Source organism: Uranotaenia lowii, chromosome 1 (assembly GCF_029784155.1).
Source record: "Uranotaenia lowii strain MFRU-FL chromosome 1, ASM2978415v1, whole genome shotgun sequence".
Classification (NCBI taxonomy): domain Eukaryota; kingdom Metazoa; phylum Arthropoda; class Insecta; order Diptera; family Culicidae; genus Uranotaenia; species Uranotaenia lowii.
Genome location: NC_073691.1, coordinates 94,724,452 through 94,868,630, shown reverse-complemented (window position 1 = coordinate 94,868,630; position 144,179 = coordinate 94,724,452). Strand labels below are relative to the sequence as shown.

Below are 144,179 nucleotides of genomic sequence, written 5' to 3'. Positions count from 1 at the left end.
TATCCAAATTTTTAGTTTTAAATTTTTGTAAAGCTCGGCACCGCTTAGAACGATTTTGATAAACTTGGCCTGTTTATAGATAAAACATTTTTGCATCTTTTAACCAAATTTCAGTTTTTCAATGAAATATGCAGTGATTATTGTGAAGCAAAATGGGGCTTGTGATATAGCTCAGTTGGCAAGTCTGTTGTCTCCTGAGCCGATGTCCGCGAGTTCGAGCCCAAGAGCAAACATCGAACACAGTTGTACCGGATAAGTTTTTCAATAACGATCCGCCAACTGCAACGTTGATAAAGTCGCGAATGCCATAAAGATGGTAAAACGACTATAATCGAAACAAAAAAAAAATTGTGAAGCAATCTAAAATTTCTTGTAGCTGTATTTTTTGTTCAGTCATTGTACATTTTTACAGTCTTGTTGTGGAGCATTAGCTGAACTGAAATGTGCAAAGTTTCATGGAAAAATATCATCTAAGAGAGAGAGAGATGGCAGCTTGTTAATGCTTTTTAAACGCCACTCTAGCTTTAATTCAAAAAGTTACATCGGTAAGTTTTAGCAATAATCAAATCTCACATAAACCTTGTAGAAAGGTTTATTGAGCTAACAGTTTGAAACTGATTGAACAAAGTATGAGTATTTGTACTCATACATATGTATGTATATGGTAAAAAAAAACATTTAGCAGTGTTAAATTTATTACAGTCCCAAAGAATGATGAAAAATTTACCGGAAATATCGGTTTTTTACCGTCCAAAAATCCGGTATTTCCGGTATCGGAAAATGGACGGTTTTACCGGTTTTACCGGTTTCGGTAAAACCTGTTAGACCACACTACTCCTAAGGAGTGTATCGAAAATACATTTTTTTTTTTCATTGTATTGATTTTATTGATGATTCAAACAAAGAAACAGTTCGAAAGTGTTTTAAAAAACTTATTCTTACAGGTTATAAAGAAACACAAGTAAAAAAGTAATTATTGGTAATATTCTCGGACTTTCGACTCGACGCTTTTCATTAGGTTTTGTACAGCTGATTGATCACACTTCTTGGCCTCAGCATTCCAATTTTTCTTGAAAATCGCCTTCGTCCTGTTGGCCTTACCACCCTTCTTGAAAACTCTCTTTACGGTAGCCCAATATCGTTCTATGGGGCGAAGCTGGGAGCAGTTTGGTGGGTTAATATCTTTCTCAACGAAATCTACATCGTTATCCTCAAACCATCTAAGAGTGGATTCAGCGTAGTGGGTTGACGCCAAATCCGGCCAGAACAGTGGTGGAGTCGTATGTTTCTTATATAGTGGCAGCAACCTTTTCTGCAAACACTCCTTTTGGTAGATATCGGCATTTATTGTTCCTTTTTTAAAGAAACTTGCCGACTTCAATCCGCAGGAGCAGATTGCCTGTCACACAAGCACTTTCTGGCCAAATTTTTCTACCTCAATCGACTGCAGTGTAGAGTTGTGATCCCGGAAGAGTACTGGATCCCTCTTTTACATAAGTTTCATCGTTCATAAGAATGCACGCATCTGGTTTCTGCAAAATCCGATGATACAGCTTCCGGGCTCTGCTTTTGGCTTCCTGTATGTCTTCAGGTTGTTCCGCTGTACCATTCCGATCGATGTCCCAGCTTTTTTCGCCAAATTCCGTATGGACATCGATCGATTCCGGTTGATGAGGTTGATTACCTTACGGCCAGATTTGGGTCAGATGGTCCTGGTTTTCTGCCTCTTCCTGGCAAATCGTTGAACGTATAATGTTCCCCGAACTTGTGGATGATGGATTTTACGCTCGCCGGATGAATGCCGCAACGTTTCGCCACTTCATTCATCGAAATCCCCTTCTCTCGCATCCAAGTGTCCAACACACGAATTTTAACTTATTATTTAATTCGCGACATTTTGGGAGAAACGAATGTTTCAAACGTAAACAAAGCGCTGGTTCACTCTTGGTAGATCAAGATGCTACATACAGGTGAGCACAGTTGTGCGCGTTCACGCGTTAGTAAGTAGAAGGCCCAAATATGTTTGACACACTCCTTAAGCCACGTGTAGGTCTCAGACTCCTCCAAACTCTCTAGTGTTGACTTAAGTCACCATTCAGCGCGACTACTCAATTTTCAAGGCGGGTGTTTTACTCCCCGAAGCGCAAATCGAGCTGAAGAACGCCCTCATCAGGTCGCACTCGCGGTTCGGGTGCAACAATTCCCGAAATGCGTGTCGAACCCTGACACCTCCGACATAAAACTGTACCTCACTGACTCTGACGTGTAAAACACGTCTCTAAGTGATCGGCCCACCATTGGCCATCACTTTGCGCATCTACTCGTTTTTGGCGTCGGGTCTTTACCCACCGAAACGCAAAACGAGTTGGCGATCGCTCTCCCTCCGGTCACGTCCGCATTTCAGGGCCATGACCCACCGAACGCGTGTTGGACCCTCACCCTCACACCCAAGTACTGGTAAATAAGTACCCGGGTGCACCACTTCTTCCGCGCGGGTTTGGCAGACCCGTCGACAGCCTCTAGTGGGTTTAGTGGTAGTTCTCTTGGCCGTACATCTGCAATACGCCGGAATTGCAGACACGTTTCCGCCCTGGACCACGAGGAGGTGGAACTACCAGCCCAGAGCTTTTTTTTGAAGCGAATCAAAGATTTTTCAACGACTACTTCGTACTATATACCCCACATATGACGCAAAAACATTTTTTCGTCGTTATCGCATGCCACGTAAGATGTATTTGCGCATATCGAGTGAGCTTGCCGCAAAATTCCAATACTTCCAGCAAAGATCCGAAGCCACTGGAAAACTTGGTTTGTCTACAATACAAAAGTGCACCGATGCATTGCGCATGAACCTCCGCGCCGGAAATCCACCAGGCTGAAAATCCTCCGCAAATTTTGCGAAGGCGTTTTAGAGCTGTACCCTAAAGAGTATTTACGGTTTTCTAATCCTTCCAAAATTCAAGAGCTGAGACCTGAAAACAGCCAACGAGGTTTTCCAGACATTCTGGTAAGTATAGATTGCATGCATTGGCGCTGGAAGAATTGCCTTTCAGCGTGGAAAGGACAGTTCCAAGGCAAGGGTCAAAAAGCAACGATCGTCCTGGAAGTTGTGGCGAGTAGAACCTGCTACATTTGGCATAGCTGTTTCGGATGTCCCGGGACCAATAATGACATCAATGTCCTAAATCGATCTCCGTTGATCGCCAAAATAGTGAAGGTAATTCTTTCGTTTCTGAGTGGAAGGTTGTAAATTTTTGTTAAGTTTGTATATTTTCAAATATATATTTTGTAATATTCAGGAAAATTTTCTGGGTCCCCCTTTTACTGTAGGAGATTACGTGTATGAAACAGGATATCTGATGGGTGACGGGATAAATCCCGATTATCTTGTTTTCGTTAAAACTGTGAAAGCGCCCCATACCACAGACATCATTGAAGAGAATAACGTATTCATTGAACAGTCCCAAGCACCTCTGCCAGAAGCTACCGCAGGTTCTGCAAATGGCTCGAGCCATATCGAGCAAATGTTTAACCGTCGAAGCAGCCTTATCGACAAGGAAAAATCCGAGCGATTACAGCTGGATCTTATAAACCATCAATATAACGAAAATGGGAATAACCCTAATTTGTTTGTTTGAAAATAGCTACTATTTCCATAAGTGTATATTTTGATTATACTGGCTGATCTCGTACGAACTTCGTTTCACTTTTAACCATTAATTTTTATTTAGAAGAGTTTGCGTTTGAACAGAGAATAAAAAGCCTTTCCACTACAATATTGCATAAAACAAAATTGTTAACATTGTTGTTCTTTTTAATCTATCATCATCTGAAATCTGGGTACGAATGAAGGTAACATTTGCCAGCGTGAAATCGATTTCAACGAATTCTGCTTCCTGGCTAGGAGAAACATTCTTGTCAACTAGCAGCGCAGATGGGACGAAGATGAATTGGGTCGGTGGCTCCATTTGATTATCCCAAGGGTTAGTCTTAAGCCCTGGTTTAATAAACTGGGCCTGCGTCGTGATTTTATTTGCGTATTTTCCCGTCTCATGTCTAATCATTATTCCTTGAATGCGGTACCCTATTGTATAAATATTGCTGGCAGCAATTTGTGTGGCTGTGGCCAAGATTACCACGACATTGAGCATATCGTTTGGTCATGTTAGGCCAACCTGGTCGCTAGAGTGAATTTAATAGACTCCCTTCGGGCCCTAGGAAAACCACCGTGCACCCCAGTAAGAGATGTACTAGCTGCGATAGACATTGATTACATGTTCGAAATTTTTTTTTTATTTATTTATTAACAATTTTGTAGCAGTTGGATTAGTCTGAAGACTGTTGTCGACTGCTGAAGCCGGCGATACAGATGTGCACGTGATTAACACTTGACCCCTATGACTTCTTCGGGGGTGGATTTGTTGGTGTTCCGGCAGGTAAACTTCAAAGTCATACTTTGCTACAAGGAATAGCATGAGCTAAGGAAGGATATTGGTAGGGTTTGAGGATTGCAAAGCTAGAGGATAATTTCCTATCCTTTTTTGCTCCCAAGAGTCCATATAAGTAGGTTTTACCGCGCCTACGTCGCGTTGCTTTAGGAGATTGTCTTGGGAGTGCTATGCAAGAATTAAAGTTTTTTATGATGGCGAAGCGAAGAGATAACCAATCCCCCGACTAACCAAACTATCTTTGTACCGTAAGGCTTCGTCAAGGTGGATCAGTACCACTAAACTGAATTAGTTTAAGATGCGTTGAAGAGAAAAATCTTAAGGTTATTTTTGAAAGTCTCTAAATTTCTTGCGTTCTTTAAGTCTGATGGAAGTGAATTGAACAGATTCATTCCACGATAAGCTAAGCTATTTTGTGCGAAGTGTGTTCTTGCTCTAGGCAAAAAGAAATTCATGTTTCCAGCGCTTCTCGTATTTCTATTGTGAATGTTATTTATATAAATGAGTTCAAGGTTCGATTTCAGTAGGTTTCTTGAGATTTTGAAAAAGAAAGTTAAGGTTTCAAATTTGTTAAGCATTTCCAAAGGTAATAGTTTTTGACTGTATAGTAATCTAGTGGAAAATAAGGTAGGCAACTTTTTAACATATTTGAGAGCTTTGTTTTGCAGAATCTTAAGGCGTTGCAAGCGTGTTTCAGCAGCATATCCCCAAATGGAATTCATGTAGATCAGGTGGGATTGTACATAAGCATAATAAATTTTCCAAGCTGTTTTTTCATCTAAGTATTGACGGACTTTTCGTAGAGCGAAAACATAGGGAGTTATTTTTTTGCAAATATGGCTTATATGAGCGTCCCATTTCAGATGTTCGTCAATGTATAAACCAAGATATTTTATTTCAGAGATTTGTTGGATCTGCGTTTCATTTATTGACAATGCCAATGTTCTAGAGTGACCTCTTAAGGAAAACACCATAAGTTTAGTTTTCTTTAGATTCATCGACAAATGATTTTTAGAAAAGTATTCGGACAGTAATTTTATGTCCCGTTCAATTAATGTCTTCAAATTCATCGAATCATCGGTTGCATAAAGTAGAGTGGCATCATCTGCGTACATTTGCAATTTTCCGAAAAGCGGTGTTTGAAATATATCATTAATATAAATATTAAATAGTAATGATCCAAGGACGGAACCTTGAGGTACACCATATTTTATTACTTTGTGAGAGCTATAATTTGATCCTATGTGAACTGCTTGAGTTCGATTGGACAAATACGATTCCATCAGTGATAATGCAGTGTTATCAAAACCAATTTCTTGGAGTTTTTGTAATAAAATTTGATGATGAACGCAATCAAATGCTTTGCTGAGATCTATGAAAACACAGGATACGATTTTTTTAGAATCAAGATTCACAGTTATATCGTTGATTAAGTTTGCAACTGCAGTTAAAGTATTTGATTTGGGAACAAATCCAAATTGGTTTCGATTAATAATTTGATTGTTTTGGCAAAAACATTAATTTGTTCAAACAAGATTTTTTCAAACGGCTTCGAAAGTGAATTCAGAATAGATATTGGTCTGTAGTTACTCATTAGATTTCTTGCACCCGATTTGTAAACGGGTATAACTTTCGCGACTTTAAGTGAATCTGGAAATCGCCCAACATCGATTGATTGATTAATGAGTTCCGTGTATTTTTCAAAAAAATATGATTCATATTTAAGTAAGAATCTTGGTGAAATACCATCTATTCCCGAGGCAGAATTGTGTTTCAATTGATGAATGAAAGTGCTGACATTTTCACTAGACACGTTCGAAAATGAGAATCTTTTTTGTGGCTGAATAAGTTCAGGGATTGACGCATTCCAATTATTCAGTACAGTTTGGCATACATTAATGTAGTAATTATTGAATGATTCACATACTTCTTTAGGTTCTTTAATCATAAGTTCATTCTCCTCAATTTCTGTTGGAATCAAATTTCTTTCATTTGAGGTTTTATTAAAGATCAGTTGATTAATGTTTCGCCACAGTTTCCGAGGATCATTTATATTGGTATCAATTTGTGTCGCATAATAGTTCTTTTTAAGATCTTCTATGGACCTTGACAACTGATTTCTTATTTGTTTGTAACTTTCAGTGAAAGCTGGATTACGCTTTGAGAGATGATAAAGTTCACGTTTCTTTTCAATAAGTTTCAAGATTTGTTGATTGAGATAAGGTTTTTTAAAAGATCGTTTAGATTTTATATGAATTTTCCTAGTATTTCGATCAATCAGTGATTTGTAATGTGAGGATAGTTCATTAAAATTACAAACATGATCTACGTTCAGATCAGCGCTGTTAATTTTATCGTGTTCTAAAACTGTCTTAGTGAAGACATTGGATTTATTTTTGCTGACATTGTTCAAATCTTTTACAGAGAGTATTATACTTTTATGGTCCGAAAGGTCGGGTTCTATGTTAATTAAAGTTAACTGGTATGCTTTTTTAAGAAGATCTGTTAAAACATGATCGATGATAGTTTTGATTGTATTTGAATGATTTTGATTGTATTTGATTGAAAATCCATTGCTTCCAATCGTATTGGTATAGTCTAAAACGTGTCGATCAGCAGGATTCAATCGATTTAGATTAAAATCTCCAATTACAATACTATTGGGGAAGCAAGATAGCAAGGTATCTAATTTGCTTATGAATTGTGGAACATATCGTCCTGGATTATAAATTCCAACGATATTCATACTAAACTCTGGTAGCTTTACAACTAGGAAATCAGAATCATCAGAATTTTCACAATGAACGAGTTGAGAGCTTATATTTTCATTGATCAGAATAGATACACCTCCTCCCCGAAGGTTTTCTCTGGTGCAATGAAATGAGTTATAGGTATGTGGTGATATTAAATATTTCATCTCGATATAACCAGGTTTCAACTAAAATTATAATATCAATTCGTCTATTAATATTAAGCAGAAAAGATTCAAATATATCGGTTTTGTTTCTACAACTTCTAATGTTGAGGTATAGAATATTCAAGCCAATTGATGGGATGTTGCTTGCGGTAGCCGAATAGGTGACTATCGAGTTTCCAATATAATTGTGATCATCCATGATCGTCAGATGAAATTAAAGTAAACGAGTGGAGATATCGTGTAGCAATAGCGACAGCAGCAGCAGTGCCAACAACAACAACAACAACAACAACAACTAAACCGGCAGCAGCAGCAACAATGATCATAATTTTGTTTTTCAGCTTCATGATGGGGGGATATGGAGAGGTTTTCTGGAGTGATAAGGAAGTAGTTTTTTTGGGTAGGAAAGTATTGATAGGTGTAGGTAGCAAAAGTAACTTGATGATTGAGAGTTTACTTATCATTGTGTAGATTGATGACGGTCCGGATCGATGATGGGATGTCTTCAGGAACACATATGGATGTGAGCGAACGCTCCGTGTGGCTGCGCAGAAAAAACCGTCCGTGGTTGTAGTAAGCGGAGTACCCTGATCTTTTCCCAATTGTTCGCATAAGAGATCCAAATGTTGATAGGCTGGTATTCAACGATGGTTGACGTAGATTTTTCGAGTGCTACGTTGCGCAAGCTGACCATTGTGCATCCTCCTTCCCTGGGATTCTTGTACAAAAGCATGCTTCCGTGATGCGTTGTGGAAGCGGACGAGAATCGGCGCAATACCAGACTTGTTTGTTGTTCTCATGCGCTTACAAAAACTGATGTCGTGTGATTCCAGTGGTAGGTTGTTTGCTTTTGCGAGAGTGAGGACCAATGATTGTGTATCTAAGTGATCATTAGGCTCAATATTTGAAATCAGAATATCGTTATTAAACTGACATTGTTCCACGTAGTTCAAACGACGAGTGGTTTCCAATAGGTTTATTTTTAGCTAATTTTTTAGATTGGTTGTGGAGTCATCGTTTTCACTAACCTTTGAAGATAGATGGTCCAGATTTGCTGCTAGGATTTTTTGCGCTTGTTTAATTTTGATCAGCTCACCGGTGAGTTCATCTATTGCATTTTGGATTGAAGATGTAAGTGTTCGTACACTCCCCAGGGTTTCATCAAGTGCTTCCAATACAGTGGTACGAATTAATGATACCAGATGATTTGGTGATTTGGTATTCATACCGGTGCTTTATGGATGTGGTTGTTAACAAAATGTTTCCACAAAATCCACTAATGGTCCGTCTTCGATATTTCAAAATTGCTGATGTGGTCGAGTTGGAGTATCTTGAAGTGCAATTGATACACACGCGAAACTCTGTTGTTACGAGAACACTTTACCGATATTTTCAATATTTTAATTGAACTGTAAACTGTTTAATTTTGGAAAAATAGCGGAGCTCTAGAAAGTTAGTCTGGTTTATCACGCACACTTTTTTTTTTTTTAATTATGTCTTTATTTGTATCAAATCATCATTACACTTATATTACATTATTGCATTAAACTAGGTGTTCAGCTCAATAATGAACTGTTCATAGCCCTATAGTTAACTAGATTATAAAAATTTATTTATAAGATTTAAATTTGCTGAGCGCAATCAAGTTTTTAATGTAGGAGAACATCCTGTAATAGCAAAAATATTTTATACTTAAAACTAAACACTATCCTAAAATTAAACTAAACATAAAGAGAACGAATCTCTGCGATGGAAGACTGCATCGATTTGCCTCTGAAGTTGGAGATAATTTTGTTGGCCATCTCTCCGATCGATTCAATGCCCGCAATCCGATGAAGATCTTCGGTGCTGTGCCAAGGTGGAAGCCGCAAAATCATTTTCAGAACTTTGTTCTGAATCCTCTGGATGGCTTTCTTCCTCGTCGCGCAGCAGCTAGACCAAATCGGAACTGCATACATTATCGCTGGTCGGAAAACTTGTTTGTAGATGAGCATCTTATTTCGCAGACACAACCGGGATTTCCTGTTGATGAGAGAATAAAGAGATTTAGTGTATTTATTACATTTAGATTGAATATCTTCAATGTGATTCTTAAAAGAAAGATTCCGATCAAGTGTGAGTCCCAAGTACTTCACGTGATCAGACCATTCTAGAGAAACCCCATTAAAAGTTATGGAATGATTTTCATTAGGTTTTAAAAAATTTGCTCTTGGCTTATGGGGAAATAAAATAAGTTGAGTTTTGGAAGCGTTAGGAGAAATTTTCCACATTTTCAAGTAATTCAAAAAGGAATTTAAATTTTGTTGCAATCTACTGCGTACCACCCGTAAATTTCGACCTTTGGCTGAAAGCAAAGTATCGTCAGCAAATAATCTTCTACCTTTTCCTTCTGGGACATCAGGAAGATCAGAAGTAAAAATATTGTATAAAATAGGCCCAAGTATACTACCCTGAGGGACACCAGCTCTAATGGGTATCCTTTCAGAGCATGAATTTTGATAGCTTACTTGCAAAGTTCGGCTAGTCAAATAATTTTGAATAATTTTGGTGAGATATAGAGGAAAATCAAATCGAGCTAATTTAGCTACTAAACCTTTGTGCCAAACACTGTCAAAAGCTTTTTCAATATCAAGAAGAGCAACACCAGTTGAATAACCCTCAGATTTGCTAGCGTTAATCATATTAGTTACACTCAAAAGTTGATGTGTAGTAGAATGTCCATGACGAAAACCAAATTGTTCATCAGGGAAAATAGAATTCTGATTAATGTGAATCATCATTCTATTCAAAATAACTCTCTCAAATAGTTTACTTAAAGAAGGAAGCAAACTAATTGGTCGATAACTTGAAGGCTCTGAAGCACTTTTTCCAGGTTTCAAAATTGGAGTTACTTTGGCATTTTTCCATTTATTGGGAAAATAAGCCAAGTGAAAACATTTGTTGAAGATTTTAACTAAAAAATTTAAAGTGCTTTCAGGCAACTTTTTAATAAGAATATAGAAAATCCCATCTTCCCCCGGGGCTTTCATATTTTTAAATTTTTTGAAAATCAATTTAAGTTCATCAATATTTGTCTCACAAGAACTTTCAAACACAATTTGCTTAGAAATAATATCATCAAATTCTAGGGAAATTTGAGCATCAATTGGACTTACAACGTTTAAATTAAAATCATGAGCAGACTCAAATTGTTGGGCTAATTTTTGAGCTTTTTCTGAATTAGTTAAAAAAAGTTTATCCCCATCTTTCAAAGTAGGAATTGGCTTCTGGGGCTTTTTTAGAATTTTAGTTAATTTCCAAAATGGCTTTGAGTAGGGTTTTATGTCCTCTACTGCTTTAGTAAAATTTTCATTACGAATGAAATTTAAACGACGTTTGATCTCTTTTTGAAGGTCGCAATAAATTAATTTCAAATAAGGATCCCTAGTTCGTTGAAATTGGCGTCGACGAATGTTTTTCAGTCGTATCAAAAACTGAAGATCATCATCAATTAAAGGTTGATTGAATTTATGTTTAACTTTAGGTATTGAAGCGGCTTTAGCATTGACTATTGCAGTTGTCAAATTTTCTACAGCCAAATCAATATCTTCTATTGAATTCAGTGGAACGTTTACATCTAAATTACGTTCAATAAAATTCATATATCGCTCCCAGTTAGCCTTTTGAAAGTTAAAAGTTGATTTTAAAGGGTTTTCAATGGGACTCTGGGATAAAGAAAATGTTACTGGAAGGTGGTCTGAATCGAGGTCCGCATGAGTAACTAATTGACTACAATGCTCGCCTAAATCCGTTAGAACCAAATCAATTGTGGAGGGATTTCTAATTGAAGAAAAACAAGTATGCCCATTAGGATATTCAACAGTATAATAACCTGCAGAGCAGTCATTAAACAAAATATTCCCATTTGAATTTGATGAAATATTATTCCAAGATCGGTGTTTTGCATTAAAGTCACCAATAATAAAAAATTTAGATTTATTTCTGGTGAGTTTTTGTAAATCTCCCTTCAAAAAATTTTTCTGTTCACCGCTACATTGAAAAGGCAAATATGCGGCAACAATTATAATTTTCCCCATAGAAGTTTCTAATTCAATTCCAATTGTTTCTAAGACTTTTGTATTGAAAGAAGGAAGAAGTCTAAATTTGAGACGACTATTGATGACAATAGCTACACCCCCACCTTGTCGATCAAGTCGATCATTTCGTAAAATTTTAAAGAAAGCATTGCTTTTCAAGTTATTGTCTGGCTTTAAAAAAGTTTCAGTGATGGCAGCAATATGTATGTTTTGAGTTTTCAAAAATAAAAAGAACTCGTCTTGGTTAGCCAGCAAAGATCTAGCGTTCCAATTCATAATATTTAAACATCTATTTGGATCCATGAGGGAATCGTAAAGTCATAATAATTTTGTTAGCATAATTAAAAGAAGTTTGGAAAGCTTCAAACATTGAATTTGCTTTCAACATAAGTTGCATCATTTCCATTAAATTTTGATGCAAAAATTTTAATTTTTCCTCAGTAATCTCACCCAAATCAACAAAATTGTTAGAATCAGAAGAGGAAGGAGAAGAAAAAGTATTTGAATTTCGGGGATTTTCCCAAGCCTTCGCATGAACGTTGAGACTTGGTTTTTTCCCATTTTTATTATTTATGCCTGGAGAAGGCAACCCATTTTCAACCACCTCTGAGAACGATAAACAACGAGTCTGTGGCGCAGAATCAGCCCAGGTAACATTAAAATCACTTCGGGTATTACCCAGCCGTGATTCCAATGTAGGCCGAGGCTGACTGCGAACAGGCAGGTTGTTTGCCGGTCTGACGTGTGTAGACGAAAAAGAGGAAGGAGGAGAAGAAACTTTTCTGGAAACTTTGGGATTTTTCCTAGAAGCAATAATTTTTGCCCTGATGGGACAGTCTAGCGAATTCGAGGAATGATTACCTGCGCAATTTGCACACTTGAAAAATTCTGTTTTTGGTTTATCACCACCATAAAGGCATTTAGATTTTTCATGATCGAATGAGCCGCAAAGCATGCATCTGGCATTCATTCTACAATTTTTAGTGCCGTGACAAAAAGCTTGACAACGACGACATTGCGTAATATTTTGAAGGAAATTGGTTGAAGATTTTCGAAAAGGTTCGAATTTGACTCGACAATGAAACATAAGACGAGCCTTTTCAAGAATTTGCAAATTATTAACTTGATCCTTTTTAAAATGGATCAAATAAAGCTCAGGAGCAAAACCAACACTACTGATATTATTCGTGTTGGTTCTTTTCCTCATTTGAATTACTTGAATTGGAGGAAAACCTAACAAAGAATTTAATTCATTTATGATCTCATCCGGTGTCTGATCGCCGGTGAGACCACGAAGTACAACTTTAAAAGGACGATCACCTCTAGTGTCGTACGTAAAAAATTGGTGTTTTTTATTATTCAAATAATTTAAAATTTTTTGAAAATCATTAAAAGATTCCGCCAATATACGAGCAGTTCCCCTTCGACCGATCTGAAAAGAAATCTTCACATCCTTGACGGAAGTGACGATTTCTTTTCGAAAGGCATTGAAGTCAGGAATCGTGACCGTTATTGGTGGAATCTTTTCGTTTTTAAGAGTATAAGAAGAAGAAGAAGGTTTCTTAGTACTCTTATCAGAATTAAATATGAATATTTCCTCATCACCAATGTTATGAAGGACATTGAATGAATTGGAAATTTCAACTTTTTTGGCAGATGGCCCTGGATTAGGTTCAGCAATCCGTTTTCTTCCAGCCCTTGAGCCGGCCGAAGACTTCCCCATGCTGGAAAGAAAAGAGAAAATATGAATAAAAGAAAATGAAAATAATTTTAGCACTGAAAAGTGCTGATTGAAATACAGGTAAGGAAAAAATAAATAATGTAAAATGTTCCTGCAGGTACACAGCAACGATACGATGCTCCGGCGTACGTGTTGACGGCTCAACGGTACAGATGGAAGTGATCACGCACACTAATAAAGTTTCCTAAAAGCTATTGATCTTCATCTATAATTCTTTTTATTTTCGTATTTCCCTATCTATTCCCTGTTCTCTTCAAAAAGTTAAAAAATGATGATCTAGACCTAAATAAACAAATGTAAACATAAAAAACGAGTTTGGCTCCTGAAAGCCTCAAGGTATGAGCCGTTTCAAATAGAGAAATTTAAAAAAATATAATAACGCGTGATATAGCTGTACCTACTGTGGAAACCAAATAATGCCTCATCGATGCTTAAGTACAGGCGAGGCCTGGTATAGCAGCGATTCGTAACATCGACGTTGAACTCCAGCGATAGACAGCATCTATATAAACGCAGTTGCATAGTGAGCGCATGCTATATTCACACTCCTTTTATCGTGTTCAGCTCGACCCACACATTCACCCTCCTCTCGAAAGAAAAAAATATAAAAAAATACAATCAGCTGTTATCTGACACATTAAGCTTTAAATAAACTGCTGCACACTGAAAAAACTATTCACATTATCGCTACGTGAAAATGTACATAGATTTTTGCCACCCGAAAATCATGTGGAATCTACGTGAATTTCAGGTGGCAAACAGAGCTCGCGCAGCAAACAGAATTCACGTTATTTCCATGTGTGTTGTGGATGAATTCCACTTGAAGTGTACGTGGAAAAGGAACTCGTTCTGCTACATGCAAATTCACGTAGATTTCATATTGATTGGCACGTAGCGGGTGTATTATTTCGCATCTTGAATTTAAAACATATTTTAATTTCGCAGAGAAGTTTTATTATGTCGAATGAAACTCAAAACAGATTACACATACTTTCTAATTCCATGGTTATTGTAGTTTACCACTTTAACTTTACCACTTTAACATTAACACTTCACTAAATTTATCAAAACACCACCGATGGAATGGCAATTGATGAACCGCGGTTGCTGGGTCTCCTAGCGGCCCCAATTCCAAATCCTGTAAAAATAGCCAAAAATGTAAACATCAACGAAAAAACCAAATTCTTATTACTCACAAAAAATCAGCTTTTCCATCACCGCAGAATGTCTCTATCTTCCAGCCCGAACTGTTGGATCTACGCCATATTGAATACTGTATTCTTTCACATAGATGCTACGTGAATGATCCATTCAGAGTTACGTGAATACCACATAGAAATTACCAAACCCGTCTATACTTGGTGGATCACTGGATTTTCACGTAGATCGCAAGTGTCTGGGTTTTGACCGCATGCAACCAAGTGAATTTCACGTAAAGATCAAGTGATTTTCTATTAATTTTTAAGTGCTTCACGTAAATCGATCAAAAATTCACGTAATGAGCGCCTACGTGAAAATCCAGGTGAATTTAACGTTTCCTTTTCGGATGAGTGCACAGTTTGCTAGAGGTGCATCGCTTTCAAACCGAATTTTGGCACAGCACGATAAACTTGCATGTTGAGAACTGGGTGCACTGCTTGAGAGTACCTCGAGACGCCGCCAAACAATCGTGACGAATCTTGAAACTATTTGGGGCGGACGCAGAGGCTATTTGACAGACGCAACGACGACCGGCATCCTATTGACATCGCCGTCGTTTCCTTGGTTACTTTATCACACTTCTCCGACGTGGCTACTTCGAGGTTAACAAATGTGAATCACACAAATTAATGAAAAAATGTGAACTAATGTGAACTAATTTCTATCTTCTATAGTTGTTACCGAATATTTAGCTTGCCGTTCTTATTATTCCATCCGTTCCGTTGATTTGTAATCGGTTCCGCTACATAGCAGGTTAGATTTCAAGTTAAAATATTGGTAAATAGTATTAATCGAAATTTATTAGAAAGTCAGGTTTCCTAACTGTTTCCCGGCATAATCAGCAAACACGTTGACGCGTTAAACATACCTGAAAACTATTAATGTAAGTTGAATAACTTTAAGTCGCTTCAATAATACTTATAATAAACTTTCAGTTTGAAGCGTTTCGCTAGCAAAATTGGTTTTTTGTAACGCCCACCGTCAACAATCTTCAAAATTAATATGGCTGGATCAAATAACGAGGGTCAGGAAGGAACCCCTGCCAGAAATTCCGAGAAAAGCAGTTGTGTTGCTTGCCAGAAGCCCGACTCATGGAGCAACTTGGTGCAGTGTGACAATTGTCAAAGTTGGTGGCACCAGCTGTGTGCAGGAGTTACTGGATCGATTGCTAATCGCCCGTGGAGTTGCCGAAATTGTATACCGGCAATCAGTGAAAGTTCCTTGCTTACAACGTCCAGCATACTTAACCGACGGAAGAAACTCCAGCTGCAGCTGCTACAAGAACAGCGCGCACTGGATCGTCGTGCTCGCAAGGTTCGCGAAAAGGCACGAGAAGATCGCCTCAAATCTCAGCTGGAAGAAATCCAAGCTGAAAAAGACTATATCGATGGCAAGTTTAAGCTCTTGCAAGAAGACCACATCTCTGACAAAGAAGGAGAAGTACGTAGTCTTATCAGTCATCGATCTCGCAGGAAGAGGATCGAAACCTGGGTGGAAAATTCTTCCCGTCGAGACGACCCGGTCAGTGTACAGCTCGGAATTATGGAACCGGAAAAGGATAAGCAGCAGCAATCAAGCGGCGCCATTCAACCCGATGCTTCCGAAGCACATCCGAAGCAGTTCACTCCACGACGCTCTACAGGAACGATACCCAAGCTATCAGTGGCACATCCGCCGGTGTTCAACCAGCCGCAAATAGATATTAGCCCAATGCATCCAGCCGTAGCCAGAGGTACCGGAAGAATCCTCTCAACTCCAGCGGGAATGGACACCAGTCGCAGCCAAGTTCAGGATCATGTAACGAATGATAAACAGTGTTCTCTTCCCTCCGAGATGATTCAGCAAGTCCCAGGTAAGACTGTTCCAATTATTCTTCCACATGACCAAAATACACTGCCTTGCCAACAAAGTGAGCCCCTATCACACCTAATTCAACAACTTGGGCTGGGCCCAAATGATCACATAAATTTTACCCATCTATTGCCCGCGTACCAACCAACGCCTTCTCAACTTGCTGCTAGGCAGGTAATGAATCGCGATTTGCCTACATTTACTGGTTCACCAGCTGAGTGGCCCATCTTCATTAGTACCTTTACTAATACCACTCTTAATGGATTAATTTAAGGGCCTTCTGAATTATTCTACCGATAGAGGGAAAAATCAATGCCATCTGTCGCATTTTCAAACAAACTGATTGCTGCTAACAGATGGCAGCACAATAAAAAGTCAGATTTTTGGGTTGGTCGTATTGGAACTATGTATATAGTTAACAAAATATAAGAATCTTAAAATGAAAATTTTAGTCATTATGATCATAAAGGGCTAGTAAATTAAATTATAAGCACTAAGATTCTTTTATTCCAAATTAATCATTTATAACATAAACACACAAGATGAGCAATCTTTTTTTACCTTACATCACCTTATGGTAAAATGGCATATTATTCGTTTTTCGAGTACGAACGAATGAAGAATGCATTTGCAAAATCGATAAAAAGCGACCGATCATATGAGGAAATCCTAAAGATACAAATAAAATTAAAAAAAAAACAAGATTGAGTAAAAAAATGAGAGTCACCACAAGTAAAACTTTCAAATATCAAAAACTTACCGAAAAATGCACTATTTTTGATATTCAACGAACAATAATCGAATAATTAGCATAAGTTTTTGAAGAAATAGTGCTTGATTTTTAAATAGGAATTTCTAAAATGTTCGGAAATCTTAAATACGTTTTTCTCGATTAGAGCCAACTGCTGAATTCGCCCATATGAAATATTACGCAGGTCGTTTTCTTTGACATGAGGTTTGACAGCTCTGAACGCTGATGGCGACACCTCTCTGTAAAGTAAATCCATCGATCCATTGTGGCTTTAGCCCAGCCGAAAATTTAGTTCGCCTTCAGCGTTGCCTTAAGGGCCCCGCTTTAGAAGCTGTCCGAAGCGATTTGCTTCAGCCAGAGTGTGTTCCCCAAATTATGGAAACCCTTCGCTTCGTTTATGGACGGCCCGAATTGCTGTTAGAGGAACTTCTGGAAAAAATTCGTGGAATTCCAGCTCCAAAACCGGATCGTCTTGAGACTTTGGTCGATTATGGTGTGGCCGTTAAAAGTTTGAGTGGCCATCTAGAAGCCGCCCATCTGCATGAACATCTCTCAAATCCCACTCTGTTATCCGAACTCGTCAATCGATTACCCGCGCATGTGATGTATGATTGGGCAAAACATTGCAAAGGTTTGAGCGAAGTGAATCTAAAAACATTTGGTGCCTTCATGAATAACGTAGCGCGAACAGTGAGTCAAGTTTGTCCGAGCAGTGGAGTAGCAGTGAAGAAGGAGACAAATAAAATAAAACGTGGCACAGTTCATGCGCACACGGAGCTGCCACCGGAACGATACCATCCGGGAAAAAGATGTCCGAAATGTGCTGGTCAACACTATCTGAGGGATTGCGAAGATTTCATATTGTCCAATATAGAAGAGCGCTGGAACTTAATCAACTCTGCACAGATATGTCGTATCTGTCTTTTTGCCCATGGGAAGAGATCGTGTCGAAGCCAAAACAAATGTGGGATTTCCGGTTGCAACTATCGCCATCATACCCTTCTCCACACCCCCTCTTCCTCTCCGAATCCGCCGCATCCTTCGTCGACAGTTAGAGATTCAGGCCGATCACAATCAGGAATGCAGAACCAAACTCCTATTACCGTTCAACCAGCTTCCTCTGGCGAAATACTGTCTCATAGAAGTTCGGAACGTGGGAGTCTATTTCGAATAATTCCTATCACAGTGTACGGTAACGGAAAGTCCATCGACACCGTTGCTTTCATCGATGAAGGATCGTCCCTCACGCTGATTGAGGAATCACTTGTCAACGAATTGAACATTAAAGGGACTCCTCAAGCACTCTGCCTTCAGTGGACCGGCAATATGTCACGCATAGAAAAGGATTCTGAAATTGTCGATCTTGTGATTTCCGGAATAAACCAGCAGAAAACCAACATGAAAGAAACGCGTACGGTTAAACGATTGTCATTGCCGACACAAACGTTGGATTATGAATACTTAGCAAACAAATATCGACATCTTAAAGGACTCCCGGTGGGGAGCTACGTCAATGCAGTCCCTCGGATCTTGATCGGCGTGAACAACCTTCATCTGACCGTGCCATTGAGAGTCAAGGAAGGGCAATCGGATGAACCAAAGGCTGCGAAAACTCGCTTGGGCTGGTGCATCTACGGTGGAGCTAAAAGTGAATCAAATATCCCGTCTATTAGCTTTCACGCTTGTGAATGTTTGAAAGATGAAACTCTTCACTCGATGGTGCATAATTTCATCTCACAAGAAGATGCAGGATTGACAACGGAAATTACCTTAGAATCCGAAGCAGATAAAAGAGCCCGTTCCATCTTGGAAGAAACAACACACAGAATAGGTGAAAGATTCTCAACTCGACTTCTTTGGCGTTTCGATGAGTTCGAACTACCCGATAGCTACCCAATGGCGGTGAAACGCATGGAATGCCTGGAACGTAAAATGGCTAAGAATCCACGTCTACTAGAAAATTTAAAGAAACAATTAGAAGATTACCAGGCAAAGGGTTATGCGCATTTAGCGACAGAAACGGAGCTAAGGAACTCTGATCCAAGACGCACATGGTATTTACCACTAGGTGTGGTCGTAAACCCTAAAAAACCGGAGAAGGTGAGAATGATTTGGGACGCTTCCGCTACAGTTAACGGAATATCCTTGAATACCATGTTACTTAAAGGGCCTGATGAACTGATTCCACTTCCCTGGATCCTATTCCGCTTTCGCCAGTATCCAGTTGCCGTGACAGCAGACATATCCGAAATGTTTCACCAAATCATGATCGATCCGGTAGATCAGCAAGCTCAACGTTTCCTATGGAGATCAGATCCTCGAAGTTCACCCGAAATCTACGTGATGAACGTAGCCACCTTCGGAGCGACGTGTTCACCAGCAGCCGCCCAGTTCGTCAAGAACAAGAACGCTAGAGAATTTCGAAATAGTTACCCTAGAGCCGTTGAAGGAATTACTCAGCGACATTACGTCGATGACTACGCGGACAGTTTCGAGACATCTGAAGAGGCTACAAGAGTGTCTTCGGAAGTTCGGTTGATTCATGCAGCTGGTGGCTTCAACATACGAGGTTGGCGGTCTAATGATACAAATGTACTTGTGAGCTTAGGAGAGAATACGACTCAACAACCCAAAACCCTAGATCTTGAGTTACGGAGCTACGAACGCGTTCTTGGAATGCACTGGCTACCTGAAGAAGATGTTTTGGGGTACCCTACAACACTTCCGCAAGAACTCCATGACATAATTAAGCTGAGAAACCGACCAACAAAGCGTCAAGTTCTACGTTGCCTCATGAGTTTTTTCGACCCGCTCGGTTTGTTGGCGGCCTTTATTCTACATGGTAAAGTGTTGCTTCAGGACATTTGGCGCTCAGGGATTGAATGAGACGAGGTGATCGTGGATGAGGCTTTCGAAAAGTGGCAACGGTGGACAGATCAATTCGAACACGTATCTAAGCTTCGGATTCCACGCTGTTATTTCGATAAAGTGACCAGAGTCCACTATCAACAAATGGAGCTACACATCTTTGTAGATGCCAGCGAGGATGCCTATGCTGCAGCCGGTTACTTTCGTATCCCCAGCGGTCCTGGCATGTTTGAATGTACTCTTGTAGCGGCCAAAACTAAGGTCGCTCCGCTAAAACACTGGTCTATCCCGCGATTAGAACTGCAAGCTGCTGTAACAGGAGCGCGTCTGAGGAAGTTCATTTCCGATGGTCATTCAGTCGTAGCACAGCGTGTTGTATATTGGTCAGATTCAAGTACGGTACGTGGCATGCCGTGTAGGAGAAATCTTATCGTCGACAAAGGTGTCAGAATGGCGATGGGTGCCATCACGATTCAACGTTGCAGATCACGCTACTAAATGGGGACAAGGACCTCCACTCTGGTCGGACGATACTTGGTTCAAAGGCCCGAACTTTCTGTGGGGACCAGAAGAGGACTGGCCACAACCAAAGACTCCGAAAACGACAACCGAAGAACTTAGAGTTTCGTGTGTGCATTCTGCAGTTGTTGCTATGGAGTCCGTAGTTACCTTCACTAACTTCTCAAAATGGGAACGCCTGGTACGAACGATGGCATACGTCTACCGGTACGGTAATTATTATTTGCGTTTATTTGAAAACAGATATAGTGGATTTCTTAGTCAAGAAGAGATCAGCGCAGGAGAAAATGCAATTTTCCGTTTGTGCCAACAGCAATGTTTTTTAGAAGAGTTTGAAATTTTAAAACGCAATCAAAAGTTACCGCTACAGACTAAAACCGCCATACCTAAGAACAGCTTTCTCTATAAACACTCTCCATACTTGGACGAAAAAGGCGTGATTCGGGCAGATAGTAGATTCGGAGCAGCAAAAAATCTAGCGATAAATTTCAAATTTCCTGTTATTTTACCCAAGGATCACTACGTAACCGAACTGATTATAGACTATTATCACAGGAAATACCACCATTGTAACGCGGAGACAGTCGTCAACGAAATTCGTCAATACTTCATCGTTGCACAGCTAAGACCAACCGTAAAGAAAATAGCCCGAAGATGCCAACATTGTAAAGTCTACCGACCACAACCTCAAACTCCTCGGATGGCTCCCTTACCGGAAGCTAGACTGGCTTCGTTTATCCGTCCATTTAGCTACGTTGGACTAGATCTGTTCGGGCCATTGTTTGTAAAAGTCGGAGAAGTTCGGTGAAGCGATGGGTGTCTCTCTTCACATGCTTGACAATTCGCGCTGTACATGTTGAGATAGTGCACAGTCTTAACACAGAATCGTGTATAATGAGCATAAGAAGGTTCATCGGCAGACGCGGAGCACCAGTAGAAATCCATTCGGATAATGGTACGAACTTTCGTGGCGCGGATAACATCCTCAAGAAGCAAATCGAACAGATGCATTTGAACATGGCATCCACCTTCACGAATGCACGCACGAAATGGGTTTTTATACCTCCTGGAACTCCTCACATGGGCGGATGCTGGGAGCGCATGGTACGCTCTGTTAAAACAGCCCTGGACGCGAGCATTTGCGCTGGACGTAAGCTTGATGACGAAGCGCTGTACACACTATTGGTAGATGCAGAAGGCATAGTAAACTCCCGTCCACTCACTTATCTGCCATTAGACTCGGAAGAACAAGAAGCTCTGACACCCAACCACTTCTTGCTCGGCAGCTCTGATGGCGTGAAGCAGAAACCGGAGAAAGCAACCGACGACGCTAAAGCGATAGGCAATACCTGGCAACAAATTCAACAGCAGCTGGACGTATTTTGGAAACGGTGGATGCGCGAATACCTACCCTCGATAACGCGTCGTACCAAGTGGTTCGACGATGTAAAGCCTATTGAAGTTGGAGATTTGGTCGTTATCGTTAATGAAGCACGGAGAAACGGTTGGACGCGGGGTCGGATACATGAAGTCATTAACGGGGCTGATGGGCGTATTCGTAAAGCTACCGTCCTGACAAATAAGGGGCTCACGAGGCAGTCGGTCGCTAAATTGGCAGTCTTGGACGTACAACAAGGGGAAACCCTGGGCCTAGGCAACCCGGTGGCCAGCGTAACGGGGGGGAGGATGTTGAGAACTGGGTGCACTGCTTGAGAGTACCTCGAGACGCCGCCAAACAATCGTGACGAATCTTGAAACTATTTGGGGCGGACGCAGAGGCTATTTGACAGACGCAACGACGACCGGCATCCTATTGACATCGCCGTCGTTTCCTTGGTTACTTTATCACACTTCTCCGACGTGGCTACTTCGAGGTTAACAAATGTGAATCACACAAATTAATGAAAAAATGTGAACTAATGTGAACTAATTTCTATCTTCTATAGTTGTTACCGAATATTTAGCTTGCCGTTCTTATTATTCCATCCGTTCCGTTGATTTGTAATCGGTTCCGCTACATAGCAGGTTAGATTTCAAGTTAAAATATTGGTAAATAGTATTAATCGAAATTTATTAGAAAGTCAGGTTTCCTAACTCGGCATAATCAGCAAACACGTTGACGCGTTAAACATACCTGAAAACTATTAATGTAAGTTGAATAACTTTAAGTCGCTTCAATAATACTTATAATAAACTTTCAGTTTGAAGCGTTTCGCTAGCAAAATTGGTTTTTTGTAACGCCCACCGTCAACATTGCATCTAGGCGTATTTCTTTTACTCGCCATTTTTAAAGGCGCTCTTAGCTCTCATTCATCGCAGCGTATCAAGCTAATACTAAGCACAGCACAGAAAGAGCGCATTCAGGCGCAGCATATTGAGCTCACACTAAGTCTTACATCACTATACTTTCATCAAAATATTCGAATTCAGATACATAGTCCTTTTCGGCTCGCATTAGGTGCTGGAGCAGTTCGCATTGAGGTGTAGCCCGATTGGCTCGCATTTAGCGCAGCAAATACAGTTTTCATTTATGGCATTGCATTCAAGGCGCTAGTAAATTTGGCTATTTGGTGCAGCATACACAGCTCGCTTTCAGCCGCAGCATACACAGGCGCAGCATATATGGCTCGCATTTGGTGCAGCATACACAGCTCGCATTCAGGCGCAGCATACATATGGCTCGCCTGAATATTGGTTTATCTCATACTGAAAATTTAAATTAAATTATTCAAAATTAATTTCTCAATTACCTTGGCAAAAAAGACTCCTGGAAGAATCGCCAAATGTGGAAGCCACATTTGAGTTAGCTATAGGCGAGGCCTGTTATAACAGCGATGCCTAACATCGACGTTGAACTCCAACAATAGACAGCATCCATATAAGGGGCCATTCACTAATTACGTAAGCACGATTTTGGAAATTTTCAACCCTCCCTCCCCCCCTGGTAAGACGAAGTAAGATTTTTCAAAACCCCCCCTCCCCCCCTAGTAAGATCTTACGTTTATTATTCTTTGGGAAATTGAAACGTTTTTTTTTTCCAAAAATAGCTTGAAATTATTAAAAATCTGACATGCTTCAGAACAAAGCACTTTTCAAGTAAAATTAAAAAACTGTATTTGAAGAACACAATCTATACATAACAATACCATAAATAATAAAAGAAAACATTATTCAAGACGTAGCATGTTTGGGGTAACAATAATTTTCAATAAATTTCACAATCGAATAAACAATATAAAATCTAAATTCCGATTTAAAATAGAGAGATCAGGTTAGCACAAGGTACCATAAAAAATTGTTATGTTTTTTACCTGAGAATCTTAAAAGTGTTGAAAAAATATCTTTCTATACTACTAGAATTGGGGAAAAAATGTTTAACGACAATTACGTTGTCAACTAATCTGAAAGGTCAGACTCATTCAGCGGTAAACGATAAAGTTTTAGGATTTTTTTTGGTAAATCATTTGTAAAATTTAGAGTTGTTAGTGTCTACCACTGGAAAAAGTGTCTAGAAATTCATTATTTAAAGCGCCTTATATTGATTTCCAAAGATTTTTTTCTGGATGAAGTCGTTTTCGAAATGTGATGGTGCACAACGCAAAACCTGAGTAATATGGTTTCGTATAGCTGTGGCTGTGATGAATTTTAAATGTAACATTTCTTACGTAAGATTTTTGGATACCCTCCCTACCCCCCTAGTAAGAGATCATAAGCAAATGTGAAACCCCCCCACCCCCCCTATGTGCTTACGTAATTTGTGAACAGCCCCTAAGAACAGTTGCATAATGTTGAGCTCGTCCCACACACGTACGATGCAACCAAAAGCGCTAGGCGTAAGTAGAAGATGAATGTGCGACTGTAAGCATGACGACCGCACGACATGCGGTTTTCAAGAAAAAGCCAAGAAGTGTGATCAATCAGCTGTACAAAACCTAATGAAATGCGTCAAGTCGAAAGTCCGAGGAATATTACCAATAATGACTTTTTTACTTGTATTTCTTTATAAACTCCAAGAATAAGCTTTTTAAAACACTTCAGAACTGTTTCTTAGTTCGAATCATCAATAAACACACTACGAAAAAAACTGTAAAATCACATCACATATGATGTAAATAAAAAGAAGCATCATATATGACGGAATTTTCAGTGCTAGTTGGAAATTACACGTCAGTAAAATTTTGCAACGTGTAAAATAAAAAAATGATGTAAAATTGGCAACGTGTAAAATAAAAATGATGTAAATTATAAAATCACTGAATATTGGAAGAGAAACTTTCCAATTGGAATTTGTTTTGTTTTATTTTATGTTTATATGATTCAATAATGGAATTTTCTCAGCTCTCTTCATAAAAATTAAACCTTTTTATACCTAAATTAATTTACTTTATTTAGCGACAGAAATTTTTTTCAGCTCACATTTTTTTTTTAAGAATTCACTTCAACCTTTCGTTTTCTTCCCCGAATCCTAAGTTGAGTAACATCACAGAGAACAACATGGTGGTAAAATGGAGCCGCTTCCGGAACCGCATCCCTACATCATGAGATCTCCGGGAACCTCACTCGCGGGAAAGCTGCTTAAAACAAATACTTTGGTGCACGACTGGACTTGACACTTTGTTTACATTTGTCTATGGTTCTGTTCTTGACAGTCTGTATTTTTACATGACATCATCGCGTTCAGTGTATTGTAATATTAATTAAATTCAAATTCAATGTCCTATAACTTTCCATGTCGTGTAATTTTAAGATTTCAGTGCTGTTAAGAATTTTTTGTGACCAGAAAAATGTTATAAAATTACATCACATATGATGTAACGAAAAAGAAGCATCACATATGATGGAATTTTCAGTGCGAGTTGAATATTACACGTCTGCCAACTTCAACAGACGTGTAAATATGAAAGACATGTAAAATATTTAAGAAATGTAATGTTTAATTCGCACTGAAAATTCCGTCATATATGATGCTTCTTTTTATTTACATCATATGTGATGTAAATTTACATCAAATAATCGCGTTCCATGTCAAGTAATGTTTGTGTCATACGAATTCAGTGCTGTTAAGGATTCAACTTTTTTTATTTTGTAAATTCACATTAATAAATCGCGTTCCACGTCATGTAATGATAAAGGTTTTCTATTTCAGTGTTGTTATGGATTCAGATTTTCTTTCTGTGTAAATACAATGAAAAAAAGTGATTATAACTTACTTTCGATACACTCCTTATTTTGAGAAAACTGTTAGAGCGGATCGGTAGACCGCTTGAATAACTGATGAAAATTTGGAAGAGCGGTTCGTGAGACCACTAGAAAATTAATGAAAATTTGTTAAAGCGGATAGGGAGACCGCAAGGAAAATTGATGAAAATTTGGCTTGTCTGCGGAAATGATTGTAGGGGTATGGGTAATGTCCACCTCGCATTTGCATCAATAAAATACATTTTCCAAATGAAACATGATCATAGATATTAAACTTCGTTTTTTTTTTCTTTTTCTTCTTATACATCCCTAATAATCTTCGGTTGATTTTTTACTTTTCTCTACGTCTTTGACCATCGGAAAAATTTCACGATCATATTTTTTTAACCAATGAAACACGGTTGCTCATTATTCATTATTATTCAAGTAAAACGATATCATAATAGTTACCAGGGTGGATCTTCAAAGTAGTATCAAATAATGCATTACGACATTGTTGGAACTCGACTCGTGGACTGTATGTAGAGGGGCATTGGGAACGACCACTGGTTGCCCGCTCCCCTTGCGGGATTGGGCCGGACAGGGCAAACCCCTGTGGTTGCCCAACCAGTGGAGGCAGGTCATCGGGGAACGCTGCCTGGAATGCCAAGACTAATCGACGATTGCCACCAAGACTCGCTAAACTCTTTCGATGGCTCTTAAAAGAGCCGTTTGGGGGGTGGCAATTGAGAACCGGGAGCAAAATCGTTGGAGCAGCAAGCACTGAGAAAAACACACTTCACTTATGCCGTTTTCGTTTATCTCCACTCGCGCGGGTCAAAACTTTTTCTGAATAAACAAACAGAATCGTTACCCGGGACGATGCAAATATATGGTTGCTATACTCACCCTTATGCTTACCCCCAACACTGACAACTTTTACGGGGTGCAACCGCCTGCTTGAGGTTCAAATCTCGGGCAAAACTAGTGGACTTCTTAATTAATAACCGAACATAATAACAGCAGTTAGGGCAAAACTCGTAGGTAACTAGGTTGCCACTGCCAATAAACGAAAACACTATTAGCTTCCCATGTTGTTTATTTCATCACTGTTTCTCTGAGTTTTCTTTTCCTCTTTTTTGCAGCACGATTTCCTTGCGCAACTCTATCGGCTCCGTCCGAGCACGATGATGGTGAGCAGCTTTCGGCCCTAGCTGCTTCTCTCTCTGGCTGTTGATTCGCTCTCTTGTTGCTGCTTCGGCTTCTCTCTCGCTTCGCTTCTTCGGGATGTTTTCGGTTCCGCGATTGAATGTAGACTAAACTCGCTCGAAGAACGGGGCCGCGCTTTTTATAACTTCGGCTCGTCGCGCGCTGCTCGCTGATTGGTTGATGGTTTTTCTCCCCGTTCTCCCGCTTCGGACCACTTACCTTCTTCGGGTTCCTCTCCTTCGGCTCGCGCGTTTTCTTCAGTCCGTTCTGCGGACTGAACAGACATTGAATAACAAATAACATTGAAATAAATTATTTCAATGAAAACTAAAGTTGTTATCCAATTTATTTCAAAGAAAATTAATTAAAGTCTTATATTTTTTCAAGAAATTTAAAAATATAGTTACAGGGAATAAAACACCTATTGAAAAATTAATCATTTTGCAAAAATCTCACTTTTTTGTCCACGTGGTATCTGAACAACCACCAGGCTTAACATTTACGCAATTGTTATGATTCATTCATGAACCATTTTAAGCAAAAGGCTACAATGTGATACATCAAACTGTTGATAAGAGAAATCATGGTTCCGTTTTTTTTAGATTTTATTTGATATTGTTCATGTTTCCAATTCTTCTTGAATACACTCATACGGTCTGCATAATATATTTCCGATAATGTATATAATGGGTTTTCCCGCCGTAAATTCGTCATAAAAATATGATGTAAGGTTTGGTTATTTTTACGCATAAAAGATTTCGCGAATGATTCGTTTTTTTTTTAATCTCATTCTCAATCGATCGTCAGAGTTTGTTTGTGTTTCTTCCCTAACACAGTGCAGCATCCAGCGAACGTACAAAGACTAACATTTGACAAACGCAGGTTTGTTTGCTTGTTTTATTTTTTTCGTTTTTTCGTTAAACAATTTGTGAACGATAATGAAAATTGTTAATATAGTTTTTTTTGTATATAAATAAATACTTTACATGAATCTTTCCATCTGTTCTGGTGCTTGCGGGTAAACGCAGGGGTTGATCTAACATAAAACCTAGGGTTAAATACTTTACAAAGGATGAAATGGTCATAATCTTTGATGTTTTGTTGTTTTTAATAGATTGTATATATTTTATGACGTTTCCATGCAAACTAAGGATTCGATTTTATATTTTTCAAAGTGACTTGTTTCGCAGTATCAGAGTGACTTTGGCAGTTATCAGTTGTCTTGTTGATCAGTTCCATCTCGAAGGTTGAATGAATGAATTCGTGCTGTTGGTTTGGGTGACTGCGTTAAGTACTGCGTGGAATACCTGTTTCACCAAGCGGTTCCTATCATGATCACAATTTGGCGATTGCTTGGCGCTTTGAAAAAATTAAGTCAAATAAGTTTCGATTCTCGATAAGGTTTTATTTTTGGTAAACCGTTGGACGTGCTCAAAATTTCGCTCTCGTTGAACCAGTGTTGAGGTTACGCGTGGGACATGGATAATACACGCAGCGAAACATCCAATACGGCTGTAAGACAATCGCTGTTGCATTGAAATGATTTTAGTTGCTAACAACTGCCAGCTTCAGCATGAATTATTTTAGCTCTTTATTGAATACTAAGGACTACAGCTAATTTAGCGTTCTCGATGATTATTGCAATAAATATGCGCATGCATCAGATTAAGGATTAGTTTTTTTTTGTTTTGAAAACGTGTATTCCAAAATAAATTAAACATTGTTTCAAACGTTCCTATCGTTGAGATAAGTTGGCTTCTCATGTAAAACGCTTGATTCCTACTAACATTATTTACGAGAAAGACAAGAAAAGTAAATTTACAAATAAAATTTGGAACATTAATTGTTAATGTTTTAGAAGAAGAGAGATTGATTGCGTTGTATTCACTTGTTTGTGTGTGTGCTGATGTGTTTTAGCTCGTATTGATTACTGTGTGGGTAATTTTTCTCTACTAGTTCCATGAATTAAGCAGCAACATGTGGTGTGAATGTGCTTGTGGAGGGACCTGTAATGTGTATAACCTAACATGCTAAAATTTTCGAGTGCGAGTTTATGAGAGTACCCGAACCGCAATGAGATACTACTAATGGGTTAAAGAGACTAATGAGAACAGTGCCAAGAGGCTATCTAGCAGCTTAGTACTCCCACTGGGTGGCAGAATCGAAATCGGTGTCAACCAGCTTGAAGGTTCCATTCTTGGTGGCACCCAGATATCGGCCATCGTTGGAACGTAGGCAGATACGAGTCGGTTCCCGCAACTCAATGTAGAAACCATCGACGGGCGTGTCCGAGTCGGCGGCAATTCCTTCTCCATCAACTCTCCAGTATTTACCATTTTGTCCTGAAACCGTAAAGGAATGTCATTTGAAGTTTATACCTATTCATCATTCACAAATACGCTTTCTTACCTTTGAAGTAGACCTCACCCTTCTGAGCCCGTTCAACAAGAATGGTTTCGTACGTGGCCTTGTTGCATTCCAGCTTGTTGCTTCCCGGGGCACGATAGCCCACAAAGCCCTGCTCACACTTTAGCACCAGAATTGGACGATTGATCAGATAGAAGAAGAACTTGGTGGTTTCCTCGAAGGCATCCGATGTGGCAAACAGATGACCCGAGCGCTTGGTTGCCAGCAGCTTGCCGTTGTTGGCGCGGAACGAAACCGAACCATCGCCGTGCCAAACCAGCTCGAACAAAGCATCGGCTGAGCGACGATTTCCGGTAGCCTGAATTCCACCGCCCACCGAGAGACACCAGTATCGGTCCTGAAAATCATACCATTGAAAGTAGGTTCAAGAATCTTGCAAAGCCCAAACTAACCTGGGTGGTGCGCAGGGCCCAACGATGGGCCGACCAGTCGTACTCGAGCTGGAAGGTCTCGTTGTCCCCGATCTCGTCCTGGTTGGCGGTCACGTCGACGCCCTGCTTGACGGAAACGTACTTGTTGTTGAGCGCAGCGATGAACGAGGCCTGTGGAAGCGAATCTTCCAGCGAGAACAGCTCATCTCGGGTGACGGTTTGCGAACGGGACTTCAGCACCGCCTTGGAACCGATCGGCGACAAGTACAGGCCGTGACGATCACGCAGCGCCAGATGTCCGCTGTGATACTCGGCACTGAACAGACAATCGTCGGTGCATTTGGTTTCCAGCTTGCCGGTTGAGTTGAGGTACCTGGAAGGATAAATAGTTGGTGATGAACAAGCTGTGATGACATACGGGCCTTTGACAAATCAAATCATAACCCCTTATGAATAACCTGAACTGTACCAGAGTCAATTAGAATTTTTAAGGTTGTCTGCAGTTCCAAGCGGCCAAACCTGTAGGCAACGTTAAATTACTGGGCAGATTTGAGTTTTTTACCAAGAAATTTTGCTCAAAACGTTTACACATGTAAAAATAAGACACATGATACACTAGACTGAGTCGATTTGAAGTCATTTTTCATCCATGATTTTTTTTCCGGAATTTTTAAGTATCGTTTACATGAGAAAATATTGAACTTTTAGGTTTCTATGGGTAAATTGAATGTTTCGTACTGAAAATTAACATAATTTTTGTTCCTTCTTTGAAATGGGTTTTGTGCCAAGCTATAAATTCTCTAAAGGAAATTTTCATGATTTAAAAAAAATTTATCCCTGAAAGTCCGAAGGTTTATTAAAGTGAGTCCTCCAAATTCAAACAGATGGAACATTGCAATTTCTTGGGCCGAATGTCACCAAATAATTTTCGTTTAGTTATTTAAAGTGTTGAGTTGGAATTGATGACCATCTAGTGTACATTAAAGAAATTTGAGCTACGTAATAAAATGTAGAAGCAACTTTTTTTTTGTAAAAGTTGTCACTGATTATCCCTTCTGACAAAATTGACACGAGCAAAGGGTTATGAGTTTTGTATTCGCTTCAGTTAAAGACAAAATTCTTAAAAAAATACGATTTTTCGTTTGTTTCAAATTGGTTACTTTTTCATTCGTTTCAGTTTGAATGAAATAAAAGTTTTGTATGTTTGATTTTCGAAATCAAATCAATAAACATAAAGTTCCAAAAGCATAAGCATAATTTTATATTTAGAAACAACCAGAGAGATAGACAGAGAGATAACCTGAATTGACAATGAGAATTGTATTTTAGAATTGATGATCATAATACGATAATTCCGATAATACGATTTCACACATTCAGTGAAATATTTCAGAATAATATTGAAGAACCAGAGTTATACAATCACATTTGTTGAGGATGTTTGGAGAAAAAGTACGCTGATCTCGTTAGCAGTTTGCACAGCTTCAAGCTGCAATTGCATTTAGGTTTTATTGCATGTTTAGGTTTTTTAATTTTATTTTTTTTAAGACGAACACAAACTCATAGAGGATCTCAATGAAACTTGATGTTTCCTCTAAGAGATTCCTTTTTCTTAACTCTAGGCGTACATCTTTCGAGGATATGAGGCTAGCATCTTACGAATGCTAAAACCTCCAACCCACAGAAAATGTACTGTGTATGCCGTGACCGGGATACGATCTCATACCCGCTGGCTTAGAAGACTTGAAGGCTATCCTTTACGCCACGGGCTGCGGCTTAACTTACATTTCAACTTACATTTTCAGTGTACAGTAGGGTGGCCCAAAATTGTACTATGTCTGGGATGTTGGGGGCTCAAGCTTCAAATGATAGCTTAGGGTGTAAGAAACAATATTTTATATGGCGGCGACTCAGAAAAATGATGTTTAGAGGTCGCACTGGTTCGATTTTTGAAAAAAGGCAATTTTTTCGAAATTTTGTCCTAATAAAATTTTCAGATCTTGAAAAAGTATCAAACATGTGTCTCTAATATTTTTTAAATTTTCTTTATAATGTAAGTTTTAAACTAAAAATTTATTGGGACTATTTTGGATTCTCAATTTGTATGTATGATTTCTTTAATTACACAATACTGTGAATTTTTGTAAAAAAAATAATTAAAATTAACAAAAAAGTGTACTTTGGATTAAGATTTTCAATCAATATTGAATTCAAAAGATGCGCGACGTTAAAATGTGTAACTTTGCAGAAGAAAGTGTATAGCTATGACTTGTCGTTTCAAAGTAATTCAAGTTTCACTGTGGAAAAAAGTCACAATTTTCAAATTTTTGCTAAGAATTGTTCTATATTATGATGTTGTTGAGTTTCGAGCAATCTAAGAACCAAATAAACTTCTGATATCAAACTTTTTCATCCTTTTATCGATCCTTCAATCAGCAGAAACAACCATGACTAGTTTCTAGATTTTTATTTTAAATTTTTTTAGTGGTTGTAGCCATAACACATTCACCAAACCGTCACCCAAGTATGGGTAACACGACCTTCAATCAATAAAAAATCTAGAAACTTGGAATGGTTCTTTCTGGTGATTTAAGGATCGATAAAAGGATGAAAAAATTTGATATCAGGAGTTTATTTGGTTCTTTGATTGCTCGAAACTCATCAATATCATAATATAGAGCAATTCTTAGCAAAAATTTGAAAATTGGGCCTTTTTTCCACAGTGAAACTTGAATTACTTTGAAACGACAAGTCATAGCTGTAAACTTTCTTCTGCAAAGTTGCACATTTTAACGTCGCGCATCTTTTAAATTCTATATTGATTAAAAATCTTAATCCAAAGTACACTTTTTTGTTAATTTTAATTATTTTTTTACAAAAATTCACAGTATTGCGTAATTAAAAAAAATCATACATACAAATTGAGAGTCCAAAATAGTCCCAATAAATTTTTAGTTTAAAACTTACATTATAAAGAAAATTTAAAAAATATTAGAGACACATGTTTGATACTTTTTCAAGATCTGAAAATGTTATTTGGACAAAATATCGAAAAAAAATTGCCTTTTTTCAAAAATCGAACCAGTGCGACCTCTAAACATCATTTTTCTGAGTCGCCGCCATATAAAATATTGTTTCTTACACCCTAAGCTATCATTTGAAGCTTGAGCCCCCAACATCCCAGACATAGTACAATTTTGGGCCACCCTAGTGTACAGCTACTTTTTAAGCGGGCCATAGACTACACAAATTGGCCTGTACAAATTCGATGATTCCGCGTCGATTGTTTGATCTATGCTCGCCCACACACTATTCAAATATATTTCACGCGAACACAAATGATTGCTGGCGAAAACAGCAACAGCAACAAAAAAAACCATCTCCACCCCGGCTGGGAGGGTGGTTTGTACAAAATATTTCGATCCCGACCGATTTTACTCCAACCGTTTGGGCTCTCATTCAAGCAGTGCCATACACTATGCAAATCGTGCTCACAGCGACAAAATTTCATCGAATTTCATCGCATTTGTACAAATCTTGTGTAGTCTGTGGCCCGCTTTAAACACGCGAACGAGGTTTTTTTAATTTAGGTTAAGTTCAATGTGTGTGCTGTAATTTTAGGTTTAGTTTAGAACATATTTCAATTTCAATTCTGGAAGAAACAAACCTCTGTGATAACTCTTAGATTTGCCTACTAATTTATCCAATTATAATGGAAATTACAATGGAATTTCTCGACCAAACTTCAGCCTTTCACTGAGTTTTACGGAATCGTTATTGTTGGAACCGAAGTTTGAGGTTAGAAACGAATGGAATTTATAATGTACTGCTCATACCTTTAAGCGCAATTGAAGCTTCGATTCCTAGCGCACAATTCGTAAGCAAACCGGATTCCAACTATCGCACTTACAACGGTGAGTGTGAATTTTTAACCAACTCGCGTGCCGCCAAACAGAGAAGAGATCCTCCAAAACGATGATCATCAGCCATGCACTGAACTGAAATTGTCAGCGGCCTGTCGGAAAGTGATTAGGCAGGGATACCAGTTTCCAACGTCCCCTTTCCCGTAACACTGGTATCTGGAGTGTTAGATCCAGGGTCTCCTCCTTGTGTGACCTCCAAGACCGCTCTCTTTGACACAGACTGACGAATGAGTCCTTTGTTTGTCTGCACAACAGCCCTTTAATTCGCCCATTCGACCCAGGAACCAATTCCAACACCGGCCCTCGAGTCCAGCCCTTTCTCCTTGCTTCATATACCACAACCACCAAGTCTCCCAAACGAATCGGTTTCGTCTCACCGAACCATTTTGATCGTTGCGTCATGGTCGGGAGATATTCGCGCACCCAACGTTTTCACGAGTTTCTCAACCCATTGGCTTCGCTGATCGGCCCCGACTCCGTTTGTTTGACACCATTGCTGCTTCCCAACAAAAAATGGTTGGGGGTTAGTGCTTCTGCTTCATCTGACTCGATAGGTAATAGGATAACGGTCGACTGTTGACGATTCCTTCAGCGTCTACCAGCATCTAATTTTCTTCCCGGAATCATGCTCTCCTCTGGCGCTGCTTTTACAGAGCGTACCAGGCGCTCCCACGAACCGCCCATATGAGGAGTGCCTGGTGGAATGAATACCCATTTTGTATCTACGAGTTGTTGTTGCAGGATATTGTCAGCACCCCGGAACTTTGTCCCGTTGTCCGAATGGATCTCTATCGGAGCTCCTCGCCTTCCTATGAAACGACGAATGCTCATAATGCACAGGACATTGACGGAGACGTCGATGAATATGCGTCGTAGTCCGCTGCTGATATGGTTGACAGCGAACTTCCCGTCGATTGATTTTTTCTTGCGGTGCCTCTACGAAGAGAGACAGTTACATTATCCCTCTTTGTGCCTTTCTTCCCACAGGATTTGCAGAGGTGCTTGGTGAAGGGGCATTCTCGGACGAAACGCATACCTCTACATTGCCAACACGGAGTCTTGGGTAAAGTTGATTGTTGCTTGCCTTTCTTCGGGGGGTTAATTGTGCGGTTTCACTGCTCGACCAAAGCGGTATCGTGTTTGAGGTTCTGGAGTCGTAGACATTCGACGATAGGCGTTTCAAACTTGCAGCCTCCTTCATTCGATTCCAGCTTGGAAAGTAGTCTGGTGCGGATATCCATTAACCGTACGTTCTGTTCCGCCATCTGCTGATTCTGGTTCATGATTATTTTGAAAATGTCTTGCATTTGGTTGGAACTTCCTTCGGATGGATGGGACATTTTGTCCGGAATAGACGAGGCTTCGTAGATTCTTCAAATAACTCGTCGCCAATTGATATCAGTTCAAATAAGTCTCTACTATTCGACTGTCGAACAAAGAATGAATTTATTTTCTTAAATTTCACATAACATAAATTTCCATGTTATTGCGATCAGGCTGCTTACATTGGCAAAAAGTTCGGAAAACAGCTATCTTTGAAAGTTCTGTGTTTCTTATTTTTAATTCCTGAATTCTTTTTCCTTATGAGCAATGTATAGCTTCTAACTTCAGCTTTCTTGGACACTAGGCGAAATTTTTTTTGAACATTCCATTGCTAATCTACATTCTTTTTCCGAAGCATGTTTTTTCGGATTTTTTTTTCTTATATTTTGAATAAAGGAAAATTAAAGTGTTGTAGCTGAATATTGTCTGAACAATATATTTTAGTTGCATTACGATGTTCCCAAAACTATAAATTTTGTAAAAATCGTTTGAGAAACAAGAGAGATATCAGTACCAACACGTGAAAGGGGTCTATGTTCATTAAGGAAGTTTCGATAAAAACGTGTATTAAAATTTTTAAACCATTTTTAAATCGCTTATTATGTCTTTATGATAAAAACGGTACGTAGGATAATTCTTAATATGTATTTTTATCGATTTAAGGGTATATTCATGGAAAAATAGCTCACAGTTGTTTATAAAACCTAGCTGGAGTATGAATTTCGTCTAAATGGATTATACACCCTTTGCTTTACACTGTATGCATGTGTGTGAGTGAAATGGAGATAAAATTTCCCCTAATTTTTGAGAAACGCTTATGGTTCTCTCTTTAGAAGTGAGTGAATAAAGTCTGCTTCATTTAATATTGGAACACAAACAATTGCGTGTAGTTCAGTCATTTATTAACGAATTCATAATTTGCTTTTCATACAAACTAGCTGACCCGGTAAACTTCGTTTTACCTTCTTAAGTATAAATCGTAATAAATGTTTAATTTCATATACACGTCCTGAACTGCATTCTTATTGAAATCGTAACAAATAATGTTGAATTTGTATTGGGACCACCTTCCATAAAAAGTGAGATCCTTGAAATTATTATACAAACCATCTCTGACCCAAAAAACCCTCGGATACCAAATTTCACTTCTTTTCGACCGACCATTCATACGTGATGTTGTTACAAAGAAAATGCCTCCATTTTTATATATAAGATGGGAAGAGATAACTTTGTATGGGGACCCCTCTTTCATAAAAAAGTGAGATTCTTGAAACTATTATACAAACCATCTCTGACCCAAAAAACGCTCGGATACCAAGTTTCACTTCATTCCGACCGACCATTCATACGTGATGTTGTTACAAAGAAAATGCCTCCATTTTTATATATAAGATGGGAAGAGATAACTTTGTATGGGGACCCCTCTTTCATAAAAAAGTGAGATTCTTGAAACTATTATACAAACCATCTCTGCCCCAAAATACGCTCGGATACCAAATTTCACTTCATTCCGACCGACCATTCATACGTGATGTTGTTACAAAGAAAATGCCTCCATTTTTATATATAAGAAGGGAAGAGATAACTTCTGAAGACTTCTGATGTCATTGTCTTGTCAGTGAGAAAGACTTTGGTTTTCTGTCCACAACTGCATATCCCCTGCCAAATCATGTACTTGCGGGCGAATTTATCCGCAAACACGAACTTAAATTTTGCAGGTACATCCCCCCGAGCCGTCGCCAAATAAAATTTTTGACCTGGGATTTGCCCAAAGTCCGCCTACACGTAGGTCTCATCGTCCATCAGAATACATCCGTCGAACTCGGTCAGCACTTGGTCGTACAGCTTTCGAGCACGGATTCTGGCCACATTGTTCTGCTTCAGCGTCCGATTTGGCTGTTTGCTGGCTCGGAATAACCTTATTCCTTCCCGGAGACGAATTCGTCGCACCGTACTGTGAGCGGCCTGGAACTTATTGGCCAAATCGCGGTCTGAAAGATTGGGATTCCTCTTGACGGCCTTGATGACTTTCCCACGCAGTTTCCGGTCGACAGTACCACTCCGACGCTTCGAATGCGGCTTCCGAGCCGTCGTCAATGTTTCCTTGTACTGCTTGATAACACGCCATACGGTATTTCTGGGCATTTTAAGCTGTTTAGCTAGCTTCGATGCCGACAACAATGGATTTTCAAGAAAACTGTGCACAATTTGATCTCTCCGTTCGGCTTCCATGGCGGTTGTTTACAAAATGCTATCGTTTGGTGTTATGACATAAATACATAGTGAAAGGTAATGAATTTCCCGACACGTGGGTGAAAAAAGTTTCCAAATCCGTCCACTAGGAGCGTCACAATGAGCAAAAGAATTTGTTCCAATATTAAATGAAGCAGACTTTAGCTCTTCGCATTTTCCTCCTTTTAATGTTTTGCATCTAGACCGTTTGCTTTGTTGTGGAGTACAGGGTGTATAAACCAATTTTTGTGCGAATATGTCATATTATGGCTTCATGCTAAAAGTATGTATGTATGTATGTATGTATGGTTCCCCCATCGGTAGCAAGGTCCTGCCTATGGCTGTGTGGCTTGGCCTTCGAATTTCTTCTAGGGCTTCCACGGTCCGATGGTTCGTCGAAGGAAGGCATCCAACCATCAGAAACCTACAATGGCCGGCTACCCGTGCCGCTTGCAAAATTTCTTCAGGTCATCCCCAGATGCATTCCTTCTAAAATATACAATGGTTATAAAATATCTGCAGGAAAGGAAAATTACTTAAAATATTTATTGAATATACAGTTTATTAAGATAAACCATTTTCGTTAATAAAAGGATACGGAACTGAAATAAAAGTTGTTATTATGCCTGTTTATATAAATGTGTATAAAGTTGTTTATTCATCTATGAAATGGTGATCAAATACTATACAATAACAAAACATTGAACAATTTACGAATGTTCAACATTGTTTATCCATCTATTGCTAAGATGAAAAAATAAATTTTATTTGGACCAAATGGATCTCAAATCTGATACAATCAAAGGGGTATAATAGTTAATTTTAAAATTCCAAAATAAATAATCGATTGTGATAATTGAAAATGTATGCTAGGGAATGAACCAGCATCCGTTATCTGTTGATGACCACATACTGAGATACTGCGACACACAATTTTGATTATTTAAAATTGTTACCTATTCCAAAAAAAAAAAACATATGGGTACAGAATGTATTCAAAATCAACAAAAAATTAATTTAACAACCGACTTAGTGAAAAGGACGATCAAAATCATAATATTAGAAAATAGAAATTTTACTCTCATAATCCACCCACTTACAATCCAATGTATGCTAGGGAATGAACCAGAATCCGTTATCTGTTGATGACCACATACTGAGATACTGCGACACACAATTTTGATTATTCTTATAGCTTCATGCTAAAAGTGCTAAAAGTGCATTTTAAATCTAATGGAAACTGCTAAACTAAACCGGTTTTGTGATAAGCAGAGCTCATATTGGGCGACTTGAATCCACTGAATACGGGTTTTGTTTTCTTTGGCGTTTATACCATTTAGGTTTTAGTCAGGATTGACAAATTGACACTCCAGGGACTGTAACGGGTAAAAATTTCAGGGACGGAAGAGGGTTTAACGACATTTTTTTCTTCCAGTTTAAATAGCATAACAGTATGTATATCGCGCTGATAAAACACAATGTAACATCGATTTTGTATGAAAATGGTGGCTCGGATAACGCGGAAGCTCTGATAACCGCAGCTCGGATAATCGGGATTCTACTGTTCATATTAGATTGAGTCATCCTGACTTTTCGTTTGAGGGGACCACATGTTTTATCGCATTTAGTTCAGATTCATCAAAACTGTTTTGTGATTACAATGCAACATAATAAAAAAAAACTGTGAAAAAAACAATTCAATTTAGCGAGCTCATGACCATGAGCTCGAATGTCGGTCACAGTGAAGATTATACCTTGACTGAAGGCGTTCATTGTCCTTTTTTATTGTCCAATGCCGTAAATATCTCACGGCCACAGGTATTTATTTAGGGACCAATTAAAATCAGAAATATTGCAACGCGGGAGATAAGATTCGGTCTCATTTGGCGGCACGTTGTTAATTTTAAATTTGTCTACAAGTTTATTTGTACAGACCATCAGTAGAAATTCGTCGGAAAAAAGAAATACTTCCGGTGACGGTTGATTGTGAATAAATTATACGAGGGCGGGAAATTTAAATTATATTACATAATTGAGTGAATGTTTATTGCAGGACTATTCAACACGCTATAAAAAAAATATTCTCTGTTAAAAAAACTGATGATTCAAAACTTTATGCAAGCTTTCAGCTTAGAGAAAAAAAAACTCAAACAGATCTTTTCTGATAAAAGAAAAGTCGGTAGATGTTGTGCAACATCAAACAACGTTCCGTAAAGTGGCGCCGAATCAAATGACGGCAAACTACCTACCTTTGTGGTAATTTTTTTTTCGGCATCGATTACATATGCACGCTAATGTTTTTACTTCATCATCATTATAACCGCGGTTTTCTTTTTCTTGCCGGTGATATAAAAAACGCAGCGCATCGGTGTTTATTAGAGGACTATTTTTGATTGATCTATTGTACAGGTAGGAACTGCCTAGCTAAAGCTATCACTCTAAAATCCGAAATGTATTGGATCATTTGTGAATTCAGAGGCTGACTCACCCTGAAAGTAGACTGAAAATTGTATCACACATTGCGCCTAAAAGCTTGCATTAGATTTTCGTAGAGTAGTTGTTCATTGCAATTTCAAGTTTCAATAGATTGGGTTTTGAAAGAATTCACCCATTCTATTGTATGAAATTCATATAAAATAATTCGCTTTTGACCTCAAATTCTCTTAACGGCCGGTTTAAGGCTTGACGCTTAGCTTTTAAACTAAGATTTACGAATAATGGCTTATAGCTTAAAATAATCCAAATTACAAGCGATAAAACAACGTCTTAATTACTAGTGCAGTAAAATACTCGCGAATCAAAGAAAAAACTCACTTGTTGTTGCATGTGTGCAGTGCGTATCGGCCATCTTCATCGGCGCGGAACTCCAGAGTAAAAAGCGTATCTTCGCCCCACGGAATGTTGGCATCCACGTGGATCTCGTCTTGCGATTCCGACAAATGAGCAAACCGTTTGCGGCCAACCGAGCGTAGATTCACCTGTCATCGTTTGTGCGATTTCGTTGTTTTGTTTTTCATTTTTAGAAAATTAAGAAAAAAAAAAAGAAGTTGCAATCAGTTCCCTTCCGCGGAGAATGGGCTTACGATCTTTGGCTTGGATCTGTGGCCAAGTTTCAGCTCTTACCTGTGGTCTGGCGGCCAAATGGACGCTCCAAAATTCCGTCTTGCCAGGGGCTTTGGCAGTGCACGTAAGTTTCTCCGGTGTGCCCCCGAGGAAGTAGCCGCGCTGTTCGTTCTTCAGCGCCCATCGGCCCGAGTTGTCGTCGGCGATGCTGATCTGGAACCGACTGCCCGCGTCACGTTCCTCCGACTCGCACAGCACATTGCCGAAGGAATCAACCGACAGGTAACGGTTCAGATGTGACTTCAGATAGATGATACCTGCGGGATTGAAAAAATTCAGATTCACAAATTAGAAAGCATGCATGGACATCACGAATAACTAATCTTTTAAAGTTAAACAATCACTTTCAAAAACAATCGCGTGTGGACAAAGTTATTACACTTGTTCGTTTTGCTATCGATTCAAACGAATTAGCGCCCGGCCCAGACTATAGGCTGCACGCCTCGGGTAAGAAGTGGCACATAATCAGTACAGCATGTTCATAAAGCATCGCCGGATTAGAAACGGATGAATTGATCTCGCGCCGCAGCTTTGAATTTCAAATGCAGCGGAAAATGTGTGTATTATTAGCGCTCATTAGTGGAAGGGGGGCTGGTTTTCTGTGGTGTTTAACTGGAGCTTTTCTCCCCTCCCTCTGCAGTATGCAAATACTATGTTAATGACTAAGCGTGAATTGTTTCATCTAAGCAGAAGGTGAACAAACTTTATAACACTAAAGATAAGCACCTTTGTATTATGAAGAGCTGGTATCGTGTCAAAATTTATAAATAATAACAAGCAAAAATCAGATTTTTTTTTTGGGGAAAGCTGTAATTTCTTAGCCAAAATAAAAATAGAATTAAAAAATAACAAAATTTTTTCGTCGGCTTGAGGATTCAGTTATGTAGGGAATATAACTTTTCTAGAATATTTCTAAGAGCGAGTTCACTGGTGTTGGGAAAAAGTGGTCGAAATTTTATCATTTTGAAAATTTTACCATGCAAAAATGTTTTCAAGATCTTTGGGCGTTGTATTTTTTTACAGCACTGTTTCTATTTCAGACGTATGTGATAGAAATATTGCTATTTTTGCATCACAGCATGCGAAAATACAACACGTGCTGTAGAAAAACTTGAAGGCCAAGGATCTTGAAAATGTTTTTGCATGGCAAAATTTTCGAAATGTGCAAAAAGTGACAAAATCTAGAGTTTGTTTTGATTAGGTCGTATGAACCAATATAAACAAAAATGAGTTATTAACTGAGAATGATTGATAAAGTTGTATTCTATGTTTGGTAAAAACTTGGTTTCATTTGATCAATGAATAACTTTACCAAAATGATTTGAATTTAGGACGTATGATGACTTTCTCATTTTTGAGTGTTATTTGGTTTTTGCGTCATTTAGCTCTACCGTGCATTGCCGTGCTGCAAAACGACGCAAAATAAACAGTTCGGCGTGGTGGTTTTACGACGTTATGAATCGTCGGAAAAGTGCTTCTGTAAGAGTGGAAAATTTAAGGTAAAAGGGCAGGAAACTCTCTAAAGAAGTGGAGACGCTGCAAATTCGTGTCAGGTGAGTACAATAAGCTTCACTTTTCCATGTGTGAATAGCTAGTATTATTTTTGTCGTTGCAGAGGCACCCAACATAGTTGAAAGCGATGAATGATTTTTCGCACTCCTCGAACGTGCCAGCGGAGCCTTAGGTTGTTGATATAAATGTCCAGGTGGATTGAAAATGGTCACTCCCAACAAGCAATAATTCCGGGTTTCCTTGGAAGGTAAGTCCCGTGGATAGGATGGACCGGATTATTGTTTGAAGCTTTTCTACAATTAACTCCGAATGAATTACTAAAGATTTGAGTTAATCAAACCAGTTTTTGAACTCAAACTTATCGATTGATCATAAGGACGTTTGCGCCAAATGAAAATGCATTAAGTCGTAAGTACACCTTTATTCATAGGAACCTTATTAATGCCATTTCCGAATACAGTAGCATGTTCTGCGTCCAATTTTACGTTGCCTTGCACATTTTTAGACAAATTAGATCAGTATTCATAAAATGAGAATTGAAAAAGTGATTCAAAACTTTAACATCGATTTTCTCAAAACATGTCGAGTGGCTCATACGACTTAATCAAAACAAAATCTAGAAATATCTACCACTTTTTCCCAATACCAGTGAACTTGCTCTAACCCATCGTATCATGATGTAACAAATTTGCAACAGTTTTTGTAGGAAAAAATTAAATTTTTTTTCTACTTGGACACATTATTTCCAGAGGAGGCCATGGCTAGCTGGCAGCAGCGAACGCGTTTTTCGCTCTTCGGGGGTGATAATATTTTTTTTTAAATAATTGTTTACTAATGAAAATTTTTAAATAACACAATCGTGATCATTTAGAGTGATGTTAATTTCCTAGTTGAAATATCGAATAATAAAATGCTCTTGGAGGTAGCATGAAATGTTTGTAGAAATCAAAGAAAGAAACAAAATATTTAGAGCAGAAGTGTTTTTCTTCCGGTTTTTTTCAGTTTTGGAGATGAAAGTGTTTTCAAGTGAAAATTGGAAGTTATGTTATGAAAAGTTCAACCAACGAATGACCCAAGTGTTGTGCAGTGGATGAACTTGAAAGTAGCTATCCGGAAGGACGAAGATTAGCGTTAAAATTGTATTTATAAATTGGTCTACGGGAATCTGAATCGAAAAAAAATTAAGGAGCTTTTTTGATTGGTTTTTGGTGAAACTGATCCGGACCTTTGAGATTAATTAAGTCAATATGTAGTTCAAATAAAAATTAGAGCATTGACGTGAAGTTAACTTTGAAGCTCTTTATGTGCAAACGTGGCTATTCAAGGCACTCCTCGATACTCCGCAGAAAGGTTCAGGTCCAATTAACAGGCCCTGAGATCCTTCCCTAGCTAGCTGGTCTGCTTCTTCGTTCCCTACACCCAAAATAATCCGAACGTCGTGGCTACGTGAAAAACTACATAATTTTTATCCAATTGATTTTCACGTAAACTGTACGAAAAAAATAAGTAAACGCTCCCCTAATAGGAATTTTTGCTTGGTGAATATCGCGTAAAACTTACGTGAATTTCAAATGAGTTCAACGCGATGTGATGATGAAAGCTACGTGAAATGTTTTTAGTATTGAAATGATGTTTGAATCTTTTCTAATAATATTTTTTCGTCTTTACTTTCGGTAATAAAAAATAAAAATAAATTTAATTTTATCGTAAACAAAATTTATTTAAACTACCGTCACTGTTCACAATTTCACACACGTACACTGTCACTTTATTTAATTCTTCATTATAAAAATGTAACTCAGGGACCTCTTGCCTTGTGGAATCCTGTGGAAATAGAAAAATTCCAATAATAAAAACAGAACATCCTAATTGACGAATAATTTACCTGGTATGCATTCCCATTGCCACTTGACTACATTTTACCTCCTGCATTTACGGAATCTTCTTGACTGGAATCGTCTCCTCGATGGCTTTTTCTCGCGATCCTCCTACTTGGAGGAAGCTATGTCCGAAGCTGGAAACAAACACAAAGCTCAACTTAAAATGAATTAATTTCCGACGGGGAAATCAATATACCCTTACCTCCACGCTGCCGACGATCGGAATTGCATTGCTTGTGCTAGGGCCCCGCAGGATTTCCAGTGAGGTACACTGTTCGTCTTCCGAATATAGCAAAAAAAAAAAAAACAAGAAAGCTGACTGACAACAAGTCCCTTTTCGAATAAAAATTCATTACCACTACCATCCACTTAGATTTTACGTGAAATTCATGCGTCAGTCATATGGAAGTACAGCATTTACTACAAAGCGAACGTACTATTGATGTGATTTATTACTAATACCATTCACTTAGATTTTACGTGAAATTCATGAGTCAGTCATATGGAAGTACAGCAGTTACTACAAAGCGAACGTACTATTGATTTGATGCAATAAAAGCTAAGTTTACGTGAAAAATCACGTAAAATTAATTTCTAAATTAGTTTGGGTGTAAGATACCACAGTGGCCTGGAAACCAGAATAAAAATACTCTGTTCCGTATGGTTTCTTAGTGCAACAATACACTCCCATACTAGTTGGAGTAACATGTGAAAGTACCTGACTATCAGAGAATATATAGATAGATACTTGTGTACCTGTATCCTCTTTTCAAACATGCTAAAGTGCATTCTAAAATTGCTTGAACTTCTGCTTGGAACACTGTTGGCCAGTTTCCCATAGGAATTGAGATCCTGAGTCTAGGTCCGAACACCCCTGCCCCAGTTCTATTATCCTTTTTTGACCCATCAGTAAAGAATTTTATTGATCCGGAAGGAACCGCAGGTCCACCTGACTCCCACACGTCCCTATCATTGATAGTTACATTGTATGGTATGTCTAGATTGAAAACGGGTTCCATCCAGTCATCGTTCTTTACAATAAGTGAGTTTATTTTAAATATCTTTAGGATTTTTAGGTGTCCTGTAAGATCCCCCTCATAGAGAGTTTTGTTTTTGGAGAGTCTCAAGGCACTACGTTCTGCCTCTAACTCAATAAATTGATGTAGTGGCAGGATATTTAGTAGTGCATTCAGAGCCTCGTTTGATGTGCTTCGCATAGCGCCAGTTATAGCTAGGGTTGCTATTCTTTGAAGCTTCGCTAGTTTCTTCCGGGCCGTAGCTTGCACAGTTTTGGTCCACCACACTAAAGAAGCATACGAGATTTTGGGTCTTATTAAAGCTGTAAATATCCAAAGGATAATTTCGGCCTTAGTCCCCATTTTTCCCTTCTCCTTTGAGGCAAACCCATAGAGCTATTGTAGCCTTGGCTATTACATGCTCTATCGCGGATTCCATGATAGCTTTGAATTTAATATGATGCCTAAATATTTCACCTGTGATTCGAAGTTTAGCACTTCCCCGTCTAATGTTAGTGGTTTTAGTGCAGTTTTTCGTCTCGTAGTGAATGCTATCACAGTAGTTTTGGAAGGGTTAATGTTCAGTCCCTCTTCCCTGCACCAGAATAGTGCGTAGTTAAGTGCAGATTGCATTCTGTTTGACAACACATTCTCATATTTTCCCCGAACTATAACTACGTCGTCTGTATGGGATTCGGGCCCCGTCCGGTGGAATCGCCTGATTGGCGGTGCCGACGTAGGCCTTCAGAACACTTACCCTGGGTTGCTTCCTCCGCCGACTCGCGATGAGACTGGACCCCGAGTCGGGAGGCGAAGTGTTGCCGGTTTGCCTGGATTACCGATTGGGTTGATGTTAGCCTTGAACAGTATTGTGACACCGCACATCTTCCTCCTTCTCTCCTTTGAAAACGAAAAAAAACTTACCTACCCAGAAAAGTTGAATCATGTTTTATGTTGTTTTCATAAAATAAAAAAAAATAGTTCATCTAATAAAACCCATTACATATTCAGTGCAACTTTTTTCAGTGTACAAAGTTTAAACTCATCACTATTTCAGTGGGAGAAAAGTAAACAAAATGTTTTGTTTCGATTATGTTGTGGTATTTATTTTCGTTTTAACAGGTTTTAACGAACTGCCTTGAAAGTAGGTTGTATAGAAAAACTATTTGTTTTCCTCGAAATTTCGACAGTTATCTAGCTCTCACTTTTTTTAGGATGAATTCTCGACAGTATCGACATAATCCTTTAGGTAAGAAGGTGTTTTTATCTGCCGTTGCGGTCGTGCGGAAGTGTTTTCGGTGGCTGAGTTTTGGCCAGTGTATGTGGGTTTTTTACTCGGTGAACGCCATTCAGAAACCTTTTTTGTATGGCTAACGTGTCGAGTAATTGTGTGTCCGTCACTGCTCATAAGCTGAAGATTTCCATTCTCTTCCCGCACCACCGTGTATTTTTGTGGAAAAAATTTAGAATCACCTTTAGCGGGAGCCGTGCGCTTTATTATCACATCGTCACCTGGCTTTATTCGGCAAATTCGTGCGCCTCGCCGAGCATCTTCTAGTGCCTTTCCTTTAAGCTTAGACTGCCTGTCTTTAAGGCTGAGTAAGTTTCCATCATGAAATGTTTTACCGTAATGCAAAAGAGGAAGGTTACGTTTTATCTTCCGACCATACATAATTTCTTCCGGAGGGAAACCAGTAATGGAATGAGCCGCAGCATTGTGAGCGTTAACTGCAGCCTTCAGTGCCTCTTTGTAGTCGGACCCAGTACTGATAGCCGTGGCCATAGCTTTGTTCACCAGTTTCATGTACCCCTCAACAAGGCCATTCTGCTGGGGAAACAGTGGCGTAGAAAAGGATGCATGGATGCCGCGGTCTGAACAATATTTTTTATACTGCTCACTGTTGAAAGGTGGGCCATTATCAGATCTGATGCACTTCGGAAATCCTTCTCGGTCAAAAATCGTATCCAGTACACGCCGTGCATGCTCGAAACTTGTGGAAGAGACAGGTGCCGCTATGACAAATCTGAATATAAAACTCATGTAAGTAAAAACTACTGTTAAAGCAAATCTTAACAAACCTTGATCTGTAGTCGACCACTACCAAAATAGAAATACCGCTAAGCTTTCCATAAGGACCATTGAAATCGATTGCAATGGTGTCCCAAGCCGCTTGGGGCGCGAATTTCCTCTTCATGGGGGTCGGTCTTTCCGGTCTGCCATTGGTGGCACATTCCTGGCAAGATTCAATCCAGTTTTGAACATCTTGATTCATACTAGGCCACCAGACACGTTCCCTCAGAATGCTTTTCATCTTTGCTATCATGGGATGGCCACTATGAGCCACGTCTAACGCCTTTTGTTGAAGTTGTTTAGGAATAACTACGCAACCATTCCTCACTAACATATTATCTTCGACTGACAACTCAGCAGCCACTCGTTGGAATTGAATCAAATCCTTTGCCCAGATGTTAGTTTCTAAAGCATCGATTACTTTTTGTAAAATATCATTTTCCTTTGTTGCCGTACGTATTTCAGATTCTGTTAGGAAACCAGAAACGTTGGACTCTAGAGTAGCTATTTCCCATGGGCTGTGTTGTTCATCAAAAGGCTCATCATGTCCCGTGTACAAGCGGGATGAAGGGTCGGCAATATTGTCATTGCCGCGAATGTACTCCACATCGTAATTATATGGACTTAATCGAAGTGCCCATCCATCGGCTCTTGTCAGTGCTCGCTTTGAGTTCTCCCGGGATCTATTCAGAATGAAAGTTACTCCTTGAGCATCAGTGCGAAGCGTAAAGTGGCGCCCTAGCAAAAAGAAGGAAAAATGTTCGACGGCCCACACTGTAGCAAGTGCCTCGCGCTGATTCTGGGCGTACTTTTTTTCGGTTTCGGTGAGAGATTTAGATCCAAAACTTATGATACGTGGGGGAGCGGAATTATGTTGTTGTACCAGAACAGCTCCGAGAGCGTTGGGACTGGCGTCGGTATATAAAATCGTTTTATCATTTTCTGAAAAATAACTCAACGTTGTTGTTGAAGTTATGATGCTTTCCTTGACGAGTCGAAAAGCCTTCTGCTGTTCGGGGCCCCACAACCAGTTTTTGGTTGCTGTAGCGGCCCACAAAGGGTTCGTTATTTCTGCAAAGTTTTGGATATGGGGGCTCACGAATGATGCCAGCCCAAGGAAGCTTTTAAGTTCAGAAGTCGTTGTAGGATCACGGAATTGACGGATAGCTTTAATTTTCGCTTCTTCTACGTGAAATCCTCTTTCATCTAGTTCATGTCCTAAGAATTTGACTCGTGTCTGTTCATAGATGCACTTATCATTATTAAGAGTAAGACAATTGATGCGCAACACCTTTAACACTTTCGCTGTTATTTTGCGCAATTCTTCCAAGGTGGGGGAGTAAATAAGGATATCGTCAATGTATATAATAACGTTTTCTATTCCTTCTAGGATCCTTGTCATCTCCCGCTGGAACACTTCCGGCGCGCAATTAACTCCGAACATTAAACGGGTGAATCTGAACATACCGGTTTCTGTCAGGAATGTAGTCAGGTCCCGTGACTCCCTGCTAAGTTCTAAATGGTAGAACGCGTTACTAAGGTCCAATTTCGTGAAATACTTGGCGCCGTGGAGTTTAATACGCATTTCATCTACTAAAGGCAACCGAAAATATTCCCGCTTTATGGCCTTATTCGGTGCTCTCATATTAACGACTAGTCGGAAGTCGTTTTTGCCCTTAGGTACCGCCGACATACCGCTTATCCATCTGGGGGCTGACGTTACTTTTTCGATGATGCCCCGAGCTGCCATCTCTTCGAGACGACGTTTAGCAGCCTCGCGATAGGCAGCAGGGACGTTGAAATATGCATTCTTTTCTGGAGGAATACTCTTGTCGATGCTGAATCGCACTCTCACACCCGGAATCTTCGGGAACACAGTGAGATCATCCGCCTCTTCACAATTATGGACGTTTAGGCCGATGTCAAGAAGTCTCAATTCATTAGCAGTACATCTACCGAGAAGTGAACGGCGTCCCTCGTCAACAACTAAAAATTCAGCTTCCACAACTGGTTTAGAAGCTCCGACTACTTCGACTTTTGCTTTGAAAGCGCAATTAATAGTCATGGGATTGGCTGTTGCGTATGCTCGTAGCAGTCGGTTATCAGGATTCGCTATAGGTTCAAGCTTAGCCTGACCGGATAGATACTGTTTCTTGAGAATGGACCAGTCGTTACCGCCGATAATATTGACATCGGCTCCCGAGTCGATTAAAAAACTTAAAGCAAGGGAGGAGCTCAAACGACATTCGACTATAGCGTCCCGAATTGTTATAGCATTTATTTGCTGGAAGAATAAAGGATATTCGCGTTTGATAAAAAAATATTTTCTTATTTCGTTATGAAAATCTATTTTATTTTAATCAATTACGGAACTGTACCTGCTCATGCTCTTCTTCAGACCATCCGTGCAGTGGCTTCTTTTCCTCGTTTTCACGGATGTCGTTCACCGAGTCGATTCGACAAGTTGCTGCGTAATGTCCACGTTTTTTGCATTTTCTGCACTGTTCGTTCAACGCTGGACAGAATCCATCTGTGTGTCGTTGTCGGTTACATCTCCAGCAACGCGAACGTCGTCCAAGTGGGGGTGTCCTTTTATATCTTTTCGGATAAACCTCTCTATTTTCGCCTCTAGGACCAGCACGTTTCCTCCGTCGCGTGTTTTCTACGGCAAGAGCCTCAGGTGGATTAATGACTGGGCTGGCAGATACTAATTCCGCATCGTAGGCTTCTCTTCGTGTTGCTGCTTTTACGATTTCACTTGTGGCTCGACCATCTGTTCTTGCGTCTTTCACCAATTCTTTGTTGACCATTCCTTTGAGCAATTGCGCTCTCACAAAGCGATCCTGGTCGTTGGGGCTGTACCCACAAAGCCGTACTTTTTCGGTTAGTCTAGCATGGAAGTTAACTGTAGATTCCCCGACTCTCTGGTGCATGACAGAAAAAGCTTCATGCTCAGCAGCTGTATCAGTCATTGATTTAAAATAATTCCCGACATTATCAACGAACTTTTGATAGCACTGGGGGTCGTTCAAACATGGTTTTAGATGGGCTGCTCTTATAATGCTCTGAAGGTTAGCGCCCATAGCAAGAAAGAGTAATTTTGAACGACGAGCAGAGGACATGTTTGATAGAGAGGCGACAATTTCAAAGTTCTCTAAGAAGGTTTGCCACGCCTCCCAGAGTCTGTTTGAAGGAATATCCTTGGGAAAAGTGGGAATTAAATCCCATCGAATCGAACCACTTGCTCCGTCCTGTAGCGGCGCTGGTTGCTCAGTGTTGCGCCCCCAGTCATTGTCGACCAATACCGATTGCTGGTTTTCACTTCTTACGGATTTTTCAATCAGCGATTGAAGTAGCTGTCCGAATTCATCCAACCGCTTCGCAAAATCCGCATTACCTTGAACAGGCGTCTCTGTTGCATTTTCCGATTCACCGAGGTCAAAATATTCTTCGTAAACTGGTTCCTGAACTGACGGGGCTCGGACGTATCTCCCGACTTCCGCTATTTTGTTTTCCTACATAATTCGAAGTGAAAAAGTTATTGCTGGCTGGCTGTTGGACGAATTTCATATAGGTGTGTTTGCCTACCTTAATTGGCTTTTCGCAGACGTTCGGGATTATGGGTGCCTTGACAAATTTTCCGACTTCAGACATTTTGACGCTTTGAAAAATAACCGAGCAGTTAAAAAAAACTTAAATTTTCGCTCCGTTGCCGCTTGACGATGTTTCGTAACTGCCTTTCTCTCTGTCATAGATTCCGTTTGTTTCGTTGTGAGAGAGACTCTTATTTTTTTCAAAGCTGTTTCACAACTTCAAAGTTTCTGTCATTTAGGGAGCTTCTCTCTCTTGCAGCGATCTTCGAGGCACGTTGTTGACTCTCTAAAAAGCTTTCAGCTGAAGCTGCGAAACGAGAATCTTCGAGACACGCTCTCATTGCTCTGGCTAAAGTTTTCAGACCTGATGAGGCGGCCTTTCAGATACTTCTCTACTTCTCTGGCAAGCTTCCAGAAGCCGCCATGCTTTACTGCTTTCCGGGAACGCTCTCTTTAGCGAGCATTCCATGGTTGTCTCCGCTCGCGGCCTTCGAGGCACGCTTTAGCGTTGCAGGCAGACTTTCTAAGCCGCCATATTTTGCGACCTTCTAGGCACGCTCTCTGTGGCAACCATTTAAAGGTTTTCTCCGCTCGCGTCCTTCGAGGCACGCTTTAGCATTGCAGGCAGACTTTCTAAGCCGCCATATTTTGCGACCTTCTAGGCACGCTCTCTTTGGCAACCATTCCCAGGTTTTCTCCGCTCGCGTCCTTCGAGGCACGCTTTAGCGTTGCAGGCAGACTTTCTAAGCCGCCATATTTTGCGACCTTCTAGGCACGCTCTCTTTGGCAACCATTCCCAGGTTTTCTCAGTGCAATGCACAATTTAAAAATAATATGCTTCCACCCGGTGCGCGAAAGAGTGTGTATACCAAAATCGGTCCGCTGAAATGAGCAAAATCGGGCCGCGTATACTCCCGTATTGGTGCGTTTGCTCTTAGTAAACTAAAAATGTTATTATGAACGAAACGGTAAAATGTGGTTAACTTTTACTTCAATTTTTCTTAACATGCAGCTACAAAAGTTACTGTTAAAACAATGCGTTATAAGTGTTAAAATTGTATATCGACAAAAAAAAACATAAAGGAAAAAGGTAATTGAAACACAAAATGTAAAACAATGTAAACACGTGGAAATTGTAGACGTCACTGGTATTCTAACCTCATTGGACAGGTCCAAGAGGGCCTTTTTTTTCCTTCCCTATTTATAATTTAAACAAGCTTGGCAATTCCTGCGAAAGCACGGTGACACAACAAAACAACGGACAGAGAAGAGGTATTAGGACATAACATAACCTGATTCACCTACGATCGTATCATAACCAAGCGATCGGATTAACATCGAGCAAATCAATCGACAACGCACGATCAACAACAAAACGTCGGATTTGCAAAAGGAGTTCTGTTTACTCTCACACAGCACGGTATTTCTCGCCAGGTAGAGTGCAGAAGATCCCAGTCCTGAATTCGGGCCCTTCCGGGACGCCGGACCGTTCTGCACCTTCCAAGATCAACACTAACCGGAATCGTTCAACGACTGTGCTGCAAAAATGTCGTCAGGTTTTGCACCCAAAACAACAGAAAAACCGCAAGTATATACCACTGTGACGTCTGTAGGGAGAAAGTTTAGAGAATAAACCCCAAAATGTAAAATGTAACCTCGTCTTGTAATTGGTAGAAAAGATTTGATCGCTCTTACACCTTTCTTGTTCGATATTCGGTCCTCCAACCTTCGCTCTAATGTTGTCCGTTCTTGAAGGTTTAAGCTATGCCTACTTCTATGGGATTCGGGCCCCGTCCGGTGGAATCGCCTGATTGGCGGTGCCGACGTAGGCCTTCAGAACACTTACCCTGGGTTGCTTCCTCCGCCGACTCGCGATGAGACTGGACCCCGAGTCGGGAGGCGAAGTGTTGCCGGTTTGCCTGGATTACCGATTGGGTTGATGTTAGCCTTGAACAGTATTGTGACACCGCACAGTCTGCAAAGCCAAAAACTTCGAATCCCATGGATACAAGTTTAATTGAGGTCGTCCACTATCCAGGACCACAACAACGGTGATAGAACCCCACCTTGGGGACATCCCTTTGTTGGAGTGGCTTTGATTGTAAGTCCTCCCAAGCTTGCATAAATGGTTCTATCTATCAGCATGGTTTTAGTCTAGTCAATAATTGCCATGTGGCACCCTCGTCTTTTCATAGCTGATTCGATTGAGTAATGAGATGCGTTGTCGAATGCCCCTTCGATGTCTAGAAAAGAAGCAAGTGTTATTTATTTTGCCTCCATAGTCTTTTCTAGTTTTTGTGTTAAGGTATTTTTTTTTTTTTTTTTAGTTGGTAACCACAGGTGGTAAATCCCGGTTTACGGATTGTATTCCAAGGCACGGCGAGCCACCGCGTCCCCCCAGTTTGCTACTCTGGGTCCATGGGTACAATGGGAAGACTCATGATATACTCCGTGTATACTCCCTACTCCCTAAACTCCACCTGGGGCCGCAGACCTGGTTCCCACCTCGAACTGTTTAGTACACTATGCTTCAATAGTGGGAGGTCTATTCGCGCTAATGCGCTCAAAGGCAATACTCATTAACGAGACCACTTTCAGCAAAACCTCTCATCCTTACGACTCGACGCCTGAACTCTCCTCTAACGACTTGAGAACCGACATCTCCTCGCAATGACTCGAGATTCCCACACAAACCTCTCCTCTTCGCGACTTGAGGCCTGATCTCTCCTCTAACGACTTGAGATCCGACCCCTCCTCGCATCGACTCGAGGTTTACCTCTCCTCTGCACGATTCAAGGCCCGATCTCTCCTCTAACGACTTGAAATCTGACCTCTCCTCGTAATGACTCGAGGTGACCACTTGTACCCCTCCTCTTGTTGGTAAGGGGCCTGATCCCTCCTCTTACGACTCGGGACCCGACCTCTTATCATAAAGACTCGGGGTTGACCACACAAACCTCTCCGCCTGAAGGTTTGAGGCCTGACCTCTCCTCTAACGACTCGAAGCCCGACCTCTTATCTTCAGGGTTCGAAGTTTGCCACCTTGCCCGTAGTGTGCCAGATCGAGAGCAGCTTATCCTAGACTCGCGCCTGTCACGGCACACGCGCGGGACTTAACGCAACGACTCGGATGATTCCCGACGAAGACGTCATCCTAACCCGACTCGAATGGCTCGCCCGGCGTCGAGAGCCACTCTACCCGTGGGTATTCCCCGAACGTGGAATAACCCTTTCCCAACGATTTCCACTGCGAAGAAGGTCATGTCTTATCCCCGCAGCTTCTGTCGTTGAGAACCGCTCCACTCAGATACTCCCCGAAGGTGGAGCATCCTACTCACGAACGCGGCGCACCCACGGCATCCGCTACGCAGAAGGTATTGTCTTATCTTTGTAACTTCAAACCGTGGGGTCGGACGCACTCTACTCGACAGCCCCCCGTCGATGGGGTCAGTCTATTCCGACCGTTGTCCGGTCTTCTTTATCCCCCTTGGTTGGCAACCCTAGGATTTTTGGCCCGCGGATTTTCCTGCCCGTTGTGTGCCAAATCGAGAGCAGCTTATCCTAGACTCGCGCCTGTCACGGCACACATTCGGGACTTGGAACGCTACGACTCGGATGTTTCCCGACGGTGACGACATCCTACACCGACTCGAGAGGCTCGCCCGGCGTCGAGAGCCTCTCTACCCGTGGGTATCCCCCGACAGTGGTTAACCCTCTTCCCTCGAGATCCGCTACGAGGAAGGTAAAGTCTTATCCCCGCAGTTTCCCTCTTAGGAAGCGGCACTACTCGGATACCCCCCGACACTGGGGTATCCTACACACGTTCGCGGCGCACCCCTGACCTCCGCTACGCAGAAGATGATGCCTTATCTTTGTAGCTTCGATCAGGGGATCGGACGCACACTACTCAGATGCTCCCCGCCGATGGAGTCATCCTACACCGTTCGCGGACTGCCGTTGGTTCCAGCTCCTCTGCAGGGCAGTCATGATCCGGGTGAACCCATCGCTGACCGCATGCCAAGTGTTGGAATCCGCACACATCATCTGTACAACGTTATCTGCTGTCGTGTCAGGCCCACAGGCGGCAAATATGGAAGTACGTACCGCCGCAAACCTCGGACAGACAAACACCACATGTTCGGGTGTTTCCTCTTCGTCGCCACAATCTGGGCAATATGGCGAAGCCACATGTCCAAACCGGTAGTGGTACTTCATGAAGCATCCATGACCAGTCAGGAATTGCGTCATATAGAAGTCCACTTCACCGTGCCTTCTTCCGATCCAGCTCCCGATGTGCGGAATCAGACGATGGGTCCACCTCTCGTTGAGCTGTCCCACAGCTGCTGCCAGTTGGACATCGAGTCCTCATTGGCGAGATCTCGAAGGTTGGGCGTGTCTTTGTTGTCGTAGCAATAGACATCCTCCTCCAGCAAAACCGAGATGGGCATAACACCCGCTACTACACAGGCGGCTTCGGACGACATGGTCCGGTATCCGCTGATAACCCGCAGGTTCATCAGCCGCTGAACGCTGCTAAGTCGCTGCAGGTTACAGCTTCCTCCCAAGGCCTGCCTCCAGGCCGCTGCTCCGTACCGCAAGATCGAAGTGGTCACACTTGCCAGGATCCGCCTTTTGCTGCTTTGGATAGCCGAGGAGTTCGGCATCATTCGTGTGAGTGCGGCCGTGGCCATTGCCGCTCTCTTGCACACGTATTCGACATGGCTCGTGAAGCTGAGCCTGTCGTCAATCATCACCCCTAGGTACTTGATTGCGCGTTTGGACACGATATTGCATGGTCCAACGGCAATGGTACCTGTTTGGGGTGATTTCAGGTTGGTGATAAGCACCATCTCGGTTTTGTGGTGGGCTAGACGCAGGCACTTGGAGTGCATCCAGCGTTCCACTTCCTGGATAGCTACCGTGGCCAGTAGCTCAACCTCCGCTGTTGAGGAGCCCCTCGCCAAGAGGACTACATCATCTGCAAATCCTACGAGTTCGGCTCCCGATGGGAGGCTCGTTCGTAGGAGTTCGTCGTAAGTGATGTTCCACAGAACCGGGCCGAGTATTGACCCCTGTGGAACACCCGCCGAAACCTCTTGTGTTCGCAAACCCTCGCCGGTCATATACTGCAGTTGGCGATTGTGGAAGTAACTTTCCACAAGCCTATACAGATATGCCGGGATCCTCATTTGGATGAGCGACGACGCAATCGCTGTCCAACTGACACTGTTGAAGGCGTTCTTCACATCCAGAGTGACAATCGCGCAAAAGCGGAGCCCTCTCCTCTTGGTCAGCCTGGCTCTGTCCGCTACCTCGATGACCGAGCGGATGGCATCTACGGTGCTCCGACTTGTGTTAAGGTATGTAAGGCCGTAACCGTTGACATACCTTTTTTGTAAGCGAAATGGAAATTATTTAGCTTACTTGAGCTAAGATACTTATACAGTGCTTATACCTACTTATACTTATCTCAGTGCCGCTTCATTCCTCAAAACATAAACAAACGTGGGGCAAACGCAACATAAAAACACTTTTTTCAACCGCACTTAATATTTTGTTTATCAAAAACCATTTTTTAACCCTCATCCGCATTAGATTTCATTACCCTAATCAGCACTTGTGGTGTCAATTTGACACCACAAGCTCAAATCGTTATAACTTTTGGCGTGTTAGACCGATCTAAACAAAACTTACATCAAAAGAAACCTTGTAATGTCAGTAAAATATGTTTAGAACATTATATACAGCTAAAGTTACAAGTTTTCTCGTTATTCAACATGAAAGAAAAAAAATCCGAAAAAACATGCCTCACGAAAACTGCTGTAGTTCATATGTTACACGTCCAAAAAAATATTTGCCTTATGCATATGAAAGCTGAAGTTAATGCCTACATCATGAAGACAAGAAATATGTTTTTAAATTTTTTTTAATGAAATGGTCACAAAAAGTTCAAAAAAGTGGTCTAAAAACCTACTTTTCATTCGATTGCTAGTAAATACTGTTTGAGCGATGGTAGAGTTTTAGAAAAAAATATGACAACAAACTTTATTAAAATACTAACATTTTGCTGTCTTTAGATTTTTGATGCAACAAAAATTGAAATTACTGGAATTTTTCAAAGTTCACTACTTTGCGCAATTTTTTTACAAATTGAAATTTCATCTGTTTTTGTGGTCAACCATCAGGTTGTACCCGGATTTTCAGTGCTTTTACTTTGTTTGGACCAATCAAAAGTATATTAATTGGAAAGCTAATTTAATCTACATTCTAGTGAGGTGCAACAAATCACGCTGTGAGATTTCACAAAAATATAAAAATTATAAACGTAAAATCATTCCTAAATTTCTAGAACTACAAGCACCGCGCCCAGCAAAACGTGTTTGTTTGCTCTCCGAGTAGGTACGGTGGGTGGTGATTCGGGCAGAGAGCGAAGCCGACAGACGAAGAAATGCACGACACGCATCGTTATTTCGTCTGTCGGCAATTGTTGCATCAAAAATCTAAAGACAGCAAAATGCTAGAATTTTAATAAAGTTTGTTGTCATATTTTTTCTAAAACTCTACCATCGCTCAAACAGTATTTACTAGCAATCGAATGAAAAGTAGGTTTTTTAGACCACTTTTTTGAACTTTTTGTGACCATTTCATTAAAAAAATTTAAAAACATATTTCTTGTCTTCATGATGTAGGCATTAACTTCAGCTTTCATATGCATAAGGCAAATATTTTTTTGGACGTGTAACATATGAACAACAGCAGTTTTCGTGAGGCATGTTTTTTTGGATTTTTTTTCTTTCATGCTGAATAACAAGAAAACTTGTAACTTTAGCTGTATATAATGTTCTAAACATATTTTACTGACATTACAAGGTTTCTTTTGATATAAGTTTTATGTGAAGTTCATAATAATTTAAACGACTTAAATAAATTTTACTTTTGTGGTGTCAAAATGACACCAAAAGTCGGAAAAGGGAGTTTTTTTGACCAGGCTTCCAGGGTTCGTCCATAAAAAAAGTAAAGATGCAATATTGAAGAACTTTTGAATTCATTTAGGGTCCCTGAAGAAATTTTTGTATTTTGAAGCTTCTGAAAAAAGTTACAAGCCTTCAAACTTGCAATGGTGTCAAAATGACACCCTAATGCGGATGAGGGTTAAGAAGCATAGCATTTTAGAACCCCAACACCACCGCAGCAATTTCCCAGCACAATGTGCACAACAAATGGAAGCCGCATTTTCCGATTAAAAAGTCAATGATCGGAAGCACTCTACGCCACTTTGAACTGTTACACCGTGAAGGAACATTTTTATTTTCCCCCAATCCTGGTTTTTTACCAAGTTTGAAAACCTATCAATCCTCTATAATTCTTTTTCTCCACACAATAGAATACATTAATCAAGTTATGGTTTGACACATTTTTAATAAATCTTCGGAACCTTTTAATTTCCCGAAACATTAGATTATCTTCACGAAATGTTACCAAGAAGGTAAATTTAAAATGAAATGGCTCTCTGAACATGGAACAACTCGCTTTTTTCGCTTGATATTTCACTTTTACCGACTTTAACTGGTAAACACAATATAAATAGATGCTTTTTTTTAAGTTTATATTAACTTTTCGCAAAAAAAAATCACGAGAGGATAAAAAAAAACGCGTGCGCTCCGAATTGATCAACGCCTACTTCTCGATCAGACAAAACTTTTCTAACAAAAAAACAAAAAGATCTTCTTTGAAAATGATGAGGCGATTATGAACGATAAACCTCATAGAAATCAGTTGGAATTCAGCTGAGTTACAAAAACACGAATGAAGGCATTCACGTCCTCCTAAAATCATGTCATAATTTGTTGTGAAATTTTATAAGGGAAATATGCTCTTAACCCTAAACCGCTCTTGAGTGTCAATATGACAATATTTGGAGGCTGTTACTTTATTCGGGTACATCCAATAAAACAATGTTTTCAGGGACCTTCAATGAATTCTTGAAATCTTTAATTTTGCATCATTACTTTTTTATTAACGCTCTCTGTAAGCCCAGTGAAAAAAACTACCTAATCAGACCTTGAGCGTCAATTTGACACTCCTCGTTTAAAACGACTTTTATCTCAACCGATTTTTACATAATTTATAGTTTTGGAAACCTCGTAATGTAGCTCAAATATGTTTTTCAGACATTATTTACCTATAACACTTCAATTTTCCGTAAAGTCTACAAATCCGAAAAAACACGAGGTTTCCAAAACTTTGATTTTTTTTAAATCGGTTGGGAAACCAGAGAGATATACCTATTAGTTAAAGTCAAGAGTGTCAAATAGACACTCCAGGGACTGTAACGGGTATTTAAAAATTTCAGGGACGGATGAAGGTTAAAGATGTTTTGACCCTACTGATAGTCGGGTATTTGCAAATCGAACATAATTTTGTTGATTTTTTAATTAGTTCGTTTATTTTTAAAAGGAAAAACAAAAATATAGAAATAAAGCTTAAAAATTTTTTTGGTGAATCCTCAAATAAAGACTATGAGAAAGTTTGGTAATTTTAACTTAACTTAACTAACATAATAACAGTTCAAAAAAGTCCGGAGAAGCTATTTCACGCCACGTTGGAATGTGTCATCAGCAATAAATGAATCCAAATTTTGATCGTATTTTCTAACCTAGCTGAAAACATCATGTTCGAAGAAGTCGAATGCTAAAGCTTATCAATTGCATCGCTTGACTAGCATAATTTAATTTTAGCGCTCAAGCAGAATGCAACGGTAGCTTAGAACTCCATTCAGATTATGACAACCGCTTGAACATTGCATATGAAACTATTTTGAAAATCTAGCAATAAACACAAACCAAAAGGAGTAAACAAAAAACGGAAGATTAACACAATTGTGTTCTAGAAGACAAAATCACACTTAACAACTCAACGCAACATATAAGAATGGACAAATATTAAAACAAACTTAACATTGAACAAGTAACTATATATGTATCATGAACTTGTGTGTTGTTTACCTTTTTCGTCTGGTTTGAGATTGGCACCAGCTTGCCATCGTTCTGGGTGACCATTTGAAGATGATTCGTGTGTTTGAGTGATGTGATGATAGGATTGAATAGGAACGAAAAAAGATAGAAAAGTGTTGAATCAAATGACAGTTACTAAACATAGGGTGATTGTCCGGTGTCGGAAAGTGGAAGACAAATCGAGATATCACGAAACAAAAATGAAGAAAGGTTCAGGTTTTGATATTTTTTCGAATTGTCAAAAGCATAAAACCTAAATGATTTAATCCCATTTTTTTCCTTATTGACTTGATGTATTTACTTCTGTTGCTTCAACTTCAAAATATACTTTAGTACCGTGAATAATCTGGTGAACTTTTTTAGTTTGTCATTTCGCCAGCTGCTATGGAGTCGGAAATAGCTCCCAAGTCCAAAGTAATTTAACCATCAATCGGAAAGTTTATCGATGAACGTTCGAGTTCACAGGCCGTGAGGTGCTCCATTAGTGATCAACGGTAAATTTTATGAATGACTTGCATTTCTAGTCTCTATTCACATACAGTAAGTTTTATTCCTTCATCAGGAAAACAAAAGACCTGCAACCAACAGCAGCTATGGTTTGTTTGAGCTTTTAAGTTCAATCTAACTCTAGCAACAGCTTGCAGAATCCGTTGGCCCTATTAAACTCTAGCTCCAAAGGATAGGACCTCAACCATAGCCAGCAGCAGCAGTTTCTTCATCATCATCAGCAAAAGTGAGTGTAGAGAGCAATGACTCACTCATCTTCATAAATTTATCTAGCTTTTGATGATGGTAGCACAGATTACTCTGCGTTAGTTACCTATAGAGATAAATAGAAACTCAATCGATTGCTGCTGCAACACAGCATAACTGCGCTCCTCCCATCAGCTGCGAATGGATGCTGGTTGTTGGATGGGTTATAAAACTGGGTCATCTTTAGACATTTGCTCGCTCGCGTACCTAGGTATGTAATGGCTAAGCCATGATGTGATTGTGGCCTGAGCCGTGGTATTAGAGTACCCATTAAGTAGACTCGGGGCTATCATTATCATCAGGTTCCGTTTGATGGATTCCTGCGAACGGAAGGGATAGCCCGTGGTTTTTTTTCCGTAGGTGTATGCACCTATATGATAGCAGGAGAGTAATGAGCTGGTTTATCTTGCGTTTGTTCGCTCTTAAAACGATTCCAAGAACACTTTTTGGAGTTACATGTTTGTGTTTGGAACTATGCCGCGAAAACAGGAATCTAAAATGTGATATAAACGATTCCAATCAGCTATTGGAACATACATATCGCTTTGTTACCAAAACCCCATATTTCTAAATTTTTAGTTTGTCTTAATTATCAACCAATGCACACTGGTACAGAACATCAATCTAGTGGAACTAAGTTAATAGCGCCCAGGGATGAAAAGATAGACTTTTGATGTCTTCGACAACATTGCATAGTTTTACAAGGCGCATACTTTGAAATAAAATATAGAGTCGAGGGGTCCACCAATAGCAAGATAAAAAGCTAACTTTTTTGTTAAGCATTTTAGAGCTTTGGTTTCTTCTACAAAGTTGTTTATCTTAACAAAATACATAACTTTGCTAAACAAGCCAAAGTTCTACAATTTCATTCTAAGCAGTTACAATGATGTTAAAAAAAAGAACCTTGAAAAAACAGTTTTTTAAAATCTGAAACGTTGTAGGTAAGATAAAACAATTTTTAGTCTTCGAAACAAAGTTGGAAAAAGTTAAGATCTACAATTGTTTAGTACACTATGATGTGTTTTGAAATTGCTGAAGCGCTGTAGAAAGCATTTAGTGTAATATATAAACGATTTTCAAAAAAAAAGTTTATCGAATTGCGCAAATTTTCGCACCATCAGCCAATGTGGGTTTTATTTTTGGTGTTAAGAGGAATCATTACCATATAAAACTAGCGTGGAACTCGGTGGAACTCGAAGCAATTTTAAGATTGAAAATCTAGTATTTTGTTCACAAATACCACTTTTTTTAGACCCTTTATTAGTTTCTTAGTTTCTTTGATGCAATTAACTTGCAGAATTTGAGAATAAGAAAAAATTAGAGACCCGGTTTTCCGTTTCAAATTTATCAAAATGGTCATAGATCCTTTAATCAAATTGAGTATTAATATTTTTTAGAATCAATTTATTATTTAATTTGAATTAAAGTTTGGAAGCAAAAAAACATTTGCAAATATTTCGAAAATCTGAAAGCTCACTCCGATTTTTCTTTGCACGATCATAAATCATACAAATCCTAAGGAGAATACTCATTTTTCCCATATTCCAATAGATAGGAGGAGTCTGAAAACTATATGCACATGAGCGGACATCTGATTTGTATATGTTAGAGCAGGGGTGAGCAACCTTTTCAACCAACGGGCCATTTTAAATTTGAAATCTTGTCGGCGGGCCGCACTTAATGTTGATTTTTTTTATAATTAGCAGAGCTTCACGTCAATTTTATAACAACGATTCTGAAAAAGAGAGTTCACGTGCTTAAAAACAGAAATTCAAATCGACTTTTTAAATACCCTATATTGAAAAGGAACATCACTACATCTTTGTCATTATTAAGTTCTCTTAATTGTTAAGTAGTAGGTACTTTTGAGCGAACATTCGTTCTAACAACATTATTATTTAAACCAATGGTAATATTTGTCATCCGTTCCATTTAAAAATCTTCTGGAGTTTACCACAATGATAACTAACAGTGTTAAAAAATATATATTCAAAGAAATCGCAGTCTTATTAGCGTTTGTCGTTAAATCGCTAATTGATTTTCTGTTATTCTTTTCCACAAGTAAAACTCGTCCTCAAAGCATAGATTTTTTTCCCTACAAACGGTGAAAACCCTGTTTTTTAAATTGAAGTTCTGTATTGGATCATTGCATTGAGATGTTAAGGAAGGTTGTAGAAATCACAGAAAACTGTTCAATCACATATTTTTCAACAAATATCTTCAAAACTACATTCTTGATTCTATACTTTTTATTCTTTTTTTTTTAATTTTTAATCTTATTTAGATATCATTGGGATAGGATTTCTAAAGATTTAATATGACTTCGGTAATGTGGAATGCCAATTATATGTGAAATAACTCAATTTATCGATGTTGGATTTAAATTTTCAATAGAATTTCTGGAAAAGCATCACAGATTATTGTCAAAAACCTTTTGGGTCGAATCACAGAATTTTAGATATCTATTGTTTTTACCAAGAACAAATAATTTTTGTTGGTAACTTTGATGCCGGCTGATTCATGTTGATAAATAGAAACCGAAAATCGTTCACCCAGGCTTTATTTATCAAACTTTCTCAATTTATGTCAATATTCAGAAATAAAAAATAATGCACAAAGTTTTGGTTTAATTTTTTTAGTTAGTATGTGAAGCCTTTTTACCGAATTGGATAGCACAAATGTTATAAAAATTATCTGCTGAACGTGTTTTTTCACATATAACTTTATTTTTGCTTGAATAAAAAATAAAGACTTCACTAACGCGCTTCGAAATTCCTCTGATATTCAGCTGCTCTTCCGACTCACTTTAATGTATTTTGCTTAGGATTTTAGGATGTTAAATTAATGAGAAAAATGTATTTTTTTTAAAATATTTCAATATTACGTTACGCAAATAAACAATATTGCATTTATAGTTTTGAACAGAACATAATAAATGCTTAAAATGCCAAAAAAAGTTAACAACCTGACGATTGTGAAGCAAATGCAGATAAGTTAAGGTTGCTAGATTTTTATTCCTCACGTATCCGGGCCGTACAAACCGGGCAATTTTCTATAAAATCCTGACAAAATCCGGGCTTTTAATTCCTAAATTGACGACCAAAAGTCCGGGCAATATCTGGGCAAATTTTGTCAAAACCCATAAATGACTCAACAAAAATCCGAATAAAAGAAATTGAAAAAAATTTGTTTACATCAAAATTCATAAACGGATTTAAATTCTTATTTTAAGATTTGAAAAATCTGCTTAAAAAATTTGTTTCGGTGGCTGAATATAATTTAATAATAATTTTAACAACACATTTTTTTTATTTGCCAAATAAAGGGAAAAATTCCGGGCAAAATCCGGATATATTTTAATGAAATACGGGCAACCGGACAGGGCCGCACTGTTCCCAAATATTGTATCAAATATCCAGGCAAACCCGGATAAAACCAGATTGCCCGGCAACCTTAAGATAAGTGCATATTTGATCAAGTCATGTAAATTTTCCTAACAATGCATTGTTGAGAAAATTTAATGCATTAAAATTTGAAAAAAGCTTCGCGGGCCGCACAAAAGGGTCTCGCGGGCCGCGCGTTGCTCACCCCTGTGTTAGAGCATTTTCTTTGTTTATATCTCTTACAGTTTTTGAGAAACTAATTTTATAATAAAAGTAGTCAAAATAGCCGATTTCCGAAACCGGGCGGGCTTGATGCGCATATTTATGTTACAGCTATATTTAATTCCCACTTGCAATATTTGCGAATAATTTGATTGAAAATGGTAGAAACTGATTTCAAGCATAACTTCAAAGCTAACATTTTGGCGAAATTTTAGATATCAATAGGTTTTTGGTATAAAAACATAGTTAGGGATGTCAAATGGCCATATTTTCTTGTAATATTTTTTTCGTATCATATTTCTATCAGATCAGTATTTAGATCTTCTATTTTCATTGAAAGATTGTAATTAAAGCGTTGATTTATTGCTTCAATGATAAAAAGTAAAAATATTATACAGTCCCCCCACAATCATGGCTCACACACCATTATTGGTCACCGGTCATTTTAACTGCTGATATCTATTGAACTAAAATAATTTTTTCATACTACTATTTTTAGTTTATCAATAATATTATCAAAATGCATTAAACATAATATGTGTGTGCTTTATAACAGTAAAATTGCTGTTTGAATAGTTTTTGTCATACGTTTATAATTATCTGTTGAAATATCGCAAAAATGTTTCCAAATGAAACTAAGCGAATAAAACGCGAAATTTAAAAATTATTTGCAAAATAAAATTTAACCATAATTGTTACAACATCTACCAAATTTCACACAATCATGGGTAACTTTTCTGCTAGCAAAGCAAAACATTTCTTGGTTGCTATAGCTCAACCCAAATGCCCCTCAATGTTTTCCAGAAACGCGTTGATTTCTATGTTGATATTTGGGTGTTGCCATGGACTTCTATGTGACTAATAATTGTGAGCAATTTGACTAATAATTGGTACGGGCTACAATTATGACCCATAATTGTGGTTTTGAGAAACGCTGATTGTTTCGGTAAATTATGTAATTTTTTAACAAAACTGGAAATAAAAACACACTTGAACTCAAAAAGGAAGCATTTAATGACTGAAATTAATGTAAAGCTTAATATTTGGTCAACTAACACCCGAATTAACAAGCATTTTGTGGTGAAAGGATACGTTAAGTGACTAATGATTGTGGGAGGACTGTATGGCTGATCTATTTTTTTTATTGATAGGGCATTTAACCAGCCTGATATGGGCATTCATAAACTATCTCTTATTCGAAAATTTTATCATTAACTTCGTTAAAAGCTTCAATTTGTTGAATTTCTTATTTTCAAATTAATCCGAAACGAAAGCCACAAACATTTTTGTTGGGTTAAGAGAATCCTAATTACAACTCTGTGTTAGAATGTTCGGAGTTCAGGAAGACAGAGAATGATGAAACTGTTAACATCTCCAGAAACTACAGCTGACATTAACAAATCGATGTTACAAATGGATTTTTTGATAAATCTTCAATACGACCTGCAATTTTTCGTGAATTTCTTCACGTATGCCACGTGATAATTCCTTTTCAACACGGTACTGAACCTGCGAAAATCGCTCTTTAGCATGAGAGTAAACACTGCATCATATACCATAACACTGCATGATATGATAACTCTTCAAAATACCTCCAAACCGTAAAATTTAAAGCTCCATGGAGCATTTTTGGAGGCAAATCCACCAAAATCCTCTGAAAACAAAAACAAAATAGGAAACTGAAAAATAGCAGTTGAGGAGATTTAATTATAAGAACTGAGGCCTTTGGAGCCAAAGGAGTTTAAGGGCATACAAGTAAATTTCGAGATAACACGCTTTTTAGTTGTGTTGTTTGAAGGTTTCCATATATTTATCGAAAATTTCAACTATTCTTTAAAATGTAAAAGGTACCTTATTTAGGCAAGAACGTCTCGCTTGAAAATCTCACCATTTTATACGTAAAAAAAACACGAGGAATTGAATGGTTTACACAGCTTTCCGATAAAATGACTCTATATTTTTTTGTATAAAGTTATAATTCCGATAGTAGCAATCTGCCTTGCTACGAAAAGGTCATATAAACCATACTTATTTATTGAAAAAATGTCGGCTGAATCGATTGGTGTACTCCAATGTGTGGCTCATTTTGCCTCTTTTCTTCTAAGCTTTAGAAATTTTACTAAGAAATGCAGCCACACAAAGTATAATCCAACAATTTTTCATCATGAATGATCATTCGTGGTAGATTTATTCATCCTCAAGCTGATCGAGTCGCTATTTTGCGCAACTTTTTATAAGTTTATGCATAAATTTCACTGTAACAATCGAGCAATTCACATACAAAATGCAAAACTAAGTGATTTAGTGTAAAATTTGTCACTGAACCGCTCAGCTTACGAGAATAGCCGCAATCACCCCGATTTCCACCAAAATTGGGCGAGTTGACAAGAAGAGCCTTAATCACTCCGATTTCCCCTAAATTCATATAATTTATTCGAAAAACACTTTGTAACAAACAAGAATGCAACTGTACAGATGCAAAAAAAACATTCAATCAGGTGCAAAACTTATAGCTGAATCAAATGATTTACACCGCTTAGCGTGTAGAGCCTAAAAACCCCGATTTCCCTTAATTTCATGAATTTTCCTTCCAAAAAAAAAAAAACATTTCAACAAACGAAAATGCAATTGAACAGATGCAAAAATCATTGAATCAGGTGGAAAACTCATTACTGAATCGAATGAAGAATATCACTTAGCACTCAGTTGACGTCAGTCTCATTGTCCCAATTTTCCCTAAATTCATTCATAAACTTATACAATATGTATCAAGAAATCTTAGAAACAAATTAGAAAGCATCAGAAAAAGTACAGGAAAGGTGTAAAACTTACTGTTGAATAAAATACATAATAAACGGTTAAATAAAAGACACCGCTCAATTTCTGTTGATGAATACAATCCTAATTGCCTCAATTACCCTTAAATACTTCTCTGAAAACTTGCAATATATATAAAAAAAACACATTGCAATATATATAAAAAAAACACATTGCAACATTCGAAAATGCATCAGAAAGGTCACAGAAACAAGTGAATCAGGTGAAAAACTAATTGTTGAATAGAATTATGTACACAGCTACACGTTTAGTTTACGAAAAAAGCCTGGATCACCTCCTTTTCCCCTAAATTTAAACGATATTTTGTTGAATTAATAATTAATATTGATTTAAACATGTTTGAACTAATTTCGTTTATTACAAGAACTTTTTTTTTAATATTTCATGAGTTTAGGAGAAATTGGGTCGATCTCAATTCTCATCAACTGAGCACTGAACAGTACTCCTCTTATGATATATCAGTAAGTTTTACACCTAATTCCATGTTTTTACCTTCCGTTCTTTTGCATTTTCGTTTGTTTCGATGATTTTTTGAAAAAATATCGTATGAATTAAGAGGAAAAGGGGGCAGTTAAAACTTTCTTCGTCAACTAAAATCTTAGCGGTGTATACTATAAGTTTGATGCAAGATTCTATCAGTTTTGTGCGTTTTATGATGCATTCTCAACTGTTACAAAGTTTTTTCTAAGTACATTACAGTTTTTTTCTATGTACAGGGTGGGGCAGAGTGGACTCCCTAGTTTCAATCAGTAGCTGAAAAGCACACGCGCGACTTAGCGGAGCCGCAGTGGTTTCATGTGGTGGGGAGAAAGACGCCATTTTTAGTAGTCACCATGCCGTGGACTGTTGAGCAACGTGGTTTTTTAGTCGAAACTTTCTTCAAAAATAAGGATAGTGTGATGCGTCCCTGCGCGCATTTCGTAAACAGTATGGTTTTAATTGTCATGAGTGTTCCTGATGTTAAAATCATAAGGATCCCCGAATCTAAGCCCATGCGATTATTTTTTTTTTGGGTTACCTCAAATCTGAGGTTTACAAAGTTCGACCAACAACCTTGGAAGCCCTTAAGTAAGCAATGATTGATGTTATCGCAGGAATAACGTCAGATATGCTGCGTAGAGTTTTTGGAAACTTCATTGAACGGCTGAATATGTGCATCGCCCGTCAAGGTCGTCACCTAGACGATATCATTTTTAAAATTAAATAAAAAAAATAAATGGCATTGTAGGTGGATTTCAGAAATAAAAAGCTTTTGTAATAATCTTGTATGGTTTTTATACAGTCAACCAATCAAATCAGGGAGTCCACTCTGCCCCACCCTGTATATTAATGGAAAGTGGGGAAATTGTGATTGCTCTTATCAACTGAGTTCTAAACCTTAGTTTAGTTTATTTATTTCGTCAACCGTAACGTAGACTACATAGTTTGATACATGTGAATTTCCTTAAGACTAGGTTTAAGCAGTGTCTGCTTTACAATTTCTCCTTAAGAGTTTAGATTTCTTCGACTAAAATATTGTTTGAGTTTTTGCCGAGACATTGTAAAGTCAATGGTTTCGCAGTGTTGATTGTAAGAGGCCATCATGCGATTTATTGGCCCGTTTTTCGCGTAGTTTGTGCGATAGTTATTAATGAAAAATAAATTTCGATTTCGGAGTTGCCGAGAAGGTGCATAAAAGTTTAATTTTGATAGAATTTCTTTTGAGTCAATACGCTGCGAAACAATATCGTTTACAAATGAAACCATTGCATATTCACGGCGTTCTTTTAGTGTTTGTATGTCAATGAGCATGCAGCGCGCTTTATATGATGGAAGTGGAAATGATGTCCAACCTAATTTACGAAGAGCATATAGTAGAAATTGCTTTTGTACTGATTCTATTCTTTCTTCGTGTGAAATTGAATAAGGTGACCAAACAACGCTGCAATATTCCAGTAAAGACCTTACATAGGCAATATATAGTGTTTTTATTGTGTATGGGTCTTCAAAATTAAAGCAAAAGCGCTTAATAAAGCCCAGCATGTTATTTGCCCTATGGATGATAGTATTGTAATGGTCTGTGAAAGTAAGTTTAGAGTCTAAGATAATTCCTAAATCCCTAACTCGTTCACATTTTTCTACATTCTGATCTCCTAATGTAATTGTGATGTTTGGTGTTGTTCTTTTTCTGCTAAATGATATTAAATTGCATTTTTTTACATTGAGCTTCAGAAGGCTTTTTTTGCACCACTGGTAGAAAATGTGAATTTCATTCTGGAATATGCTGATGTCTTCTTCATTTCTTATTTCCAAATAGAGCTTCATGTCGTCGGCATAAATGAGCATTTTAAGATTTTTGAGAATAAAGGAAATGTCGTTTACATAAAGTATGAAAAGTAGAGGTCCTAAATGAGATCCTTGCGGAACTCCTGAAGTGACTTGAATAGGGAGCGATTTCTTTCCATTGAAATTTATTATTTGTTGGCGATTCGTCAGGTATGATTCAAGCCATTTCAGGAGTTTAGATTTTATTCCAATTTTTTGTAATTTGAAAAGAAGCATTGGTATGTCTATGCGATCAAATGCCTTACTAAAGTCTGTATAAAGAGCTTCCACATGGTTGCCATTATCCATTGCATTCAATGAAAAGTGTATAAATTCAATTAAATTAGTTGAGGTTGAACGGCCTTTGAAAAAGCCATGTTGCCTGTCAGTTATTCGGTTCTTAATTTGGGAAAATAATTTTTCGTTTATAATTGCTTCAAAAAGCTTGGGAATGCAAGAGATAATGGCTATCCCGCGATAATTTCGAATGTCAGACTTTCGACCAGATTTGAAAATAGGCACTAAAAATGAGCTTTTCCAAATTTTAGGAAAATTTCCTGATTCCAATGACATATTGAAAAGCCAAAACAATGGAGCTGTCAGTTCCATTGCCAAACTTTTCATGAATACAGGAGGTATCCCGTCTGGTCCTGGACCTTTCGAAGCGTCTAGATTTTTTAGTCCTTGCAGAATATCCTGCACATGAACTTGATTAATGCTAATGTCCCTTGAGAATTCTGGGAAAAATGAAAAATAATCGCGATCACGATCTTCTTCATTAAATGTCGTATAAATTTCTTGAAAGAAATTTGCAAAAAGATTGCAAATTTGCTCCGAGTTATCACCGACATGTTCGTCAAGGTGCATTCTTGACGGAAAATTCCCAGATTTCAACTTCGTTTTCACGTAGTTGAAAAATTTCTTTGGACAAGTCTTTATTTCAAGCTCAGTTTTCTCATTATATTCTTCAAGTGCATTGCTAATGACCAAGTTCAGTTGATCGCATAAGTTCAAATACGATGCTAAATTTTCATTAGTATTGTGTTTTTTGTAAATTTTGTGTGCTTTTTGTTTCCGATTCTTTAAGTTCATGATTTGTCTGTTGAACCAGACCGGGTACTTAGAGTTTCGGTGACGTCTTCTTTTCTTCAATGGTGTTTCTTGTGAGATAATTCCAAATAAAATTTTGTAAAAGACGTCAGCAGCAGTTTCGATATTTCCTTCATTCCTAAAAATTTCTTGCCAATTGACACTGTTTAATCTATTCTTAATGTTTTCATAATTTGCAGATTGGTATTCAAAGACTTCTTCATATTCGCAATCGTTGGGTCTTCGATGTTCATGTATAAATATGGAATATTCAATCGCCGTGTGAAACGCCTCGTTTTTCCATAAAGGGTTTTGCGCTTCAATAACGCAAAAATCTTCATAAATGTTTGTTAGTAAAAGGTCCAAATAGCAATTTTGCTGGTTTTTTATGTGATTAATTTGATTCAATCCCAAATTAGAAATTTTGTCAAAAATGAATTGCAAAGTTTCATTATCCCCAACGACTGGGAGTAATAACGATCATAAGATCATCATAAGATTGAGCAGTAAGTGCAACACCTAATTTAATGTTTTTTAATCTTTGCTGATGCTTTCTCATTTGAATATTTTAAATTATGTTGCATTAATTAAGAAATTTAGGGGAAATTAAAGGAAATGAGAACTGAATGCTAATCGGTGTTGATCATTCAACTATATAAGCAATAAATTTAATATCTGATTCAATCTTTTTTTGTGCATTTTCTGATGCTTTGTTACTACTATGTTATAATTTATGTTACTCATTTGTTACTACTATGTTTTGGGTTCATATCGCAGGGTGGCCACTCATTTGGGGAAATCTTACTGTTTAAGTCGAGAATTTCTCAAAGAAAATCGGAAATTTTCAGCTGTTCTGCATTAAACATATATTTTAGAGCCTTGAAATGTTCCAGAGTTACTGGAAAATTGTGAATTTTTAACTTATCCCATGTTCACTAGAAGAAATCGAAACTTCGACCACCTCAAAAATGATAAAGTTGTAGAATTTATTTCAGTTTTTACCGAGAAATACCTAGTTAAAAGAGATTTTACCATTCAAATCCCTTTGCGGTCTTTGATGTGTAAAATTCGGTTTAGCTAGCATTTTGTTTTGTTGGAACAAAATGTCTTAGCAAAAACTTCGATCATCAACTTTTTTGTTAGTTTCAAGGATCACGGATATTTTTTTTAATCATAGGTTTGTTTATTGAGGCATTTTACTTATAAAGTTTCATTTTGCCGAGTGGATTATTACGGACATTGTGTACCAAATTTGAAACTACCATTTTTAAGTAATGAAATAATTTTATAGTATTTCAAAGTGGTCTATTTAGAATAGATAGCCGTAATTTGGAAATTTTAGAGTATGTTTTAAAAAATAGCATCAAGCGATACCAAATATAGTTTTGACTGACAAATTTTACAATAACGTTTCAATTATTTTTTTAAATCAAATTTTGCAGCAGCGGTTTTTTTTAAATAGTTGAATCCTTTAAAAGAGAAACGATAAATTTTCAAAACATTACTTCAAATTACAACATTTAACCATCTTATGCCGTTCGCAAAAATCCGTGCAAATTTAGGTAATGTCTATTTGATCCGTATGTTATCGTTCCTCTGTCAACAATATAGACCGATTTTAATGATGTTAGATTAATTTTGTATGAAATTTATTCTACTTTCTCTACATTCTAAAACTAGGTCAATATGTTTTAGTGAATAACCTATGGTCGGCCACAAACGAAAAAGTTCTAGCTTATTACTTCTTACAAGTTTATCGTATTGAACCCATTCAACAATATTTGGAATTGTTAAGAATAAGTCTATCTACAAATGAATTCATATTTAAAGGTTGTATGGAAATTTTGACCGCTATCCCGGAACTTGTGATAAGAAAAAATATTTTCAAAAAAGCATCCAGTTTTTGCTTTTCATCGCGGTATCTCATTCTACGCTAATGCGATTTCTAAACATAAATTATAACTTTATTCTGTTAACTTGGTTATTATTTTCGTAGAACATGCTTGGCCTATAAGATAGCGTTTAAGTCTTCTTAGCAAGAGATCATGAGATCGAGTCTTGGTAACGACATACAAAGTACTCTTTCTGTGGTTTCAGCATTTGTAAGATTTAGTGTTAACACTCAAGTCCCAACCTCAAGTAATCGAATATTCAAACTTTCAAAACTACAAGAGCCAAGAACAAAGAACGGGAAAGTTGAAACTTTTACATTATTTGTTTTAATTTTTTTTATAATTTCGATAAAAAATTACTCATTTTTTCGTTTTTGCGCAATGTAGATTTTATTCATTTTTTGCATGCAAGATTTGTCCGATATATATTCTAAAAATTTTTTTTTATATACCTATATATATCAAACCCCTTGTGATGTCTTAGCCCCGAGTGACAAGAGAAGGATGCAAAATTTGTCCCTAATAAGAAACAGTTAAACAACAATATACCTTTGTATCATATTCATACTCCAAGTTTGAAATTTTCGATAAAACAAAATCATCCCCCTTTGTTTAAAATACTACAATTGAAAAACTCATTAAATATCAAATGTGAATTTTTCTAATTTATCTCTGTTTGAAAAATTTCAAAAAATTAAATACTCGAACCGTTTCCTATTTTCTTTAGTTCCAAATTTAGGGCGATCTTTTAAATTTGGTTAGACTTTTTTTTAATGTGTTTATAGATTTAAAATACGTTTTCTCATTAATGAAAGATAAAAATGTGCAGAATTTGAGCCGATTTGGGTGAGGTTTTTAAAAAATGGAAATAAAAAAAAAATACTAATTTAAGGTGGAAAACAATTCAAACTTAATTGATTAGTATTTTTAGTTATGGTAAATCGGTAATTTAGTTAGACCATGCGGGAAAAAGTTGGGCAAAATGCAGGAAATCGAAAATTGAAATTGAACTGCCATCCTGATATCGCCTGATTTTAGCGGAAGTCGGGGTGATTGAGTTCTTCTCGTCAACTTAACGCTAAGCGGTGTACATCATTCGATTCAGCATTGAATTTTCCACCTGTTTCATTCATTTTTGTGCATTTTCAGATGCATTGTCATTTGTAATAATAATTTTTTTCAACGTATCGCTCGATTTTAAGGGAAATCTGAATGATTGCGTCTGTTCTTGTTAGCTGAACGCTAAGCGGTGTACACCATTCGATTCAGTGACAAATTTTACACTAAATTTGTTTAAATATTTGTTTCACGAGTAATCTAATTGATTATTGTTCTCGAGAGAGTTTAACATATTTAAATAAAAGTTCTAAGACCTTTGTTAAAAATTGCAATTTTAAGTCTAAAGTTCGGGCCACTTCCTTTTACATGCTCCTCATACAGATCACAGATCGTATATGTAGCTTTTCGTTTTATTTATTTACAGTTGCCACAATTAGTGCAACATTTCGTTTCAACCAATCATCATGTCAGAAGGAGCGAAGACAGGCAGATAAACGTGCTCCAATTTGTTGAATCACCAGTAGCAGAGCCGTTTTATAGAGCCAACTAGTAGGTAGGTATCCCTCTGTTGTGCCTTCAATCCGCCAATCCGGGATGCTTATCGTAAGGCTTGATCGATTTGCCACACAAACTTCCTACGGCCATAAATTTGCTTTTCCTCGGACGGAGACTACGGATCATCCGTTTGACGGTTGTTGTTGTTTTTTACAGGCGCAAAAAATCGCCACCGAGAGTGCTGCATTTCTGCGCGCTTGATTAATTGGAAAAAAGGCGGACATCGTTAGGGTAGGGTAGACAAGACAAGAGGAACCGCAACCACAAGTTATGATTGCCGGCCGCCGTATAGAAAGAAGATCGTATCGAAACTCGAGCTGCCAAGATTTGAGTCGGAAGAGCGGTTTGCACTTAAAATAGGCACTTAGCGTACGATCGCGGGCCACGTTTGGAGTGCCGATTGACTCTCATGGTGCGCAATCTGCTTGAAAAGCTTGGCCGGACTCTCTGGGAAACCGGCTGAGCTGCGGCTGAGGTGTTTGTTTGCTTTTATTATAGCTCTCCAGATGATTGGAAGCTGCAAGAGTGCGTTACGTGGATTATGACTGGTTGTTACCAAAAACCTAAACAATTTCACTTTTATTTTAGGTTGGTTTTGAATGATTGGTGAAATTGAAAGTCTTTCTTACTCAGACTCAGGAGTATGAGTCGATTTCTTCCCTCAATTCATCGATGGGTAATTAGTGAAAAGTTATGATCTAATTGGAATAATATTAGCCTTTTTATTGTAGAGGCAAACAATGTTTTGTTGTTGCAGATTGATGCCTATTTTTTCAACGTTTCATAACGCAATTTGTCTCATTCTATATCTTAAAATAACAAAAACGCCAAAACCCTCGATAAGGTTTCGGAAATGTTTGCCAAATATTTCCACTGCACTTACAGTGTAAACGATTCAGTTCCAGAGCTAGAATTCCAAACCGCGACAGAAGTCATTCCTGAGCTGAGAATATCGATCACAGATGTTCGACGAAAAATTTTGCTGCTTGATGAATCCAAAGGAGATGGACCTGACCTGATGGAATTCCAAATTCGTTTCTTAAAAAATGCGTTAATGCCTTGGTGGAGCCGTTATTAATGCTTTTCTAAATTTCAATTCGGAGAGGTCAGTTTCTGAAATTTTGAAAATCTCCCACATTATGCCAATCCATAAAAGTGGTTCAAAACTGCCTGCTGAAAATTATCGGGAGATAGCAATTATGTCTGCCATACCCAAACTGTTCGAGAGCAAAATTTATGACCAAATATATCCTTGGTTAGAAGGAAAAATATCGAACTTCACAATGGATGATGCAGGGTTTAGGAGTCAATGCTATATATACCGACATGTCAAAGGCTTTTGCTATGATAAACATAAAGGCTCACCTGTCAGTGCTGTGTAAAAATGGAATCAACGGAATTTGTCTTCAGGGGATTCGTTTTTATCTGAAAGTACAAATTGTGAAGATAGGGAATGCGAGATCCAGGGTATTCTCGGTCAACAGCGGCGTACCACAAGGGAGTCACTTGGGGCCCCTTCTTTTCGTCACTGTTATGAACGAGTTTCCCGGAGTGCTGTATGAAGTGTTTGTGTTGATATGCGCAGATGATCTAAAACTGTTCCTCCCTGTGCGGCACCCGAAGGATTGATTGTTTCTACAAAATGGGCTTTATAGATTTTCCGAGTGTTGCAGCAGTTTCGGATTGAAAATCAATGCCTTCAAATGTAATGTGATTGACTTTTCTCGGTAAGGGAGTAATATTGTGCACGAATATTTTCTCGAGACCATAGCTGTATATGCTGTACCATAGCTAGAAAATCCTCCGTGAAAGCTATAGGAGTCGAGTTATATGAACTCAGTTTTTCGAAACATGTTGAACAAGTCGTAGCCAAAGCGAATTCTATGTATGGAATGGTTGTCACTATTTATGTTGGGCTTATCCGAACCACTATTAAATACGTCAGGATAGTGTGGTAGTCGTATTATAACGTTCATAAAAAACAGGATTGAAAAAAGGTTCAAAAAAGATTTGTAAGATACGCCTAAAGGTGGCAAAAAGAAATACTGCAATACCAATCCTTGTGTATGTTTTTAGGACTGGAGTCATTCGAAACTCGGAGCTGGTTCTTGAATAATGCCGGTTATGAAAAACGTTTAATAATAAAGCCTGGGTGATCAATTCCAGATTTTTGATCGGCATGACCCAGGATTAAAAATTTCTCTGACCTTGACAAAATGATGCTGTGATGCTGTTTTAAAAAAAATCATAGAAAAATATTGCCAAAATTCGATCAATTTAGTCATTTTACTTGAAGATTAGAAATCCACATTACTAAAATCATAAGACTTTTATAAATCAGCTTAATAAATTCTATCCCAAAGGTGTTTGAATTGTATTGAATAAATCGACGAAATCTGTGAAAAATCCTAGAATCGAGAATGCTAACTGTAATTTTGACGAAATTTGCTTAAAAATCTTGGAAATGATGGATTTTTCAATGATTTTGACATCCTTGCCCAACATCTCAATGCATGATCTTATACGAAAATTTTTCTGAATCAAAGCAATCGAAAGATTCCTTTTAATTCATCCACGGTAAATGAAAAGTTCTTATACGTTAGCGTTTCTGATTGAGAGCGAAAATTCTTAATTAAAAAGACAGTATTTTCACCGTTTGTAAGTAAAACGTTCGGGACGTCGAAGACAAATTTAAATTGTGGAAGATCTTCCCGAAAATACTCACAGAAAAAAGTAGTTTATGTTCAATAACGATTCAATGTCCAACGCTTAGGATTTCCTTGAAATACATTATCCTCACTATGAGCTATAGCTGTGATACCGCCCCAGAAAATTTTTCAACGGAAAAGATGACAAAGAGTTTCAAAGGTATGAGAAAACGTGGATTTTTGTCAAAAAATATTCCAAACTTTTTTTATTTTAAATATGAAAGGGAAGCAAATGATGTCTTTTTTTGTAAGAACGAATGTTCCGAAGAAGTGCAAATCAATTTGAAAATAAGAATGTATTAGTATAAAATGATCAAGATACACCGAGCTAGTCAATTTTGACTGGTATTGTCCGTCTTGCATAAAAAATCGATGTAAAATCTTTCCATTTTTAGATTTTATTTTGTCAAAAATTGTTTATAGGTTAAGCTCTGCTAATTTTTATTAAATTTTATTTTGAGTACGGCCCGCCGCAAAAATTTCAAATTCAAATTGGCCCTGTGGTTCAAAAAGTTGCTTGTCCTGTTTTAGAAATAGCATTTCAAGATTATGAAAATGATAATTTGTGCCATAAGGACATAACTGAAGAAAGTTAAAAAAAAAGGTTTTACTTCATGTACAAATTTTTGTGAAGTCTGCCAAACGTTATGATTTTTTCTTTAAAAATATCTTAAATTGAATTTAGTTAATATTTCTTCAAGAACTCGTTAAAAATCTATTATTTCACAGAATTGGGTCAAGTAAACAAATAAAAAAATTGTTTTACTTATTTCGCAGACGTCAAGTACGATCTTCGGGAAAGTTGATGAAAACCTTTATTTTTAATTTGTTTAATGTTTAATGTTTATTGTTAGGAGTACGTGAGCCTGTCAGTTATAAACTATAGTTCAGGTTAAGGATATATTTGTAGTGATTGTAGTGAAAGTTTTGTCAGAAAAGGGCAAAATTTTTCTCAGTACTGAATCAAAGCAATCGAAATTTTCCCTTTGATTCAACTACCGTGGTTGAATTAGAGGGAATCTTTTGATTGCTTTGATTCAGAAGAATTATTCAACCAAGTAGGCTCACAGCACATATTAGAGTTTCCTCAGTAATTTTTAACTATTTACAAAAGTTTCAGGGCCCCAAAATAAATCGAAAGTTCTCTTAATATTTTTTTGCAAATCGGAAAAAGGTGAATTTTGTGGCCTTATGTAATTTATCAAAACAATTTTGTATGTTGATTTGATTATTTTGAAGAACAAGAAACACAAACAAAAAATTGTAATGATATAAACGTTTTTTTTTCAATTAGTAATAAAGTAATTGATGAACTTGTTTAGATTCACCAGTAAAAGAAAACCAATTTAAAAAACTAGGTAGGGTTTTTGTTGCCACGATTTGAGTTTCAATACAAAAGGTTTATATTTTCAATCAGAATTGACAATAAAAAATAAGTTTCAATTTGTGATCGTCGTAGTGTCTTAGGCTCAGAATAATATAGGACTAAATACCGCCGGAGGTAAGCCAATGTTAACACTTATTTTTGAACAGCTTTTGGTTTCAACTCCAAGTGACAGAAGATAGATTTAAAATTTGTCCCGGCCTTATTGAAAAAAAAGAGAATTCATCACAATTTTAATCCAACTTTTTTGACAATTTTTTTCTCTAGACATCTTCAATAACTGTTTAAAATTTTAAATGAGAGTTTCAGTATAACGTAAATCTACATGAATAACGAACAGTTTTTTTTTTCATTTTTGACGAATTTACAAAGGAATCGTCGTTGTTGAATTTTATTGATACATTTAACACGAAAATTCAATTTGTACCTGGATTCAGAGTAAATGAACGTACAAAAGATTAACACATCAAAACTATATTTTTAATTTAATTTATTTTATTAGAGAGACTTGCTTGGTAGATTCGTCTCTAAAATTATCTTCAAAAGAAAGAGAATTTTATATCGGTTCTAGTGAAGTTTTTATTTGTGCTCTGCAGTGCTTAAAGAAAATATCATTTATCATAAGTAATTTCTTAATTTTCATGAGTCATCGCAAATCTATACTCCTAGAACTATATTAGTGTTAACTTTCGAATAAAAAAAAACACTTTGTTCTAATATAATATTGTGAAACCTTATCGAAACTGCAAAAAAATAATTAATGTACATATGCTGTACTTATGGGAATATCGAAAAATAAGGAAAAAATTTAATTCGTATATTTTTCTCGGTTGAGATACGCATACACTGTAGGTCGATAATGATCTGTTATTACAACGAATCGCAAGATTTATGATACTGACTCTATCTTAAAACAGTGACAAATTGGAGCATTTTTTTCATCGATCAACTAAATTGCACGACTTCATAACTTTTATAGCACTCCAACATAAAAGAATAACGCAATTATAGAGTGTCGCTGATTGTATAGTGAAAGGCATGGATTGATTCGGAATGCCTTCATTGCCCACGTCCATAAAAATAGCTCTACCTAAACAGCTGGCAATAAAGAGTTACCCTCCCGATGTTATGTAATAATTTCCGATCATCAATAGCTAATAACATCCCGAAGCCGCCTATATTCACAACGGACCTTCCTTATGAGTCGGATGATGCAACGGTCAGCATCAGCAGTCAAGTCTACGAACCACCTAGATACCCTCTCGATTTGTAATGATTGATGGCACCAATTTCAATTGTATACCGCAGAGTTCACCGTAGGAATCTGCCTGACCAGCAGCTCAAATAAATCAGAGAAGCTTATTTGGGCCGTAAAGAAGATAAACCTAATCACCTACAGAGATCACTTTAGCAAGACAAAAGTTTCATTTTTCACTTACTTTCTCCGGTGTTGGATGGTTCCAGAGTCCACAGCTGCTTCTTCTTGAGGCTCGCTCCGTTGGCGTTCAGTTTGTAACCGAAAGTTTCAGCTGTCATGTACTTGTACTGGCCATTGATGAGACCTATGGTCCACCAACCTTTCTGCTGATTCTGCGACAGGATATCTCCATTACTGTGAATTTCGTAGCCTGAGCCATTCATGCTTGTGCCGTTTTTACCACTAATGATTCAGAGTGCACTGTTCCAACTGCACTGCTTCCGTTTTTTCTTGCTTCTTCTGTGCTGCTGCTGCTGGGCTGCTCCAGAAATTCCAAAGATCTGCAACAAAAGTCGAGAACAACAACAATAACAAAATTAGCGATCATAAACAAGGCAAGAGAAAATAGACTTCACTACATCAATATAATTTTCGCTGTGCATACTTGGATGCGTGCAAACTTAGGATAAGAGCGATAAGAGCTACACATACATAGCAACGGATTGGAAAGCACAACCATGAGCGCCCGTGTGAATAATGAAGCCGCAAAGCGAAAACCATCCAGTCGGCCTTGCTCTGCTGAAGTCTGAGGCCAGGTTCAAAAACAATCCCACTACAAGCCGAACAGTGGGTAAGTATGCGCACTCGGTAGTAAGTAGGAGGTAATGGCTGCCTCATTATGGATTGTAATTGGAAAATTCATAGACTTTTTCGACGCAGCCACACCGGCCGTTACTTTCTTCATCGGGCGGCATCGGGGCGTCTGCGCCAAGATTAGTCGTCCACGTGATCGTTATGTATTATGTTCCGATCGTTTTATGGCATTTAACAATAATTCGATCAGTGTTTAGTGGCTATTGAAAGCTGCTGTTGTTGTTGTTGTTGATGTGGTTTAGGTTGATGTTAGCTGTACTGTCTGGAATTATTTAATCTTGTTACTCATTTTGGGTTTGAAGTGTATTGCATTGATTTTCACCAAACTCAAGTTGTTCACGAGATTAGATACGCATAACTGAGCACTTGGAAATTTATTTTGTTTTTGTTCTTTTCAAAACAATAGGCTAATTTTGATTGATCTTACACCCCCGTTAAAACATATGAACTTTCACTTAAGGAACACAAAATTTCGTTCGTGGCGTAGAGGAAAGCGTTCAAATCTTCTAAATCAACGGTCACGCGATTAAACCCCTAGAATTTTCAAAATTTTCTACTCCGTGGGAATGCTAAAAAAACCAAAAAGGGGATATGAAAAGCCGTTATGGTAAGAAAATATAATATGCAGTCGAATTTTTCAGCGACCAATAAGCGCTTCAGAAGCGTAGGACTTCTAATGGCAATCAATTTTTTTTCTTTCACCATTTATTTCACCATTTAACGTATGAGCCGTTTCAAATATAGAGTTTAAAAAAAATCATACAGTGGTAGTTAGGACTAGTTTCTAATATTAGCAGTCGGGCAGATAGAAAGTATTATTAATATGTCAGTCGAACCAAACAGTCGATTAATAAACTCCTATTCAAGTTCACATTCAAGGAGTGTTGAATTCTTTACCATACCGAAGATTGTGAAATTATCACATTGGCGACGAACCCCGTCCGTGTGCATCAGACAAAATACGAAATTTTCGCTGTAGGTGAGAAACGTCTTTTAGAATTTACTTTTTGAGTTATTATCCTAATCTAGTAGTCACCGTGAGTGACAAATCGTATGCCGTGTCACATCGGTTTCGGGAATAAGGTGACAAGACTCACGCGACTCCGACTCGACTCGACTATCGTCACCTCACGCGCGGCGCAGAATAAGGGGGAATTATTTTGAGTAAGTGAATTATTATTTTGTTTAACTTCATTTTGGTTGCTATTGACGTGAATTGTTGGAAATCTTAAAAGGAAATGATAATATAAAACAAATCTCAAAAGAGATAAAAACCATAAAATCTCAAAGGTAGGGTTGCCATCCGTCCCGCAAAAGCGGGACATGTCCCGCTTTACCGCTTTTTTCTCAAAATGTCCAGTTTTCTTTCTTGAAAATCTTTTATAAAACTCACTAACTTACACTAGGAAAAATCAAACTTTAGTCTCAATTCGAGTTCATTGGATCAATACAGAAAAGCTTTCAAAAACTTGTTTTGTCAAAATAGTCAGCATTTTTTATATTTCATATGAAACAATACTGAATAATTCTAATGTTCTCAGCATTACAGAAAGATTCTGATTTAGTTAACCGTTTTGGAGAACGTTTAACCAATGCAATCTAAATAGCTTTGGTATGAAGAAAATATTGTTCAAATTGCTTCCAAATGATTAAAGATCTTAATTTTTCGCCGGAATCTTAGTTAAGCTGCCTTGTATTCTTCATCACTTTTTTAGACTCAATTGTCCAAAACATACGATGATGGAAGTTTTCATGATTTTTTTAATTTAAAAAAACAAATTTTAAACATATTTGTTATTACGCAATAGTTTTATACGCGGTATCAAATCCGGCGTTTACATGTAGAATAGACTAGTTCACTTTTCGGCTTTTTTCGCTGATCACAACACCACTTACAGGGTTTGATGCTCATTCATTTTCAAGAACTCTGGCCGAATTTGAGCTCATTTGAGTAAGTTTCCAGCGTGTGCTAGGAGTTTTATTGAAAAAAGTCCATTTTTCTGGAAAATTTTCGTAGATGTGTTCTAGCAAGCTGTTGTTAATATGAAATGATAATTTTATAGTGCTCGGTGATTGGTATGACAAGCATTCGTATGGACCTGTTTAAGATAATTGACTAAATCAAACCGAAAAAATTTAAAAATTCATAAACTACCAACTTTTACAGAAAATTTACTTACAAGTTAAGAGCTTAAAATCAGTAGTAAATAGGAAAAAAATATTTTTGATATTTACTTTTCATAAAAAGATAGCCTTATTTATAACCTTTAATTTGATGTATAACACTTAATGATCGCAACAGTACAAGCAAAGATATTCAAACATTCACATCACATTCTTTGAATCATAATGTCTCCATTCAAGTTTTAGCATCATGCAACCTGCAAAACGTGGCATCAAGAGGACTTGCTTACAACTTGATCAAAGCGCGCGCTTTTTTTAACTCCTGGCCCCGTCATGGGGTACTTGATTGAATAAAATATCCTTTCTTGTGCACAAGTTGGTGTGGAGCAAACTTGAATGGAAAATATTTTATCAAATCAAATTTGTTGCATAGATATTTGATTAACTTTGCTAGCACTCTTGCGATCATTAAGTGTTATACATCAAATTAAAGGTTATAAATAAGGCTATCTTTTTATGAAAAGTTTATATCGAAAATATTTTTTTTTTATTTACTTCTAATTTTAAGCTCTCAACTTGTAACTAAATTTTCTGTAAAAGTTGGTAGTTTATGAATTTTTAATTTTTTTCGGTTTAATTTAGTCAATTATCTTAAACAGGTCCATACGAATGCTTGTCATACCAATCACCGAGCACTATAAAATTATCATTTTATATTAACAACAGCTTGCTAGGAACACATCTACGAAAATTTTCCAGAAAAATGGACTTTTTTCAATAAAACTCCTAGCGCACGCCGGAAACTTACTCAAATGAGCTCAAATTTGGCCAGAGTACTTGAAAATTATTGAGGAACAAACCCTGTAGGTGGCGTTGCGATCAGCGAAAAAAGCCGAAAAGTGAACTAGTCTAATGTAGAACTTGTATTTTGAATATATTTTCTACTCAATAACGTATTAATTCGCGAGAAAAGTGAAAATTAATCGTGTTTATGGAATAAACCAGGGAAAAAAGAAGTCTCGTAAGAAAAAACTGAACAAAATCAATGAGCGTTGTAGAAAACCTTAGGAGAGTTTCTCAAATGTCCCGCTTTGTTCAGCAGTGTCCCGCTTTTTTATCGTGAAATGTCCCGCTTTTTTCTGAAAGTATCTGGCTAGCCTACTCAAAGGAGATCCGATGAAAGAGTCTTAGGAGACGTCTAAGTAATCTCAAAGGAGATGGAAATCGCAGCAATCTCAAATGAGATCCATTTAAAGTCTCAAAGGATATGGAAATCACAGGAATCCCAAAGGAGATCCATAAGAAATCTCAAAGGAGATAGAAATCGTTGGAATCTCAAAGGAGATCCAGTAAAAGTCTCAAAGGAGACGACTAAAATAAATCTCAAAGGAGATGGAGATCATCAAGAATCTGAAAGGAGATCTTAACGATGACCTTAGAAGAATTAATTAAAAAAAAAAGAAGAAGGAGAATTTTCATTGGGAGTAAAAAAACATCTGAAAACTGCATCTATTTTGGTCTCATCAACAACCACGTCTATAGCAACCTGTGAATTCCTTGGCAACTCATGCATCATAGTAACTGGTTGCATTTTCCTTAGCAACCTGTTATTTTATTTTCATCCTGCTAACATTATAAACAATTTTAGGTCTTGGAAGAGCATCTGCTTAACATACCGCCATTCGAATTTGAAAGTATTCCATCAACGGAATTACTTGTGCAATTAGCAAGGAGAAAAGGAAGAAATTGAAAAATATATTTCTAGTTGTTGATGGTCGCCAACTTCAACGAATCTAAATATGAGAGTCTTCCCCTCAAGAACGACGATGTGGAAAATGGGGAGACTGATGATTTCAAAGCACTCATTGATCAATTAGATGGATATTTTGCTCCTAAATAAGTGGCATGATATGCTTGAGCGTTACACATTTGGTTCCCTTATTCCTGATGCCGGTGAAACACTTGACAAATTTTTGTTACGTGCACAAACCGAAGCGAAAAAATGCCAATTTGCTTCAACAGCTGCTGAAAGTAGAGAAATTGCCGTGATAGATAAATTGGTAAGGTTAGCTCCACCTGACCCGCGTCGGAAAATTCTGGAAAAATCAACAATGAATATGGACGAATTATCAACAATCATTAACTCGCATTATCTTGTTCAACATCAAATAAAAGAACTGAACAAGAATTTTAATCTCTTTTTGGATGCTGGCAGTGTACCTTCTACCATTAACAAAATTAGTCTTTCAAACGAGAATCATAATCATCTTTATAGAAGCCGAGCTGGTTGGTCTGGTAGTCGGGTGGAGCTTCGGAACCACAACTCTTTCACGAAGTATTCACCCAATCAAATGTGTAGCAGATGCGGTACAAAGCAACATAACGAAAAAGAACCTTGTCCTGCAAATGGTTTCCGTTGTACCAACTGTGGAAAAATGGGGCATTACGTGAATCAATGTTGGTCAAGATCGAATAGAGTCGCCGATATGATCAAGCTTTTCAGCAGAAGCTTGGTTCATCAAAGAAATTCCAAGTCAATTTCGTCGATGAATCGCAAGCGTTTGTTCAGAAAACGCCTGCCGTCATAACGGAAAAGGAGTCGAATAACGATAAAGATGCTTCTTTTATTTATGCTATTGGGAAAAACCGTGATGAACTTATTTAGTGTCAAATTGGAGGAATAACTGTTGAAATGATGGTAGATTCTGATCAAAATATAACATTCTCGATGAAGTTACTTAGAAATTTCTTCAAACTCGCAATCTTGGATCGATCTTTGCGAGATCGATCTTTTGAATTCAAATTTCCGATTTTTTGGATCGATTATTTAGCCTTGGAAAATCAATTAAATCGGTTTATTTTCGATCCGATCTTTCGATCTTTTGAAGTTTTTTCTATATTTATTCCGGAGAATCTCAGAATCAGTTTCGTGCAGAATTTTCATACCTGGCACCACCCAGGAGATTGCTTTCCCTAAATGCTGCTACAATGCTTTCAATAGATTCGAGACCAACTTAGAAAAAACCTTTTCTCAATGAAATTTTGGAAACAAGTCCTGTTCTGCACGGATGCCCGGATATTATAAAAAATGGCCCGGATTTCGGTCGGTTTTATTTATTCATTTATTTGTTTTTTTTTTAAAATGGAACAAAAAACTCTTAAAAAAGTGAATGTTTGATTCTTCAAAATAAACCAAATATTTTTTTTTTCGGATGCCTTTAACATGAATTGAGCATTGCTTATCTTTCGAAAAAAAAAAAATTAAAATTATTTTTCTGCACGTTTCTTTTATGTTTTTCAGATGATTGTCTAGCATTTGCTCCGATTTGCTCGATTTTTGGAATCGAAAATTTGAAATAATTTGTCCGGTTTTTGCTACTTTTTCAGATAAATTGGCTTTAATTTCCCGGCCCGGCTACGTGTGAAAATAATTCTGGAATACTAGTTTTATATTTGTCTATACTCTTGAGCAAAACGTGATCTTTTATCGAATGCTCAAGTAATCGAAAGTTCCTAAGAATCACACATGAAGCTTACTCGGAGTTCAATGAAGCACTCATAGCTATTTACTCAGATCAAGAATAAAGTTTTTATCGAAACTTTTAAGTTTGATAGTTGTAGCTTGATACAAGGCTGTTCAGCGTTTTGAGTGAGACCACAATAAAAATTATGTATAGAAAAATAAAGCGTTTATTTTCTATCTACATTAGAATTATTATGTATCTCAAAATAATTTTTTAATATTGCCTCTTTTCCTATAATTTTACAATTTGGATACTTGAAAAATTGAACTTTACCCATTCAGATGATAGCAGGATACGTAATCGTTGTACCATTACCGGTGGCTGAACTTATGGTATTTGAAACACCAGCGTAAATAAAAATTTGTAGCCTTTCCAAAATAAGCAAATATCAAGTGAGCTAACTTGAAATGGTTGAATTAAATTCATCATTTAAGTTACAGTATTTAGACTTATTGCTTTCTAACCCACTTAAAATTTTGAATTTTTAGTATGTCGTATGGAGAAAAGCATATCTATATATTTTTTTATGTGTCCTAAACACTCAACCAAAGTCGTGAAAAGTTAAACATTCTGATGTTGAATTTTAAAACATGTGTTTCCCTCGCTTATACATTTGATTTTCACTTTTTAATTCAGCATAAAGTAGTCTCAGGCAGCAGCCCTCTTAAACAAATTTTAAAAGATCGATCTTGCAGAGATCGATCCTTTTGCTTCAATTTTTTTGGTGGATCGATTCTCTAACCATTCATCTGGATCGATCTTTTCCAGAAGATCGAACAATCCTAGCTCAGACAACATACCTGAATATTCTGTGCACCTTTAAAGCTGATATTTCTGTTGTAAACGATAAGAGAAATACTCGTTTACCGACATCGTTTTTTGTCATCAAAGATGGACAGCAAAACTAACTTGGTCGTGATTCAGCAAAACAGCTAGGAGTTTTGAGGATTGGTTTACCTAGTACCGTAATCCGGGGTAAGATTGATCACTTTTTTCAATATATTTCGATTATTTTTTCTTTTAAGGGGAATGTGGTATGTTTTATATTTTTAAAACCAGTACTGGACTCCTATGAACGTAAAACTTGGATGCAGAAATTTATTAGACTACTTTAAATTTGATTTAAAAATCGTTTTTGTCTCTGATCAGAATTTGAGAATTTGGGGTGACATTGAAATTTTACCTTAACACATTCCCCTAGGCCCTCCCACTATTTCCATTTTAATTTTTTCTTCAAAGTTAACGATTTGATAAGGTTCCTATCCATTTGTCCAATACGGGCTTACTCTTGGAAAATGTCCTTATTTTATAAATGTCAAAAATTTATCACTAAATTACTACAAAAATAGCACTATAACTGTTCATATACAAAGAAAAAAAGTTGTTCTTTCACATTAAACAACCCGTATGTTTCTAAATGCATTTTGGTATCATCAGGAGAGCTGTTTGTTTGCGAGCCTTGGAAAATTAGATATTTTAAGATTTTGAAATAAGATTTTTACTAACAGAAAAAAATTTCAAATACAAACCAAATTTTGTCTATTTGATACTCAATTTATAGGCTTTCAAACGTAGAAAACAGTTTATAAAAATTCAAACTATAGACTAAGTTATTGATGATAATGTAGAAAAATTTATTGTTGGTCAAATTTACCCCGGAGATCAAAGTTACCCCGTTTTACGGTACTCTGAAATCGAGCTCATTTCATAACGACTCAGAAAATTTTCAACATTTTTCAGCTATAAAAGGTACATGACCACTCATTATATGAACTTTAAATAAATAACAAATAAATGTAAAAACTTTGAAACGGTTGAAATTAATATGTGTTTTTTGTGATAACCTTTCAATATATTATAATTTTAAATATTTAAAGTTATCTGAAGGATATTTGGTTTTCGAGAAAACAAGAAAGCTGAATAGCAAAAGAGCTGGCAAACTTTGAACGCATTTAATTTGGCAAATAAATTGAATAAATCCGGTCTTTTTTCAACAAAATTCGGGTAACCGGACCAGACTGGACTTTACCCAAATTTGTTATCAATATCTGGGCAAACCCGGATAAAACCGTGCAATCTGGCAAGCTTATTCTAGAAGTAGAGGGTTAGTCCTGATCTTTACAGGAAGCATCCCAACAGCCCATTTCTTTATAACTTTCAATTAAGAATATGCATTTTAATTTTGGAATCACACAAGTAGTTTGTGTCAAAAATTTAAAAATCTAATTTTAAATTTTAGTTCCAATTTACATTTTTCTGTTTTAAATACTTCAAATATACATATGATGGTCATCTGAATGAAAAAAATATAGCTATTGCAAAATAGATTGCAAAATTGAATGTAAAATATTACGGATTTATAATTTCGAGTTAGAAAATTGAATAAATTCAGAGTCAAGAAGGGATAGTTAGTCTCAAAAAACGCCTGATTTGGGAACATTATGCCGTCCTGAATTTAAATCGTTCATCTGATTTTATTTGTCACCTATGGTTTTGATGCTATGGCTCGTGGAAATTTTAGTATTTACCAATGTTAACTAAAATCAGTCATTGCTAGCTGATAAGCTTATTAAAAGTACCAAAAGTCTAGAAGATGCAGACAAAATCTGGAAGGTTGACATCACTGGTCCGGATACTAATACGCCCATAAGGAAAACGTGATTTGATCGTCACAACGAAAATTTTGACATAAAAAAAAAACATACAAGATATGACCTGCGCGTCATTATCTTTTATGTACTAACTTCTACTAACTTAAAAAAAATATACTGGGGCTTGTGATTATAGCTCAGTTGGCAAGTCAGTTGCTTCCTGAGCCGATGTCCGTGAGTACGAGCCCAAGAATTAACACCGAACACAGTTGTACCGGATATGTTTTTCAATAACTGTCCGCCTACTGCAACGTTGATATAGTCACGAATGCCACATAGATTATAAAAGACTATAATTGAAACCTTTTTTTTTAAATTATACATCATTGGTGAAACTTTAAAAGATATTTTTTCAATGGTCAAAGATAAGAAAAAAAGATATCAGAAAGACTTAAACTATACCGTTGCAGTCATCTATATCGTCCAATTATCAATTTTACGAAGACTTCTGATATTAGTATATTCATATTTTATTCACGACTGGCACTCATCGTTATTATTAATTCCATGAGACAAGAGCGTTGTACGTGCGTGGTGAATTTTTTAGCACTTAAGCCCTAGGGAAATCGAAGTGCCTCGCTAGCCGATAAAATGGAAAAGGCAACACAATCTGCCTGCGAAATACTGTCGATGCACACTGGCAGTACGTACTCGACTATCGATCCTAATGGTGAACGACTTAAATTGACCGTTGCCAACTGAATGTTATTTGATTTACGATCGTAAATGGTGCCTTCCTTTCTTCCATGTGTCTAAGATAATTCTTGAGCCTTAGTATATATTTATTTCTAATTTATGGGGATCTTTCAATAAAGATGTACTGCTACCTTCTGGCATTCGTTAAAGGAATTATTGTTTGGCAAATACACTCAACAATATTTGCTTAACTGTCCCGATAGAGCCTACAATAAAATAAAGCTACAATGCATCAGTACTTCATTTGTGAAGCCTGACAGTAGCCGATTGTAAACTTTCAGCAAGCCCAATATTGAAGGAAGGCTGCAAAGTGGTACCTTTCTCAACCCATTAACGCTCAATAGCCCAGCTAAATTGAACTTAAAAAATGTTATTAAACAATTGCTTGTGCCAACTATGGCACCTTAATATCTACTCTCAATAAAACTAGGGCAAAGGACGGGTTGGCGGCAATTTGCATCCATTGCCATCACCAACCAACCACACTCAGCCAGCAGCATCATTAGGCATTGAAGTGAGAGAGAAATTTCTCCGTGAGCTGAACATAATTTGCGACGACAGCCCGCGAGCTGTGCTGGATTTTCGTTCCGTGTTGTGCAACCTTGATAGCTCCTACAGAAGGCAGGCCCGCGTTAGGCCATCAGCGGCACAAAAACAACAACATCAACATCGAGTCGATCTAGTAAGGGGCCGTTCAAATATTACGTAACGCAATTTTCGAGCATTTTCAACCCCCCCTCCCCCCTACGTAACACATTCGTCTCAAAATTTCTAAACAAAATCCACAAAGCGTAACAAACTGCTATACCCCCTCCCCCCCCCCTAAAAGCGTTACGTAATATTTGAATGGTCCCTAACGGTCAAGTTAATGACCATGTAAATAAAACCGTTCCTGTGAGCTACCCGAGGAATGGAGGAAAGAAGGAAGAAAACATTCCTCGTCTTGCATTGACTCGAACTGCGACTACCGTCGTCAGTTGTTCACCTGTTTTTTGCAATGAATATCGCTCATTTCTTTGAGTGTGCAAATTCACATGTGCAAATTGAACTAGCTTTTCTCATCTAATCCAAAGGGTGCTTTGATGACTTTGCATAAGATGAAAGTTGAAAGTTTGAATTCGAACAAAGCGCCATTGTATGGATGTTAAGCGCGTTAGCATGTTACTGAATAAATCGCAAACGTTTGCAAAAAAAAAAAGAATTTGCAAACTAAGTAAGAAACGTGGAACCCATACCCTGGCTATTGGAAGCATTGAAGGAAAAAAAAGAAGATTTATCGTGGCACAGCTGTGAACCACCAGCCAGCGCAGTGTACAGGTAGTATAGACTTAGCTCATCACTTTTATGTGCCCCCCAAAAGACACGGTTGAATTCGTTCAATAAAGCAGTACCGCTAGTTTTCAGCTGCTTCGGCTTGTAAACTTGAAAATTGTGCACACTTCTCCCAACTACTCCCAACTGTGTAGAACGACTGACGGACGCTCCTACTGATACGTCGTCGCACTGGATGATGACACCATGAAAATACCTTCATCCCAACCGTATTCGAATCACACTAATTCAATTTTAAATTACACGCGAGCGAGCGATCAAAGATCAACCGATAGATTGAACCAATTTCCGTTTTACCTTGAACTGATCATCGCGGAATCGCGGAATGGCGGTAAAAATTTCGTCTCCGTCGACGGTTTAAATTTTTTCCAAATCGCTAAGTTTTTGCGCATCTACATACCTGGATCTGAGATCTCTCGTCGTATCATCAGCTTATGCAATGCAATGTCACTCCATACATAGTAATTTACCTGATGGGATCGCGACCACTTATGCGGCGATAACGACCATAATAGTACGGCATCATTACTCGACGCAACCGCCCGATCGCCCCAACAGAAAACCTACATAGGTTGGTAGGGTAGTGATCGTTACCGTTGGGTGGGTCGCGCACGAGAAGGCCACGTGCCCCATCATCCTCGTGCAAGTTGTTGAGAGTGGAGTCTTTTATGCCATGCGTTCGTACGTACTAATCCAGGCCTCGGTTGAGGGGCAATTTTGTTGTTGTCATCTTTCGGGAAACGCTTTTTTTTATTCTTCGAACTTTAATCCTCTGGTTAATCTGATGTCGAAAACTTAAGCTGATGCAATTTGCTTCTACTTGCTGAAACACTTAGGTACCCAAGAAAGCGGGATAAATAGGAGATGACACCAGCCTGCAGTCCATATCCATTTTTCTCGCTTTGCATGTATCAAGCTAATCTCGCTAGCATTTCAAAACAACATGTTCTTCATCAAATTGAATGTAATTTTAACACAACTGGTACACTGCCGAATTTGTAATGATTTTTCAAAATTTAACTAGATGCGAAAAATCGCCTCCAATTACCCCAGTGTACCTGAAATTGTTTATTAGCTGGTAACACCTTTTCACTGCTATCATTTAGTGGGTAGAATGTGTAACCATTCATTTAATGGTTACAATAAAAATTGTGATTTTTGGGCCAGTTTGGATGAAAACTTTGTAAATATTGTAAATAAAAATTATTGTTCGTAAATGTCTAAAATTAGGATAAGATATCTACATGATTGTGTGGTGTCTTGTCCTAGTTTTAATAGCAATCGGTTGGTGTCACTTAGGGATTTAGTTTTGTTTATTTATTTATTTGTTAAATTTTTCGTTATTTATTCATTTATTTATTTATTTATTTATTTTTGCCGTAATCATTCATTATTTATTTAGTTAGTTATTTGTTAGGAATTAGTTTTGTTAGTCTAGTATAATTTGTTCTGGAATGCACGCTATAAAAAGAGATGTTAGAAAATAAGACACCAGCCCTCTACATGTCAAGTTCCTGTTTCGTTCCTGTCATGTTGCTGTCATCGAAGGGGACGAGAACATCACAGACGGGAAATGGGAACAGGGCTAAAATGAGAGGCAGAAAGGTATAAATAGGAGGAGCTCGCAAGGCGCGAGGCTTCTTATGCAAGTTCCGGTCCGTGGTTGAGCTGCAACAGCGACGTCACACACTCAACGTGACCCTTACGTTTCAACCCGTAATTAGGCGGCTTTGACCCCTTTCCCCGTTAAAAGTGTTCCGGCAGTGACCCGGAAGAAAATCAACGGCTAGTTGGAAGACTACACTTCGTTTTTCCCCAGCTAGTCGGTCGAGGCGGCTTCCGTGTAGTGGACCTCGGAACAATTGAATTCCCCCAGTGCTGCTAATCATCATCAGCAATTCTATGAACACACCGGTGTCCCGTGAGTGCGTCAGGTCGTGCCAGTGAAAGTGCCCCAACCCGTTACAACCCCCTTCGGGGCACTCCGCGCTGTGGTGAGGCCTGGTGGGAATTCCGTCCGTGTGTTCTAGGGCCGACCGAAAAGCTAAAGCCCCTCGATAGAGTGAGACACTCGCGTGGTGACAGTGCACAAAGAACGCTCCCCGGACCGTGTAGTGAAACGTAGGCCTACGCCCAACAGGCCGAGTTGTTGCTCGAATTGCTCATCGTGCAATTCGACCTGGTTCCTGTAATTGCCCTGTTCCTGCTTTCGCCATTGATCCCGTCCGACGTCCTAGCCAGTCCCCCAACGAGTCGACCACCGAGAACGGCCGCATCGAGACCAGTGAATAAATGCGCAAGTACTAAATCAAAAATTAAAATCCCGAAATATTACCTTCTTTTCTCTTGGGTCATTGACCCCTCCAAAAATAAAGAACACGTAACACAGAAAGAAACGTGAAATTCTTAGTTTCATAAATAAAAATTATGTATGGTCTTTCTTCATCCAAATTGTTGCGTCTTAATTTAAAGTGCATTCCCTAAAATCTAAAATTATTCCTTCTTGTTGTTCGTTTTTGTAAAATTCAAATAGGTTTTAAAAGTCCGCCCAAGAAGCATAGTTTTAATTGTTATTGTTGTAAAATTTCTCCGGTGATCAATACATTTTCCCCTGTTGAGCTAGCGCAGGGAAGTAGGGTCAAAACGACTCTAACAATTGGCGCCCAACGTAAAAAATTTTTTTGATCAAATTTAAATTTTCATTATTAAAATAGAAAGAAAAAGTGGTCTACTTCCTAGACCAGAAGTAAATCCCTTTTTCTAATTGGTCTCCCGGAGAAATTCAGTTAAATTTAACCTCATTAAAATCGCGTAGTTGGTGAAGCAAGTTTTTCTAAAGTCATTTCACGAGGAAGTTTTGGGGATGAAAATTCACTGATTGCAGCGAATGATAATAACTATTATACAAACCATACTCTTCTCCCGAATTGTTGATCAATCTGAAATTGTTACTAACCATTCTAAAGTACCTTCTTATCCAACAGCAAAATTATAAGTTCATATTTGCCAAGACTAATCTTGCATTTAGTTGTGTTCATACCAGATATTGCTTACCTCTTGGCGTTTAAAAAAAAACCCCAAAGCCACCCACATAAGTAGCATATTTCTTTTTCAGCTCACATATCCAAAATTATCAGATTAGTTAATTTATTACTTACTAAGCTAGAGTTAGTCAATGATGGAGGACTTGAATTTCAATCAAGCGATAGATCGCTTGGTGAAGTGGTATCATGTCATGCGGGTGGAATTATTGGAGGAAGATGAACTTGAGCAAGAGCTCAAATGTCGCGACGTGATACTATCTGGGTTGGATTTATCTCGGAAAAGAAAATGTTTGCGAGATGCCTTAAGAAGGGAAAAAGAATCCGGTTTAAAGTTAAGTTCCTTAAGCCTAAGAACGGATCCCGAGAATGAGCGGGAACTTTGCCTAATTAAATTTAATCAATTAAAAACACTTTTGAAATCTAACAGTACGGATGAATCACAGAAAAGGATTTGCTTAGCCCGCCTAGCCCATGTGGGTACACGAGTGGCTACCCTTCTGTGTTCGTCGCGTGGTTCACCGAATCTTTTAACGCAGATGCAAAATGTGTTGGTGGAATTAGTCCAGCTCATGCAATCTGGATACGATCCGACGGGTATCGAAACTCAGGAAATCGTGGTCCAAAATCCATCGCAAGCTATCACCGAGGCTAACACCAACACGGAGGTCGAGCTTCCATCACCCTCTGTTCTGGGCCAGGACGACCTGGATTGGATCCACAGCTTGCAGGCGAGGATAGTTGGCCTAGAAGAAGAATTGGCAAAACGAAAAGAAGGAAGAGAAGTTGAGACTCAAACGGAACAAGAAGTGTTCAATGTTTCGAACCCACTGGAAAGGGATTCCAGAAATCACTCTGAAAATTTTTCTGCTATCTCCAGTTTTCAGAACAATTCTTTCCCTCAAATTTCCCTTAATCCTACTTATCCTCATCCACATTTATCTTACCATCAAACTACCAATCCTTATCCATACCTTACAGCAAATAGTTCTCAGTCCCACAGTGAGAATAAACTTCCAAATATTCCGTCCAACCAGCCCACCATTTCCAATTTTCATCTGAACCACACTATCAATCCTCAAAACCCATATCCCACTCTTACCAATCAAATCCCTGTAAATCCTAGCAACCCGAATCAATCCCTTCCCAATGTGAATTTCTCACATAATGTCGGACAGCCAAATTCCTGGTCAAACAATTGTCCAAATCTGAATCCTTCTCAGCCTCAGCTCCCATATAACGCGTTTCCAGGCCAGTACCAGGGACCATCCGGTCTACCTCCAGGACATTGGGGATCGCCGTACGGGAATCCAGGGTTTTCTCATCAGTTTCAGCCCCCTTTTCATCCCCGACATACCTTGCCAGTTTCCAAATGGAATTTGGCTAAGTACAGCGGAGATGATCAAGGTCTGAAACTGAATGAATTCCTAGAGTTGGTCCACACTCTGTCGTTGGCCGAAAAGGTTTCCGAGCAGGAGCTTTTTGAATCGGCCGTTCATTTGTTTACCGGATCTGCCCTCAAATGGTATATGACACAGCGATCAATGGGTCGTCTCGTCAGCTGGCAGCATCTTGTTTTTGAACTCCGCAGGACATATATGCACCCAGATTTGGACGCTCTCATCAAAATGAAAGTGTACCAAAGGCGTCAACGACAGCAGGAGTCATTCTATGAGTTTTACAGCGAAGTAGAGAAGTTGATCCGAACGATGAGTGTACAGATTCCAGAATTCGAGAAAATCCAAATCATTCAGCAAAATATGCGAATGGATTACAAGAAGCTAATGGCTTTCATTCCTATTTTGAATTTGGAATCATTACTCTCGGCGGGTCAGAAGCTTGACGCGCTTAATTTTTCCGCGTACAGCAAGGTGTTCGGCTCCGATAAGGTGGTTCACGTGGTAGAAGGCGAAGATCTGGAGCAGCCGAGGTCGACCAAAACCAAGAAGCAGGCATCAAACTCTGATTTCATAGTACCAGTTCAGCAATATCCGAGGGGTAATTCAGCAGGTCCTAAAGCGAATATTGCTCCGAAGAACCAAAATCCGATCCCGCAAAATTTACCTGGTCCGTCACGGCAAATATCCAGTAAATCTACTGCAGTTGGGGAACCATCTGGCAGCCAGTCGCAGCCTCAACTCACATTGGAGATGGTGGTAAGCAACCACAAGCCTCCTCCATCAAATCGGTGCTACAACTGCAATCGGGAGGGACATCATGCAGCAATTTGCCGTCAACCACCAATCATTGTCTGCTTCAAGTGCGGGCTTCGTGGTTTTCCGACTGCTATGTGTCCGTACTGTTTAAAAAACCACGGTACTGCGAGCCAAAACCGCGGTTCGCAGGAACGCCAGGCGTAATTTCTTCTTCTGACGATTCGTCAGCTCCTCCGTGGTTCTGGGAAACGGTCCCGAATCATTATTATTCAGCAGATACTGAAATCTGTAACATTTCATATCCATTCCCAAATGATCACCGTCCGTTTGTAGATATCCAGATTCACGATATTCCCGTTTGTGCCCTACTAGACAGTGGCAGCAATTACACCTTGCTTAACCAGAGAATTTTCCGCAAGACAAAGCACGAAAAATTGAGTCCACTGAACAAATCGCTGGATCTCCGTTCAGCTAGTGGTGACTCGATGGAAATTTTAGGCCAGGCCTTTCTGCCTAGCCAGTTTGATGGACGAACCAAAGTCATCACCACTCTGGTGGTGGCTAATTTGTCTATCGACTGCATTTGTGGGATGGACTTTTGGACCAAATTTCAAATCGTTCCCACTATGTTGTCTGGAGATTCCGTGAATGCAGTGGTCCTGGAAAATGTTTCTTCGCCCTCTAACTGCTTGTCGCTAGAAGAAGAAGGAAAATTAGAGGAGATTAAATCGAGTTTTTTAGCAGCAGGTCACGGTAAACTCACCATTACTCCTATGGCCACTCATCGGATCGTCTTGAGGGAGGAATTCAAAGGCAAGCCACCAGTCCGTCAATTCCCGTACGTGATGTCTCCAAAAACGCAGGCGTTGGTAGCAGTAGAGCTGGAGCGGTTGCTCGAGGCCGGCATCATTGAACGGAGCAATTCGGATTGGTCGTTGAATTGTGTGCCGGTCATCAAACCCAACAAGGTTCGGCTTTGCTTAGACGCACGGAAAATCAACGAAAGAACTGTCCGTGATGCTTACCCTCTACCCCACCCTGGAAGAATATTAGGTCAGTTACCAAAGGCAAAATATTTGTCTACAATAGACCTGTCCGAAGCGTTCTTACAGGTTCCCTTGGAAAAAGAGTCCCGGAGGTACACAGCTTTCAGTGTGCAGGGAAAAGGGTTGTTCCAGTATACCCGGATGTGTTTCGGATTGGTCAACAGTCCTGCTTCATTGGCCAAAATCATGGATTCCGTACTGGGTCATGGTATACTGGAACCGAATGTTTTTGTATACCTCGATGACATCATCGTGGTTACAGAAACATTCGAGCATCATGTGCAGCTTCTTACGGAGATCTCTCGTCGTCTACGCGAAGCCAACCTAAGCATCAACCGGGAAAAATCGCGATTCGGGGTATCCGAAGTACCATTTCTAGGATATCTTTTAGGAACAGAAGGCTTGAGGACAAATCCCGATAAGGTACGGGCAATCCTTGACTACGAGCGACCAACTACGGTCACGAAACTCCGGAGGTTTCTAGGAATGGCCAATTACTATCGGCGATTCATCCCAGATTTCAGTGGGACAACTGCGGCTTTAACAGACCTACTCCAAACCAAGTCCAAACTGATTCGTTGGAATGAGAATGCTGAGACAGCTTTCGTTTGCATAAAAGAGCTGTTAATTTCTTCGCCTATTCTGGCAAGTCCCGATTTCAGCCGTCCTTTTACAATTCAGACCGATGCCAGCGACGTAGCAGTAGCCGGTGTGTTAACGCAGCAGCAGGAAAACGGAGAGTGCATTATTGCATACTACTCCCACAAACTTACCACACCACAAAAAAATTACCATGCTGCCGAAAAGGAGGCATTGGCAGCAATATTAACTATCGAGGCCTTCAGGGGTTACATTGAGGGTTACCATTTCACCTTGATTACCGATTCATCCGCTCTTACTCACATCCTTAATGCAAAGTGGAAAGTCGGATCTCGTTGTAGTCGGTGGGCGCTCAATCTGCAGCAATATGATATGAGAATAGTGCACAGGAAAGGCAAAGAAAACGTCGTCCCTGATGCACTTTCTCGTAGCATTGCAACAGTTGACGGCTCACCTACAACTTGGTACGATTCCATGATGCATAAAGTTGTGAGTAAACCGGATGAATTCGTCGATTTTAGGGTCGAAAATGGTAATCTATTCAAGTATATCTCTGTACCCGACTTCCCACACGATTCGAATTTCGAATGGAAGATGATACCACGCTCGGAGGATATTCCGAAAATAATTGAAGAATACCACAACTCGTCATTTCATTCCGGATACGAGCGGACGCTTGCACGGATAAGACAGCGTTATTACTGGCCTCGGATGGCGGCCGAAATTAAGAGTTTTGTTCGGCAATGCTCGACGTGCAAAGAGGTAAAGCCCTCTAATGTCGCAATGGTACCCGAAATGGGCAAAATGCGGTTGGCAGACCGTCCCTGGCAGATAATTTCGGTGGATTTTATTGGCCCTCTTCCCAGAAGTCGTAAAGGCAATCAGCATTTGTTGGTGGTTTCGGATTACTTCTCGAAATGGGTCTTAGTTCAGCCTGTGAAGAAAATCGCTAGTTCAACCCTGTGCGTTATTTTGAAAGATCAATGGTTCATGAAGAATTCTGTTCCTGAGATAATTATTACCGATAATGGTTCTAGTTTTCTCTCGAAAGAGTTCAAGTCATTGCTTGATCAATTCAAAATAACACACTGGTTGAACTCACGATATCATTCTCAGGCGAACCCCGTAGAGAGAGTAAATCGAACCATCAACGCTGCCATCCGAACGTATGTGAAAGAGGATCAGCGCCTTTGGGACACGAAAATCGCCGAGCTAGAAATGATCTTGAACACCAGCATTCACACGCCCACTGGATTTACACCGTATTTCATCGTTCACGGGCATGAATATGCGGAACTGGGGAACGATTATCGCCTAGCACGTCACGATCAAAATCTTTCTTCCGAGCAGTTTGAGGAGCGACGCAAAGCATTGTTCATGGACATCTACGAACATGTCAAGAAGAATCTTGCCAAGGCGTACGCGAGTTCAAAACGAACGTACAATTTGCGACTTCGCCCGGCAAAACCGTTTGCAAAAGGGCAATTGGTATACCGAAGGAATATGAAGCTTTCCAACGCGGTGGAAAGTTATAATTCTAAGTATGGTCCGCAATTTTTGCCCTGCCGAGTAAAGAGCGTACGAGGCACATCCTCGTACGAACTTGAAGATTTAAATGGCAAGGACTTAGGAGTTTGGCCCGCAGCCCATATAAAGCCAGCATAGCATAATTCGCAAAATTATAATAAAAAGGAAAATTGAAATAACAAAAAGAAAACTCACCATGACACCTTTCAACCAACACCCGGAATTATCTATCCAACGGTGACCGGGAGAAGCAGTTTCCTCGTTATCACCGTCTCCATCCTGTTTGACATTAAGCTCCACCTTAGTTCGTTTGTTCTCCTCTTGGAAAAACGATAGCAATTGCTTCATCGAGACGAACTCTTTAAGTAGGATAGCGTGAAGTTCACGATCCTGCACGGTTCAAATCACGTACCAATTGACCTCCTCAATGGACATCGGGCTGAGGATTCAATGCTGGTCCAGGGTACCATGGCGGAAGGTACATTGAGCATATCGCTTTTCCTCCTTCACAGGAAAAAAACCTATTCGCGGGTTCAGTTAATAATCTGTCTTGCTCTGTCGATTGACTGGTTCATGCATGGCCATCGTTTCATTCAAGGTGGCATCCAATGCCCTCCCCGAGTACTGCAATAGAAGTAGATTTTCCATTAGCATTCACAAATGGTAAACAAGAATTTCTTCACTGATTCTATCATCCTTCAAACCCGTCTCAAACCAGACAGCCAGCTGACTGAAGGAAGAGCTATATCGGAACAGTCACCACACTCACCGGATTGTTACGGAATGTTGATCGGACTGTATCGCACAATGGCCACATATCGCGGAAAGGGATTCCAAATGGAAATAGAAAGGTAGCTTCGCTATGAGACGACGACGAGAAAGCAGGATATTTCTGATGGGTCTCGCAGGAGCCGTTTCTTCTATGGGTAAACCATTTCACCAGTTCAAGAGACGTAAATATCCGAAAATCCAAAATAGAGCAGTCAAACATTAATTATCGTATCCGCTGGAATGTGCTGACACCTGAAAAAAACCAACAATATAACCCACCTATTGAAAAAAGCAAAATAGCTTTTTACCTGGGTCGACGGCATCTAGGAAGCGACCAGCAGGCCTCCTCGACTGGGCCATTTCATTCCACCTTTCAAATCCCTGAAAACAACGGTTTATTAGCTAAAAAGCAACAATTATACAAATTTTCTCAACTTACTCTTCCTTCTATCGTCCACCGCATGTAGAGAAACCAAAATTACAGTTATCTCCATCAATGAATGACGTTTGAATGCCACGTCATCATCTGTCATCATCAACCACCAGCAGTCATCATCAACGAAAGCGAGTTTCGTTCAGTTTGGCTCCAGGACGCAGCCAGTTAGTGCGATGTTTACACACGATGAAAGAATTAAACCCAATTCTGCGTTATTTCGCTATTTTGCACTCAAAATTGAGCGATAAATGAAATAACGTTTCGAGTTGCTAATTCTTCGAATAAAATCAATCGTTTCAGTTGCGTACGAACTGAAACTGATGAATAAGTTTAAGTTTTCTGTTAGTAATAATGTAATTAAGTGTTGGATGTTAGTTATAGGGATTGAAGGTTGAATGGCAGCATGAACGGTAGTATGAATGATTAAAGGAACGAAAGAAAATACTAGTCGGATGAATGAAGAAAGAATGCGTGGTTTCAGGTAGCAATAGGTAGTTTAGTTATTTATTTTAGGCTAATTTTGGGTAAATACGGAAATAAATCCGTCGTCACTGCAAATCTGGTATTGAAAAACATTTGATAAGAGGTGTCTTGGCAATTTATGATCTCTTAATTTTCTGAGAGCCTGCTGGACGAGATCGCACACTGAATGATTGGGGGGACACTTTTGGTTTTGAGAAACGATTTGGATCAGAGGAGAGAAAGAGGGAAACTTTTTTTGAGATGACGCAAAATGGTAGTCAGTGATCAGTAATTCCTATTATGGACTCGTGATTTGGTGGAGGGAAGACTTTGTTTTGGCGACTAGTTCGGGATGACTCCGTTGAGGAACGAACAGAAATGGGCGTCTTTCGGGAAAAATCTTGGGTCATTGTTACCGTGCTTTGTAACCCCGTCTTCAAATCGGCTACGTGAGAAGATTCCTCTGCAAGCATGAACAAATTAATGTAGCGATCCTAATGCTAAGGGAGCCGCGGTAGGTAAGGCGCTAATTCCTGCCGTGCATAGTGACCCGGCATTAGAATCGACGACATGGGGAGATTCCTCTGCTTGGATATGACTCAATTACTCTAGAATATGTTGCGAATTGAAGACCAAGGGAGCCACGGTATGTGAAGTGCTTGCACTCTTACTTCACAATGGCTATGAGGATATTCCGTTACATTTCTGTGAAGTTAATCAGCGGAGAACCCAAGGAAAAAACCCTCGTTCGAGACAGGACCTTTGCAACCGTGTCTAGTGACCCGGCCTTAAAATCGGCTACGTGAGAAGATTCCTCTGCAATGATGACCCAATTACCCTAGAATATGTTGCGATTCTAATGCTAAGGGAGCGGCGGTAGGTTACGCGGTTACACATGGTGTGTTGTGACCCGGCATTAGAATCGACGACATGGGAAGATTCCTCTGGTTGGCTATGACTAAATTACTCTAGAATATGTTGCGATTTTAAGGCTAAGGGAGCCACCACGATGCATTGGTCCTCGGGTTTTTTCACCCCCGACTCCGGGAAGATTGTAACCATTCATTTAATGGTTACAATAAAAATTGTGATTTTTGGGCCAGTTTGGATGAAAACTTTGTAAATATTGTAAATAAAAATTATTGTTCGTAAATGTCTAAAATTAGGATAAGATATCTACATGATTGTGTGGTGTCTTGTCCTAGTTTTAATAGCAATCGGTTGGTGTCACTTAGGGATTTAGTTTTGTTTATTTATTTATTTGTTAAATTTTTCGTTATTTATTCATTTATTTATTTATTTATTTATTTTTGCCGTAATCATTCATTATTTATTTAGTTAGTTATTTGTTAGGAATTAGTTTTGTTAGTCTAGTATAATTTGTTCTGGAATGCACGCTATAAAAAGAGATGTTAGAAAATAAGACACCAGCCCTCTACATGTCAAGTTCCTGTTTCGTTCCTGTCATGTTGCTGTCATCGAAGGGGACGAGAACATCACAGACGGGAAATGGGAACAGGGCTAAAATGAGAGGCAGAAAGGTATAAATAGGAGGAGCTCGCAAGGCGCGAGGCTTCTTATGCAAGTTCCGGTCCGTGGTTGAGCTGCAACAGCGACGTCACACACTCAACGTGACCCTTACGTTTCAACCCGTAATTAGGCGGCTTTGACCCCTTTCCCCGTTAAAAGTGTTCCGGCAGTGACCCGGAAGAAAATCAACGGCTAGTTGGAAGACTACACTTCGTTTTTCCCCAGCTAGTCGGTCGAGGCGGCTTCCGTGTAGTGGACCTCGGAACAATTGAATTCCCCCAGTGCTGCTAATCATCATCAGCAATTCTATGAACACACCGGTGTCCCGTGAGTGCGTCAGGTCGTGCCAGTGAAAGTGCCCCAACCCGTTACAACCCCCTTCGGGGCACTCCGCGCTGTGGTGAGGCCTGGTGGGAATTCCGTCCGTGTGTTCTAGGGCCGACCGAAAAGCTAAAGCCCCTCGATAGAGTGAGACACTCGCGTGGTGACAGTGCACAAAGAACGCTCCCCGGACCGTGTAGTGAAACGTAGGCCTACGCCCAACAGGCCGAGTTGTTGCTCGAATTGCTCATCGTGCAATTCGACCTGGTTCCTGTAATTGCCCTGTTCCTGCTTTCGCCATTGATCCCGTCCGACGTCCTAGCCAGTCCCCCAACGAGTCGACCACCGAGAACGGCCGCATCGAGACCAGTGAATAAATGCGCAAGTACTAAATCAAAAATTAAAATCCCGAAATATTACCTTATTTTCTCTTGGGTCATTGACCCCTCCAAAAATAAAGAACACGTAACACAGAAAGAAACGTGAAATTCTTAGTTTCATAAATAAAAATTATGTATGGTCTTTCTTCATCCAAATTGTTGCGTCTTAATTTAAAGTGCATTCCCTAAAATCTAAAATTATTCCTTCTTGTTGTTCGTTTTTGTAAAATTCAAATAGGTTTTAAAAGTCCGCCCAAGAAGCATAGTTTTAATTGTTATTGTTGTAAAATTTCTCCGGTGATCAATACATTTTCCCCTGTTGAGCTAGCGCAGGGAAGTAGGGTCAAAACGACTCTAACAAATGTAACTGCCTACTTTGGTTATCACTGCCGCTCATTTGTGTTTTTGTTGAAATGAGAAAAACGGCAATGAAATGAGGGAATTTGCTCCTACAAAAATGTTGAAGTTTTCAAACAAATTGAAAATTTTTGAAGTTTCGGTTAAATTGGTTTAGTGCAACGGGGAATGAAGCCGGATTTGCTGTGATTTGGCAGATGGATTTGTGCTGGTCAGGTTCCCGGTTCCTTGATCTATTGCCAAGCTTTAAATCAGGCGCCTTGGACCTCTGGACTTAAGACTGCACTAAAGATGAAGGAAGTATAGATGCATGGATTTAAAAGTTCTTGGACCGGGACTCAAAGCTAAGTACCATTTTTTATCGTAACATTGTCATCACAAACATTGTTTAGTTGAATAAAAAGATTATCCGGAAAACATTCAAAATTCTGCATTATGAATTAAGCTTCATTTTCAATTTCAGTAATTTTTTTTAAGCGCATAACACTAGTCAAAAGTGTTTCCCGATCATATCCTTTTACCTAATCCACACAAATTTTTTTTTGCTAGGATGCAGAGGTGACCTCGGTCCTAAAGCGTGAATTATTATTCTTTCAATCCCTTTTCTCTATCCATTGACTACTAGGACGTGGCCGGCGCCGTTATTGATGTGTAAAGAGAGAGCATCAGTTTTGTTCATTGTGAATGTGCTGTCAATCCCAGATACCATTCATTTGACCTCTGGATAAAATTGGTGGCCTCGGTCAATCACGGAGTAGCAACCATTGGCGATGTGGAATCCGTTCTACTGAGCCACGCTTGCGATCATGGAATTTGAAATGCCTTTATTTTAATATCGGTAAAAAAATTTGAGGTGGACGAAGCTTATAAAGAACTATTGATTTAGAATATTTTTCATGACTCATGATTTAAGGTGGATGTGAGTAGTCAATCAAGCTAAGCTAAACTAAATGAGAAAAACGGCAATGAAAAGTCTTAAAACGGCCCAACGAGTATTCGGCACTTGAATGCTTTTTTAATCAAATTAATCAACAGAATCTGTCACTGCAACGGCAGTGACCAAAATTAAAGTAATTCCTTGAGCTTAAGCTTGCTATCAACTACGGCCCACCTGCGGCCCATCTTGGCCAATGACATAATGGTTGCGCTCCGTGATTGGCTCGAGATAATCAACATTGTACAATTAACCAAACGAAAGGTGCTGGAAATCAGCAACACACTCCCACAGTTCAATTTTGAGAATCTCAATCTTTTATATGAACCAATAACGGTGCCGGCCGAGTCCATGTAGTCAATAGTGAGAAAGGAGTGCAGCACATGTGATGATTTGTTTTGCGGAGACTGGCTGGACGCCATTCTTCCACGAATCTCACGCTGAGTGTTTGGGGATAAGGGAGATGTGGTAGAATATCACCTTGGTAAGCGATTGATCACTTTAAACCAATACTCCCAAGCTCCTGAGCGACCAAAGTTTCCTAAAAAAAAAATTTCTGATCAGTCATAAAAAAAGCCTTTATTGAATAATGATCATACGAATGACAGCTGAGAATTCTAAAATGATCTAACTAAAAAATGATAATTCCTTTTTATTACCATACACTGACAGTTTTAAAGGTTTAAAGGCCTTAGCCCAACCTAAAATTTTGAAAAATCAGTATCGATTTTCGAACAGGATGCAGTTAAAATGCAGTTTTTCGGAACTAACATTCTACACTGAAAATAATAAAAAGGTAAAATTTAACGAATGCCCGTGAAAGCCAAAATGGTAACTTCTATCTCTTCGAGGTGAAACTTACCTCACAGCGAGAAAAAATTTACCTGAATCGAGGTTGGAAAAAAGGTACAAATCCCCGAGAAAAAAAGGTGAATCCGAGAAAAAAGGTAAATCTTACCTCGTAGCGATGTGAAGTTCACCTGAATTGAGCTAGCATTTTCCTTTTAAATCAGTGAATGGGAAAACGCTATTATTAACTATTTTGCTAGGTGAATACGAAAAAGGTAAAATTTACCATTTTGCTAGGTAAAATTTACCTCGAAAGAGGGGTCAGATTAGTTGGAAGTTACGGCTGATAATGGGTGAAACACATAAGCAGATACTTAACGCGAATATGATTATGCTCCTTTAATGCTCCTTGTTACTTTATAATTGTTTATTGTTTATTGTTTATTATATTGGTATCATCTGACAAAGGTGGGTGTCTGAATGAATAAAACTTAAATCTAGGTTTACATAAATCGTTTTCAAGTTTCTTAGTCGTTCACTCATGCTATGCTCAATCCGTTGTTTGAAAGTTGCTATGGACACATTAAAATCGAATAGGGTATAATAACGGAGGAAGCATATTTTTGCGGAACGAAGGGGGTCGTTACTGCCATAGCGCGTACTTCTTGGTTCCAATGAGAGCCAGTCTCGATTACAAAGGGTTCGTTCTGGAGCATAAATGTTACAACGGGAAAGCAACCAACAGCAGTCAATTTCATTTCTCAAGATCTTTGCCACGAACAGTGATCGACCAATGGAATGACGATCCGCCAGCGTATGGAGTCCAAGCAGAGCACATTGTTGTGGATAAGGCGGTAGATTTAACTGGTTTTCCCAAGGTATTTCACGGAGAGCATACCGCACAAGTCGCCGTTGAATTGCTTCGAAACGCGCAACCCACAAAGCCTCGAACGGCCACCATACCAGATTCGCAGATTCCAATATTGATCGAACCAGGCAGCAATATAAAGCTCGTAGGCAGACGGGATCGGTGAATTCTGTACTCAGGCGTATAATGAATCCCAGCATCCTGTTGGCCTTTTCGAGTACTACAGAGTAATGGGGCTTAAAAGTCATATGACGGTCCAATAAAACTCCAAGATCCTTTATCTGATCCACACGTTGCAGTGACTCACCCAGTATGCTGTATTCATATATGAATTGATGTTTCCTCCGACCGAATGTAATAACACAACACTTAGCAACGCTTAAAACCAGTTAATTATCAGCACACCAGTTCACAACCATGTCCAGGAAGCCTTGTAACTCGTAACAATCAGCTAAACTGTTTATGACCAAAAATATTTTAAGGTCATCCGCATACAGGAGAACTCCACAGCCAATCAGAAGCAAATTAATGTCATTACAGAATATTGTAAACAACAGAGGGCCCAAGTTGCTACCTTGTGGAACACCAGACTTTGGAATAAAATCAGGAGATTCTGCAGAACCAATTCTGACAGCTAAACGGCGATTCGTAAGATAACTTTTTATCCAAGCACATAGTCGTTCAGAACATCCCAAACGTTGCAATTTTTTCAGGAGAATATCGTTCATTTATATTAAAAATGAATTTCTGTCTGTCTGTCTGTCTGTTCCCTATAGACTCGGAAACTACTGAACCGATTTGCATGAAACTTGGCAGGTGGGGGTATTGGAGGCAAGGGAAGGTTCCTATCATGGTTTGAGACCCCTCCCTCTCTCATGAAGGGAAGGAGGGGCCTCCCAAACAAAAGTCAGTTTTTTGCATAACTCGAAAACCCATGAAGCAAATGGTATCAAATTTGGCATGGGGTGGTATTTGGGAACGAGGAATATTTTAATGAATATAAGGTACCCCTCCCTCCTCTCAGTGGGGTGATAGGAAGGGAGGAGGGGGGCCACCTTAATTTTTTTCATATAACTCGAGAACTAATCAAGATATTGGAACCAAATTTGGCACGGGAAGGTATTTGGATACGAAAAATATTTAAACGAATATTTGAGACCCCTCCCTCTTTCCAGTAGAAAGGGGGAGGAGCCTCTTTCTTATTTTTTTACATAACTCAAAAACTTATTAAGCAAATGGAACCAAATTTGGCATGGGAGTATAACATGTCAGTATAACTGGAGAGTTGATCGAGTAAATTGAAACATATTTGGCATGTAAGGATATTTGGATACGGGAAATGTTTCTATTATAAATTGAAGCCTCACCTTTTTTCAGCGGAATGATATAAAGGTAGAAAGGGGGGCTTCCATACAATTTTTTTGGCATAACTCGAGAATTAATCGAGCAAATGAAATCAAATTTGACATCAAAAAGTGTTTGAGCACGAAAAATACTTTTTCTATGTGAAACAATACCTTTCTTGCAGTAGGATGATAGAATTGGGAATATTGGAAGGGAAGAGGAGGCTTACATTTAACTTTTTTTTTACAAAATCCGAGAAATGGACAAAACTGAACATGGAAAATCATTTTGGTATGATTCTATGTTTATCTGACACACCATCCTCCTTCCAGTGAGTAGGTACATAGGAGGAGGGAGGTGAGCCCAATACCATTTTGTTAGCATATGTTCTCGATTTATGCTAACGAAGCCAACAAATGGAAACAAATATGGCATGGAAAGGTATTTGGTTACGAGATATTTTTCTAAGATTGTTATAGATCCTTACGCTTTACAGTGTAGAGAGGAGAAGAAATTTTGTTGTAAAGCTTAAAAATATATCAACCAATGGAACTATATTTGATATGAGAGGATTTTAGGGCTCGAAAAAAATGTGCATGATTATTCAAGACCACGACCTCCATTCAGCAGGGGGTGAAAGGAAGGACAGGGGGGCTCTCTTATCAGTTTTTTAAGCATAAGTCCAGAACATATCAAGCAAAAACAACCTTATTTTATAAGTTAGATTGTTTGCGTACGATTAATTTGAGTCCCTCCTTTTTCAGGGCGAAGCTTAAAGATACAGATTCAAATTATCAGATCTTCAACTCAAATTTATAGATCAAGATTAGGAAAATAAGTTTTAGACTTCTTTGTGTTGCAATTCGAAACTCCAGCTGAAGCTCTCATTTTATAGCTGATGAATTATATTATAATTTAATTCAATAGAATGCCAACAAAACAATAAAAATTTGAATAATTTCTCAAAATATCATTTGTTTTTGAAAGGTGTAGCAAAGCACACCGGGTCAGTTAGTTATAAATAATATTACATTAAAAAGGTTTTGAAAGGGAAAAAAGTACTTAGCTTTTGATAAAATACATTTTCCGCAAATCCTTAGAAATTTTTGAATTGCAAACTTTCCGTCGAACGGAAATTGGGGAGCCGCAGATTTCCACAAATCCGGAACGTTGAAAGAATGGTCAGACCAGAACTGATCGACAGCACATTGATGCAAATTTAATTCTACACGATATATTTTTTTTTTACAATTTATCACAACACGTTTAATAAATTTTAAGAATTTTGGCAGAAGAAAAACATTTTCGCTGCTTTTTACACCAAGGCCTACTTCACTCCACCCACAGAAAAACAATTAAAGTGATTTCAGCGATAAACTGAAAAATGATAACAAACGCAAATGGAATGGAGTTGCTTCAGATTTCAATATTAAAGTTCTTTATCTCAAAACACTGAAATTCTATGCTTAAATTTATTAAAGTTGTGATGTTAAAATTTTGAATTTCATCGTACCTTACCGCTAATAATTGAAATAGTCATAGCGCCATCGCTCGCTCTTGAAAAGAAACATTGATAAAACAGGAAAAAGCGTTATGAAAACCTCCATGAAATCCTTAGAAGAAAGCTAAATTTTCAAAGGATTTTATGAACAAAAATATCATCATCCTCATATAAATACCTAATAACTACCTTCTTTTGAATATATTTACTGTTTTCTCCTAAGAAACCAGGTTTGACATTGATTAAAGATTAAAATAGCTAAAATGAAACAAATGCCGAATACAATTGCCCTAGCACAAAAATCAAATGAATTATTGAGCAAACATTTAATTCCGAAAACTTCATATCCTTCATCATGATAAAATTATTGTTTAGCAAGCCTAGACTTCTCCATGCCTAATTTGAAAAAAAAAAACAAAGATGAACAAGAATACTAAGAAAGTGCAACAGAAGTTCTGTAATATTTTACTTTCTTTTTTTCGACAAATGTGTTGTTCAGCAAACGAATCCAACGTATTTTCTGATTTCAATGAAATACTTATGAATAAACATATCTCTTGGCGTTATTTTCTGTGTGGTTGAGCGCTGGAGCCAACGTTTGATTTTTGTTACGTTCCGTTCAGCAAGCAGATTGGGAGAATGGATGAGACAGTAATGGGGACCAGGGGTGTCAGGTGTCCTGATTTTTCAGGATTTGTCCTGATTTTTGAGAGGCCGTCCTGATTTTTCAAAAACGCTTGAATTGTCCTGATTTTTGAAAAATGACGTTTAAAATGTCCTGATTTGTCCTGATTTTTGAAAAATATCTAAACTTTAACTAAATTTATTGTTAAATGGTGAGAAAATCAAACAAATCTTCTACAAAATAGTTAAACTAGTTTAGTCGATGATAATCTTTGGTTCAAATGATATTTAAATAGTGTTTTTCGATGTTATCTTCAGGTTGTCCAAGGTTTTTCTCGCTGTAGTTGCATAACTTTAGGCGTCTTCAGCACCTGTATTTCGCCTTTAGTTATGCAACCTAAGCAGAGCTGCATGTTATTTTCATCAATTTAGTGGTGTCCTGAAAAATCCTGATTTTTATCATTGCGGTGTCCTGATTTTTATCAAAACCACCTGGCACCCCTGATGGGGACACAAGAATCACGGATAAAAGTTTTATGTTTGCAACATTTCCCAACTTCCCTAACACTTGTCCACTTCCACTATTTTAACATGTAGAAACACAAATACTCGGGGCTTTGTCAAATATTTGACCTAGTGAATGAGATTCCAAAAGATTCCACTTTGAAGGTTGAACACCCCTGAAAATTTGACCTCGAACGTTTTCCCGCACGATATATTCTAGTTCTAGTTCCGTCGGATGGTGGCCTTTAAGCGGAGTTTTACTTAAATTTCAATTGAAAGAATAAGTTTTATAAGAATTTCTACGGACGAAAACACGAAAAATTTCCACGGACGAAAAAAACGTGTGCGTTGCAATCAAGTCAACGCTTACTCTTTTCAAGTATTTTGTTTTATACATATTACAACTTTTGATTTTTAGACTTTTAAAACAACAGTGGCACTTTACTTTGTGAGTAGGTAATTTTTTTTTCGATTATAGTCGTTTAAACATCTTTATGTCATTCGCGACTTATATCAGCGATGCAGTTGGCGAACAGTCATTGAAAAACTTATCCGGTACAACTGTGATCGATGTTTACTCTTGGGCTAGAACTCACAGACATCGGCTCAGGAAGCAACTGACTTGCCAACTGAGCTATATCTAAAGCCCTCCTGAGTGAATAGGTAATGGCGTAGCGTAACATTCCAGTGTAGGTCTTGATTCTAATAATCTAATCCTATGAACATAGAGGTATTTACTTGCTTGGAAGCCTAACTCAGCTGTACAAGACCACATGGGCATGCGTGCTGATTGCGATAGGTAATATCCCGTTCACCTAGATTCTGTTTCCCGCTTTTCCTCTTTATTTCGCTTAGTTAAGTTAGTTGTGCGGCGCACAATACATTTCCCGCTTTCCGAGATTTCCCCTTTTTGCGTCAACTATCTCTAGCATAGTTACTGCCAGCTGGCTACCGATCATGATGGTCTCGGTACAGATCTGATTGATGGTGACTGGCTTAATGGCTTGGCGTTGGCCAACAACCGGATCCATCAATCGAAACCGGGGAAGCTGGATCGATGGGAGGAAACAGCCGGAGGCGCACAATACTCACGGAGAGGAAACGAGCTGAACGATGGTAATTAAATAATTGGTTGAATCATGATTCGAAAACAACCCAAGCAGCTTTCGGTCCGCATTGTTGTTGGTGCGAGATGGTGGCATTTTAGTTTTTTTTTTTCTTTTGTTGTTGAAACTTTGCTTTCGTTTCTTCTCGCATCCAGAAGAAGGGGGAGGAGAAAAAAAACAAAAACAATGTTTATTTGACCGGGACCATTCCGTGGAATCAGATTCGAGCTGCAGAGAAGAAGTGTGAAATCCGCGTGGATTCTGCGTCGAGGCGCACTTGCTCCGAGATGCCCACGCGCTAGATCAAGGTTGATGAAAGCTTCTGCTTGCTATTTTTATTACATCGACAATTGAAAAAGCCATAAGCGCACTAATCGAATTAAGCAATAAGAGTGAAACCCCGATCGAGTGCGTGTCGCACTCAAGCCTTGATGCTCTGAGCTGGTTATTTTCATTTGCAAATATTTTTTTTTCTCCTTTGTCTACTCTGGGTGGTACAACAAAACAACACGAGCCTTCACTTTCGATCGTCGAAACCGTTTTCTAAACGGAAACTTTCTTTTCGGCGTCATTTGAATGGAGAAGAAGATGCATACCGCAGCCTACAGAAAGCACACCGGCGAAATTTCGCAACTTTGCTATTACATTTTATTGCTATTTCTGACAAAAATCTATCCGAAAACCTGATGGGTATGAGTTGGGTGTGGTGTGAATGGATGGATGGATGCTGGAGTCAAATCGAGAGATGAAACACGAAAACGAAGGAGAGATGGCAGTTGGGAGATGGTGATAATTGTAATTGAAGTTGAAAGCAGGCAAATTGAACTAACTGTAAACATTTTTATATGATGGTTGTTTTTCACTCTCGGGTTGTTTTTTTTTCCTTGCGAGTCCCAAACGCAATCAGATAAACCTTTCTACGAACTAAAATGGTAGCCTGCTCGAAGTTAGTCTGTTGTTTAGACTAATAAAGTTTGAACAACTATATAGGTGAGCAATAGGGTAACGGACCTATTTTGGACCGGGTACATATTTTGGACCACCTTATAGCTTTTTTTCAATGTTTCTCTAAAAAATCATGTTAATCATTTATATTTAGAACAAATATAGTTAAAGCTACTTCTTATGATTCCAATCATACCTAATATTCCTCTGAATTAAGCTAATAAGGAGAGAAAATTGAAAATAATGTTTTGATTTTTCGCATTTGGGCCGAATCAAGCTAATTTCAGGAGGACGAGCCATAATAGGAGTCAACTTTCAAGAGGATTTCTGCAAAGCTGTGATGAATTTAACAAATACAAACATGTTCACAGCTATGATAAAATACTTGAAAACTAGTTTGTAAGCTCGTAGAACCGAAAAAACTTGTTTTAATAGCCATTTGACCCATGTCGAAAATAGGTCCTACTTAATTCCTTCGAGACTAATTTTGGACCACTTAACATAGCCTGGGGATTAAATATGATGTTAAATGTTCATGAACGAAATAAAACATCGTTCGTTGATATGAAAACAATTATGTACACTATTTCAATCGCTTATTATGAATAAACTTTCGGAAAATTGGCTTTATTCTATTAAATCAACTCGCTAAAGCCCAATCCTGCCTTTAGACGGGGTCACTTCAATCGACATAAATCCTAGCCAATCGTTGTTTTACCTTACTTTTTGTTCACTATGCTTATCTACGTTTATCTAACAATACACATTAATGTTAACTATTTGATGAGCAGTTGTCAAAATCTACAGCTAACAGAAGCTTAAAACATGAAAAAACTGGCCATACACTAAAACTGGCCAATTTTTTATTAAGTAAGTTTTATCAAGAAATAATTGACAGTTTTTTTTCTAAAAGTTACAGCTGTTCAGAGTTGATTTTCGAGAAAAAAAATATACTTGGTAAGGTAGAAGAGTTGAAATATAAACCCCGTCTAAAGGAAGGTTTGGGGAAAAATCGACAACAAATCGACGAATATGGAAGGAGTTAAATTTAGGCAACAGTTGAAATATTTCAATTAATAAATAGTAGAACAGTTTTGACCAAAAAAATATATTCAACTTAAGCTATGAGATAGTCTTAATATGTATTAAAACTTTAGAAAAAAATTACAAGCGAAAAAGTACTAAAAATCTAGTTTAGTACTGCTGACAGGGGCTGACCCTGTGGTTATGCAATTAAAAAAAACTGTTGAAAATTTTATTCCGACGATAATTTTTTTCTTGAACAAAAGTTGTTTTAAACATAAAACTAAAATTTTGTGAATTTTTCAGCGAAAAAAATCTGGCTTTTGGATGGTTAGAAAGAACTCATAATTCTCGCACATTTTTATCTTTTTGAATCTCTGTATTCTACAGAACTGAAGCCAAACCAAATCCACTAAGGTTTTGTAAGTCAAAATGCATCAATTGATGTCGCGGAGTTGAAAATGTCAGACATTCTCAGCTTATCGCTAGGTTGAAGAAGATTTGCGTTCAAAAAAATAGTCCTAAACATAAGCCAACTGGCCAGTATTTAACACTGCAGGAAAATGTCGTCTAGATTGCAGTGTGCTGTAAAAAGTTCCAAAACATTTGAAACACACTATATAACGGAGGAGTTTTTTCCGTTTTTATTCTATTCTTATCCAAAATTAATGTTTCGAAGCATAAGAAATTGTATTAAAAAAGGCTGTAATAAGAGAAATTCAACAAGCAAGTGTACCGAAATAGAAGCTGGGGAAATGTTGAAAGAAGTTAGTTCAGGAATGAACAAACAAAACTTGGCTACCAGAATAAGAAAGGAAAACATCAACTGAATTATTCGCGTAATTGCGCATAAATCGCTGTCGTAAATTTAGCAAAGTTTGAAGAATACAAACTTATGCAATTCAAGGGTGGTCCAAAATAGATCCAAAGGGTGGTCCAAAATAGAAACCTGGTGGACCAGAATAATGAACAAAGAAACGAGTTTTTATGCTTAAATCTTGTTACATTGCACCAAACGACGATATGTTTCGATAGAAAAAGCTTAGATCTTCGTTATGAACAGACAAAGCTGTTAAAATTGTAACATGTACTTTTTTATTTCAGAAAATAGCATAGCCACTTCCCAAAGCGGTCCAAAATAGGTCCGTTACCCTATATATTACTCTAATAGATAGTTAGTGTGGCGCAGATCGAACGGTTCGCCAAATTCTGACAAGTAATATGAAAGTTTTTTAGTCTAAAAAGCTTTCTTTTTAATATCTATTTTTGGACCAAATTAAACCTCTGAAAAACAACATTCGAATGAGGACTAGAAAATAAAGCTGGTGTTGAAGTGTATATTGAAGTCTACTTGTACATTTTGAAGAATTAGGTGATTCCGTGGATTTGGGAAAGCTTCGGTGAATAGGAGAATGTTGTTTTCCAACAAAATAGGGCCAATGCCATACCTCGAAACGGATCCAAACCTGCCTGGTCGAGAATTTGAAGTTTTGACCGAAGGATTTTTGTCCTCATAGCAGCCCAGAATCGATCACTCTTGACTATTTAATATAGGCGTTATAGGCCTGTGAATCCTTTCACCCAAGTGTCGATTCTCTGAAAGGTGGGCTTTAATGTCAGAGGCTTACATTTGAACCTTGATGACAGATTCTCGCATTTTTTATGGGTCATACTGTACTTGCAATTTTTGTAAACCTTTTTATTTAGTTTGAATTTTTCGAATCCACGCCTATAATTGGGGTCATTTAAAAACAGTTGATATGAAGGAAATTTATATAACAACTAGCTGGCCCGGTGTGCTTTGCTAAACCTTCAAAAAATCAATTAAATGTGTGAAAATAATTTTAATATATTTGTACATCATTTGAATAACAATTCAATATTTTTACAATGATACCTGAAACTTGAAATATGAATTTCAATACAAAGAATATAAGATTTTTTGAAATTTCGTTTTTCAAACATTAGTGTGCTTATCTCGAATCGTGTATGAATAGTAACTAATCCAACAGCTATTCTATAAACGTGAGTGTACGCAGCTCGAGCATTCAGTGAGTAGTCAACCTTGCTAGTGCATAGGTATGAGCAGCAGCAACTGCATGGGTGATTCCTCGTGAATAGCCAAATCACATAGGAATGAAACCAAGTATCAATAGAAACCTGTTTTGTTCTTAAAAACCCTTCCATGCCAAATTTGCTCAAATTGTTCTCGAGATATACAATAAAAATTGTTTGAAGCTCCACTCCTCCCTTTCTATCTTCCCAATGGTCTGAAACAACCATAGACATATTTCTTGTGTTCAGATATCCTTCCATTTAAATTTTTTTCCAATTACCTTTTTGAATAGTTTTCGAGTTATGTAAAAACTTATAAATGAGCCTTCCTTCTTCTTCCTATCTCCCCACTGGGATACGAAAGATTCAGGGAATCATTTCTTATATCCTCCCAAGCCAAATTTTGATCCACTTGCTCAAACTATTCTTCAGTTATACAAAAATTGTAGTGAAGCTCCCCTACCCTTTTCCTATTCCCCATTGGAAGGAGGGAGAGTTGCCAAATATTGATTGAAATATTTCTCGTACCCTTATACCATTCAATGAGAAATTTGGTTCCATTTGCTTGATTAGTTTTTGAGTTATGTAAAGAATTGTAAGAGGGACCCCTAACTTCCCCTTCCTATCTCCCTACTGGAAAAAAGAGGGGTCTCAAATATTCGTAGAAATATTTCGCGTATCCAACTAGCCTTTCATGCCAAATTTGGTATAATTTCTCGATCGGTTCTCGAGCTATGCGAACGTTTGTCTATTATTTAGGAGCCCCCTACTACCTTACTATGAGTGGGAGGGGTCTCAAACCATAATAGGAACCTCCCCCGGGCTTCAATACCCCCAACTGCCAAATTTTGCTCAAATCATAACAGTAAATAGTTTGCGAATCTAACGGGAACAGGCAGACATACAAATATCCAGTTTTATACAGTGAGTCCCCGATGTTGTCATCCCCATGATGCATCATTTAGGGTGACAAATTGGGGACAGTAACAAAATCGAGTAATTTGTAAAAAGCACCCTTTTTTAATAATTCATCTGATTTCTAATTACTTATAATTAATGAGACTTTTCCATTTAAAAATATTAAAAATTTATTGGTTTGTTTCTTAAAGGGTGTCTCGACCGGTGTTATCTAAATGAACGAATGATCCCCTGTGGTTAAAATTCTAATGACCTTATAAAAAAACAAGATTAATTGGGCTGAAGATTCACTGTATTATTTATTATTATTTAAAAGATTGATAAAAATGCGGCAAAATTTTAAATTAATCATTCATTGTATTCTTTGAAATCTTTAAATTGGCTTGGACAGCCAATGATGTGGATATTTTGTAGAGATTTTATAAAGATTTCTATGAAACATGATGCAAAGGAAGTGCAAAGTGAGCTGTCAGATTTTCGAAAAATTTACGAATCATTTTTCAACTTTAACTTAAATAAAAAATTATACTCATTTTCAAGATAGTTGTTTCCCTGAATATGGAAACTGTAGAATAAACGCCACGTACATACCTAATTATTTTGGAAAATCAACATAACATCAAATTCAAAAAAATCAATCAACAAAAAACTTGTTTTTACATTTTTTTTTTATGCGGCAGCTTGTGCGAAATCACAGGGCCCTTTTGAGGCCAAAACTTCTCACCGCGGGGGAAAGCTAGGTAAATGAATTGGGAGTTGGGCGAGACCGTAATACACCAGAGGGACTAAGCACTGGCACTCAATTGAACACTGGTTGCTCCCTGATAAATTAGAAGGTCAGGGAGCTGTATTACGAGTAAAGTTAGGGTTTTACTATTCACTTTGTAATTGTGTAAATGTATTGTAGTTTGGATGCTACAATATGTAACGCTGTGTTGTGTAATGTAACAGACAAATAATAGCCACTGTGGGCTGAGTTTTGTTGCTACGATGTGTAATGCTGTGTTGTGTAATGTAACAGACAAATAATAGCCGCAGTGGGCTGAGTTTTGTTGCTACGATGTGTAATGCTGTGTTGTGTAATGTAACAGACAATTAATAGCCTCTGTGGTCTGAGTTTTGTTGTTACGATGTGTAATGCTGGACTGTGTGATGTAACAGACAAATAATAGTCACTGTGGGCTGAGTTTCGTTGTTACGATGTGTAATGCTGTGTTGTGTAATGTAACAGACAAATAATAGCCACTGTGGGCTGACCTTTGTTGCTGTGGTATGTTATGTTATGTTGTGTCATATGTTTAGTAAACAAATAATGTGTAATGTAATATTGACCCATTGACCACTGAATGATGTGTAATGTAGTGTAAAGTGTAAATTCCCGGTCAAACAATCATTACTGATCGGACCAATGAATGCTTGGTGGGGCGTTTGTAAAAAGCCCTAGGGCCAACACCATATCTCAGATCACTTGCATTCTAAGTGAACTGAGGGTGCTCCTAAATATCGAAAAATGTGATAATAGGAAATCGAAAAAGATACTTAGGCGTCAAGGCATACCCAATTATATCAGAGTGATATAATTGAGCCCCCAACCACGCCCAGGATAAAAAACTTGATTTTACATATTGATATCTTCATTGGTAGCTAAACATACTGATGATTAACAAAATAAAAGTTGTATGACCAATAAAATCTTGAGAATAAAATTCTGTTAAGTTTGTAAAATTCGTTGCAATAGTAATCTGGCGTTTCCACTTTTGAGGTTGGTCCTTAGTATAACTTGGGTTGAGATGGGCCTTCAAATGTTAATAAATTTCAGACCTCATATTGTACATCTTGAACTTTCATACAATACTTGTACTACTGATGCACAATCGTAACACAATTTTATTCCTCTTCATAACAAAACTTGGCATTTAACCTGCTCCAATTCGGCCCAAATGAGGTAACGGTGAAGAAAAAATCTTAGCAGATTGAAGGTAGTAAGCTGACTATATCAGATAAATAAATAATCATTATCGAAGACAATCATGCTCTGAAAATGTCACGACAAAACGGAATCTCGCTGCAAAGACAGACCGCGCAGTGTAGGTTCATAAGCTGGTTAACTGGATTGCAGTCACAAAACAAGCGCATGCAAATTGCGAGCAAGTCATCCGATTCCGGGACACATCTCAGTGGTAACGATGACACATTTGGTATCCAACTGCAGCAAAACATTTCTTCTCGCACTAAGTCATCTCGTGTGTGAAAGGCCAGTTCCTGTGTGATATTTTTCTGTAGTGTGTCACCATAGCACGGCTGCTCAGCTGAAGTTTGAAGCATAACTCGCATTGGAGATTACCTACGACAGTTTTTGCCAGCTGGAAATATCGAATAATAATTCAAAATGTGAAGCTCATTGCTCCTCTGTGCTGTCCTTGCCAAGCTCAACAAAGAAGTACGCTCTTCGATGATTCTCCACACTCGGTAATTCGTTTAAGCCATCCAAAATGCATTAAATAAAAGCATGTGAGTCATCACAGCTTATCCGCTATATTTAAAGCAAACAAAGCAACCATTGCCCGAAAGAAAAACCCATAAAAAAACTGCACAGTGAGAGTGAGGGTGTTTTGGCGACGATGCATTTTCTTTGCTTCCAGAACGGACGTACTATCAAGGTTTGGTATGAGCAAAATCTGTTCAAAATCTCAACGTGTCGTAAGCAGGGCTAGAAGCGACCATGCGGTAAAAAAGTAGGGCAAAATAGTTACTTTGAAGTGAAATTAGGGTAAAATTAGTGACCAGATCAAAACGAAAACTAACTAAAAAATGACATTAAAAACTGAAATAAAACGCTTTAAAGACAATTCTGTTAATTGAAACGTTTTTTGGAAGGCTGTTGGCCTCGCTTGTAGTAAAGCAATATGTTGGACAAAAGAGGAACATTTTAAATGAGCTTAGATAATTTAAGAATAGCGACCGCAGAATCCTAAAGTTCTAAAGAAACAATGGGAGGGAGACAACTTAGCCCGACAAGTATAAAGAATTTACTTGAAATTGAGTTAAGATTTACATTTATAGAAATTTCATTTCATGAAAGAGTCATGAAATTAAAAATTGGGAGGACCTCATGAAACAGTGACAAAACAATGATAGAGGTTTGAAAAAAGATAAAGGACATAATGTTGACAGAAGATTGACAATTACTTAAAGAAGCTTAGCGAAAAAATTTACTTAAGATGATAATAACCCAAAAAGGCTAAATATTTTTTTACGAGACTAATCTTCAAGGTAGAATATAAAATTTTTTAAATTTAAAACTAACTTAAAGAGAATTTACTTATAAAAACGGAACATTTCCTAAGAGATTCACTGCAGACTTTATTGCATGATCCACATATCAATTATTACAAAGATTTACTAGAAAAAAAATGATGTTCAAAAAGAAATTTAAAAAAAATATTCATAAATGATTCAACACGACAATTTCTTTAAAAAACTAACAGATCCAAGAAAAACCTCAGAAATATTGTATCCATTCAAGAAACACCTATTGGAATATTGTAGAAAATATTTAAGTAACCTCTAAAAAGGTACAAAAATTACTGAAAGTTATCGAAAGCTTCAAAAAGGGTTTGAAATCTATGTATATCTACCAATCTTTCAAATGATTCGAAAATGTCTGAAATAAGTGAACTTAGAAATGAAATATCTGATATTTTCGATTCAATTGAGTCACTTTTCACAAGTTTACCTCCCATTTAATACAACCAAGAGCATTGAAAGCATGGAATGTTTCCTGCCATGTGATTTAGTGCACTGTACAGATTTTAATTGATTTTTTTTTAAATTAAGTTGAGAATTATTTTTAACAAATTCAAGCTTTAAAAGTCATAACACTTCAAATCTTGGTTAAACATATTTTAATAGTGTCACGTCAGGAAATTTTTTTCTTGACACGAATGCCAAAACGTTGGTAAAAAGTGTCACAAATAAACAAAAAACTAAATATTTTTTAGGCGAAAAACTATTTTTGTTAAAATTCCAATTGTCATCCATATAATGTTTAAGTGTAAGCGATATATCAAAGCAAAACAAAACAATAATCTTCCTTACTGAATCCGAGCCATTCTCTCAATTTAGATCTTGTGAATTCCCCACAGGACTCGAAAGGAATGAAAAAGAATCCGTCAAATAATAAACGAATAACCTAATAATAAAATAATGAATACATACCACCAACGTTTTTAACGTTTTTAATGAGTAGAAAAAGTTTAAAAAATAGGCTCAGTTGTAAGGAAATTATATACAAAATAGTGACTTTAGGGACCAAATTTCAAAAAAAGTAACTTCTGAGTGACCAGCCTGAAAAAAGTGACAAAGTTACTAAAAAGTGACCAACTTCTAGCCCTGCGTAAGTTTTCCACAATCCTGCATCTGTCTGGGGAACATTTTGACTTAAGATTTCTCAAATTTACGTTTGATGTAGGTACATTCCAATAATTACCAAACGCAGTTTACTGTTTATGTTGTTAAGTTAGTACGTTCCGTTTTGTCGGCGAAGAAAAGGGAAACAACACACGCTGCTCAACACGCACACCACCTTCCAGGAGTCGAGGGTGGCATGCGATTAGACCGGCACGAACCTCATTCGCGCTGCTGCGTCCATCAGTAAGTATATTCACTATAGAATAACAGAACGCTTGCGATCGGTTTCTTACGCCTAAAAGAGGAGAAAATTACTGGAGCGAAAAACAGAACGAAAAATAATAACATCACTTCTTCCATTTGGTGCCCGTTTTGTTCCGATTCCCCCTCTCGATAGGCCGGTAGATGGTAGGCCTATGAGTTTTGTTTTTATTCCTTGTTCCTATTTTAGAGGCATATTCCTCCCCCACACGCATTCCATTTATGTATATGGACACACTTACGACGGGAACGTTTGTACGTACGTATCTTGATGGACGACATCCGAGTAGAGATGCGATGATTTTACTGATGAGGTTCTACCCGTTTGACATTCTGGCAATGTCAAGGTTCGAGGGGAAGTCTCGTCGTGTCGCCCTAGCTCTAGCTAAATAGCAGGCCTTGAAAATTCCAAATGCATTACAACTCCATATGGGATTGAACGAGCCGGCAATTTTGTTTTGTTGTTACGTTTTTCCCCGATTTATGCCTTTCGTTAACCCAGAAAGGAGAGGTGATCAACAAAAAGGAAAACAAACATAAGATGTGAACAAAAATTACAGAAGTAAATCTGAAAATTTTCATACTTAGTACAGCAAGAAAACTATTGTTCAGAATCAACTGCAAGTAATCCAAACATAATTAGGATTCAGTGAAAAATCAAATTAAATTATGTTCTATAATTGTATTTTCGACGCAATAAGAGTGATTAAGGATCACGTCCACCAAAGGTGGAAATCTAATATTACGTGAAGTCTTTTCTATCTCGGCACTAGATTTTAAATTGTTGTCGTTTCAACAAGTGATGGTATACTGATTGCTATCAAATTTGCGAAAACATCTTGCTCCGTCTGAAGTAAGGTTGCCAGATTGCCCGGTTTTATCCGGGTTTGCCCGGATTTCATTGAAAAATGCTCGGGTTTTACTCTATTCATTTTGTTTGTTAAATTGAACAAAAAAAAAACAAAAATAATCATGAACGGTTTTTCGGAAGCCTAAAATACGATTTAAAATCTGTCGATGAGTTTTGATGAAAAAACATTTTTTTTCTTGATTTTTGTTGTGTAATTTCTGGGTTTGTCGAATATTGTCCGAATTATTTCTGTTTTTTTACAAAATATCCCGGATTTGTACGGCCTGGATGCATGCTGAAAAAATTCTGGCAACCTTACTTTAAACTAAAGCATGGGTGGCCAACATTTTCAATAGGCGGGCCAAATTCTGGAAATCAGATTTGTTCTTGGGCCAAACAACATTTTTTTTAATATTCTAGGTAAACGCATACTGAATCTCATTTCTTCAATTATTTATTTATTTTTGTTTTCGAAGAGGTCGCAGCAACCCTTGCTCGAGAACGGACGTGATATTTTTCGACGTCGCCTTTCTTCCGTCTGTTTTTTCACGAATAAAAAATTTGGTGAATTTGAGTAAAAAAAAATCTAATAAATTTTCAAGTTTCATGTACAGAGTCCGGCAATTGGACTGCACACGAAACAGTATTGAACGACCCTTCGTCGCTTTGTTTACATTAAGTCTTTGCTATCATTGGATGTCAGTGTTACTTTTGTAATCAGGTGTTATCTAGAAAAATGGATCTCGAACAGAAACGTAGCGCTGCGGTTGCCTTGTTCCTAGCTGGCAAACGGCAGAAGTACATAGTTCGTTAGCTGTCCGATATAAGCGTGTGCAGAAGTTTTGTATACCTTTCAGTTAAAAGATACCTGGAGAACGGAAGTGCCGAAAAACGGTATGGTGAGGGACACCGACCTACTGTGGTGACACCTGCCATGGCGAAGATCGTTAAGAAGCGCCTTTAGTGCCACTAAATTGGCAGAGGATCTCAACATAACGGATCGAAGTCTCCTGAAAGGATCCCGAAAAATCCTGAAAGATAAACTTCAGACCAAGCCCTACAAGATCCAAAAGGTTCAACACCTTACAATGAAGCAGAAACAAGAACGGGTTAAAAATAGCGAAGGCGCTCCTGAAGAGGGTCGCGGAAGAAAGGTTGAAGAATATCGAGTTTACCGACGAGAAACTCTTCACCGTACAGCAGTTCGTGAATAAGCAGAACGACAGAGGTTCGTTGCCAGACAGATCACGAAGCCATGCCGACTTGCTGTCGGCCACCCGGCGACAGAAACCAGCATCGATGATGGTTTGGGCCGGAATCACCCGTGATGGCCGAATTCCGCTGGTTTTTGTCCCTGAATGAGTGAAGATCAACCAAAATACATATCGGCAACTATCTCTACAGAATGTCGTCGAACCGTGGGAACGTCGACAAAGCGAAGAAACCCCAACTTTGAATTGCGCAACATTTTCCAGGGTTCATTTCGAGCTCCGAGTAGCCAGCGAGTTCGCCAGACTTGAACCCTATGGACTTCGCTGTTTGGAGTATGTTGGAGGCCGAAGTCTGCTCTAAGAAACATGAAGGTGTGGAGGTCCTGAAGCGACATCTCGTGGCAGCTTGAGACAAAATACCACAAGAACACCTGCGGACCTTATACGATGCGTTCCTCGACCGTCTGCGGCGAGTGGTTAAACTCTTGAACTGTTTTCAAGAGAAATTGAATTAATTTGAAATAAAAAGTTGTTGTTTTGATCAATTTATATGGTTATTTCAATGTAGCACTTCAATTGCCGGACCCTGTACAAAATAATAGCGAAACTAAAACTGCGGTGCAGAGGAAAAATGTTCGCAAGTTGTTCGACAAATTTAGAGGAAAATAAGTGAATTTAACCGCTAGCTGCAGGAAGCGGAGAGTTTATTTGGTTTTGTGCTACTATCAGAATTAAGTATTAATGGAATGTAAAAGTGCTCACAAAATCACGATGCGCGTTTTTTGTGAGAGCAAAATGGAAGTGTTGTTTGAATAGATAAGTCTGTGCCACGAAGGAAAGCACAAATTTAGTGTGGTTGGAAATTCTTGCTGTAAAATGTTCAGTTAAAATATTTGAATGAATACCGAGAGAAATAAGTCAATTATTAACAATACAAAGAGAGTTGTCTTCAAACGAATTACTGTAGTGCTTCCACGCGGTCTTCGCTAGTGCGCCTTTTTACTCGGCCTACTGCTACCCATCGAAGATTTTTTTCGCAATTACGATCTGTGTCTACAGTTTATCCAAACATTACAACATTCATTTCATTTCAATCAGTCATTAATCTCCACACATGTTGGCGATCGATTAACAAGCACTCGATCGCTGGATACAGAAATTTCAAAAAGGCCGTATAATCAGTAGGATTTCGAGTACAAATTTTAGCTTTTTTTGATTCGATATCAATAAGAAATCGAAGCGTTTAGCCGGTTTTCATCTCATTCTGTTATTTTGTACAAATGATTTTGATTGACTACACAGTATTCGATAAAACTAGATTTTGTTTTTGTGAAAAAAGTATTTAACTGTTCGAGTTTTAAATATAGTAAAATTTCTAATGAATTTAACGGTAATTTCTGTGAATGTCATTCCAAATCACTTTTTTTTTCTCAGCTGTTTATTTGGAACGACTCGGATAACATTTACGTTTTGACATGAAAACGCTTATCCTCATTTTGCCCAACATATAGCTAATCCACTTGGCCAAACATTGTTGCACCACTCGATCAAAGCGCAGAAGAAGCTGGCAAACAACATCTTGTTGACTGACGGGGAGAAACCCGAAGGAGAGAGAAAAAATGGAAAAAAAATATCCACTAAAAAACGAACCAATTAACACGATCTTGTTTTTTTTATCAACAACACATGCAGCTCATCAAATGAAAAGAGGAAAAAATGGCAGTGAAATGCATTTTAGACGGCTTTTTTCTGTTGCTTTACTTACTGATTTGACTCAACCGACTCAACCCAATATTCATCGGAACCCGGCACTGGTAAAAGTTTCGACCATCCCAAAATTGAAGTTTTTTGTTGTTCAATGAGTCAAGCGGCCGAAAATATCCGAAGCAAACATCGTAAAAGCAACAGCTGTAATCAAAGTTTGTGTAAGTGGATTAGGTTGCATCACCGCCGAAGATTGTGGGAACTGCCAGCTTCTTGTGCCTACCATTAAGTTTGAAAGTGCGAATTTCTTCCGAGGTATGCACTCATCTTAATTACCAGCCGTAGACAGGAGTTCAAAAGCTGTTACAGGTCGAGCTTTTTACGTTAGTGCCCTACATGACTCAACCATCAAATTGAATTAAAAGTTATTTAGTTACCGGAAGCATCTCTACCAACTTAAAACAGCACTATTTATGACAATTTTTTAAAACTTTTCTCCAACAGAAGTTTTCTCGACGAAACCGTTGAAATTTGTAAAATTCTTAGAGATGCAAAAACACGTGCAATGCCAACAAGTCAACGCCTGCTTCACCCGAGGCCTTCTAGGTTAATGATGGGTTAACTTGAATTTATTTGAATGCTAGAAAGCTCGGAAACTATACATTGATCACTATGCCCGGCGCTTAAGTTCGAGCAGTTAATAAATTGCAGTACCAAATCTTATCACTACGAGTAATGACTCATGATTCGGAATGAAACTGTTTTAGTTTATCCCCATTTGCGAGGAAAAAACTGGATCGAACAAGGATGCAACTTAAATACGAACACCGAAGGCATTTGCTTTCTATTAAAAATTTCAAACACATTCGACACCAAATCCTACTTAGTCTGCATCGGGGACCGAAAGTTTGTATCGTTCGTCGCCACGGGATAACAAATCTACGCCAAATGGCAACACGAAAAGAAGAAATACGAATAAAATGCATAAATATATGTACACACAGGGATCGTTCCACCCGCTCGTCATGCTTCATTATTCAAAAGATCCACGTCTGGCTTCCATATGCAACAGGAGGAACCTCAAGGAGACCGAACGAAATCCAAAGAGCATTGCCATAGGACAGGAAGAAAAAAGGAGAAACAAAAAAAACCCTTTATAAAACCTTGCCGTGGCTGTGACTTGTTTAGGTTCACAATTTTGCTGCAAAGCGCCAAACTTATTGACACCGTCGTCGTCGTCGTCATCGACGTCCTATCAGCCACAGGAAATACCCACCCATACTCCCCCTTCACTGAAATATCGGAATGAAAAATTACCCGCCACGAGTTTTGCCCGGTCGACCCTTTCCGTAGAATTCGATGGATTATCACCCGACACTGCCTGGTAGGACAGACGATTTAGTACTTACAAAACAGAAGAAAAACTCAAGAAAAAAATAGAAGGTGGCTAAACCATTTCTTCGGGAACCATTCTGACGGGGATTAGTCATCGCCCTTTGACGCTTATTTATGTTTTGAGTTATACACAAGGGAACACTTGAATTGAGCAACATAAATAATGGAGAAAAAACAATATCCTGAGCATACACAAATATTGAAACTTATAAGACATTTGACTTGCCATGTCAGCTCTGAAACTTCTGGGCAGCAAGACATAGACGTGTAGAATGACATAATTATACACGTGAGTTCAATCCTGCACTTCAAATGGAGTTACAAATACACAAGTCTTCATATGGGAACCCTGTAAGCTCTTAAAGAGATGATGAATCACCTCACAACTAAACCACTAGAAAAGCTTTGACTGACATGAATCTAACAAAAATGAAGGCTTTCCTCAAAGGGATGAATTGAATATCGAAACTCGCCTAGCCAAATCCTGTTGATCGATTTCCATTAAGATACTTCTAAATGTTTTTTTTTTTTCAGACTAAGAATTCTGTTTCAGATTCAGTTTTCAGATTCAGATTTGATTTTCAGATTATAATTTAGATTAAGATTTTCGCTAGCAGATTCAGATTTAAGATTCATGTTTCATCGTGTAAGGAAGTTATACTTCAGCCAAAAAATTCGCTAAAGAATAACTGGTTCGGCCTTTTTTCAACCATTTTTAACATCATTCAAATTTGATAGGCGTCAGCTGTATAAACGTAACTTAGAAAGAGCTTTTCAGCTTTATCAAACAATCTGTTGTAAATGATAGCGAATTGATCGAGATAAGGATTTTTTTTATCTTTTAAATTCGAAATTTCTCACTTTACTTCATAAAACGGCCTAGCCGAAAAATTAACTTTTTTTTCGAAGCATTTCGATTCAAATTTCTTCATATGAAATTGACCTTGGTTTGGAAATATTTCGGTCACTTAAGAACGAAATTTTTCTTATTCTCCACAGAATTCATGATTGGTACTGCGTTCTGCGGCATGAGACCAACAAGTAGAAGGTTCAAAGTTCTAGAAAAGTTTAAATTAAGAAAAAGCAACAACAGCGTCGGTCATCATTCTTATTGTTTGTTTTTTTTTATTTGTTGATCCGTCAATTAACGTTTCATGCCATCTTCGCTGATTTATTTCTCCAAATCGAAATATTTTAAAGTTGAACAGCCGTTTCTCCGTGAACTTTAGTTGCCTACTCTCAGCTAGATAGCTGATTTAAAATTTTAACTAGGTATTGTTTCAGCGATTGTTCTGCAAAAATGTTTTTTTTTTTAATTTATTCACTAAATCTGACCTTTACGTGTACTGCCTTAATTGGTAAAGCGTAGCCAGCAAAAATGTTTGGTGAGGTTGCAGAATATTTCCAGATTTGTATTCCAGATATCAGATTTAAGTTTAAGAGTTAAATTACAGATTAAAAATTAGATTTCGTTGTACAGAATGCAGACTTTATGAAAATCAAATATATTACTCCAGCTGGGCTTCCACCAGTAAAGAGTTCCTTTCTTCGCCCGAAAGGTGTCTGTATCACAATGCGGTTTAAATTTAGAGCATAACAATGGAGGACCTTGCCCTTTGCAGCCCGAGAATCCAAGCAGGGATGTTCCACACCCCCGGTTCAGCTTTCCACCCGGCAGTCAGCCGATCGATGCGACGACTACTGCGCATTTCAACCCTCGGAATGTTCCCCCGTATCCGGGGGAAATGGCCCGGTTTTTCCATTCCACCCGGAACGATATCCGCAACGAAGGGGTGTGAACACCGTTTCAGTTTGTGTTGGTACTTTTGGTTCTATTTTGCGTAATCACACTTTGCAAATTGACTTCATGTTCTGCTTGAAATTGAAAAAATGTTCATATTCTTGGAAAATGGACGAACACACATTATCAGCAGTGACCGGCATTGGAACAGGAGATTGCACTTTCGTTTGCGTTGTTATCAAATTTGTTAAACTTTGTTATTCTTGTAGAACGTTTGCCAGATAAGCAAACAAATATTCTCTGTATTGGAAGCAATTACAAAGCAGGCTGTAAAAACGAAACCTACGACATTTCAAAATATTGATTTTGTTTTGAAGAATGTTTCAGCCGGACATATTCGACAACAACAAAAAAAAACTTTCCTTCCTCGATAAGCATGGTTGAGATACATCGTATCTTGTGAGTTGCTTGCCATCGTCAAAATTTACCAGTGCACCCATTAGATTTCGCCTGAAGCATGTGACTTTCTTTCTTTTCACTATCCAGCAGCAGACTACACGCACTGATTGCATACAAGTGATGATTATTGATCGAAGATACCTTCGAGTCTGGCACGGTTACCATAGCTATGAGACTCACACGCAAGCAAGCATCCTACCGCATAGACTAGCTAGGCGAAGCATCAACATAAACGAACCAACCGCATGGAAGCACACATAATTATTACTACAAAGGAAAAACCTGAATTTACCTCTCAACAATCTCTCCTTCTATTCTATAATGATGATTCACCAATAGGTTTACTTTTTATGCCACTAATTTCGTCTATTATTTTTCCAGCTTCCACTTTTCTTTAATGTTGCGCGTTGCACACCTCCTTCTGCACAATTTCTGCTGCTGCTACTTTTTCACTGCACTTATCCGAAAACTAGATTCGAATGTCGGTAGAATGGAGGACAACTCAATTTGTGACCCAAAAGATGGATGGGACAAAACCGCAAAGCCTGCTGTGATCCACTCGACAATACCACCAACCACACCACTAGAGCAAAGCCGAGAAAACGGAAGACTAGCTAGCTCACGACACAACGACGACACGGTAATCGGAAAATCCGGCCACACCTTACGGGACTTGAATGGTAAATGATTGGAGTTTCTCCGGTTTCGCCAAAGCAATCGGCCAACCAACTCCAGTTTTCTTCTTGCAGAGGCGGCATCAGCGGAACAAAACGTTCGCTGTGCTGCTGAGCATGTGCGCCGGTCGGTGCTCGTGGTGGGTTCCGACGATCCGATGCAGGGTGTGTATGTGTGTGCCTCCGTGGTGAGTATCAGCCCAGCCAGTCGAGAGTTTTTACAACATGATAACATGTCGTATACACAACAGGACAAAGCCCTAGGACGAAGGAAATGAAAGACCGGCGAAACCCAGGCAACGAGGGCGAGAGCGATGATAATCCTTTCTGCTGGATGAGCAAAGTTCATCGAGAAGTCCATCGAAGCTCTAGGGGTTTTACGGGGCCATTGGTTAATGATAAGAGAACTGAATAGTTATAAAATGATAGTTGAAGCAAATGATATTAACATCCTTATGGTGTCCCTGTGTTTATACTATACTTTATAATTCTTGTGTAGTTAACAAAATGTTGTTTCGTTTGGAGACATTCGTATTCTGGTCGCTTTGTCTGAAGACCATCATTAGTTAAATGCATAACTTAAGGCTCACTTTTAATTAACGGGTGAGAAACTGGGCCTTTCACTGTCTGATTGAAAATCAGACCACCTAGCTGACTGAGCTAAGTACACCCACCAAATGGAGCAGCGTTCGTATTTATTATTATAAATTTGATATACTATTCAAAAAAAAATCCACTATAGATCACTCATCAAAATCATTTCCAATTATTCTGAAATATTTGATTTGACTTTTAAGAAAGTCCTATATATGTACGTAAATCAAAATAACTTCGAGATCTGATTTCGGATTCTTTAATAATGTGTAAGACCGGAAAGAAATATGAAAACTATTTTTAAATTGTAAATTTTATTCTATCTATCATTTAGCAGCTTTTGTGCTGAAGATCCGCGAAGTTGAAGTTATCCGAAATGTCAGAATAGTACAAACCCATGTTCAACGCTCTTGACCATTTCCTATTCATAAGTATCAAAATCATTCGAAATACCAATTCACTTCAGGTATTGCTGAGCTCATAAGAACAAGTTTACTGGTATTGGGAAAAAGTGGTAGAAATTTTGTCATCTTTAGCACATTTTGAACATTTTGCCATGCAAAAACACTTTCAAGATCTGTGGCCTTCAAGTTTTTTAACAACACGTGTTGTAGTTCCGCATGCTGTGATGCAAAAATAGCAATATTTATATCACATACGGCTGAAATAGAAACAGTGCTGTAAAAAATACAACGCCCAAAGATCTTGAAAACATTTTTGCATGGTAAAATTTTCAAAATGTCAAAATTTCTACCACTTTTTCCCAACACCAGTGAACTTCCTCTAATAGTGTTTTCGTTTATTGGCAGTGGCAACCTAGTTACCCACGAGTTTTGCCCTAACTGCTGTTATTATGTTCGGTTATTAATTCAGAAATCCACTAGTTTTGCCCGAGATTTGAACCTCAAGCAGGCGGTTGCACCCCGTAAAAGTTGTCAGTGTTGGGGGTAAGCATAAGGGTGAGTATAGCAACCATATATTTGCATCGTCCCGGGTAACGATTCTGTTTGTTTATTCAGAAAAAGTTTTGCCCCGCGCGAGTGGAGATAAACGAAAACGGCATAAGTAGATTTGGAACACACGAAACCAAAAGAGTTCAAATCCAATTGGGGAAAAGCGGATGACAGTTTAAAATAATGTTAAGTGGAACGGGCGCACCAAGAAATCCATCTGTTGCTTGAATGTCATGAATACTGGGAATCTTATTCCGTTTCTCGAAAACTCGCGGGCCACACTATGATTTACTGCATTCTCGATATCTTCTCAATCCGATTACAAGTTGAAATATTCTTCAGAATGAATCTCGAAATCCAGTTTTATTTTCGCAGCTACTGACAAACACGTTTCTTTCCACCGATTACTGTGATCCAATCTATAACGATTTATACTTCAAATTTCTATTGGCAATTTGCAGCTTGAAACTACACTGAGAGGGCGCTGCGATCAAAAGGATGATATTATCAATTGAAACGTCAAGGCCCTTAGTAATTTTCCAAAACAAAAGGATTTTTTTTTGAAATTTCGGAGTTAAACAACATTCGTTGGCAACATTCGATTTTGGCAACATCCGATTTTGGCACATGTGCCAAAATCGAACGGTTTTTAGAAACAACATTATCTTTTAGTTTTCGTTATAACAGGACCAATATAATTTAGACAAACACCATACATACGTATTTATGCTCTGAAATGGTGATTAAATGCAACAATAATAACAAAAGTTTTTTAGTAAATTTATAAAGAACTCAAGAATGACAAAAAGATGAAAAATTCAAAAACTTAAAACTCTGAAATGGTGATTAAATGCAACAATAATAACAAAAGTTTTTTAGTAAATTTATAAAGAACTCAAAAATGACAAAAAGATGAAAAATTCAAAAACTTAAAAAACAAATTCAAACAAAAGACTGAAAATGATGAAAAACAACTAAAAAATTATGGAGAATGACAAAAAACAGCAAATATGTCAAATAAAAACAACAATTATAAACAAAACAAGAAAGGTGCAAAATGCATCAAAAACATGATGAAAAAAAAAATACAAATGGTCGTATATTGACTAAAAATAACGTTTTTGGTAATAATAATAGTTATTTCGTAAAAATAACTGAAAAAAGTTGAGAAAAAAAACCGTTCGATTTTGGCAACATTCGATTTTGGCAACACAAAATGTACGGGCGTGTTGCCAAAATCGAACGGGGTCTGTATATGTTATTTTTCAGTTTGCTTACAGCGTCCTGAGAAGCCTACCAAAATCATCTTCCAGTGCAAGCTTTAAGAAATTACCTTGTGATTTTTTTTTAAATGATTAAGAAATAACTCTTCAAATGGCAATCTTCAACATTAATATATTGAATTAATATTTTTGGCCGGGCTTCGACCAGACCGAACTGAGCACTTCACAAAAAAATAGAAACAACATAAATTGAATTTCGTGATATTCATATTCTGGATTGAAAAGGCAGATACGATTGACTAAAATGAATTCCTTAGATTACATTTAAATTGTCAATTCTGCTTTATGAACTTCAAAGATTTTGTCTTTAGATTAAAATATTTTCACATAAAGTTCAAATGTTTCGAAAAATGCTGATGGCGTTGAGTTCGGTCTGGTTGAATCCCGAAAATTTATTAAACATTTTAAGATATGCACCGAGTTCGAATCAATGTTTCTGAAAAAAAAAACGTCATGCTAACAAGCATTCTAATTATGAAGACTAGAGATAGTGTATGAAACTGGCAGACGTTTCCCCGCTTTCAAAAGGCAATTAGAATATTGGAAAAGTGCGAAAAATCAGCGAGATCTTTTAATTCTAATGTCGTTTGAAATTATTGTTTCAAATGATCAACAGAACAGCAAGGCAAACAGGAAACGATTGTGCATGCCTATGCATTTTTGATGGTTCGATCGATAGCCGGTCCATGATCTTTGCTCTATTCCTTCACCAATGTAAACGTTTCAAAATCTTATGTAGTATTTTTTATACGAGAAATTTCCCAGCAAAGTCATAACAAAAAATTGTAGCATTGAATAAGGAATCCAGGTCTGACATGAAAAATGTTTAATATTAGTTCAAGATAAGAAAAAAATATTCGGCAGTGAAATCGGAAAAAATGTCTTCTTAGAGTGAGAGTTGAAAATGAAATTTTAGGAGAACAAGCTCATAATAATACACATTTTAGTTCAGTTTGTATTCCAAATTCTTAAAAATAAATTTTAAAATCTTCAACTTAAATATTTCGAGTTTAAATATGATGATTCATAAACACAATATTAAGAACTTAATTGGGAAAGCATTATGTATCTAAGCCTTTAAATTCTCGACGATTTGTTGAGTTCTCAAATTCATATGAGCTTGAATAATCGTAATCACTTATTATCAGCCAAGAGGGTTGAAACGCTCGAGACGAAAGCAAATTTCAGCTACAAAACATCAATGTAATGATTTTTAGTAAAGCTTTTTTGGCATTCGGGTTCATGTCGTGATTTAATAATGGGGCTTATTCTGCGACTCGAGTGACGTGACTTACGAAATTTCTTATCGTTTTGCTGGCTTAAATTGCCACTCTAGCCTCAAAATTATCATTCGGATCAGCTGCTATTGGTCTTCAGAGCTCATCGATACACAAATTTCGTTTTTGAAGCATTTTCTGGAGTCAGGACGATATTACGTAACGCGTTTAGTGGGGAGGGGTATATCAGTTTGTTACGGTTTGTGAATTTTTTGATCGAACGCTTGATCGAAAATCTGATAAAAAAAAGTGTTACGCAGGGGGTGGGGGGTCGAAAATAACCGAAAATTGCATTATCTACATAATATTTGAATGGTCTAAAGTGAAATTTCGTGCACGCTCCTTTTTTTCAATTCAAAATTAAGTAGTTTTGTTTCAAAACAGCACTTTAGTGGCATCCCCCAACTTTGAATTCGACTGGGCAATCGCAAAACTAAGTTCTGATAAACATACTCAATACTAAATTCGGCAGCTGAACTCAGATCACAGAGAACAGACGTACAAGCTCGAACAAAAAATCTTCAAAAAATTGTGTAAAATTTCAAATGCTGACATCCAGAATATACGTTGGAAATTGACTAGAAACAGTGCCATCTATTGCGCCGTTCAAAAGTTAGAAATCAAATTTTAAAGATCTTCGTTTTCGAAAAGGCGTAATCGTATATGAACACATTAATAAATTAACTAATGTCGGTTTAAAATAGACGGGTTCAATTTATTGCTAGATAAATGCAATAAGAGTTACTTTTGACTGGGCAGAATTTCACTTCCTTTATTTCATCAGTTTTACTTTTTGACTTTTTCCAATGAGTGAAACAACTTTCTTTCATTTTTAAATTGACGTAACGATTCGGATTACTTTCCTTCATACATCATCAGATATATCATCATGTCTCCCAGAGTAACCCGAAACGCTAACAGAATTTAAAATAAAACAAAGTTGTGCCACTCATTGAAGAAAGTCAATAAGTAAAACCGTATAAAAAGCACCGGTGATAAACTTTTATTCATTCCTTTATTTTTCACTACTGACTAACAGTTCTTCAATATGTTTTTGCATTTCTTGCACGGTTATCGTCAAAGGACGAATCCGATATATTCAGTCCTTTAGGAACATTCTTGACGATCAGCCTTAACCATCTGAACTGATTCTAGACATCTCAAAGCGCGTTACTTTCAAGTATCACTTTTGCATTCCAATGTCCAAAATTTAGCACTTCTAGGTTGAAAGAAATAGTGATTAACTTTTAAGATATTTTTTTATTATGCAAACGAACAAAAGTGTTACGAAACTTTTACAGCAATTTTCTTGAAACATGCCAAACAGTTCATACGACCTGTTCAAAACTGACCAAAATTTTGTTTTTTTTTCTCAGTTTGGTTTTGACAGTTCTCTTTGGTGTGCTTGGAGACATCTGGTGGTCCAGCCAAAAAACAAAAATTGGTTCTAAACGATCGTTGGAAATTTTACACAAGTTTCGTGGGCTAGCTTGTACGTCTGTTCTCTGTGCTCAGATTTATCCTTTTTATTCGAGGGTTGTTTATTTTCAGGGAATTAAAGGATGGTTATTATTTTTTGTTCCCGGATTTGCACAAAATTTTGCGTTGTGTTCGTATGTTGCTGTTCCGGTTCGAAGTGAACTCGCTAAGTGTTTTCAGTCCAACAAAGAGAGTTCAATTTTTAGTTCATAAGGTTGAACTCAACTTTGCCCAACTTTGCCGAAGGGAAAAAAAGGATCAGTTTTGAGTTCGCAGTTCGAACTCTGTTTTGAACCATCGCAAGGAGGAAAAAGGGTACTTAACTTTAAGTTCATAGAATATGTTTTGAACCTCGGTCATACTTGATCTTGAGTTAAAATAAACGAGCGTGTGAGTTGCGTCACAATTTTCGAAAATCAATCTCAATTGATGCTGCGTTTCATAGTTTGAAACTAATTGGAACCAGTGAATTTCAGGTTTTCTTACAAAATTTAGTCATTTTTAGTGCCAGAGATTTCGTGACTTCCTTAAAAATATCAAATTTAGGAACAACTTGTATTCACTACAGTGTTAAAAATCAGCTATCATCACCCTTCTGTTAGTTCCGTATTTGAAAATCAGCTGGCGCTGCATATCAAAAGGTTTTGCATCAAATCGCCAATTAAAACATTGTTTATTATGTGAATAATATTAGTCCGTTTTCAAAGCATTTTCTAAAAACAATGATACGTTGAAATTATTAAAACCATATGAAAGTAGGTACATACAGTCGGTGACAAAAGTTAATCTGTCTGACTGATCCTGTTTAAATAAATCTTTTAAGATCACCATTCAAATTATATTTTTTTTGGAAAAAATTAAGATAACACTATTGTTTGATCTTTTTTATTTCTCATCATCAGAATATAAAAGGGCCAAAATGAGTAACCACATGAAAGCGAGGAATTCATTAAAATTCAAAATATAAACAAGGGAAGATAAATTATCTGTATTAAAAACAGCAAAAACTATCAAATCCAACATCGAGTATGATCACTTCTAGCATTAACAAGTGTATGTGAGCGTCGCGACGCCTATTAAGTAACATAGGTTCTTGAAAACTGTAGATTGAGCACATTTTTAGGTCTTCTTAAAGGCGATTATCTAGGGTTCAATATCGCATTGGAAGGGGATATCACATGGCCGACCCAACATCTTCACGAAATGCACAATTTGATTGTTTAACGTTTCGATTCCGAGGCTAATCGGAGTTTTAAACTTTTCAAACAAGTTATTTTCAACATTTCGTGAAGATTTTTTTCCAGGTTAATCCCTGGAAAAAAAATCACGAAAAGTTGAAAATAACTTGTTTGAAAAGTTGTGCTTGAATCTACCGTTAAGCACCAGGCTGTACTTCAGCTTTTTTGGTCAACTCTAGGTATTTTCTCAACGAAGCTTAAGTCTGTATGAGTGTTGTCATAATTTGAACCTGGAAACGGCAAAAATTTCTTGTTTGTCTCAAACAAATCCGTCTATGGGTAAGTTGTTCTACAAATTTGAGTTTCTGGAACTTGACGTAATCCTAAAACAAATCCTTAGCGAAAGCTATGATCCTGCACTGTACAGTTATTAAGACTGGAAGAGAGTTTGTGGCTTGAGCGCAAGTTTCAATAAGCACCAATCGCTTTATTCGGAAGTCTGCTCAAACCGGTATATTTTGAAATGTTCTCGAACGGCTTTATAACAGGATTGGGTAAAAGAAATTGTCTCATGGCATTTTTAATAACTGATTTATTTATTAATGAGCAAAATTTGAGTTCCAGTATTTGAGTTTCAACGTCTTCAAATCTCTTCAGTTGTATTATTCGAATTAAAAAAAAAATTTCACATAAGAAAATTTGAAGAAAAAAATGCTTTAAAGGGTTACGCTGGATAAATCTGAAAGCTTGTATCATCTTACACACTTACGTATCATTTTTCAGAAAACTAAATTTGATGATCGCTCATGAATTAGAGCCGTAACAAAGGTTTTTATAAGGCCTGGTTAGGGCCCAAGCCGCAGTTAAATAGTTTTTTTTTTTTTCATACGACAAAATGGCAGCACGAGAACCAAAGTATTAAAGGCTTTCGGACAGTTTTTAGAAAGGATTTCTAAGATACGTCCATATTTTACAAAATTGAATGCAGCAATGCTGCATTGCAGCATCAAATTTGAAAAAAAAAAATCAACTGGGTGCATAAGATTTGTGAAATGAAGACGCACTGCTCTTTTCTCCATCGACTAGTTGGACTTCGCCGGCGTCGTTATTGATTCATTTAAATTAATAAGCTTCCGAAAACTGTATAGTGAGACGCTACTGCTACTGTCAGCAACCTTTCTTGTGATTCGTTTCGTTGTTGTTAATTATCTTTATAACCAATAACAATGTGCAACTCAGATGCCATTAGCTAGGAGGGACCGTCGTAGCTAGACTTTAACTGATAGAAAAGTCAGGTTCAACTTGTATTTGCGAATTCCGAAAAATTACAAATCAAAAAAGTGTTCAGTTCAGTTGATTCTTAAAAACTAATGTAGCTTTCCTGAAGAAAAGTTGAAACCTCTCTATCAGGAAAGCTCCTTGACTTTTTTCAGAACCAACTGGTAAAATAAAATGACACTTTTTGGTCAAAACTTTCCAGAATACAAAAAGTGTTGTACAAGGCTACAAATATATTGTTTAACTTCAAATTTACTCTGCTGATTCATTAAAAAAAAATTCAACTATTAGGTTTTTCAGCAAAATTCTCGTGTTGATAAAATACTTTCAAAGCGCTTTTCTTTAAGTAAGTTGTGACAATTTTTCCAATAAAAATTTTACTACGTTTTACATCGCCAATCTCTCAATATAGGTATTTTTCCTCTAGTTCGAAAACAAATTCGAAATAATTTGCAATGGATAACAATTAAATCTTCGATAATGAAAAGTTTACTGTTATCTGTAACACGCGGAGAAGCTTAAAACCTAATTAATTTTTTTAATGTTATTACTAATTCATATCGAACGAGCCATTTCCTTTATTGTCAAACAGTCCAGATAATAATCGAGCACGTGAATGTTAACAACCCAGCAAATTAGACCGCTCGGAAAGAATACATAACTAGAAGCCGAACATCATCTCACTTAGTTGTTGACAATGGACGGAAGGCAAAGCAGAAAAGCTAAGTCAAGTGAAAGACGCTTTGCATACTGATTAAATTCTGATTCGTCTTCGATCGAACGATTTCGATTGTAAAAATAAATGGATATTGACATTTTTCAGAGTAAATAATATTTTAAACTGTAAAACGTTGATTCTACAATTTTCATAAGAATATTTTTTGTAGGAATTTAACCCTTCATGATTTTTTTTATTTTTTATTTTTTTTGCTTAAACCGTTGATAATTAAAAAAAATATGATTTTCACTTTTTTCCATATAAAAACTTTCTCAAATTAAACAATTTACCTTGGTTATTAAACATAAAAAAATAAATCATAAGAATACCAAATTCATGAATTGAAATAAAAAAAAACTGCTATAGGCCATGCTACACAAAAAGAAGATTAATCAAGTTATTGAGCAAAAAAGGTTTGTATTTGCACTTATAAAAAAAAACAAATAAAAAAATAAGAAAAGTTGTTAAGTCTACTCATACATTTTGTAGAACTAGTTTTCTAGTTTCTTACTAGGTTAAATGATTGTATTGAAATGGAAAACAAATTCCAATCGTGTTTAAAAGAAATTGTTCTCTCATTTCCATTCCTTTGCATTAGTTTTAGAATTTGTGACATTTCAAGATCAATCCAAGTGATTTTTCACATTAGTTTGTAATACAGATCCTGTTCGATTTTGGCAGATGTGACAAAATTGTGACAAATTTTTTTTTTTTCAAATAACCTATATAATTAAGACATACATTATAACTTTGTTTTAATGTTCTGGAATGTTGTTCAATTATTTAAAAAAAATATCACAAAATAAAAGTTAATTTAAAGTACTCAGTAATAAGTTTAAAAAAAATGTTGACGACCGAAAGGGGTCGGTACCTTCAGTTTCCTATATTCAAGTTTGAACAATCATCGTATTACGATTTTCAGGAAAAACTGCAAAACAGGCGAAACTGCAATCGACTATCTAGACTAGAGACTAAAGAGGACCTCGAGCCCAGCAAATTAGACATGATCAGCACAACCCAGGTGACGACCATTTATGGCCATCGTCATAAGACGATCGCTAACCCTCTAACAATGAGCGTAGTTCCAACTAATGCTTAGAAGAAGGCTGACCAGACCACAACTTTAAACACACCGATCAAAAGCCATCCTCTTGCAGCTCCCTCTAATAGTGGGTTTATTTTTTTTAAACTTATTTTTATATGTAGCACTTACCGGTTTCTATTCTCTTCTTTGCAATATTTTTGTTCCTTCGCTGTCGGGGAATCTGCCGATCGTCGTTCCCCTCGATAATTTTATATGGGAAGCTCCAACGGATATCTGAACTGATCTTCTTTTCCCTGTTGTTAGTGTGTTTCTGTTTTTTTTTGCTGTTCAGTGCCTGCTTCGGTGAATCTCTTTTGGATGGGCCAAATGTACTCGTTCACAGCAATCAAACGCACTCCCGATGATCCGGCCTGCTCGGATGAAATTGATGTCGATCACTTGGCTTATTTTCTACTTACTTCTCTTGCCTACTACGTTTCACTTGCCTGCTTTGTTGTTCACGCAAATGATTTCGTTTCTTTATCGCTTGAACAGTATTTCAGACTTTTTCTTGGCAACTCTCGGTTTAACTGCAGCCTTAAAGGGTATCACTTTTTTCCACCAAATTAAGGATATCTTCTGAAGCTGGCTTAATTAACACTGCCAAAAATCGTTATCAGCTTTCACCCAAAACCACACGTTTCAGCTCGATTTTATGGTAGCTTTCAAAACTCACTAAATAATCCGGTTTTCTGGGATATTTGAAGCGATCGACTTATCGTTACGAATAAAAAATCACAACTTTGATTCACCAACGCGATGCTACTAATTGCAAACACCGGCAAACGATTCGGGCAACAATGGATAACTTATAATGGACACAAAAAAACGACCCGGTATATCACCCAGAGACAGAGAATATAAAAAATGACTCCAAACTTGGCCACGACCTAAACTCCTCACAACGATCTGCTCAACTCGACGGACGAACTGGAAATGAAAACCTCAACGTACTTAGGGTTCGGGGTATCGCCGCCAAGGCAAAAATAATATTGTTCGATGATTAAAAAATGTAGATATATTTAACATGGTTTTCTTGAGTCGTGTGGCCTGGAGCGAGAGCAAATCGAAAGCCCCAGTAAAGTGTCGTAAAACGCGAGTGTGAGCACAATTTTCCTTCCTTCCCACCCAGTCCAGCCAGCGATGATGAAGTAGCAGATCGCGTCTATGCTCAGAGCACAGCGGAGTGTAACGAAACTCTATGCAACCCAAAATCCACCAACACTCACTCGGTCAACACAAACATTAAAAGAGAGAGAGAGAGAATCTGCTGAACATATTCAAGAGCAAAGTCTGTCTGGAGTTTATGCTCATCTTCCGGTGCTTCCTTCATCTTTTGTCCATGGCATGCTCGGTCGAAAAACATAAAACTGCAAGGGGCTAAGTTCACCCCCAGTTAGGCAGCAGCATAAGTTGGAGAGGAAGGAAAACATTAGAGAGAAAGAGCGTGGTAACGTTAGCATGGTAACGCGTGTTGTTGTTGGGAATGAACGACCAAATGCAGGCGGATCCAGAGTGCCTCCAGTAGGGTGGGTGCATACTTAGGAAAAGTTGGCAAGGGGTACTAAAAGTTTCTCATTGGTGGGGGGTGGAGACGGGGCGCTTTTTGACAGCGAATTGTTCGCCTACCATGCCTACGATTACGATTGCCTGTCACAAGGGTCACAAGATGGACGATTCCGTGCATTGGTATAAGAACACACCTAGCTTTACCCGCCTTGGGCGGATCTGCGATGGGTGTTGCAAATGAAGAAAGAAATTATTGAATGTTCATATGAAATGCGAATCTTGCTCATATTTGCTGGCTGAATCCATTAACACCGGCTCTAGGGTCGAGCGCTATGCAAACATCGGTTGGTTCATGTTAAAGCATGCCTCTGAAGGCCATTATCGTTGTCGTTATGCGATCAGGTGAAATAATTAACCAAATGATTTGTACTAACGATTATTCTACCGGATGGGATCTCGGAATTTATGTTTGCAAAAACATGGTTGCAATCAATGTTTATCATTCAATAGTCTTAATTCTTGGTTCATCAATATAACTAATGGGATTTGAGAGTTGAAATCTTGTCTCAAAACTAAAAGAACACATTGAATACAGATCTCAAGTCAAAAAATTCGAAACTTTTTGTTCTCAAATTTTGCTAATTCGTGGGGGATGAAAAAAAAGGTAATACGTATCAGGCTTCCGAAAAGTACCGGCGAACGACAGTATTCTTGCGAATGTCGCACATGCACCTCGATGAAAGCTTCCCGAATATTTCTTCCCCGACAGTTTGAAAAGGAGCGGTCGTGCGATGTACGGCGATGGCTTGTTTTACCTCATGCGAAAGTTTGTTCGTGGGTATGAAAGTTTTTTAAGCTTCGTGACAGTTTTGGGAAAATCTTCGTGACAGTTTTCAATGCGTTGAATTTCGCATGACAGTAAAACCTACTCCGTCCGACTGTAGCCGAGATTCGCTCGGGCTGAGTTGATTTCGAACGAACATATTTTCCTTTTGCTTGAAGCTACTGCGGGTGGTGATCACCCCAATCACCCTCCCCACCCCTTTCCGCCTAACCTGCACCGGCACCACACATCGCGTTACGCCTCGGTCGTATGCTGCTGCTCGGTGTTAATATATGGCTCGTTCGATCTATTCGATCCGTGCAGCAGCGCATACGATCGGGCATGGGTACGGTATGGGCACTACAGTCACCCGTGACAGTCCTGTCACGCCCTGCAACCGACAGTTGGATGAAATTATTTTCGAAACAGGAAGCATGAAGGGATGAAAACTGAACTGTCGGTTGGGTTCGCTAAAGCTTAAAGCACAACATTTTCGGCAACGCATGCTTTGAGCCGATTGTTCAGATACAGCCTGGGTTCTCGCACGTGCGCGATGTAGCCGAAGCGTTTCGATTTGTAACCGACGGTACAGCAGCGAACCGAGTGGTAAGGAAAACCGAGACAGTTTGTTTGGCAAGAAAAAAGCTGTCATAGCAAAGCTGTACTTTTCGGAAGCCTGATACGGATGGCAAAACCTGATTGAAGGAGTAGGCGTGTGTTCAACCGTCAGCACGTGTTTTATTTTCGTGCTGTAGAAATGTTTATCAAAATTTGATGAAAAACTAATATTTTTGAAGATAGAGTTTTCACACAAAAATTTCGTCGACCTCAAATTTCGCTCTACGATTTCGTACTTTTTCTCTCACCGTTAAAATCGTACGTCTCTTGAATAAAAGAACAGCAATCTTGTCTATTCCTATTTGGAATATTCGATTGAAAATAAATATTTTTTAGCTTCAGGTATATAATTCGTTATTGTTATTTTATTGTGAAACTGTTTTTGATAATAATTGTTTTTCTAGATCAAAGAAGAGAATCCAAAACGATGAAGTCTTCTAGGAAAAATTCCAGCTATAAATCAGCTGTTTGAAGTGTCAAGTTGAAATTTAGCTGTGATAAAAGCAGTGATTTTTTCAATTGTCATTATATTATAGCATCCAATTTTAAATAGTTGAACTGATTTCAATTGTCTATCCCGGAACCGTGCAACCACTCTACAACCCTATAAAATATTTCGGTTTTTCAAGGTATCTAAAATCTAAAATTAAAGCGAAAACACTTTGGCTATTCTTCAAGTGACTGTACCACACAACATGATGTTGCGAAGCATAATAAGTTTTAAACTAAAAGTTTTTCTTTTAAGCAACATCTTTGGAAATATTCAGCATTTTTTTACAAAACACCTATGACATCTGGTCAAAGAATAGCTAGAAAATGGAAAATGTTTCGATCCAAAAACGGACTATTATGTTTCTTCGTCTGGGTTTTGGCCGTTTCAACGGTCGAATTTTGGACCGATTCTGATTTTCTCAATCTGGGATATAACCTTCAGTCTGAAATTTCATGAAGTAAACTTTGTCAAAATCGAAAGAAGTCTGCTGATTAGTGTAAATATATAATTCAAGAACGTACAATAACATGGTGGGAAAAAGATTTATGTAAATTTTTGACAGAGTGAATAATTTGCATGCGATTCTAGTTATTCGAGAAAATCACAATAAATCAAATACAGTTGTTAGCAATGTGCGCGAAAAGTGTTTTTGAGCAGTGTCGCGTTAAACCAAACACAGAAGCTGTACACAGAAAAAAAATCTGAATCCTTAAGAGCACTGAAAATGAAAACCTCTTATATTACATGACATAGAACGCGATTTTGTAATGTAAATTTACAAAATCAAAAACAATTGAACCATTGACAGCACTGAAATTGAATCACACTAATTTCACATGACACAGAATATGATTTCCTCATGTAAAATTCTGTCATTTATGATGCTTCTTTTTATTTACATCATATGTGATGCAATTTCACAACTTTTTCCCAGACCCTCAAAATAAATTGAATTCTTAAAAGCACTGAATTAGAAACTTCTTAAAATTACACGACACAGAATGCTATATAAAGACATTGAATTAAAATTCAATAAATATTACATGACACTGAACGTGATAATGCCATATAAAATTTGGACTGTCAAAACCAAACACAAATAAATTCAGTTGAGGCGTGTTTCCGGAGGACTTCGAGAAGCTATAAGACAACTGGTGCGATTCTGGGAGTGACCCAAGTTCCCTAATTGGATATGTAATAAAATCAAATACCAAACCAATACGAGCACGAATAATATATTACTGGGCATATGATCTCGATAACGATGCTATCGGAACAGTTGGAAGAAGAAAAAGTTCAACACCGCATGCAAAGTTTCGTCGCGTTTTAATTCCGCCGACCCGGAATACATTTGCTGAACCGGTAACATCTTCCCATCAGCTTTGGCTGTAGTTGCTTCTTCTGTTTTGCACTTGAAAATGTAAGTTCTTGAGCATTATAAATTTTGTTTGGTTTAATTTTCGTTATTAAAACAATCTTTTGCAGAACAGAACGCAAATTATTGTTTCGAGTGTTGGTTTCCGGATCCAGCTGGAGGATGTGTACTGCAGTCCACTGCCGGTGGTTGTGCTGGAGATAATATCCCAGCAATGAGTTGCGTATTCTGACCACAACTTTCATCAAGGTAAGTTTTTCTTGCCAATCGTCATAATATTCGATAGTGATAGTTTCACATTCCAGCTTTCAGTAGAGCTGTCCCAAGTAATACAATATGGTCCAAAACCAAGGAATATTTAAATAAGGTAGTGTCGAGAGCCATATTGGATTTTTTTTGTGACGTCACAAAAACGAATATATCGAAAATTTATATGCGAATGACAGAAATTTCAAAGAAAAACATGTTTTAGAACGAAAATGAATTCCCATTTCATTTTGATTGTGTTGTAAGACCTCTATTTCACTATGTTATGAAATTTTCTGGTCCTTTGAAGATTGTATTATGTTTTTTTCTCATTTTAATAATGAACGCAATGTCATCTTGAAGCTAAAACGTTCAAAAACGAAGATAAAATCTACTTTAAAAAGGTCTAGCTGGTAGTCATTGAGTGTTCAACTGATTGTCATGATTTTTATCCAATCGGTTTACCATATTCAATTCTTATGTAGAACAATTAACATCAATTGATTATTGTTAACTCGATTTCCTAAAATGCGAATAAATAATGGTGGTTTTATATCAAAGTTTGTTTTTTGATAACTTTTTGTAATACGGATCTTAAACTGCACTGACTTGATCATTTTCATGGAAGACTTTGAACTAATTTTTAAGTTTTTCAAATTTGAGTAGGGAAAATCCATCATTTTTTCGAACTTCGATGGTCTATTTCATACAAAAATTACTCGAAAATCCAACTTTCTCGTACCAATCTTGAAGAGCAAGAATCCTTCTAGAATAACAGGTATTAAAATTGGAACATTTCCAGCAAATTCTTCAAATTATCAATGAAAAAGGCAAATTTCCTAGTAAATTAACAGATTTTTCGTGATTGTGACGTCGCAGTGTGTACTTATACTAAAGCAGGGCTGCCTCGACACTACCTTCTTTAAATATTCCTTGGTCCAAAACAGAAAACATATACGCTGCTTATTTGAGGTGGGCGTTAGCAAAGATATTGTCAAGGTAAGATAATTAATCTATTTAATTTTATTCCATATCCGTTACAGGTTTCCTCCACACATAAAATTTGTGAAACACGAATTAGGCAGACCGGTCTCTACCCCGTGGCGTCGGAAATTGGTGTCCAAGCGTCGAAAATGGGCGAAGCATCTGGAATTAACTTTCAAGGAGGAGGAAGATGGTCGTCCACGGACATTTTAAGGGCAACAAATAATCATCCAGCGAGAGAAAGCCAATGCATGGAACGACTCATTGCCAATAATGCCGGCAATTTCCTCCTCGTGTACCTAGCTTTCTTAAGCCGTTGGGTAAGCTAAGATTCTATGAAGCATTTAATTTTCCAACTGTCGTGATATTTCAAGTGGAGTGAAAATTTGAACTAAATGCAATTAGAACAAGGAAAACTGAGCATCATTATACATGGGGCAAATTATGGTTATTATTCGACAACCATCCAATTTGATTGTTAATGTCTGGTATGAGGAATTTAAAGATGTGTTATTT

The 144,179-nt window shown here is 38.0% G+C and overlaps 2 protein-coding genes across 3 annotated transcripts; one reads left to right on the top strand and one right to left on the bottom strand.

Annotated features, from left to right (window-relative positions):
- Nucleotides 1-17,209: 17,209 nt before the first annotated feature.
- Nucleotides 17,210-21,179, top strand: LOC129737641 (uncharacterized). The gene is made up of 4 exons (XM_055728801.1): nt 17,210-19,826; nt 19,974-20,267; nt 20,338-20,552; nt 20,886-21,179. The coding sequence occupies exons 1-4, from the start codon at nt 17,210-17,212 to the stop codon at nt 21,177-21,179; spliced, it is 3,420 nt and encodes a 1,139-aa protein (XP_055584776.1).
- Nucleotides 21,180-27,354: 6,175 nt separating this feature from the next.
- Nucleotides 27,355-138,598, bottom strand: LOC129740383 (protein singed). Of its 2 annotated transcripts, none has more exons than XM_055732041.1 (7): nt 137,745-138,598; nt 78,870-79,188; nt 40,158-40,414; nt 39,849-40,012; nt 29,578-29,929; nt 29,168-29,522; nt 27,355-29,100 (listed from the first exon to the last, which is right to left on the bottom strand). In XM_055732041.1, the coding sequence occupies exons 2-7, from the start codon at nt 79,069-79,071 to the stop codon at nt 28,895-28,897; spliced, it is 1,536 nt and encodes a 511-aa protein (XP_055588016.1). In that variant the 5' UTR covers nt 79,072-79,188; nt 137,745-138,598; the 3' UTR covers nt 27,355-28,894. The 2 variants fall into 2 exon arrangements, with proteins under 2 accessions (XP_055588016.1, XP_055588017.1); XM_055732042.1 differs by lacking the exon at nt 137,745-138,598 and adding an exon at nt 127,390-127,799.
- Nucleotides 138,599-144,179: the final 5,581 nt, after the last annotated feature.

Excerpts from the sequence above, each read along its gene's own strand:
- LOC129737641 (XM_055728801.1), top strand. The coding sequence starts at position 17,210 with ATGGCGACACCTCTCTGTAAAGTAAATCCATCGATCCATTGTGGCTTT. Across the intron at positions 20,268-20,337 it reads TACGGTACGTGGCATGCCGT|ATCACGCTACTAAATGGGGA; the intron begins GTAGGAGAAATC and ends TCAACGTTGCAG. Across the intron at positions 20,553-20,885 it reads TCTCAAAATGGGAACGCCTG|GATCACTACGTAACCGAACT; the intron begins GTACGAACGATG and ends ATTTTACCCAAG.
- LOC129740383 (XM_055732041.1), bottom strand. The coding sequence starts at position 79,071 with ATGAATGGCTCAGGCTACGAAATTCACAGTAATGGAGATATCCTGTCG. Across the intron at positions 40,415-78,869 it reads ACCATCCAACACCGGAGAAA|GTATCATCTATCTGAAGTCA; the intron begins GTAAGTGAAAAA and ends TCAATCCCGCAG. Across the intron at positions 29,523-29,577 it reads GGGCCCTGCGCACCACCCAG|GACCGATACTGGTGTCTCTC; the intron begins GTTAGTTTGGGC and ends TATGATTTTCAG.